General features: G+C 40.6%; 1 protein-coding gene, 1 long non-coding RNA gene and 1 pseudogene across 2 annotated transcripts; 1 reads left to right on the top strand and 2 right to left on the bottom strand.

The window, feature by feature from the left end:
• Positions 1 to 24445: 24445 nt before the first annotated feature.
• CD38 (CD38 molecule) lies at positions 24446 to 97065 on the bottom strand. The gene is made up of 8 exons (XM_033213808.1): positions 95708 to 97065; positions 58094 to 58223; positions 50070 to 50205; positions 32936 to 33021; positions 30325 to 30398; positions 28379 to 28471; positions 27969 to 28055; positions 24446 to 24990 (listed from the first exon to the last, which is right to left on the bottom strand). Exons 1-8 carry the CDS (start codon positions 95941 to 95943, stop codon positions 24927 to 24929), a joined length of 906 nt encoding a protein of 301 aa, XP_033069699.1. The 5' UTR covers positions 95944 to 97065; the 3' UTR covers positions 24446 to 24926.
• Positions 70253 to 70997, top strand: LOC117085175 (annotated as a pseudogene).
• A 1678-nt stretch (positions 97066 to 98743) lies between the features above and the next one.
• Positions 98744 to 116519, bottom strand: LOC117085176. Its single transcript, XR_004437843.1, has 3 exons — positions 116343 to 116519; positions 100233 to 100373; positions 98744 to 99876 (listed from the first exon to the last, which is right to left on the bottom strand). It is a non-coding gene; the product is annotated as an uncharacterized LOC117085176 (long non-coding RNA).
• Between the last annotated feature and the right edge of the window lie 17316 nt (positions 116520 to 133835).

Below are 133835 nucleotides of genomic sequence, written 5' to 3'. Positions count from 1 at the left end.
CAAACTTTCTTGGGACTTCACAGGGGACGCTTTTTCCTCGGGTCATACAAGGCAGTGACCTGGTGAACCAGAAATTGTCTTCCTGTTGCTGGGCCTTTTTCAAGCCCTGGCTAGACTTTATCCAATAAATATTTACTGGGTACTTTCTTCATGCCCAGCATGGTGCTTGGGACTGTGGACTTGGAAGTGTGTGGGACACAGCCTTGGTATCAAGCAGCTGTGGGTCTAGTCAGGGAGGAAGTCAAAGGAGCAGCAAATGCAGTGATGTGGATGGAGGCCTGTGGGGCTGGAGAAGAGAGCTGGTCTCTGGTCCCTCAGACTCTGGGTTCCTGGCCTCTCAGATTTGTATCCTTGGAGCCTGGCACACTTCCTGGCACGTACATAGTAGGTGTTCAATAAGTGCCCACTGCATGTCTCCATGAATGAAGAAATGGAAATTATTGATCAACATGTCTGTACCCTTTACTGGACTGTGACTTCCTTACAGGTAGGGACAGTAGCTAAAGATGTAGGCTCATGTCTTGACCATCTAGCTTCAAATTCCAGCCACCTCTCTTACCAGCTGTGGGATATAATCTCTTTAAAGCTCAGTGTCTTCAGTGGTAAAATGGTGCTAATAGTAGAAATCACCCATGGAGTCACTCAGAGGATCAAATGCAGTAATGAAATGAAAGTGATTAATAGCATATCAAGCACAGAACACACTCTCAGCAGACACTAGCTATTTCGTTGCAGTAATCATTAATTTCTGTTTTCCTGGCACACAGCAAGTCCTCGATACATAATTATGGGTAGATAAATGGGTGAATGAATGAATTCATCTTGGGCTACTAGAAAAGAGAAGCGCAGAAGGGGATTATGACTGCCCCCATCTTATGTCATCAGTTATTCTCTCCCCAAATGCTTGTTATATGAAAGTAAGCACAAATTAAAGCAATACAGGCTTGCCACCTAGTGCATTTACTGATAAATCCTGGGGTTTTAGCAGCAAGCAACACAGATACTTCCTCCCTCATGGACCTTATGCATGTTCACTATGTAGTTTACTTAGGATAAGCTTATTAATTCATCCAACAAATGTTTACTGAACACCTAGTGTGTGCTAGCACTTTTCTAGGTACCAGGAATATGGCAATGGATTAAAAAAAAAAGTCCTTGCCCTCTTAGAGCTTACACTCTAATGAAAGGAGATAGAAAATAAACACGGAGGTGCCTAAATAATATGTCACGTGATCCTACACGCAATGAGAGGCAGCCCGTGTAGAGTTCGGAGCAGGAAGTTCACAGCCAGACCTCCTGTGTTGAAGCCAGGCTCCACCCAACACTAGCTCTGGAACTTGGATCAATATACACAACTTTTCTGTGCTTTATTTTAGTTGTCTGTAAAATGCAAATAACAGTAAGGTCTACCTCATGGGGATTTTTGTGAGAATTGAGTGACATATATTAGAACTGTACCTAGCACATAGAAGCACCATGAAAGCTTTAAGTTAAATATGGAGAAAAATAATGCAGATAAAGAGCAGAGGCTTTAAGGAGCATGGAGGGGTACCATGTATGTAGGGTGGTCAAGGAAGACTTCATGGAGAGGAAGACATTTAAGTCAAGACATGGGAAGGGAGACTGTCATGCGGCTATCTGGGAAGCATTCCAGATGGAGGGAAAAGGCTGTGGAAGACCCCAAATGGGGACAAGGGATTAGCGAGGAGGCCAGTGAGGCTGGAGAGGCTGGGCCAAGGAGAGAAGGAAGGATAAAGTCAGAGGGGTGTAGAATGGATGGGAGAGGAGCTCCTCAGAGGGCTGTGTAATCCATGAAATTGGCTTTTGCTGCAAGTGCACTGAGAGCTCTTGGAGAGTGTTGGCGGGGAGTGGTGGGGTCTGCTTTGTGTTCCAAAAGGCCACTCCAGCTGCTCAAGGGAGAAGCACCATGAGGAAGTGGAAACAGGAAACTGATCAAGCACACTTTTGCAAGAGTCTGGGTGCGGATATTGGGGTCTCTACCAGCGTGGTGATTCACAGGCAGGTTCTAGGTATAGTTTGAAGGTTGAGCCAGCTGACCTTTCTGTTGCGTTGGGCATGGGGTTGAGAGGGGTTGAGCAGCATAACAGAGAAGTACTGGATGCTATGAAGGCATGAAGACCTTCTGGGAGGGGACTGGAGAAGGCAGACAGTGGGAGGGACCCCAGGGCAGGAATGAGTAAGGAAGAGCAGTTGAAATGTGGGGTCTGAGATGGCCATCCCATTATTAGTGCTCATGTTTGATCCATTGAATTCTAAAAGTGTGCCAAGCAAGGGCAAAGCTAAGCCCACGGATGCTCTGCTGCTCTGCCGTCCGTGGGCAATGGGCTGCTCAGGTCCTTTCTGAGTTGGGGGAAGGGTCATACCAAGGGGACTGCCTCCTCTACTGGCTCTGGTATGCTTTGCTGCTATTTTCTAAGTATTCTGGTATTGTACTTACCTCAAATATTTGTCCTAGCTTTCCTGTAAATATTCAGTTTTTATAAGGGCATTTTATACAGATTTATAAAAATTTTGTTTTTCAGATACCACATGTTCTCACTTATAAGTGGAGCTAAATGATGAGAACTTGTGGACACAAAGAGGGGAACAGAAGACACTGGGGTCTACCTGAGGGTGGAGGGTAGGAGGAGGAAAAGAAGCAGAAAAAATAACTATTGGGTACTAGGCTTAGTACCTGGATCATTAAATAATCTGTACAACAAACTCCCACGACATTAGTTTACCTATATAGCAAACCTGCACATGTACCCCTGAACCTAAAATAAAAGGTTTTTAAAAAAATTCCATTTTTGGCCTATGTTCAAAAAAGATAATTGAAAAGTCATATCATTATCTTCATCATTACACTCATAATCCACCTTTGTCCTACATTTTCCCCCAAATTTTCCCATGCTTTATCTGATTAGATGTCACCTCCTCTGTGAGGTCAGTAAGGCATTATTCCCATTTCATACAAGAGAAAACTAAGGCTCAGAAACGTGATGCAACTTGCCTGCTCTAGGACTCAGCCAGAATGTTTTCCCATGAATCCAAGCCTCTTGTCACTTGAAAAATATGCCCTGTATGACCAGGAACCTTGGATAATATAGAAACAAAACTAGAGATCACCATAACATTTCTTTATGTCTTACATACTGTTTTTCTAATTTCTCCTAATAATAATGGCTATTTATTGCGTCCTTCCCCCATGTCAAGTATTGCATTAATTGCAATGAGTATACTAGGCCATTTAATATCCACAACATCTCTATGAAGTAAGTGTCATTATTAATTATATTTTACATGTAAGTTCTCGGAGATGTAGACAGGATATAAAACTTGCCTGTGGTTCCTGACCTATTACATAAACACCAAAGCTAGGATTTGAAGCTAGGTCTACAGTCCTCACAATGTTTTCTCAGCACCCCAGACTGTGGCTTTCTCTTCCTATCTGGACATCTGAGCCTATCACCACCCTGACTCCTAGATGGTGTGGCTGGGGGCACGTCTCTCTCAGAAAGCTGCTGCACTTTCTCCTTCCAAATAGACAACTTCTAATACCAATTGAAGGTGATCTTTTGCAAGCTTGTATTGACTCCTAGGACTTTTTGGTTTTGTGTCTACCCTGTGCTCTGAGATGTGTTATTGTGTCGGGTTGCTGAGTATATAGGTACTGTCTTCACTTTACAGGTGAGAAAAATAAAGCTCACCTAATTGCTGGCCGGAAAATCTCCCTTAACTAAGCATCAGAAGACTCACATTTAAAATCCAGATTTGTTTACTATCTGTGTGACATTGGACAGGTCGCTCTAAATCTCTGGGACTCTAGTTTCTCATCCATAAAATGGGAACACTCCACTGGCACAGTGGCTCATACTTGTAATCCCAGCAATTTGGGAGGCCGAGGCAGGAGGATCAGTTGAAGCAAGGAGTTCTAGACCAGTCTGGCCAACATATTTAGCCACAGGCAGGAGGATTGCTTGAGGCAAAGAGTTCTAGACCAGGTTTTGTTTCTACAAAAATAAAAATTAAAATAGCCAGGCATGATGGCGTGGGCCTGTAGTCCCAGCTACTCAGGAGTCTGAGATGGGAGGATCGCTCCAGCCAGAAGTTCAAGGTTACAGTGAGCTATTATCATGTCATCACTCCAGCCTGGGTGATGGAGGAAGACCTTGTCTCTAAATAATAAATAAATAAACAAACAAAACAAAATAGGAACATTAATTCTAGTCACAGAATTCTTCTGGGAACCTAATGACATCATGCACGTAAAAGCCTACCGGCAACTGTGCGGTACTGTATACACACTTATTGACTCTTATGTGTTGACTCTACCGTGATTAAGAATTAGGCTCTGGAATCAGACTCTCCAGATGCAAATCCAAGCTCCACAAGTTCACATCCATGTCCCTGGGCACTTTACTGAATCTCTGTAAACCTTGTTCCTCTTCTGTTCCCCTTTTAAAGGGAATTGTAATAGCAGCCACCTCTTAGGAGTGCGATGAAGATTAAGGGAGAAATGATTGTGTCAAAAGTTGTCAGCACACGCCACCTAGTGATGAACAAATATCTGTCCTTGTTGCAATTATTATCATTGTTTTGTTATTCTTCAAGGCCCTGAGTGGGACTCTATGAAAAGACATACTCCCTCTGGTGGTTTCATAATATGGAGTAGACAGAAGCTGCTGAATTGGGAGGGAGAAGGGAATGGAGCTAATGTGTTTTGAGCACCCACTCTGGGAGATGTCTGTGCCAGGTGGTTTTAACTCAGAATAACTGAATAGGAAAATCTCACACTAATTCTATGTTTTCTTTTTTAAATTTACTTTTTAAAATCTATCTTAATTGCTAAGTTTTCAAAGTTAACATTTTCATTTGTCACTGAGGACATTTCTAAGTCATCCAAAGAAGTCTTTTTTTGGTGGGGATGGAGGCTGTAAAGAAACATCTTGTTTAGAGAGTTTACAGGTCTGGGTGAGTTGTCTTCAGGCAGGTGAGTTAAAGAGACACTTGTGATCATGAGATCACAGTGTTCTTGTGACCTCTAAGCCTGGTGCAGATTCTTGGCCTTGACATTCATCTCCCATAAAGCTAATGACTATCTGCTATATATTTTTTTCTTTCACCAAGCTTTGTAAGTTGTATCTTTCTTGCATGTGGATATTATGGATTTAAAGAACCACTGAGCTTATCTTGGCTTGGATAAACATGGTAAGGAGTAGGATATCAGAATTTAGAATAACGTATTTCCTCTACTGTAAGTGACCTTTCGTTGCTATCTAGCAATGTCATCAATAAAAGTTTTCCAGAAGAAAAAAAAAAAAAACAGAAAATAATCACATCAATTTTAAGACACTCCCAATTTTTGAAATGGGATCATGTAAAATGAATGGGCTTCTTGGATTTGAAGAAATCAGGTAAGAGCTTGCCTTTGTGTGGCATTTCTAACTTTCCAGAATGCTCCTATACCCAAACCCCATTCACTTGGCTCACTTGCTCAGCAATACTTGCTGCCTCCTCCTATCTGGCTTTTGCTGAAAAATAATCATTAGTCTTCAGCAAAGAAATGAAACTCTGAAACACCATGCAGAAAAACTGACCAATTGCCCTTCTATATCAATCTGTAATATTTGCAGGACATCTAGTAACGAGTTTCCAGGTTATATGTCTTTAATGAGCCCAGGTCAGTGCTCTTAATGACACAGAAAATGGAAAAGCCTAGATCCCTTTTTCAAGTTGAAACTTGGCCTTGCTTCCCCTGATTTTCAAGGAAAAATCAGGTGACACCCATGTTACAACTCAAAAACATGGTTTTCTGCAAATGAAATTAAACATTAATGGTTTGTCTTATAAATCTCCCTGATATGACATTGAATACTTCAAAAACTCAAAGATATACTACAGCCTTGAAACCAAACACAAGATACATTTACCAGCATAATCAGGTATCAGGCCTCAGCTTGGGTCATAGCTTAACCTACTAAGGCTCAGAATTTTCTTTTGTTAATTAAGGGAAAGGCATCCTTGAGTTACAAATATCTGAGGGGTCCCATTTCACTGAGTGGCAGACCATTATAGTCACTGGGAGGGATAAATGCCTTGATACTAGAAGTCAATAATAAACCATGAGTTCCTGAGCTCCTCCTGAGTCCCAGGCACCATTTGCACATGAGATCTCCACAATAGGCCTGGGACAGAGGTGCCACTTTTTCTATTTTATGCATGAGGAAACAAACTCTGAGAAATGAAGTGATGTGCTCAGAGTCCCACAACTAGGTTATGGTTCTGACTCCAAGTAAGGATGACAAGTCATCCCACTTGCCTGAAACTGTGAGGGTTTCCCAGATGTTAGACTTTCAGCGCTAAAACCGGGACAGTTCTAGGGGTGCAAACTGGGACAAGTAGGCCATTGTCTATTCAAGGCCTCTGCTCCTTCTACCAGACAACTCTAGTTAAGGGGTTACATGGGCTGCTGTGAGGTGGTCTGGTCATCCAACCAGTGTTTAAAACCTAGGAATTTCAAACACCTAGTTAAAAGCACTTTCATGCTCCTCCTTTTAGCCGATTGTATCATGGCGGCCCACAGCTCCACATCATGGTTATGACCGAGATTGGTTTTCTTTTTTTTTTTTTTATAAGACAGGTCTCACTCTATCGCCCAGGCCGGAGTGCAGTGGCACGATCTCAGCTCATTGCAACCTCCGCCTCCTGGGTTCAAGCAATTCTCCTGCCTCAACCTCCTGAGTAGCTGGGATTACAGGTGCCCACCAACACGCCCAGCTAATTTTTGTATTTTTAGTAGAGACAAGGTTTCACCATGTTGGCCAGGCTGGTCTTGAACTCCTGACCTTGGGTGATCCTCCCATCTCAGCCTCCCAAAGTGCTAGGATTACAGGTGTGAGCCACCACGCCTGGCTGGTTTTCTATATCTAATCATTATGTTGAGGATTTAGAAAAGATATTTATTCCTCATGGATTAATCACAGATGGGACAAAATGGCTTGTTCTTGAAATTCTGTGAAGGAGGTAGGAGACAATCAGATTGCAGCCCTCTGCATATGCCAAGAGACCATAAATTATCTGCCGATTTGATGAACAGCAAAGCACTTAGCAGAAATAAGGACATATCCATCCTATGACTGCAGATTTTATCAGACCAAACAGTTACTGCAATGGCCAGTCAATTCAGGACAGAAAAGTAATTTAGGAAGATGATTTTACAACTTTAACTGGAAAGAATGTCTTTTTTAAAAAATTACTTTATTTTCACTATCCTCAATCTCGATGGGAATGAGAAGAATGTTTTGACTGAAAAAGATACAATTGCCCCTGACAAAACAATGCAAACCTGGCTTCCCTTGACCAAGCAGAATAATCCAAAGATGATCGACATTGACAGATGGATCTGCACCAGAACTGTTGGGTACAGACCAGATGGAGATGGATGTGAAGTTCCAGACCCATTTGTTGTAGGATATGTCCTTGACTATAATTAATACTTTAAGGATTTGAATCACGTTTGTGTCATTAGCAAAATCGGAAAAGCAAAATACAAAGACAAAAATGAGGGTCAAGTTGAGTAGCAGAGTTTGGGAACATCTGGAGTCTCATTGACATCGCCAGTAAAAGTGTCAAATGCTACATTTCTGTGGTCATCTGCATAGTAGAGCTTTTTGCATGGATCTTCTGAGAATTTTATCTGTTGCGTGTTTTAGATATAACAGTTGCTGCCATCCTAAATTCATTGTTAGCACTAAGAACTAATAGATCATCAGTTCCCTTTGGATAGGTTGTTGTTCCACTTGTAAATAAAAAACCTCTCAAAAAAAAACCCAAAACAAATAAAAATCTCTTTAAGAAACATTGAAAGAGAAGATAAATTCATTTATTATTTGGTATATTAATATTTATTTAGTCATGAATTTATGAACAGAAGTAATTAAATACAGTTAATTATTACACCACTTTAAAAACCAAAAAGCAGTCAGTTTTCTTATCCTACAACATATAAGATGTTTTATTGTATTGTATAAACCACATTTCCTGGAATCATCTTAGCAGTGTTTCAACAGTATTAACTGAATTTTCTCATTTGTTGAGATTATTTCTGATGGGTTGGTCTCTTTCTATCGTTTCTTTAAATATACGTTAGTGTGTTTAAAAAACTTTTACACATTTAGAATTCTTCAATAAAAAATCCTTAAAGACTGCCTGTGTTTTGTTTTTTGTTTTTTGGGATTTTGTTTTTGAGACAGAGTTTTGCTTTTGTTGCCCTGGCTGGAGTGCAGTGCTGTGATCTCGGCTCACCACAACCTCTGCCTCCTGGGTTCAAATGATTCTCCTCCCCCAGCCTCCGAGTAGCTGGGATTACAGGCATGCACCATCACGCCTGTCTAATTTTGTATTTTTAGTAGAGACGGGTTTCTCCATATTGGTTAGGCGGGTCTCGAACTCCTGACCTCAGGTGATCCGGCCGCCTTGGCCTCCCAAAGTGCTATGGTTAAGGCATGAGCCACCGCGCTCGGCCAAGACTGCCTTTTTAAAAATGAAGCAAGAGACCGGGCGCGGTGGCTCAAGCCTGTAATCCCAGCACTTTGGGAGGCCGAGACGGGCAGATCACGAGGTCAGGAGATCGAGACCATCCTGGCTAACACGGTGAAACCCCGTCTCTATTAAAAAATACAAAAAACGAGCTGGGCGAGGTGGCGGGCGCCTGTAGTCCCAGCTACTCAGGAGGCTGAGGCAGGAGAATGGCGTAAACCCGGGGGGCGGAGCTTGCAGTGAGCTGAGATCCGGCCACAGCACTCCAGCCTGGGCGACAGAGCGAGACTCCGTCTCAAAAAAAAAAAAAAAAAAAGCAGCAAGAAATAACCTTTAAAACACCGTCTGTTGATAAGGTACATGCTGAATGGCAGGGACAAGATTAGGGTGAGATGAATGAGATGCTTAGGGTACTTGTGCAACCCTGAGAAAGACGTTTCCTTCGATTTTGTGCTCCCGAAGCCCCTCTTGCTTACCACAGTCGTGAACCTGCTGAATAGAATGGACTTGGAAAATACCCTTTACCTGGCTCTGAAGTTTCATATTCCCTTTGAAGTTTCTGATTCAAAACATACATGCGTACTCCCAATTTGGTGATAGTTCATGAAGAGAATGTCTTACTTGAGTTAAATTAAGAGGAAAACCCCATTTTCAAACACTCTATTATTTATGCAGCTTTCCATTTCACTCTACCAATATTTTTTCTTTCATACATAATTTATTCAGATAAAATATCTTCCCATCAGGTATTTTTTAAAATTATATACTGATCTTTTGATTCAATTAGGAGACTAGACTATATTTTAAACCAAAAAGACCACAAACATTTCCATCCCAAAACATTTTAAAGAGTGTATGTCTTAATTTATAGAAATAACACAATTTTATCTATCTCCTTCAGATCATTTTTAAACACCTGGGAGAAGCCTTAGGAGGGATGTCGTCAAGAACACACCTAGCCTTTCAAACACAATAATTGTGAACCCAAACAGTGAAATCCCAGGAACCTCAGAGCTCAGAGACTTTCTTCTGAGGAAGCCACATGGTCTTCATATGAGCAAGTGTGTGTAGATGGATAATGATGATAATGATGATGATAATGGACATTGGTTGTACACTTGCTATATGCCAAGGATAAAATGGTAAACATGTGTTTCAGCACACGAACTGTCTCTCCATTCTTACTTTCATCTAAAGGAATAGCATTTTTAGGTGGCTCATGGCTGGACAGAATAAAACTTTCATTTTCTTACCTCTTCTCTGACTGGTAAAGTCACATGACTAATTTCTAGTCAATGAGGTATTACTACAGGTGTCCTATGGCAGCTTTCTGGAAAATTCCTTAAATGACAGTGCAAAGTTAGTTACTCTTTGGTTCTTTGTCATGCTTTTTCCTCCCTTCCATTACTTGGAGCATTGGTTTGATGACTGGAAAGCCATCTTCGACCATGAAAATTAAAGGATGATTTTTAGTGATAAGGAAGACAGCCAGTATTCTGAGGATCTTACAGAACAGAGCTGTCCTACAGGTCCCAGACAATTGGCCTCTGGGCTTTTCCACGAAAGAGATGTAAACATCTCTCAGAATTAACTCACTGTGATTACAGATTTCCTGCCCCTTGGCGATAAGCCTAGTTTTTACCAATTCTTATTCAGCCCTCACAGCAACCCAATAAAGGAAGTTAGTTACTGCTGTTATTCCCATTTTACAGATGAGAAAACTGAAGCACAAAAAAGCTTACAGCCAAAGGCAGAAAGAGCTGGAATCCTCACAGTCTAGTCCAGAACAGGAGCTCCACGAAGGCCCTGTTCTCATTCTTATTCATTGTCTCTCAAATTGGAACTCTACAAGGCAGTACAAGCTTTAGAAAGTAGTAATACTAACAGCAGCTATTTACTGAATCCTTATGGCAAGCTAGGCCTTAAGTATTTTATGCTTAAGAAAGCTGAGGACTGGAGATGTTAAGCGCGTTGGCCTAGGTCACACAACTTACAAGAGTCGCAATGTAAGTCAAGCTCAGTAATTCAGCCCGGAGCCTCATTCAACCACTAAATGTTACTGCCAGACAACAGTGTGCCAGCCAGAAAGCAGTGTGTGCTGAGGGTGGTGGAAGAGCAGGCATGGAGGAAGCTGGGGTTGAGGGCAAGAGGGAGAGAGAGTGCGAGAGTGGAAGGATGAGCAGGGCTACACCTTTCCCAGAGTAGTCACCACTGATCCTACTCATTACCTTGCTTCTCACTGCTCAAGGATAAAAAGAGGGAATTTCTTATTCGAAAATGGCTCCCCAGGTGAGACATATTCTTTTATCAGTTTCCCTCATCTGCAGTGGAGTCTGTTTGTCCACCCTGTTCTGGTCACCTGCACACAGCCACTGTGAGGATTTGCAATACTAACCTTCCTCAGTCGAGGGGAACCACAAGCAGTCTTGCACCTCTTGAGTCTTTCTATGTAGATTTAGAGCATTCTGAAATCCTTTAATGCATTAAACTTCTAAATTCCTCAACTACCTCCAACTCTCAAGAGTATTCCAGAAAGGATGTCACTAACCTCCCTGTTGCCAATTTCAAGGGCTACCTTTCTGCCCAAGGTTTTCTTTATAATTTCTGACATTTCGGTCATCTATGAACCTTTCCCTTCCCCTCACTTTTCCTAAGTGGCTTTCCTTCTACCCGTCTGGCTGTTACCTTTCAGATTCTTACTCACACATTTTGCTTGGACTCCCACTGCCTGGGAGGGTTGTGGGAAGAACTTCTTCACAGTCTCTCTGTGTCCAGTGAAGCTACTTTCCCATTAATTCTCTGTAGAATCACCAGAGTACTGTTTCTGTGATGCAGTTCTGATCATGTCTCTTCCATGTTTAAAATCTTCCCAAGTGGTGTTGATTGTAAAAACAATTTCCACAAATTCCATGTTGTATTTGTTTGTTTTCACGCTGCTGAGAAAGATTTACCCGAGACTGGGAGATTTATAAAGGAAAGAGGTTTAATTGACTCACAGTTCCACATAGCTGTGGAGGCTTCAGGAAACTTAAAATCATGGCGGAAGGAGAACCAAACACTTCCTTCTTCACAGGGCAGCAAAAAGGAGAAGTGCCGAGCAAAGGGGGAAAAGTCCCTTATAAAACCATCAGATCTTGTGAGCACTCACTCACTATCATGAGAACAGCATGAGGGTAACCACCCGCATGATTCAATTACCTTCCATCAGGTTCCTCCTACCACATGTGGGGATTATGGGAATACAATTCAAGACGAGATTTGGGTGGGGACGCAGCAAACCGTATCACATCGGTTAGTATGTATACACATTTGTTTGCAATGTGAATTGGTAGTTTCCCAATCACAAGGTAAAGTTTATTTCTCTACCTCTTGAATCTGAGGTTGGCCATGTGACTTGTGACTTGTTGGACTTGCAGTGTTTACGATGGCTTGTTTGTTTTTCTTTTTAATAAATATTATCTTTTTGAGTAATTTGAGGTTCACAAAAAACTGAGTAGAAAGTACAGCCTCCATATAACCCCTGCCCCCACCTGTGCCCAGTCATCCCAGCCATGGTTTTTATAAAAAATGGAAATAAAATAAATGTATGAAAATAGGGGATGAATAAATTATGGTACAACAATATTCTTCGCCAATGAAAAATAACAACACAGAGCTCCATTGACTTAGAAAGATATTCACAATATATTAGTTTGAAAAAAGCTAGTCACTATAGGGTGAGATAGCATTTCTCTGAGCATATGATTGCATTTCTCTAAACATATACCTATTTCATTAAATCTAACATGTCATCAAGTATAAGATAGACTATTAATTTATCCATTACTAAGAAAAAGGATGCTTCCACTTAAACTGTCATATGTTGCTCTCTAAATACATTGATTCTAAGATACAGCCTGATGTCAGAAATCCTTTTTTTTGGGGGGGGGTGAGGGACAGAGACTCGCTTTTACGCCAAGGCTGGAGTGCAGTGGCCAGATCTCAGCTCACTGCAAGCTCCGCCTGCCGGGTTTATGCCATTCTCCTGCCTCAGCCTCCCGAGTAGCTGGGACTACCGGCGCCCGCCACCTCGCCCGGCTAATTTTTTGTATTTTTTAGTAGAGACGGGGTTTCACCGTGTTAGCCACGATGGTCTCAATCTCCTGACCTCGTGATCCGCCCATCTCGGCCTCCCAGAGTGCTGGGATTACAGGCTTGAGCCACCGCGCCCAGCTGGTGATGTCAGAAATTCTAAAATCTTTTTTTAAAACGTTTCTTAGCTTGTGTGTATGCAGTTGATATAAAAATATGATTTTTAAATTTGTTAATACATAATATTTGTGCGTATTTATGAGATACATGTGATATTTTGTTATGTGCATTGAATGTATATTTATCAAATCAGAGTATCCATTGCCTCGATTATTTATCATTTCTATGTGTTGGGAACATTTCAAGTTATCTCTTCTAGTTATTTTGAAAGATACAATACATTGTTGTTTACTTATAGCTACCCTACTCTGTTATGAAACATTAGAACTTATTCCTTCTATGTAACTGTATGTTTGTACCCATTCAGAAACCTCTCTTCATCCCCTCCACCACACACACACACACACACCCTTAGCCTTTGGTATCATTCTACTCTCTACCTCCATGACATCAACATTTTAAGCTCCCACATAGGAGGGAGAATATACAATATTTGTCTTTCTGTGTCTGGTTTACCTCACTTAGCATAATGACCTCCAGTTTCATTCATGCTCTGAAAGTGACATGATTCCTTTCTTTTCCATGACCAAATAGTACTCCATTGTGTATTTATACCACATTTTCTTCATCCATTTATTAATAGATAACTCATTAATTAATCTCTTTGCTATTGTGAACAGCACTACAATAAACATAGGGGTGCAAATGTCTTTTGATATACTGATTTATTTTCCTTTGGATAAATATGCAGTTGTGGGATTGCTGGGTCATATGATAGTTCCATTTTTAGCTTTTTGAAAACTCTCCATACTGTTTTCTATAGTGACTGTACTAATTTACATTTCCACCAACAGTGTATAAGAGCTTCCTTTTCTCCACATCCTCATCAGCATCTGTTAATGTTTGTCTTTTTAATAATACCCATTCTGAGGTAAGATAATACCTCATTGTGGTTTGATTTGCATTTTGATAATTAGTGATGAACGTTTTTTCAAATACCTGTTGGCCATTTGTATGTATTCTTTTGAGAAATGTCTCTTCCTGTCTTTTACCCACTTTTAAATGGGATTAATTGTGGGTTGGATTGTTTGTTTGCTGTCGAGTTGTGAGTGCCTCCTATATTCTGAATATTAGTCCCTTATCAGATGAATAGTTTGCAAATATTTTCTCCCATTTGACAGGTTGTCTCTTTACTCTGTTGATTATTTTCTGTGCTGAAGCTTTGTATTCTAATATAGTCCCATTTGTCCATTTTTGCTTTTGTTGCCTATGCTTTTGAGGTCTTAGCCATAAAATCTTTGCCTAGACCAATGTCTTGAAGTGTTTTCCCTATGTTTTCTTCTAGTAATTTTATAGCTTAGGGTTTTGTGTTTAAGTATTAATGCATCTTGAGTGGATTTTTTGTATATGATGAGAGATGGAAGTACAGTTTTATTTTTCTGCATATGAATGTCTAATTTTCCCAGCACCATTTATTGAAGAGGGTGTCCTTTCTCCAATGTATGTTCTTGGAACTTTCGGTGAAAGTCAGTTGGCTATAAATATGTGTATTCATTTCTGGGTTATCTATTCTGTTCTATTGGTCTATGTGTCGGCTTTTTGTTTCTGTTTTTGTTTTTGAGAGAGAGTCTCACTCTGTCACCAGGCTGGAGTGCAGTGGTGCCATCTTGGCTCACTGCAACCTCTGCCTCCAGGGTTCAAGTGATTCTCCTGCCTCAGCCTCCCAAGTAGCTGGGACTACAGGCCTGCACCACCATACCCAGCTAATTTTTGTATGTCTAGTAGAGATGGGGTTTCACCATGTTGACAAGGATGGTCTTGATCTCTTGACCTCGTGATCCACCTACCTCGGCCTCACAAAGTGATGGGTTTATAGGCATGAGCCATACCACCATGTTGTTTTGGTTACTATAGCCTTGTAATACATTTTGAAGTGAGGTAGTGTGATGCCTCCAGCTTTGTTCTTTTTGCTCAGGATTGCTTTGACTATTTCTTTCTTTTTTTTTTTTTCTTTTTTTTTGTTCCATGTGAATTTTAGGATTGTTTTTCTATGAAAAATATGATTCATACGAAAAATGTAAAATATATATATAAGATGTTATCAGTGGTTACCCCTGGGTGGTAAGATTATCCATGAGTAGAAGGATAGCACTGATACATTTCAATGATTTTATCTTTATTTTTTATTATCGGCATTGCTTACATCAAAGAAATGGTAACTTGGTTAAAAATAAAAACATTTTAAAGGAAAACTCTCAATCTCCCCTGTTTGGGGAAGCTTTCATCATCCCTCTCACATCACCCCAAATTGTACTTTGTGCTCATGGGGCACGTTTGTGTCGTTGACAGTCCTAACCATCTCATCCTCAGTCCTCCTAAAAGACCAGAGTTTTCCAGACAACATAGTAGGCAGCAACTGGGAAGGGGTATGGGGGAAGTGACTTTAATCAAGTTCAGGCTGAAGTAGAGATTCCCCCTTGAATACACAGGGAGTGGGCCATCTGCTCCACGGCATAGCCCATGTCTGTTTCTGTCAATACTCTATCATCAGCACCTTGCACCTAGAAAAGGATCAACTAATACTGGTGATCAAAAAATCAGTAGGTCAATTATTTAATAGTGAGGCTAAAGTGGCCAGCAAAGCCAAGTCTGGACGAAGAAACTGAGCTAAGAGATGAGGATCAAAGAGGGCATTATGGAGACAAGAGCTCTGAGAGCAAATACTGACTGAGTTTCTGCTTTGTGTCTGGGATTGCGGATAAAGCAAGGAACAAAAAGACCAGGTCTAGCCATCATGGAAATGGGATTCTGGGTGAAACTAGATCAGATGAAGAGAGGAAGAGGGAAGTGTCTTTCTCTAGAGCTTGGTACCCTCTGCTTATGGTTTCCATTTTCTAAGTCCAAGGCTGCTGATGAAATTTCATTGTTTTTCAGCAAAGGAAAGGAGATAAAAATGAAAATTTAGTCCATCAATGATAGACTGGATTAAGAAAATGTGGCACATATACACTATGTAATACTTTGCAGCCATAAAAAAAAGGATGAGTTCATGTCCTTTGTAGGGACATGGATGAAGCTGGAAACCATCATTCGCAGCAAACTATCACAAGGAAAGAAAACTGAACACTGCATGTTCTCACTCATAGATGGGAATTGAACAATGAGAACACTTGGACACAGGATGGGGAACATCACACACTGGGGCCTGTCGTGGGGTGGGGGGACGGGGGAGGGATAACATTAGGAGATATACCTAATATAAATGACGTGATAATGGGTGCAGCACACCAACATGGCACATGTGTACACAGGTAACAAACCTGCACGTTATACACATGCACCCTAGAACTTAAAGTATGATAAAAATAAAATGAAAATTTAGAGCGAGTGAATGTTTTCAAGGTGACTAGGCAATTGAATTAATCATATCCTTTCACACCCTATTGGTCAGAGCCAGCTGCAGAGCTGGGATCTGTTCTCTAGCTGTGAAGTCACGCCCTGATTAAAAATGGCAGATGGGGAAATACTGTTTATTTTTTTAAAAAAAGAAGGACAGATACTATGCAACAGTTAGCAATCTCCACCACACCTGTTTGCGAATTCTTAGGCTTTTTGATAGGAAAGTAAGACATGGAAGGAGAAAACCTTGACTCCTAAACTACTGCTCACAACTCAACACATACCCTCCACAACCCCAGAAGAAGGACTTAGTATCTTCACTTGTCAAGTAAAGTAGATGAGCCACTGATCTGCCACCATCATGATCCACGATTCTTTCATGATTCTGTAATAAATTATTACAGAAATGTCTATTTTGTTACTTTTACTGTGAAAGTATTTGACATGTTAATGGTCATGAGTGACACTTGAAAAACAAGAGGCCAGGCATGGTGGCACACGCCTGTAATCCCAGCACTTTGGAAGGCCAAGGTGGGCGGATCATAAGGTCAGGAGATAGAGACCATCCTGGCCAACGTGGTGAAACTTTCTCTCTACTAAAAATACAAAAATTAGCTGGATGTGGTGGTGCATGCCTGTAGTCCCAGCTACTCAGCAGGCTGAGGCAGGAGAATTGCCGGAACTTGGGAGGCAGAGGTTGCAGTGAGCCGAGATCATGTCATTGCACTCTAGCCTGGCTACAGCGCGAGACTCCATCTCAAAACAAAACAAAATAAAACAAAACAAAAAAACAACAACAAAACACACATTTTAAAAACAATCCCATCTGATAGCACAGAGTCACCCGTGTTCTAAAAGGCTGACAGCAGGAAGGACACCTGATGAGATCCACCTTGCTTCCTTCCTCTCACATCACCAGGCCAAACAAGCTGTGCCTGGAGAAGCTCATGACTTCCGTGGCCCAGCGCCAAAGTCATCAAATTCTGAGTGTCTAAGAAGAATCTGGGACTTAGCAGCAGCTCCCACACGGTGTCTTTCCCTCCAGCTTGTATCTGATTATTCTACCAGTGCAGGAAAATTCCCTGGAAGGCAAGACTGGGAAAACTGAACCAATTATTAAATATTATTCACAACAGATTTGTTCTTGTGCAGAAGGTCAGAGTTAGCTGTCCCATTTCTTCTTAGCTCTCCTGCTTTCTCAATGTCCTTTCAGTTCACTGATTCCACAGGGAGAAAATTTCTACTCTCAGCACATCTTGTCTTCTGGCTTCTTTGCACCAAGGAAGGCTGCATGCCTTAACCATCATCAGAGTAGTAAGTACCTGGTCAGGAGAGCAGGGGCTTGAACTGGCAATGCTAAAGGAGGCTGTTGAACTCTTGATCAGCTTGAAGGATGAAATTTATACATGTGAACTTCTTAGACTGGGGAGCAGTGGAGTCTATTGCTGCATTTTGTCAGCCTCCAGCTTGGGATGGGCCGGCTCTTAGTGAAAGGTATCTGGCCCATTTCTCTCTTAGGTGGGAAAGTTCTAACCATCTAGGATGATTCAAAGCTTGTGACAGACTATAGTTGATCCTGTTGGTTGGCAAGAGAGCCATTCTCTACCCTCCTCTCCATTGTCCCCAAGGTCTCACAGTCTCAGCATCTAAACTAGGTAGGCTTGTCAAGGAATTTCCTCCAGAATAAAAACAGGCTCAAAAAATAAAAAATAAAAAATAAAAATAAAAAACCTAACATTGATACAGTTTTTCATGCGTATTAAGCATTATCCTAAGAATTTTGCACATATCACCTTACTCAATGCTCAAAACAACCCAAAATGATAGACAGTCTTATCACTCCCCTTTTACAGACAGAGAAACTGAGCTCTGTCCTAAGCATTTTACCTGTATCAGGCCCTACACATTGAACATATCTGTGCAACCATGAATCTGGGGCTGGTGAGGAAGTGTCCGGAGCTGTGAGGTTTGGAAATTGCTGCAGCCTCTGTTGCTTAAACTCCACATTATAAAGACAAGATGGCGCACTTCCTGGTTCTTCATCATCAACCCTTCCCGCGCGCGCGAACTTTTCCTGCCCGCGGGTAGATTACCTCCCGCGTCCGGATATGTCTAAGTCTACCGAGCATGCGTCCGGTGACGTCTCTCATTATTCCCCTCCCCTCCTGCTCTGAGCCCTCCCTCTTACCTGGCAGCATATATAAGGCATTACACCGCCGCCATTAAACGAGACTTGATCAGAATACTGTCTTGTCTCCATTTCTTGTGTCTCTTGTCTCTCATAATTCCCACCCCCTCCTTCAAGGTCTGTGTTAATGATCCCACTGGACGGGACAAGGAAGGAGGCACCATGCACCATCACCATTCTCTTTGGTTACTTCTGTTCCCAGAAATAGTCCCGTCTGTGTTCTGGCCGTGATAGAGTGACACCCAAGTGTCTGCGGGGCAAGTGGCAACTTTTCTACCTGACAAGCCAGTGGAGTAATTTGGAGTGTTGTTCTTGACTAAGTGGCTTCTAAACTATTTTCTCGCCCTCCTAGACAATCTATAAGCTCTTGATATATTTTAGAAAATTCACGTTCCATCTGTGATGGTTAATATTGAGTGTCAACTTGATTGGACTGAAGGATGCAAAGTATTGCTCCTGGGTGCATCTGTGAGGGTGTTGCCCAAGGAGATTAACATTTGAGTGAGTGGACTGGGAGAGGCAGACCCACCCTCAATCTAGGTGAGCACCATCTAATCAGCTATCAGTGCAGCTAGGATAAAAGCAGGCAGAAGAACGTGGGAGGACTAGACTGGCTGAGTCTCCTGGCTTCCATCTTTCTCCCATGCTGGATACTTCCTGCCCCCGAACATCGGACTCCAAATTCTTCAGCTTTTGGACTCATGGACTTACACCAGTAGATTGCCAGGGTCTCTCAGGCCTTTGGCCACAGACTGAAGGCTGCACTGTTGGTGTCCCTACTTCTGAGATTTGGGGACTTGGACTGGTTTCCTTGCTCCTCAGCTTGCAGACAGCCTGTTGTGGGACTTCACCTTGTGATCATGTGAGTCAATACACCTTAATAAACTCCCTTTCATATATACATCTATCTTTAGCTCTGTCCCTCTAGAGAACCCTAATACACAGCCAGAGTGATGTTCTGTTGTTGCAGCTGAGATCACTGGCTGATAATGTGTGAAGTGCCTTTTACAATAAACATTGGTTTTCTCTTTTCTGCAGGTCGGCATTTTGCATCAAGTATTTTTGTTTTGTTTTTGTTTTGTTCGTTTGTTTTGAGACGGCATCTAAATATCTATTGTCCAGGCTGGAGTGCAGTCGTACAATGTCAGCTCACTGCAGCCTTGACCTCCTGGGTTCAGGCAATCCTCTCACCTCAGCCTTGACCTCCTGGGCTCAAGCAATCCTCTTACCTCAGCCTCGCAGGTAGTTGGGAATACAGGAACATGCCACCATGCCTGGTTAATTTTTGTTTAGTTTTTTTCAGAGATGAGATCTCACCAGGTTGCCCGGGCTGGTCTCAAACTCCTGGGCTCAAGCAATCCTCGCTTCTCGATCTCCCAAAATGTTGGGATGACAGGCACAAGTCACCCTGCCAGGTCTTTTGCATCAAGTCTTTTAAGTGTTGTTTCATGTTTATGTCACTTATTAAGAATCACACACAAGATCGTGTCCTTTGCAGGGACATGGATGGGGCTGAAGGCCATTATCCTTAGCAAACTAACACAGGAAGAGAAAACCAAATTCCTCATGTTCTCACTTAGACGTGGGCGTTAAATGATGAGAACACTTGGACACACTGCGAGGAACAACAAGCACTGGGGCTTATTTGAGGACGGAGGGTGTGAGGAGGGGGAGGATCAGGAAAAATAACTAATGGGTACTAGGCTTAACACCTGGGTGATGAAATAATCTGTACGACAAACCCCCATGACACAAGTTTACCTATGTAACTAGCCTGCACCTATATGCCTGAACTTAAAATAAAAGTTTTAAAAAAAAGAATCACACATTTTGTTGTCATTATGTGAAACCCTGTGAGGTCTCAAGGTGAGTCTCTTTCATAGAGAATAAAAGATGTGTCATGTGATTCTCGAATGTGAGACTCCTACTGAAAAGCAAACAACATTCTTCTTCAATGTGCTGAAGAATAAAGAGGTGTAAGGACTTTCAAGTCTTTGTAGACAGCAGCACTCGCCTCTTGTTGGCATCTATTTCCACTTATTCCACCAATGAGACACACCAGGACAATGACCCATCCTTTCCCCAGCTACCTAACTCACTCAGTCATGGGGTGCGGTATGTGGGAAGTCCTGTTGTCTTCCACAGTGTGCCACCCACTGAATATGTCCCTTAATTCTTTCAAGCCCGGAGACAACTCCTTTTAAAAGAATTATTCAACATGGTTCTTTATTATACTTTTAGTGTTTGTATAATTCACTTTTGTCTGTTACAAATATATTTCAAACTAAAGAGTCACAGATGTTAATAAACTTGCCCAATGCATCACCTGCCTCTTAATTCCATAGTTTCCACTGCCTTGTGCTACTTGCATTCTGATTAGAGAATGGTAGTGTGTGCCTCTCTGAATCAAGTTCAAGAATAAATGCCCAGTTAGGGGATAATTCAAAGCCTGTTGTGCTTTGTGTGTGTGACCAAGGCCAAGCTCATCACCACCTCTCTGGGCAGCACCTCTCAGCTGCCTACTGAGTTCTTGGTGGATTGCTTAAAATATATATTAAAATGATGACTCTTCATAGTATAAGTAAATTAATTGCTTTGTTATTCTAAGAAAAACTGGGGGAAAATATCTGGATTAGCAATGTGTTGATAAAATGACCCAAAGTTACACAGTATTCTAGGTGTACTTTAATATTTTACTTTATACAATTTTTATCTGTTATACATAAAAATTATCCAGCACATATAATGACTTGCCTTTTAAAAACCCACAAAAGCAGTTTTTCTGTGCAGTATGGAATCTTCCTGAGAAACTTAAGTTACAGATTTAGGAATTGTTCTAAGGAGGACTAAGGCACCGAGAAGTGAGTCGATGCTGTCCCCTTTGTGTCACAGTGTGCAGACAAGGGTTGAGCTTCTTCCAAACAAGAGCTACAAAAGGCACAGAAAGTTGCCAAGACAAAGCCAAAGAAACAATGTGTTTTGCCAAAATATTTGATAGCTCTTCCAGTTACATAAGAGACCTGGACATGGCACTAAACACGTTGACACAAATGATGACTCAGGGCTAAAGCAGACCTACTGAATACTGCCATTACAATCCTGATTGAGAGACACTGTTTTTGTAACAGGAAAGTATATATACAGTCATGTGCCGCATAACCACTTTTCAGCCAATGATGGACCAAATGATGGACCACAAATATGTTGACGGTCTCTTAAGATTATAATACTGCATGTTTACTGTACCTTTTCTATGTTTAGATACACAAACATTTACCATTGGGTTAAAATTGCCCACAGTATTTAGTACAGTCATATGCTGTACAGGTTTGTAACCTAGGAGCAATAGGTGACACCGTGTAGCCTGGGTGCGTAGTAGGCTATACCATGTAAGTTTGTGTAAGTGCACTCTTACGATGTTCACACAATGACAAAATCATCTAATGATGCATTTCTCAGAACATATTCCCGTTGTTAAGTGACATCTGATGTATACAGGCATGTGTGTGCGTGTGTTTGTGTATATATCATATGGCTGTATACAGGCACGTGTGTGTGTGTATACAGTCATATGCACTTACATATGTGTGTGTGTGTGTGTCTTTTCAAGTATTCCATTTGAAATCAAAGGACTATATTTGAAAATATGCCTCAAACACGATAAGGTCAAGAACCATTACAACAGGAAAATGGTGAGCCTTAAGAAGTTAGAAAAGGGGCATTAGGGCCCAGGTCACTCCCACAGCCTTTGGGTAAGCATGATGGTGGGTGAAAGTTAGGATGGTAACAGAATTTTCTACAGCAAATGAGAATGGAGTAGGGAGACAGGGAGTAGTAGATTTACGAGTAAAATATGAGGCGTATGAGCAACCAGTAACCCAGTAGAGAAGTCACTTATAAGAAGAGTAATATATGTTGTGAGGGGTATTTATACATGTAGGGTCAGGAAGTCCTTCATGTCAGAGATGGCAAAGATATCCACGTTGGAACTACAGGGGGAAAGGAGGTAGAGATGAGGCATCGTGATAATGAAGATAGACATACAAGGTCCTGCACGGAGAAAAGAGCACCCAGCCCCTCACCACCTCTGTGGCTCCTCGGGGCCCTCTACAGCACGGTGCAAAAACCTTGTGACCAGCCTCCCCTAAGGTCTCCACTGGCTCTGAACTTGAACACTCAAATGAGTCTTCTTAGGGGAAATTTCAAAAATTGGTTTCTAATATTTCCATTTCTTGTTTGGAAGGGGATGTGACCCAGGCAGCCACTTCAAGGGGTATCCTGTTGAGCAAGGACACGATGAGTCCAGAAAGCAGCAACCAAAGTGGAAAGGGTCTTAAGAGGAAAACTGCCAGGTCACCCGGCAGACTGCCCAGGCCCCATTTCTGAAGACATTCTGCAGGGGGAGCTAATGGCAACTTTGGGCAAGTCTGAATCTCACTCAGAACTGGTCCCAAACTCCCATCCTCATGTCGAGCCAAGACTAAATTCCCACGAGGATGTCTGCAAGGGGAGAAGGGGCTATTGAAGAATCCCTGGACCGACCATGGTGGTTACAGCTACAAAGGCTCCTGTGGGAAACTGGATTGTCAAGCAGGGGAGGTAGAAAGGAAGCAGCACTGTTGAGTGCCTGCTTATTTAGGAAGCTCTGTGCTGGACTCCATTTTTGCTGTCATCTTCCGTACTTACCACATTTTAACAGGGGAAAGTTTTGTCATCCTTATTTGAGTGGCAAGGAAGCTGAAGTTCAGAAAGTTTAGGTGTTTTGGTCAAGATGACAGCATGATGTCAAAATATGAATCCAGAAATGCCTGACTCCAACATTTAGGCTATGTTCAATAAATTGTGGTCATTCCCCGAAGGAGTCTCAAATTAACTTATTTATTCTTTATTCCACATATATGGTTTATTTTATTTATTTTTGGTTTTTTTGAGACAGGGTCTCACTCTGTCACCCAGGCTGGAGTGCAGTGGTGTGATCACAGCTCACTGCAGCCTCAACCTCCCAAGCTCAAGCAATCCTCCCACCTCAGGCTCTGGAGTAGCTGGGACTACAGGTGTACAATACCATAGCCAGGTAATTTTTTTTAAGAAATAATGTCTTACTGTTTTGCTCAGGCTGGTGTAAAAACTCCTGAGCTCAGGTGATCCTCCTGCCTCGGCTTCCCAAAGTGCTGGGGATACAGGTGTGAGCCACCATGCCTGGCTTGTTTTTTTTCAAAAATAGAAAATCTCCAGATGTTTAAGCACATATTTCTACATAACAATGCACTGAAAGGTATTTTTAACTGAAGGATAATAAAGAGAGGCATATCAAAACATAAGAGCTGCAGCTAAAGCAGAGCTCAAAGGAAAGTGTATCGTCCTAAAATCTATGTATACAAAAAGAAAACAAGCTGAAGGATCAATGATCTAAACTTCCATCTCAAGAAGCTGAATAAATAAATCTACCCAAAGAAATTAGAAAGCATTTCTATGTTTCCAATGATAAAGGGAAGAGCAAAACCCAATTAAATAGAAAAAAATCAATGAAGCTAAAGCTTGGTTCTTTGAAAAAGTAATACAATTGTTAAAGCCATCAAGCAAGGTTAATCCATGAAAAAAGAGAGAAAACATAAGCTAGCAATATCAGGAACAAGTATATTTTAAGTGCATATATAAAATGCTGAGCATGAAGAGGAGGAGGAAGACAGGGGAAGAAAAACGTGTTTTGGAGCCATCCAGAAGAACTACATTCCAGATTCCATTCTAGTCAATTTAATCAAACATGCATTTGTTGGAAGAGATAGAAACTACTATTAGTTTGGTACGAAAGATCTAGAAGGAAAAAGCACATGAATTTTGGAGTTGGACAGAGTTGAGTTCAGATTCAGTCTCTAGCTTGATACTAAATGTAGGACTTATGGCAAATTATTAGGTTGGTGCAAAAGTAATCGTGGTTTTGCCATTCCTTCCAATGGCAAAACTTGCAATTACTTTTGCACCAACTTAAATATATAACCTCTCTGAGTTCCTATTTTCTCATCTAAAAAATGAAATACCAACCTCACAGCACTGTCGGAAGGTTTAGAGGTAAAGTACCAAGTATGTGGGTAGCTTATATCCTACAGAGGAATTTTCACCAACATCACCCATGGCCATGAAGTTTATGGTTTGAGTATCTGTAGGAAGGGTACAAAAATATACCATGCAACAAGGTCATTCATTTGGAAATGTAATGCTTTCTGAAAATCTTGAGCATTCGTTTTTCTTCACTTGACTGTTCTAGTAAGAGAGGTTTGGTGTGGTCATTTTTCAGTAGAAAGGATGTTACCAACATATACACAACATAAAAGGATCACATGAGAATTAAATGAAGTAACTTAATATACAATTTTCATTCTAATCTTATGCAATAATTTGTCTTGACGATTGAGAGATCACAATAAAAGCTATGCTGATGATACAAGGTGTTTTAAGACTTTGGGGAAAAAGGCTTCCATCTCTGGTGTTGACCTTATCGTGGAACACCCTCCAAAATCTTCAGCTCTGCACCAGCAAGTAGGCCGAGTCATGTATGTTGACATAAACCACAAGGAGTCAAGGAGCTAAAACGACCATAGCAACTGGCTCAGATCTCAGATAGGCAAGAAGAATCCTCAGGATTTTTCGCACACTGAAGAAACTTGTCAGGTCTGTGACGAGAAAGCAAAAAAGGAAATCAAGAGGCCATAGGATACATCTGTGGTCCAATTCGCTAATGGAGGAAGCCCCTTTTTTAGCGACGACAAGATGCACAGACCACTTAGCATCCATACAAATTCCTCTCCTGCAGTGACATGTCAGGAGGGGAGCTAGCCATGTCAGCTCGTGGTCAAAAAACAGCAGGAGCAGCAACCAAGGCCAGGGACCCCCACAGCTTCTGCGGCTAATTTGCTTTCCTCTCTTCAGAAGCTTCCTAAGGGAGTGTTGAACCCAGGGTCAGAGGCAGAGGTTATAGACCATCTGGGAAAAAGCTGGAGACCCTCAGCAAGGGGACCAAACTTGCTTTGAAACAAACCTTAGATAAGTACCTAACGGGCAAATGACTCTTTTTCTCATAAAAATTAGCTAAAGCAACAGGAGCCAATGGGAGTGGCTGGCACATGAATAGGGGGATGGTGGATAGCGAGGAATGGGGTTCTTTAAATTTGATTTTGCTAAATATGAGCCAAGGAAGAGAGAGATCCTCAGAAGCGGCTGCCAGCACCCCTAGGCTTCTGGAAGGAAGCGGTGTCAGAACCTGCCCTTGTGATGGATCGCCCATCCCTAGTTAACTGTCATGACCAGCTGGGCACAGCAGCTGTAAGTATAGACTCACTCCATCCTCACCAATATGGTAACCTGGGATCCCCACATGAAGACATCCTAGGAAAACAAAGTATCCTCTTTATTAAGGAAATGCTGCTATAGAAAAGAAATCTTTCTAAGACTATTTAGGATTTTTGAAGCTACCTTTGCTTTATATTAAATGAGGAGAATGTGAGTATGTTTATTAATTCTAGTTTCTAATTGGGAATTCAATTTTGGAAAAGAAGTAGCAATTATGCTGTTAAGATGATCTCTCTCCATGAACATGTAAGTATTCATATCCAATATCCCCATAAAATGGACGCGCCTTGTGTTTCGAAGTAACAAAAGAATTAATGCACCCTCTAGGGTTTTTTTTTTAAGCGCCACTAGAGGGCACTAGCTGGATAAAGCACGCTGACCGTTTGCTAATTTTATGATAGCCAAAAAAAGTACTGCTACCTTCTGTTCATTCCACTGGTTAAAACATATAAACATGTGTTAAGAAATCCCATATACATTGTATCAGAACCATGAGTGTGTATACTTAAAAAAAAAAGAGTCTTGGAAATAAACTTGTTAATAGTGTTTGTCTCTGAGTGATGAAATTTATTAAGGGGTCAATATTAGAGTCATTAGGAAGTCTAACCTGTATAGGTCTTTATATATATATAATGTATATACATATATATATTTAATTATACTTCTGTTTAATTATTAAATAATCACACCAAAACAGCTAGACAGAAGTTTGCTAAAATTAGAAGGTGTGTTTGGGATGGAGAGATTTAAACTACAGTCTATGTTTGTATCCATGACATTCACCCTGGGCTCCCCTAGAGATAAACAACTGTTCTTCAAAGCCACATGGCAGTTAGACACCACACGGGGTCCTGCCAGTCCAGTCATTCAAAGAGTCATACTGAATATATTGCAACTTCACGGTCAGAGAAAAGGAGCAGTGATTTCAAAGATGATCCCCAAGTTTAAAGTCACATGATCTGATGCTCTGAATAACAAGTGTTGGCTTATAAATGACCTGGTTCCCATATGGGCCACTGTCTGTACAAGTCCAAATGGAAGCCATGCCCATATTTTCCTTCCAGATGGAGAATGAGTGAGCTCACTTGGAGCCTACAGCAGACACAAAAGAGGGGAGTTGATGAATTCTAATATAAAAGTCTTCTGGTCATTTATGAGAAAAAGGTTAATGTTTAATAAGACAAAAAAGATAAAAGAGTATTGGGGATAAGACCATCTTTATTTTCCAGCCGTTGTCTAGGTTTCTACTTCTATTTGCTCCATGCAACATATCTTTGAACAGCTTAGACTGGTCAGATATCTGCAAGATTTCTTTTACAGTTGCTCCTTCATTCATTCTTTCTGTTTTCCTGTCAACTGCTATAGACTGCTCATGGCCTTTTCTGGCAGTTTCCAGAGAGAAGCAAGCTGACTGATGGGGAATTCCGGTCATTTGGGAAACAAAAGCCATCAGTAGAGTTCCCAGAATCTATCCTGCTTTCTGATACGGTTAGTGGGAGAAGGTAGTGACATGGAGACAGGAACAATATTCTAGCATCTCAGCTTCTACCTCTTTTGAACAGCTTTTCCTCTCTGCATCCATCTTGTCCCAAGCTATTACATGTGGGAAAATCTCCAAAGATGCCTCTACCAATGAGTCCCTACCTACACCATTGGTCACAACTGCTTAAAAGTGAGTGAGGGGTCTCAGTTTTGAAACTAGAATGACAGGTGACTTTTAAAAATACATATCTATCTGTAATTTTTAAACTGTTTTCTAATAAACACAAATTATTAGAAACAATTTTTAAATTTTTTTTTAATTTAAAAAAGATAGATCTTGGTAGACTGCCATGTGACACCTTATCAGGTGTTAGGCATCTGTGCTCAGATCCAACTAAGGAAGCGTCACAAGCAAAATGATGTCAAATCACAAGCATTTTACAACTTGGAAGAAAGGGCTTAGCAAAACATTCCCTTTCTCCCCTGAAACCTAGTAGGCCAGTGAACCCTGGGCTGGGCCACTCACACTGGGAATCAGAAAATATGCCGTCAAAGGTGGTGCCAGCCTTAGAGGCAAGTCCTACTTGGGACCAGTAGAGATGGATGAGGAAAGGCGACCAAGGGAAGACCACTAGCTGGGATACCTTCTGGACTAGGCTTGGAAGGAGGGACAGAGATCACCAGAGGCTGCCATCTGTGATCACCATCAAGGCCCAGGGAAGATTCACACAGCCCTCCAAGCTCAGAGGAGGCTGAGGAATAAAGGAAATTCTACAGGTGACAAGACAGTCATTTTTTTATTCAAGAAGAAATGAATTACCTGTAGATATTCTTGCAGAAAAATCTAATATTCCTTTTGCTTATAATCGATTCCAGCTCTTTTATGGTGGGATCCTGGCATAAGTCTCTGGGGAAGAAAGAAGAAAGAATTAAAATTACAAGATCTCACAAACATTTTTGGAGTCTCTCTGTTTCTGTAGCGGGCCCTGGACAAGGCCCTTGGATAAAGAGGCAAAGTAGAGGCCCAGCCTCTAACAGCTCCTGGGTCTGCAGGGGAGCTGAAATGTCAAGCAGCTAAATATCCTTTGTGGAGATAAAGTCAAGAGGCTGTTGAGATTCATGTACCTTCATTTCCTGAGTCAGTTTGTTCCCAATGCATTCTTGTGACTGTGGATTCTTTTGTGGACTGATTCATAAAATAACCCTTGCGTACAAAGTAGTAAGATATACCTGGAATCTTCTCTTCCAACATGTATCACCCAGGCCTCTAGTGTCTCAACCTTCTCTGGTTGCAAATTATGGACTTCCACACTCCCAAAAGTGCTAAAACAGAAGAAACACAGAACCGCAAACGTCAAGCCCAAACAAAAGCATCCACGCCCCCACTTCAAAACCAGCAGGCAGAAAGGCACTGGCTAGGACCTATCCTTTGGAGTTGACGCATCAAATTGCAGATCAATAACATTTTCTTATTCAGCATGACCCTTGGTTAACAAGATTCTCAAAATAAAATTCTTAAGTTGTGCATTAATGTTGATTCTTTAAATATCTGCTATTTGAAGAATGGTCCTTAGACCGACCTAATGAACGTCACCTGAGATCTCATTAGAAATGCAGAATTTCGGCCGGGCACGGTGGCTCAAGCCTGTAATCCCCGCAATTTGGGAGGCCAAGGCAGGCAGATCATGAGGTCAGGAGATCGAGACCATCCTGGCTAACACAGGGTGAAACGCCGTCTCTACTAAAAATACAAAAAATTAGCCGGGTGTGGTGGCGGGTGCCTGTAGTCCCAGCTGAGGGAGGCTGAGGCAGGAGAATGGTGTGAACCCGGGAGGCGGAGCTTGCAGTGAGCCAAGGTCACATCACTGCACTCCAGCCTGGACGACAGAGCAAGATTCTGTCTCAAAAGAAAAAAAAAGGAAAGAAAGAAATGTAGAATTTCAGCCACCACCACCTGCTGAAATGATCTGCAGTTAAACAATCCCCACATGATTCATATGCTCAGTGACGTTTGCGAGGCAATGCTTTGAAAGACTATTGTGGCCTGCCCTAATCCGATTCCTAAACTCTTCCCTGTTAGTCTCTGACAACTGACACTCCTGTTGCAAGTACTTGAACCATAACATCAGATTATAAAATTCTGCAATGTTAATGCTTTTACCCAAAAAATTTGGGATCAGAAGACAAAAGGACAAATGCTTCCTTGTAGAATTAAATATTAAAACAGGAGAGAAGAAAAATTAATTTGGGGCACCTAGAATTTACAAGGCAAATTAATATATGCTTCCTCCTTTCAGTCAGCCTTAGGCGGGATTAGAGAACAAAAATTAGAGAACAAATGCCAAAAAGGCAATCAGTGTAGTAAAAACTGTTAAGTATAGAAGGAGATCACACAAGAAAGGCACAGGTGTGGCCAGATTCAGTGGCGAGGATCATTTTCAAATGAGAATAATAGCTGATTCTCATTGAGCACTTTCTCTGTTGTCAGGCACAGAGCTCAGCATTTTTCATCTGTTGTCTCAGTTAATCTTCCCATCACCATCAACTCTTCAGGTACATATACAGGGGCTCGCAGAGGTTGACTGCCCTGCCTAAGGTCACACAGATAATATGTAATGACCTCCAGTACTTGCTTTTAACCACTACAGTACATTGCTGACAATGTCTGCAAAAAGATAGTGAAGGCCAAGAGCCCAGCACAGTTCCCGATTTCCCAGTAGTAGTTTTACTACTGAACTGGGGAACACAATTGTCCTGGAGGAGAGGAGAGTCAAGGCAGGTCTTCATGGATGGTGAGGATTTAGACAGAAGGGAGCAGGGGAGGTAGGTGATATGGGGGAACTGTGTGAACAATGTTGAGCAACAGGTAGGGTGGAGTGTAACGGGAGAGAAAGCTGAGAAAATTACACTAGGACTGGAAAAGTTAAGAGCAGGGGCTAGATATAGTGCAGTGGTCATTAGAACCTGGTAGATGATTTTTGGCAAAGGAGAAATCAGACAAACACATTGACTTAGAAGACAACTCTCTCCACAGAATTCAAAATTTTTACCTTTTTTGGCCCAAATCTTCAGAACTGACCTGAAACATGAAAAGCATATTCTTTCTAGAGATGAGATACCCACTGTGATATTTGCAACAGGATACTTGCAAACAAGATGCAAAATAAATGTGTTACCTGTTTTTGTCAAAGATTTTACTGCGGGATCCATTGAGCATCACATGGACCACACCACAGGCAGTTTCTGCAAACTTAAAAAAAAAAAAAAGCTCACCATTCATCATGCAAACTTAATCACAAACCTCCAGCAGTTTCATTCAAAACAATACTTAGCAATAGCTGGTTAAGGAAGGATATTCTATATGGTTTTAGCACAGGAATGTCAGGTCTATACAATTTTCATTCCAAGCCACTGGACAGATTATGCTTCATATCAGAGTTCTTGAAGCAGTTGCTCCAATCTGTAAGTGAACAATGTTCAGTGTGATAGTTCATAGAGCTGGTGGTTCAGTGGTTCAGAAGTCAGAAGTCCAAATGAATAAGAAGACTGTCTAGAGGGGGAAGATGAAAGTGTTTTCTCAGTGTCATGCACTGCAGACACTATGCTTTATTTAGTGGGAGCAGGTGGATGATTCAGGGATAAGGGAAATGGCAACATCACAAAAGGGGAAACTGAGGAGAGAACAGGGGACCCTCAGGCCTGGAAAAGCACAGAGAGAAAGGAGGGCTGAATAAATGAATGAATAAATATGCTTGAGCGAAGAGTCTTATTTCTTGATGCAAGAAATATTCAGCAGGAATCTTTGTTAGACTTTGGAAAAAATGAAATGAACAAAATAAAGTGTTCTATATGCTCCCTCCAGGAGGCCTCCCCAACCCCTGGGACTAGCTCAGGTCCCCTTCTCTGACTCTGACAGCATCCTACATTCCTTCCACATTATCCAACTGTATTGTATTATAATGATGAGTTTAACCTATCCACAAAAATTAAAAATTAAAAAAAAAAAACCTGCTTCTGTTATCAGAAAAAGAAAGGGACAAGTCTGAAAAAAGAAGGCCATCCACATATGTCCATGAGTGATTGGCAAAATAAAGGTGCTGGTAGCTCACAAGGGCAGGACGCCTTCAATCACATGCAACTCTGTATTCCTAGTGCCAGGGACTGAGTGGGGAACACAAGGAGGTTCTTGATACACATAAAATGTGACTTGGCTTTAAAAGATTTTAGCACCAGCACTGTCCTAAAACATACCATAGAGTAGTGAAATGGAAACTATTCTCAGAAAAACCAAACAAACAAAAACTATAAAGTACCCATGACTGTCCACTGTCCATAGTAAGTACTCAATAAATTATTTTCGAAGTAGGTGGATTTTGAGTGACATTGTAGGATAGTGGCATCTCATTTAAACATTGCAGTAACCCTATGGAACAGGCAAATTTTGATTTCCATTTGATAAATGAGAAATCAGAAGATCAGAATGAGTAAAGGAATCTGCCCAAGTCTAAACCTTACAACTTCCAGGCTGTTTTTCTGTTTCCATCATACCAGGGTTTACATGAATCCCCCTAAGACAGAGGTGTAGCTAGGTACTAACCTAGAGTGAAGATCAAACCTGTCCTTTAAAAGACAGAACCAATAAGCAGATTCAAAGAACAAAATTGAAGAGCATGGCTTTGGAATCAAGAAGACCTAGGTTAGGCTCTTGGGTCTGCAACTTATTAGCCCAGGGAACTTGGATGAGTCACTTAACTTCTGAGTCTTAGTTTCTTCACCTTTAATGTGGGGATATGTCACACTACCTATGAGGATGACTCAATGAGAATGACAGAGGAATGCACTTCAAGGCTTGTCACAGATATGCTGCTAGGATTTGAATGTATGTGTTTCTTATGTTGAAACCTAAGACCAATGTGATGCTAATAAGTGGTGAGTCCTTTAGGAGATAATTAGGCCCTAAGGGCTCTGTCCTCATGAATGGGATTAACACCCTTATGAAAGGGCTCCAGGGAACTAGCTAGGTTCCTTTAGCCCCTCTGCCTCTGCCATGTGAGGACACAGCAAGAAGGCACCATAGATGATAGCTATGTTAATTACCCTGATCTCATCACTATACCTTATATGTATCACCACATCACTACATACCCCATAAATATGTAAAATTATTATGTATCAGTTTTTTTAAAAAATAGGTAGAGGGTGGAGTGGTGAGTATTTCCCAGCCTAGATTCTGAATCTGGAGTCAGACAGCTTGGGATAAACTCCCACATATGCTTCTTACTAATTCTGTACATTTAGTAAATTCCTTATTTACTTGTACCTTCACGTTGTTATGTGTTAAATGGGCACAATACTCATGGCACCTGCTTCACAGGGTTCTGGTGAAGATGCAAGTTCTTAGTTCATGTAAATACCTGAGGACTGTACCTGCCACATAGTAAGGGGTCTATACATGTAGATTGTTACTACTGTCCCAGGAATCTAAGATTGACTAATACCCGAATCAGAGGATTAAACCAAGCCCCAGGTTGCTGGTGCCAAAGTCAGACACCATGTGTACGCGCAAAGATTCTGCAACTGGAACCCATGGACCCTCTAAGAATGTTCTAAACTTGGATGTGTACATTTTCTGGCATGTGCTTCTGTACCTTTTTCTCAGGAATGAATCCTATATTTTCATTTCTAAAAGTGTCTGTAATCCAAAAGTGTTAAAACCAAGCACTGACTGGATGACATCTTAAGTTCTGTGGTCTCCAAAGCTCTAGAATTTCACTGCTTGGTACTTACCCTGCGGGAAACCGTTTTCCAGAATACCGAAACAGGGTTGTTGCTGCAGTCCTTTCTCCAGTCTGGGCAAGATTGATAGTTTATTTCTAAAAGACACAGTTTGTAGAAAATAAAGTGGAAAAGAGAGAGTATAAATAAGCTCTACTCTTCCCTGGCTGTTCAATCATAGTGAAACCATTTTCCAATGTGTCACTGCCAAGACGGAGGCTGGAGAATGGACACATTTTGACCCAATTTAACTAAGTGTCCCCTGAATTCCTTCCAAGTTCTTACCTAATCTTCCAAATCCCAGATGGGAACACAATGGCAAGTTGTGAGTCATGATTCTGGGAAATGCTAGCAAAAGTTCATCTGACAGAGACAAGCCCTCTACATTATCCCCAGTACAAGAAGAATTAAGAGGTAAAACCAGTCCTTCAGTGGTTGCTTTTGCCAGCTGCTTTTCTGCTTCCTGACAACTCTCTCTTGCTGAGTTTCCTGCCCCACCTTCTTAAGTCTTCACCACTTACTCTCAGATGGCCTCAGAGTCTTTCTACACTTGCCCTCATCAAAGCAGTCTTATCCCTGAGCAAAGTACAATAGACATAGAACATGAATACATAGTTTCTGTGTCACTTCTCCCAAGGATATCTGCCTTAATGCACGTTTATTGAGTTTTAGTTCTTAGAGGTAGAAAGATAAAATAGAAAGATAAATTAGATGGGAATTTTGCCTTCAGAGAGCACATGATATAGTAATTCTAGGAGTCTTATTATGATTAAATGTTTAAAACCAAAACCACACAAATAAAAAAGAAACATTCCCATGTATAGATATAAATAATTATTGTGGAGTCAAAAGGAATTATCTTCCCAACAGAGGTAAAGATGTTGATGGTGAAATGGACATACATTTTGTAATGTGGTTTAAGTATATATGTTTTCATGAATATAAACCTCTTTTATCTTCACAACCACATCTGGCAAGAATTCTCTCAGTTTGTCATCTTTCCTCTCCCAATAGGATTCTTCCCCATTGCTGTCTGCCATTATAAAAATATACCATTAAATAAAAATTTAAAGTTAGGAATAAAAACAAAAAGAAGAAAATTTGACAAGGAACAGAAACAAAATCAAGAATATAAAAAAGGCAAGAGAAAAAAAGGAGATTAGAAGGTTATGGAATAAATTAAGAACTTCATAGTAAAACAAATAGGCTGGATGCAGTGGCTTACACCTGTATTCCCACTTTGGGAGGCCAAGGCAGTTGAATCGCTTAAGCCCAGGAGTTCGAGACTAACCTGGGCAACATGGTAAACTCTGTCTGTACAAAAAATACTAAAATTAGCTGGGTACGGTGGTGCACACCTGTAGTCCCAGTTATTCAAGAGGCTGAGGCAGAAGGATTGCTTGAGCACAGGAGGTTGAGGCTGCAGTGAGCTGAGATTGTGCCACTGCACTGCAGCCTGGGTGAGAGAAAGACAAGGAAGAAAGAAAAGATAGGAAGAAAAAAAAGAAAAGAAAAGAGAAAAGAGAAAAGAAAAGAAAAGGAAGGAGAGAAAGAAAGAGATAAAAGAAACAATGAAAAAATGGTAACAAATACATAAATAAATAATAAGGCAAAACTAAATCTGGTTAAAATGTTGAGAAAAAAGTAAGCCAAAATATTAAAAAATTAAAATACAAAAATCAGGTCTTTTTACTCTTCTGCCTTCTGCCATGTGAGGACGTAGCTACAAGCAGAAAGCAAGTCTTCACTAGACGTTGACTTTGCCAGTGCCTTGATCGTGGCCTTCTTAGCCTCCAGAACTGAATACTTAAAGCTTAGAGCAGATGGCAGGGTAGAAAGTCTCAGACTCTACTCCCACTAAAGTTCAACTAGCAATTATCCACAGACTAGGATGTCTTTTTAAAGGCTTCAATACTTGTAAACAAACTTGAGACACCTACATGGTCCACAGAACTGAATGAAAACCAAATTGGATGAGGGGGGGGATAAGAAGAATGATCTCACTTTGACTACGCCACCCCTTCCCCTCCCTCAAAAGAGGACACAAAGCCAGATGGAGAAAATTTTCCTGGGCCATGGTTTCTATAAGGGGAAAGAGAACCAGATGCAGTCATCCATCTTCCCTAGCATTTCAAGATGTTTCCCAGGAAAGCTCACTCCAATCTCCTCTCACGGGGAACACTGAGGATACCAGGACAACTAGACTGCACCAGCTTAGGTAGAAACAAAGAAAGGACACAGAAGTCACAGTGATCAGTATGTGGATCTTGATGATATCTTTGTGCTTCTGCCAGCTGTGGCATCCTATGGGAAACAGCAGCCAACTTCATGGCCCCAAACAAGCTGAGTTGGTCTCCTTCAGAACCACTTGGGGAAGTTCAGTCTAGCTTAAGTTCCTAGATAGCTAGATTCCATGCCTAGCCTCAGAGACCAATCCAGTGACCCAACCCAGGCAGGTAGATGACTGCCTTTGCCCATCCTAAAGAAACATAAAGGCTAGATTTAATTGATCCAGGAAGTCAAGCAGTGGCTCCACTCAGCCAAAATGCCTGCCAATGACCTACCCAGGCAGGGAAACTTTTACCTCAGTGCATTTTGGAGAAGCATCAGAGTTAGTCCCAGTTGACCTGGAAGGTCAAACAGCTGTTCACTTCAGCCAAAGCCAACCGCATGGCTCCATTCTCAGGAAGGTGATCCTCAACTGCACATTTCTAAGGAGCATAGCCTCTGATCTTGCCTGTCTACCTAACCTTGGAGCCCAGCCTGAAGTGCTGCTGAACTTAAGATACCAAATATCAGAATTGTCTGGCCAGGAAATACAACTTATGAATGATGTGACTAGAAGCCATCACAGTACCCAGCCAGCAGCTATAAAACAATGAAACCACAAGGAAGACAATAAGAGAAGAAGAAAGAAACAAAGTATCTAAAAAAGTAGAAAACAATTAATAAAGTGGCAGTAACAATTCTTTACCTATCAATAATTATGTTGAATGTAAAAGGATTAATTCTTCAACAAAAAGAGGGAATGAATCGATTTTCTTTTTAAAGATCCAACTATATGCTGCCAACAAGAAACTCACCTCACATTTAAGAACACATATAAACTGAAAGTGAAGGAATGGAAAAACATATTCTATGTGAATGGAAACTAAAAGAGATCAGGTGTAGCTACACGTACATCAGACAAAATAGACTTTAAGTCAAAAACTGTAAAAAGAGACAAAGAACACTGTATAATGATAAAGGGGTCAAGTCATCAAGAAAATATAACAATTGTAAATATACATGCACCCAACATTGGAGCACCTAAATAAAAACAACAAACATTTAAGGTTCTGAAAAGAAAAATATAATGTAAGGCAAAAATAGTAGCAAACTTCAATACAACACATATTTAAGGATCTGAAAGGAGAGATACATGTAAGGCAAAAATAGTAGGGAACCTCAATATCCACTTTCAACAACAGACAGATCATTTAAACAGAAAATTAATAAGGAGACAACAAACATGAACAATACTTTAGACAAAATGAACCTAACAGACCTTATACATCAGCATCGACACTATCCAACAGCAATGTAATACACGTTCCTCTCAAGCACACATAGAATATTTTCTAGATTAGGGCACATATTAGGACACAAAAACAAGCCTCAGCAAATTTAAGAAGGTTAAAGTCATATCAAGTATCTTTTCTGACCACAATGGTAGAAAACTAGAAATCAAAAAAATAAGAAATGTTGGAAAATTCACAAATATATGGAAATTAAACAGCATGTTCTTGAAAAACCAATGGGTCTATAAAAAATTAAAAGGAAAATTAAAAAATACATTGAGACATGAAAATGTAAATACCATATACCAAAACATATGGGATGGAGCAAAAGCAGTTCTAAGAGAAAAGCTACAGTAATAAATATCTACATTAAGAAAGAAGAAAGATTTCAAAAAATACACAACATTATGGAAGGAAATAATAAAGATTAGAACAGAAATAAATAAAATAGAGACTAGGAAAACAACACAAAAGATTAACAAAATTTAGAATTTTTTTTTGAAGAGATGCACAAAACTGAAAATATTTAGCCAGCTTAACTAAGAAGAATGAGAAGATTCAAATAAATAAATCAGGAATGTAAAACGAAGACATTACAATGGACATCACAGAAATACAAAGGGTTGTAAGAGACACTATGAACAATTATTAATATATGCCAACAAGTTAAATAGCACAGAGGAAATGGATAAGCTTCTAGATACATAAAACCTACCAAGACTGAATCATGAGGCAGTGAAAAATCTGAATAGGAATAATGAATAAGAAGATTGAACCAGTAATTTAAAAGCCATCAAAGGAAAGCCCAGGACCTGATGGATTCACTGCTGAGTGCTATTATATCAAACATTTAAAGAACTAATTCCAATCCTCCTCAAACTCTCAAACTCTTCCAAAAAGTTGAAAAGGAGAAAATATTTTCAAACTCTTTTCATTAGGCTAGCATTACCCTGATACCAAAGCCAGACAAAGACCCTACAAAAAAAAGAAAATTACAGGTCAAGATCTTTGGTGAACACAGATGCAAAGATACTCAACAAAATACTAGCAAACTGAATTCAACAATATGCTCAAAGGATCATCAACCATGATCAAATGGGATTTATCCCTGGGATACAAGGATGGTTCCACATACACAAACTTTAATAAATGTAATATATCACATTCATGGACTAGAGAACAAAAACCATGTGATCATCTCATTAGATTCAGAAGAAGCATTTGAAAAATTCAACATCGTTTTATAATAAAAACTCTTGCCAAATTAGGTATACAAGGAATGTACCTCAATAAAATAAAGGTCATATATGAGAAGACCACAGCTACCTTATACTCAATGGTGAAAATTTAAAAGCCTTTCCTCTAATATCTAGAACAAGGATGTCCATTCTTGTCACTACTCTTCAACATAATAATGGAAGTTCTTGTAGAGCAATTAGGTGAGAGAAAGATAAGGCATCCAACTAAAAAAAAAAAAAAAAAAAAGTGAAATTGCCCTGTTTATTGATGCCATAATTTTATATACTTAAAAACCCTACTAAAGACTCCAGCAAAAAACTGTTAGAACTGACAAACACAGTAAAGTTGAAGCATGCTAAGTCAACACACAAAAATCAACAGCATTTCTGTACATTAGCAACAAACTAGCTGAAAAGCAAATAAAGAGAATAATCCCATTTCAATAGCTACAAAAAACCCCACAAGTACTTAGGAATAAACTTAACCAAGAAAGTAAAAGACCTGTACACCAAAAACTACAAAATATTTATGAAAGAGATTGAAAAAGACACAAATACATGAAAAAATATTCCATGCTCATAGATTGGAAGAATTAGTATTGTTAAAATGTCCATACTACCCAAAGAGATCTCCAGATTCAATGCAATCTCTGCTGAAATTCCAATATCATTTTTCACAGAAATAGAAAAAACAATTATAAAATACATGTGAATCCACAAAAACATCCAAATAGCCAAGCTAATCATGAGCAAAGGGAACAAAGCTGAAGGCATTACTCTACCTGATTTCAAACTAAAGGTATAGTAATTAAAACAGCATGGTGTTGGCCAAAAAAAAAAAAAAACAGACATATTGACCAATATGTCTGTTTAGAATATCTCTGTTCTAATAGAATAGAGAGCCCAAAAATAAACTCATGCATGAATAGTCAATTGATTTGTTTTACAAAAGTGGCAAGAATACACAATGAGAAAAATATAGTTTCTTCAATAAATGGTGTTGTGAAAACTGAATACCAATACACAGAACAATAAAATTGGACCTTTATCTCATATCATACGCAAAAGCCAACCAAAAAATTGACATAAATTTTAAGTTTAAGATTGATTTAAGTAAATTAAACAATTAAATAAGACCAGAAACTGTAAAACTACTAGGAAGAAAACATCTTAGTCTGTTGGTATGTTACTATACAGGAATACCCAAGGCTGGGTAATTTGTTTTTTTTTTTTTATTATACTTTAAGTTCTAGGGTACATGTGCATGACGTTTATATCATGTATAACTCCCCAATGCAATCCCTCCCTCCTCCCCCCTCCCCATGATAGGCCCCAGTGTGTGATGTTCCCCCTCCCGAGTCCAAGTGATCTCATTGTTCAGTTCCCACCTATGAGTGAGAACATGCGGTGTTTGGTTTTCTCTTCTTGTGATAGTTTGCTAAGAATGATGGTTTCCAGCTGCATCCATGTCCCTACAAAGGACGCAAACTCATCCTTTTTGATGGCTGCATAGTATTCCATGGTGTATATGTGCCACATTTTCTTAATCCAGTCTGTCACAGATGGACATTTGGGTTGATTCCAAGTCTTTGCTATTGTGAATAGTGCCGCAATAAACATACGTGTGCATGTGTCTTTGTAGTAGAGTAATTTATAATCCTTTGGGTATATACCCAGTAAGGCTGGGTAATTTAAAAAAAAAAAGGTTTACTTGGCTCATCATTCTGCCAGCTGGAAGGTCCAAGGCGGGGCATCTGCCTAGGGGTTCAAGTTGCTTCTACTCATGGCAGAAGGTGAAGGGGAACCAGTGTGTGCAGAGATCACACGGTGAAAGAGGAAGCAAAAGAGAGGGGAGGTGCCAGGCTCTTTTCAACAACCAGCTCTCATGGGAACTAAGAGAGTGAGAACTCAAGGATTAACCAAGCCTTTCAAGCCATTTGTGAGGGATTTGCCCTGTGACCCAAATACTTCCCATTAGGTCTCACCTCCAATATTGGGGATCAAATTTCAACATGAAGTTTAAAGGATCAAATATCTAAACTACAGCAAAAACACAGGGGAAAAACTACAGAAAATTGGTCTGGGCTATGATATTTTTGGATTTAACCCCTAAAGGGCAGGCAACACAAGCAAAAATTGATAAATGGGATTACATCAAACTAAATTGCTTCTGTATAGCAAAGGAAATAATTAACAGCATAAAGAGACAAACTTGGGATTATGGATTGAGAGAAAATATTTGCAAACCATACATCTGATAAGGGGTTACTATCCAAAATATATAAGGAACTCAGACTTGAGAGTGGAACAAGATGGAGTAATAGAAGGCTCCACCAAACATCCCCTTCACAAGACACCAATTTAACAACTATCTACACAAGAAAAGCACCTTCCTAAGAACCAAGAATCGGGGGGCACATATAGTACCTGGTTTTAACTTCACATCACTGAAAGAGGCACTGAAGAGGTAGGAAGAACAGTCTTAAATCACGATTGCCACCCCTCCCCCACCCCCCAGCAGTGGCTGCTTGGTGTGGCGAGTGATTCTGTGTGCCAGGGAGAGGGAAAGCATAGCAATTCTGAGGCATTGAACTCAGGGCTGCCCTATTATAGCAGAAAGCAATACCAGACCAAACTCAACCGATGCCTGTCCCCGGAGGGAACATTTAAATAAGCCCTAGCCAGAAAGGAATTATCAATCCCAGCATTAGAAACTTGAGTTTTCACAAGCCTTACTACTGCAGACTAAAGTGCCCTGGGGCTCTAAGTAAACTTAAAAGGCAGCCTAGGCCACAATGGCTGCAACTCCTAGGCTAGTCATAATGCTGAACTGGGCCCAAAGCCAGTGGACTAGGGGCACATGTGACCTACTGAGACACCAGCCAGGGTAGCCAAGGGAGTGCTGGCATCACCCCTCCCCTATCCCCAGGCTGGACAGCTCATGCATCCAAAAGATGCCTCTTCCTTCTGCTTGAGAAGAGGAGACGGACAAGCGGAGGGGACTTTGTCTTGCATTCTTGGATACCAGCTCCAGCCACAGCAGGATACGGCAGAATTATGAGGCCCCATTTCCAGGCCCTGGTTCCCAGATGACATTTCTAGGCACACCCCAGGCCAGAAGAGAACCTGCTGCCTTGAAGGGAAGCAGCCAGACCTGGCGGGATTCATCGCCAGCTAACTGAAGAGCCCTCGGGCCCTGAAAAACCAAAAGTGACAACCAATTAGTATGTCATGGGCCTTGGGTAAGACTCTGTGACTTGCTGGCTTCAGGTACAGCCACAGAGAGGTAGAGCACCAGCTGGACTTGGGGTCCATGACTCCAGGATGTGGCTCTTGGATAGCATTTCTCGGCCTGCCCTGGGTCAGAGGGGCACCCACTGCCTTGAAGGGTGAGTCCCAGGCCAGGCAGCATTAACCACAAGCTGACTAAAGAGCCCTTGGGCCTTGGAATATTAGCAGTACACTGGCAGTACTCCCTGTGGGCCTGTGGTGGTGGTGGCCATGAGGTGAGGCTCCTCTGCCTTAGAAAAGGGGAAGACAGTATGGGAAGGATTGTGTCTTGTGGTTTGAACGCCAGCTTAGTCACAGTACAATGCAATACTAGGTAGACTGCTAAGGTTTCTTACTCTAGTCCCTCGCTCCTGGATGGCACCTCTGGACCAACCCTGAAGAGAAGAACACGGGTCTGGCTGGCTTTCTCACCTACTGATTGTAGAGCCCCAGAGCCTTGAGGAAATATAGATGGCAGTCAGGAAGTGGTTACAGCAGGCCTTGGGCAAGACCCAGTGCTGTACTGGCTTCAAGTGTTACCCAGCAAAGTCCTAGTTGTGGTGGAGTGTGTCACCAGCTTTATGTGGGTCAGAACAGAAAGAGAGAGACTCTGGGAGAAAGTAAAGGGACTAGAAAAAGAATTTCTGCCTGGTAATCCAGAGAATTCTTCCAGATTTTGTCCAAGACCATCAAGGTGGTAACTCTATGAGTGTGTGAAAGACCCACAGTATTACTAGGCTTGCAGGGCCCCCTACAGCAGATACAGCATACATCACAGCATCCGAGTCCTTTAGAATATCTGGAAAGTCTTTCCAAGGACAAGTACAAACAGGCCCAGGCTGTAAACACTACAATAAATACAATGCCTAGACACAGAAAAACATCTACAAGTGTCAAGACTATCCAGGAATACATGACCTCACCAAATGAATTAAATAAGACATCAGAGATCAATCCTGAAGAAACAGAGATATGTGAGACAGAGAATTCAAAATAGCCATGTGGGCAGCAAGCACCCAGGTGCCGAGGCAAGGGATCGAGTGCACAAGCTGTTCCAGTATGATAAAATATATAAAATAAGAATAGTTATACTAGATATAGATCATAGATATGATTATATATGAATATCATTAATCATTAGTGTGCAGCAACTATTCTTTGTTCCAATATTATAATAATCCTTGCTCTACAATCATAACCTAGGAAAAACCAGGCCATACAGAGATAGGAGCTGAGGGGACATAGTGAGAAGTGACCAGAAGACGAGTGTGAGCCCTCTGTCACGCCCAGACAGGGCCACTAGAGAGTTCCTTGGTCTAGCGGTAATGCCTGCGTCTGGGAAGACACCCGTTGCCAAGCAGACCGTGGTCTAGCGGTAGCGTCAGTGCCAAGGAAAAACACCCGCTACTGAGCAGACCAGGAAAGGGAGTCTCCCTTTCCCCGGGTGGGGAGGTGGGGTTAGAGAAGATTCTACTCCACCACCTCTTGTGGAGGGTCTGACATCAGGCCTTTTAGATAGCAGTAGCAAAATGAGTGAAAGTACTAAAAGTCTCTCTGACATGCAGAAATAACGACGTAAGCGTCTCCCCCCTCTCTCTCTCTCCCCGCCTCGGCTGCCAAACAGGGAAGGGCCCTCTGTCCAGTGGACATGTGACCCACGTGACCTTACCTATCATTGGAGATGGCTCACACTCCTTACCCTGCCCCCTTGTCTTGTATCCAATAAATACCAGCGCAGCCTGGCATGTGGGGCCACTACTGGTCTCCACGCCTTGGTGGTAGCGGTCCCCTGGGCCCAGCTGTCTTGTCTTTTATCTCTTTGTCTTGTGTCTTTATTTCTATAATCTCGTGTCTCCACACACGGGGAGAAAAACCCACCGACCCTGTGGGGCTGGTCCCTACATAGCCGTGTTGAGGAAATTGAAAGAAATTCAAGATAACATAGATAAATAATTCAGAATTCTGTCAGATACATTTAACAAAGAGATGGAAATAATGAAAAAGAATCAAGTAGAAATTCTGGAGCTGAAAAGTGCAATGACAAACTGAAGACTGCACCAGAGTCTTTTTATAGCAGAACTGATCAAGCAGAAGAAAGAATTTGTGAGCTTGAAGACAGGCTATTTGAAAATACACAGTCAGAGGAGACAAAAGAAAGAAGAATAAAAAACAACGAAGCACACTGGCAGGATCTAGAAAATTGCCTTAAAAGGGCAAATCCAAGAGTTATTGGCCTCAAAGAGGAGGTAGAAAAAGAGATACAGGTAGAAAGTTTATTCAAAGCGATAATAACAGAGAACTTTGCAAACCTAGAGAAAGATATCAATATCCAAGTACAAGGAGGTTATAGAACACCAAGCAGATTTAACTCAAGAAGACTGCCACAAAGCATTTGATAATCAAACTCCCAAAGGTCCAGGATAAAGAAAGGATCCTAAAAGCAGTAAGAGAAAAGAAACAAATAGCATACAATGGAGTTCCAATATATCTGGCAGCAGACTTTCCAGTGGAAACCTTACAGGCCAGATCAGAGTGGCATGACATATTTAAAGTGCTGAAAGAAAAGAAAAAAAAAAGCTTTTACCCTAGAATAGTATATCTGGTGAAAATATCCTTTAAACATGAAGGAGAAATACAGACTTTTCCAGACAAACAAAAGCTGAGGGATTTAATCAATACAAGACCTGTCCTAGAAGAAACGCTAAAGGGAGTACTTCAATTAGAAAAGGATACTAATGAGCAATAAGAAATCATCTGAAGGTACAAAACTTACTGGCAATAGTGAGTACATAGAAAATCACAGAATGTTGTAACACAGTAACTATGGTGTGTAAACTACTCTTGTCTTAAGTAGAAAAACTAAATGATGAGCCAATCAGAAATAATAACTCGAATAACTTTTCAAGACATATACAGTACAGTAAGACATAACTAGAAACAACAAGTTTTATAGTGGGAGAATGAAGTTAAGGTATAGAGTTTTTATTAGCTTTCTGTTTGCTGCTTGTTTGTTTCTTTATGCAAACTGTGTTAAGTTGTTATCAGCTTAAAATAATGGATTATAAGATACTATTTGTAAGCCTCATGGTAACTTCAAACTCAAAAATATATAACAGTACACAAAAAATAAAAAGCGGAAAACTGAAAAAATCACCTTCACTAAAAGAAAGACAGAAAGGAAAGGAAGAAGGAAGAGAAGACCACAAAACAAACAGAAAACAAGTGACAAAATGGCAGGAGTAAGTCCTTACTTATAAGTAATAACATTCACATCAAATGTAAATGGATTAAACTCTACAATCAGAAGGCACAGAGTGGCTGAACGGATAAAAATGAAACTAGACCCTTATCTCAAATCACATACAAAAACAAAATCAAAATAGATCAAAGATTTAAATCAAAGACCTCAAACTATGAAACTACTACAAACTACTACAAGAAACCATTGTGGAAACTCTCCACGACATTTATCTGGGCAAAAAATTATTGAGCAATACCCCACGAGCACAGGCAATCAAAGCCAAATGAACAAACAGGATCACATCAAGTTAAAAAGCTTCTGCACAACAAAGGACATAATCAACAAAGTGAAGAGACAGCCCACAGAATGGGAGAAAATATTTGCAAACTACCCATTTGAGAAGGCATTAAAAATCAGAATAGATAAGTAACTCAAACAACTCTATAGGAAAGAAATCTAATAATTCAACTAAAAAATAGGCAAAAGATTTGAACAGACATTTCTCAAAAAAAGACATACAAATGGCAAACAGGCATATGAAAATCGTTCAAATCATTGACCATCAGAGAAATGCAAATCAAAACTATCATGAGATATCATCTCACCCCAGCAAAAATGGCTTTCATCCAAAAGTCAGGTAATAACAAATAGTGATGAGGATGTGGAGAAAGGGGAACACTTGTACACTGTTGGTGGGAATGTGAATTAGTACAACCACTACGGAGAATAGTTTTGAGGTTTCTCAAAAAAATAAAAATAGAGCTATTATATGATCCAGCAATGCCACTGCTGGATATATACCCAACAGAAAGAAAATCAGTCTATGGAAGAGATATCTGCACTCCCATGTTTATTGCAACACTGTTCACAACAGGCAAGATATGGAAGCAACCTAAGTGTCCATCAGTAAATAAATGGATGAAGAAAATGTGGTATTTATACATAGTGGAGTACTATTCAGCCCTAAAAAACAATGCATTCCTGTCATTTGTAACAACATAAATAGAAGTGGAGGTCATTCTGTGAAGTGAAATAAGCAAGATACAGGAAGATAAACATAGCATGTTCTCACTTATTTATAGCATCTAACAAATCAAAACAACTGATCTCATGGACATGGAGAATAGAAAAATGGTTTCCAGAGTCTGGGAAGTGCCGCGAGACATTGGGGGCAGGTGGGGATGGTTACCAAAAACTAGTTAGAATGAATAAGACCTATTATTTGATAGTACAATATGGTGACTGTAGTCAATAATAATTTTGTTGTACATTTTAAAACAAGTTTGTCCAACCCATGGCCCATGGGTCTCATGCAGCCCAGGACAGCTTTGAATGCAACCCAACACAAATTAATAAACTTCCTGAGAAATTAGGAGTTTTTTTGTGATTTTTTTTTCATCCCATCAGCTATCATCAGTATTAGTGTATTTCATGTGTGGCCCAAGACAATTCTTCTTCCAATGTGGCCCAGGGAAGCCAAAAAATTGGACGCCCCTGTTTTAAAATAACTAAAAGAGTAAAATTGGATTGTTTGTAACATAAAAGATAAATGCTTATGGGGAAAGAGACCACATTTTTCATGATGCAATTATTATGCACTGCATATCTATATCAAAACATCTCATGTACCCCATAAATATACACACCTATTATGTATGCACAAAAATTAAAAATTAAAAACAAACAAAAACAAAATACATAAGGAACTCAAACAACTGAAAAACAAGAAAAAAAAAGAACTTAAAGGTGGACCTGAATAGACACTTTTCAAAAGACATACAAATGGCCTACAAATATATTTTAAAAGGCTCACGCTTCCTCATCACTAGGGAAATAAAAATTAAAACCACAATGAGACATCATCTCACACCTGTCAGAAGGGTATAATCAAAAAGATGAAAGATAACAAGTGTTGGCAAGAATGTGAAGAAAGGGGTTTATTTGTACACTATTGGGAAAGTAAATTAGTATACCCATTATGGAAAATGTGATGAAAGTTCCTCAACAAACTAAAAATAGAATACTACCATATGATCCAGCAATTCCACTTCTAGGTATTTACCCAAAAGATTTCAAATCAGTTTGTCAAAGAGATACCTGCTCCCCCACGTTCGTTGCAGCACTCTTTACAATAGCCAAGATATGGACAACCTGAGTCCATCAACAGATGAATGGATAAATAAAGTGTGGTACATATACACAATGGAATATTATTCAGACTTTAAAAAGAAAGAAATTCTGTCATTTGCGACAATGTAGACGGAACTGGAAAACAATATGCTAAGTAAAATAAGCCACGCACAGAAAGACTAATGCTGCATGTCCTAACATATATGGAACCTAAAACAGTCAAGTTCATAGAAGCAGATAATAGAATGGTGGATACAGAGACCAGAAGTTGGAAGGAATGGGAAGATGATGGTCAAAGAGTACAAAATCTCAATTAGACAGAAAGGGTTTTTAAAAATATTTATTGTACAGCATGGTGATTGTAGTTAACAATAGTGTGCTGTACATTTCAACATTGCTAAGACAGTAAACTTCACATTTTCTCACTACAAAAAATAGGTACTTGAGGTACTTGAGGCCAAAAAATAGGTAATTGGTGGCTCAAACCTGTAATCCTAACATTTTGGGAGGTTGAAGAGGGTGGATGGCTTGAGCCCAGGAGTTCAAGATCAGCCTGGGCAACATGGTGAAATCCTGTCTCTAAAAAAAAATACAAAAAATTAGCCAACTGTGGTGGCATGCACCTGTAGTCCCAGCTACCTGGGAGGCTAAGGTGGGAGAACCACCTGAGCCTGGGAAGTCAAGGCTGCAGTGAACTGTGACTGCACCACTGCACCCCAGCCTGGGTGATAGAGTGAGACCCTGTCTCAAAAACTAAAAAAAGTATTTGACGTGGTGGATATGTTAATTAGTGTGATTTAATTATCCCACATTGTATTCATAAATTCATTTTGTACCCCACAAATACATACAATTATAAATTGTCAACTTAGAATAAAAATGAAATAAATATATATACATCAGGAACTTGAAAGATAATCTATAAAATAAGAAGAAATTAAAAATTGAGGCCAAAGTATTAGAACATAGAGAAATAAAATTACATATACATAATTCAATTTAAAAGAAGGCAAAAATAAAGAAGTCTGAACTGTATATAAATCAGTTCTTAAAAATAAAGTATTTCATTTTCTCTACTTTATTTCAATAAAAATTGAAGTAACAAATTGAAAAATGAAAGGAAAGAAGTCTACTGCAAATACATTTCAAAGCTAAAAATGTTAAATAAATGACCAATAAAACAGTCATTTTTAAAAAGGAAAACATGGGACATGAGAAAAATGATAAAATCTAAAAAGATTAATGGAAAAACATATTTATATTACCATATTCTGGGTGGGAAGACTCAGATTTAAATATGGAAAGTATTTTAAACATTGTGAAAGTAAAAACAGTAGGTGAAAATACAGAAGAATGCTTCTCTAAGAAAATCTTTTTAAGGAAGGTATGAAACACAGAAGTATAAGGAAGTGAACGGACAGGTTTTCTGCATTTCTGGGTGGCAAAAGACAGACCATAAACACTATGTAAAATCCAAAGTAAGAAAAACAGATTTCCACCTTGAGCCAGAAAGTGGGCAGAAAAACATGGAAGTTAAGAGCAAAGTTTCTCAAGTTAGTCTGAGTTTGCTTCGTGCTTTGCCACTTACTGGCTGGCAAGTTACTTAACTCCATGACTCAGATTTCCTATCTCTAAAATGGGATCACCATATGAGCTCATGGGGCCTTGGAGGATTAAATGAGTGACTACATACATAGCACATGGAACGCTGGCTCTTTGTAAGTACTTAATACATAGTAGCTCTTATTAATGTATAAAGAACTTCTACTAATTAGAAAATAATAGATATCTCAGATGGTCAAAATATATGAACTACCAGCTCACAGAAGAAACAGAAAATCTACCATTTATATATATATATATAGTAGCCTCACCATCAAAGAAGTTCAAACTAAATTGAGGTATTATTTTCTTCTCAAATGAACCAAAAAAATTCAAAGTAACAACATCTGGTGTTAGTGGGCATATAGGTAAATAAACTATCTCATATACATTCTTTATTTTTCTTTTTTTAGTATAAAATAGAGATGGGGTCTTACTATGTTGCCCAGGCCAGTCTTAAACTCCTGGGCTCAAGTGATCCTCCCTCCTCCACCTCCCAAAGTACTGAGATTGCAGGTATGAGCCACTGTACCTGGCCTCATATATACTCTTGATGAGGGTATAGTTACCATCTTTTAAATGACACGTTATCAGTTTCTATTACAATTTACCCTTTAACATTGAAGTTTCATTTATAAAAATGTATCATTCAAGTATGTGTGTGTGTATACACAAAAGTGTTTCTTACAACAGTGATACAATAGCAACAAAAGCTAAAGCAACTTAATATCCATTAATAGGATTCTTAATGAGAAAGCCTTTTAAAAAAGTACAGCCATCTTTATACCTACTAACTTTAAGTGAATAAAGCAAGTTGCACAACAGTATGTGTACATTTTAAACATACATGCTTACATTAGCATAGGGAAAAGTCTGGAAGGATCTATATCAAATTGTTGACAATAGTTACCCTTTGAGAAGTGATGTGGAGGTAGGAGGGGAAGGGAAAATTCAGAGCAACATCTGCTTTTTTCTTTTATGCATTTCTGTAATGTGCAAGTATTCTTTTTTTCAAATAATCATGGTTTATTTTTGTAATTGAAAATAATGCAAACCTGGGACGAAGAAGCTATAATAAGATAAGCTTTTAAAAACAAACAATGAAAAGTACTAAAAATAAGAATAAAACTATATAAAGTAAAAATATCCACCATATAAACAAAAAGAAGTGAAAACTGCAATAGGGTTTTGGTTGTAGGAAATCCCTTCCCATGGTGAGGTATTGAATCTTTCTGGGCAGGATAAGGCTACATCTGAAAAATGATGGCAAAGCCAGTGCCTGAGATGGAAGAGTCCAGTCCATGGCTACTGTGATGATTCTGAAGAACAAGAACCTTGGTCTAGGTCCCACTGAGACCTCATCCTGTTCTAGAATTCTTTGGACCTGAATGATGACCTTATAGAGAGCAAAATACCAAGAATTCAGAAGCAGGCTATGTGAGCACTCAAAAGAAGGGAATTAGGGAGCATGGGCAATCCCAAACTCTGAAGTCAATTTTTCAAGAAAATAGGGAATGCTACTTTATATCAGCCTGAGATGCCATTAACGGCAGTGCTATAGTTTGGATATTTAACTCTCCAAACCTTATGTTGAAATTTGATCCTCAGTGTTGGAGTTGGGGACTAGTAGGAGGTGTTTGGGTCACAGGGATGATCCCGCATGAATGGCATGGTGCTGTCTTTGTAGTAATGAGTGAGTTCTTACTTGATTAGTTCCCAGGAGAGCTGGTCATTATAAAGAGCCTGGCATCTCCCCTGACCTCTCTTTGCTGTCCTCCCTCACCATGTGATCTCTGTACAGGCCAGCTCCCCTTCCCCTTCTCCATGATGGCAACAGCCTCAGGCCCTCACCAGAAGCAGATGCTGGTGCCCTGTTTCTTGTACAGCCTGCGTAACTGCGAGCCAAATAAACCTCTTTTCTTTATAAATCACCCAGCCTCAGGTATTCCTTTATAGCAACACAAATGGACTAAGATAAGTATAGATGGCATCAGGGTGGGTACCTGTGGCTCTGTCCTCCACACTGACTGTTCAGGGCCCCCAGCAGAACTCACCCTGTTCACCCTAGACATCCCTGGGCAATCCCACAGGGCCCAGAACCTCACCGGAAGTGTTGAATTCTCCACACCATGTGAGGTCATCAGCAAGGTAGCCTAGCAGCGTGTCCTCCAGGGTGAACATGTCCCGCTGGACCTGTGTGTACTGATGGGCCAGATCTTTTATTCTGCTCCAAAGAAGAGTCTAAGGAAGAATAAATACAATCTATTACTGAGATCAACTTAGCATGCCAAAACAAAATAAATCCACGGTTTTATAAATGAAAAAAAACAGAGCATATCAAAGTAAATCACCCATAGTATGAATAAGAAATGATGATTTCTGAGTGCAGGAGAGTGTAGGAGAGACAGAGTGTGTATGTGTGTGTGTGTGTGTGTGTGTGTGTGTGCGCGCGTGTGTTCTAGGTCATAATGTAATTGTTTATTTTTATTCTAGGTTACAGTCAAAAAAGTCTGAAAGTCACTGATCAAAATCTTATAATCAACGTGGGATCACATCTGGAGGTGGCATTAGAGTTACAATATTCCTAAGCTTATCTCCAAAAAAACTTTGTCTACATGCTGTTTTCAGGAAGATGTGCTCTTTGATTCTTAAAGAACTGTATAACCCCTTCCAAATTCCCTAAATATTCCCTACCCCCACCAAAAAAAAAAAATACAATAGATTTTTTGTATTTAAGGGTTCCTCTTAAAGGTACAGAGAGTCAAAGTTCATAATTATATTCTGTTTTATGAATCTATTTTTTTAATTTTTATTTGTATAAGTTCCAGGGTACATATGCAGGAGGCGCAGGTTTGTTACATAGGTAAATATGTGCCATGGGTTCGCTGCACCTATTAACCCATCACCTAGGTATTAAGCCCAGTATGCATTAGTTATTTTTCCTAATGTTCTCACTCCCCTCACCCCAACCCCAACAAGCTGCAGTGTGTGTTTTTCCCCTCCCAGTGTCCATGTGTTCTCATTGTTCAGCTCCCACTTATAAGTGAGAACATGCGGTGCTTGCATGTTCCTGTGTTAGTTTGCTGAAGATATGGTTCTGGCTCCATCCATGTCCCTACAAAGGACATGATTTTATTCCTTTTTATGGCTGCATAATATTCCATGGTGTATACATACCACATTTTCTTTATCCAGCCTATTATTGATGGGTATTTGGGTTGATTCCATGTCTTTGCTATTGTGAATGGCATTGCAATGAACATATGCGTGCATGTATCTTTATAATAGAATGATTTCTATTCCTTTGGGTATATACCCAGTAATGGGATTACTGGGTCAAATGGTATTTCTGGTTCTAGATTTTTGAGGAATTGCCACACTGTCTTCCACAATGGTTGAACTAATTTACATTCCCACCAACAATGTAAAAGCTTTTCTATCTCTCCACAATCTCACCAGCATCTGTTGTTTCTTGACTTTTCAATAATGCCATTCTGACTGGCATGATATTGTGGTTTTGATTTGCATTTCTCTAATGACCAGTGATACTGAGCTTTTTTTCATATGTTGTGGGCCACATGAATGTCTTCTTTTGAGCCTGTTCATGTCCTTTGCCTACTTTTTGATGATGCTGTTTGTTTTTTTCTTGTAAATTTGTTTAAGTTCTTTGTAAATTCTGGATGTTAGACCTTTGTCAGATGGATAGATTGCAAAACTCATTCTCCCATTCTGTAGGTTTTCTTTTCACTCTGATGATAGTTTATTTTGCTGTGCAGAAGCACTTTAGTTTAACTAGATCCCATTTGTCAATTTTTGCTTTTGTTACAATTGCGTTTGGTAATTTCATAATGAAATCTTTGCCTGTGCCTATGTCCTGAATAGTATTGCATAGATTTTCTTCTAAGGTTTTTATAGTTTTGGGTTATACATTTAAGTCTCTAATTCATCTTAATTTTTTTTATGAGTTGCAAGGAAGGGGTCCACTCTCAATTGTCTGCATATAGCTAAATAGTTCTCAAGCACCAGTTATTAAATAGGGAATCCTTTCCCCATTGCTCGCTTTCATCAGGTTTGTCAAAGATCAGACAGCTGTAGATGTGCAGTTTTATTTCTGAGATTTCTACTCTGTTCTATTGGTCTACATGTTTATTTTTGTACCAGTACCATGCTGTTTTGGTGTCTGTAGCCTTGTAGTACAGTTTGATGTTGGGTAGTATAATGCCTCCAGCTTTATTCTTTTTGCTTAGGATCGTCTTGGCTATATGAGCTTTTTTTGGTTCCATATAAATTTTAAAATAGTGTCTTCTAATTCTGTGAAGAATGTCAATTGTAGTTTAAAGGGAATAGCATTGAATCTATAAATTACTTTGGGTAGTATGGCCATTTTCACAATATTGATGCTTCCTATCCATGAGGATGGAATGCTTTTTTCATTTGTTTGTGTCCTATCTGATTTCCTTGAGCAGTGGATTGTAGTTGTCCATGAAGAGGTCCTTCACTTCCCTTGTTAGCTGTATTCCTAGGTATTTTATTCCCTTTGTGAATGGGAGTTCATTCACGATTTGGCTCTCTGCCTGCGTGTTGTTGGTGTATAGGAATGCTTGTGATTTTTGCACACTGATTTTGTATCCTGAGACTTTGCTGAAGTTGCTTATCAGCTTAAGAAGCTTTGGGGCTGAAAACTGGCACAAGACAAGGATGCCCTCTCTCACCACTCCTATTCAATGTAGTATTGGATGTTCTGACTGGGGCAATCAGGCAAGAGAAAGAAATAAAGTCTATTCAAATAGGAAGAAAGGAAACAAAATTGTCTTTGTTTGCAGATGACATGTTTTATAGTTACAGGATCATGAGTTTGCCAGTATTTTATTGAGAATTTTTACATCGATGTTCTTCGGGATATTGGCCTGAAATTTTCTTTTCTTGTTTTATCTCTGCCAGGTTTTGGTATCAGGATGATGCTAGTCTCATAAAACGAGTTAGGGAGGGGTCCTTCCTTTTCAATTTTTTGGAATAGTTTCAGAAGAAAGGGTATTAACTCCTCTTTGTAACTCTGGTAGAATTCAGGTGTAAATCTGTCTGGTTCTCAGCCTTTTTTTTTTCTGGTTGGTATTTATTACTGCCTCAACTGTAGAACTTGTTATTGGTCTATTCAGGGACTCAACTTCTTCCTGGTTCAGTCTTGGGAGGGTGTATGTATCCAGAAATCTATTCATTTCTTCTAGATTTTCTAGTTTATTTGCATAGAGGTATTTATAGTATTATCTGATGGTTGTTTGTATTTCTGTGGGATCAGTGGTGATATCCCCTTTACCATTTTATTGTATCCATCTGATTCTTCTCTATTTTCTTTTTTATTAGTCTAGCTAGTCATCTATCCATTTTATTAATTTTTTTTCAAAAAACCACCTCCTGCATTCATTAATTTTTTGAAGGGTTTTTGTGTCTCTATCTCCTTCAATTCTGCTCTGAACTTGGTTATTTCTTGTCTTCTGCCAGCTTTGGGATTTGTTTTCTCTTGGTTCTCTAGTTCTTTTAGTTGTGACGTTAGGATGTCAATTTGATATCTTCCTAGCTTTTTGATGTGGGCATTTAGTGCTATAAATTTCTCTCTTAACACTGCTTTTATTGCATCCCAGAGATTCTGATACATTGTCTTTTTCCAAAGAACTTGTTAATTTCTGGCTTAATTTTATTATTTACCCAGGAGTCATTCAGGAGCAAACGTTCAATTTTCATGTAATTGGTTTTCAGTGAGTTTCTTAATCTTGAGTTCTAATTTGATTGTGCTGTGGTCTGTGAGACTGTTATGATTTTAGTTCTTCTGCATTTGCTGAGAAGTAATTTACTTCCAATTGTGTGATCAATTTTAGAGTAGATGCCATGTGGCACCAAGAGTAATGTATATTCTGTTGCTTTGTTATGGAGAGTTTGGTAGATTATCTGTCAGGTCCACCTGATCCTGAGCTGAGTTCCGGTCATGAATATCTTTGTTAATTTTCTGTCTTGATGATCTGTCTAATATTGACAGTGGGGTGTTAAATTATCCCACTATGATTGTGTGGGTATCTAAGTCTCTTTGTAGGTCTCTAAGAACTTGTTTTATGAATCTCAGTGGTCCTATATTGGGTGCATATATGTTTAAGATAGTTCTCTCTCCTTGTTGAATTCACCCCTTTATCATTATGTAAAACCCTTCTTTTTCTTTTTTGATTTTTGTTGGTTTAAAATCTGTTTTGTCATAAATTAGGATTGCAACCCCTGCTTTTTTCCGTTTTCCGTTTGCTTGGTAAATATTCCTCCATCCCTTTATTTTGAGTCTATGTGTGTCTTTGCATGTGAGATGGGTCTCTTGTATACAGCACACCAATTGATCTTGACTATCCAGCTTGCCATTCCATGTCTTTTAATTGGGACATTTAGCCCATTTACACTTAAGGCTAATTTTGTTATGTGTGAATTTGATCCAGTTATCATGATGCTAGCTGGTTATTCTGAAGACTTGTTTATGTAGTTGCTTCATAGTGTCATTGGCCTGTGTACTTCGGTGTGTTTCTGTAGTGGCTGATAACGGTTTTTCCTTTCCATATTTAGTGCTTCCTTCAGGAGCTCTTCCAAGGCAGCTCTGGTGGTGATGAATTCCCTTACCTTTTGCTTGTCTGAAAAAGATTTTATTTCTCCTTCATTTGTGAAGCTTAGTTTGGCTAGATATGAAATTCAAGGTTGGAAATTATTTTCTTTAAGAATGTTGAATATTGGCCCCCAGTCTCTTCTGGTTTGTAGGGTTTCTGCTGAGAGGTCTGCTGTTTGTCTAATGGGCTTCCCTATATAGGTGACCTGGAGAATCTGATGATTATGTGTCTTGGGGTGATCTTCTCATGGAGTATCTTACTTGGATCCTCTGGATTTCCTGAATTTGAATGTTGGCCTGTCTTGCTAGGTTGAAGTTCTCCTGAATGATATCCTGAAGTGTATTTTCCAATTTGGTTTCATTCTTCCTGTCTTTCAGACACCCCCAATCAGTCATAGGTTCTTTTTACATAATCCCATAGTTCTCAGAGGTTTTGTTCATTCCTTTTCATTCTTTTTTGTCTAATCTTGTCTGCCTGTCTTATTTCAGCAAAATAGTCTTCAAGCTCTGATATCCTTTCTTCCGTTTGGTCTATTCAGTTATTGATACTTGTGTTTGCATCGTGAAGTTCTCATGTTGTGTTTTTCAGCTCCATCGGGTCATTTATGTTCCTCTCTAAACTAGTTATTCTCTTTAACAGCTCCTATGTTTTATCATGGTTCTTAGCTTCTTTGCAATGGGTATGAACATACGCCTTTAGCTCAGTGAATTTCATTATTACGCGTCTTCTGAAGTCTACTTCTGTCAATTCATCCATCTCAGCCTCAGCCCAGGTCTTTTTTTTTTTTTTTAACATTGGGTAAATGTAGCTAGTATCTTTAGTTTTTTTATACTTTAAGTTCTGGGTTACATGTGCAGAATGTGCAGCTTTGTTACATAGGTATACATATGTCATGGTGGTTTGCTGCACCCATCAACCCATCATCTACATTAGGTATTTCTCCCTAATGTTATCCCTCCCCTAGCTGCCCTCTCCAACATGCCCTGTTGTGTGATGTTCCCCTCCCTATATCCATGTGTCCTCATTGTTCAACTCCCACTTATGAGTGAGAACATGTGGTCTTTGGTTTTCTGATCTTGTGATAGTTTGCTGAGAATGATGGTTTCCAGCTTCATCCATGTCCCTGCAAAGGACATGAACTCATTCTTTTTTATGGGTCTCAGCCGAGTTCTATGCCCTTGTTGGAGATGTGTTAAGATCATTTGGAGGAGAAGAGGCACACTGATTTTTTGAGTTTTCAGCATTTTTGTGCTGATTCTTTCTCATCTTCATGTATTTATCTACCTTTGATCTTTGAGGCTACTGACCTTTGGGTGGGTTTTTGTGGGGTCTTTTTCATTGATGTTGTTGTTTTCTGTTTTTTCTTTTAGCAGTCAGACCCTTTCTTCCATAGGGCTGCTGCAGTGTGCAGGGGTTCCACTCCAGACCCTATTCACCTGGGTTCCTCCCACACCTGAAGGTATCACCAGTGGAGGCTACAGAACAGCAAAGATGGCAGCCTGCTCCTTCTTCTAAAAGCTTCATTCCAGAGGGGTACCAGCCTGATGCCAGCCAGAGCTCTCCTGTATGATGTGTCTGTCAACCCCTGTTGGGCAGTCTCCCCAAGTCAGGAGACACAGGGGTCAGGGATCGACTTGAGGAGGCAATGTGTCCTTTAGCAGAGTTGGTGTGCTGTGCTAGGAGAATCCCTTTTGTCAGGATCAGCTGCTGTCTTCAGAGCCAGAAGGCAGGAATGATTAAATCCCCTGAAGCTGCACCCACAGCCGCCCCTTCTGCCAGGTGCTCTGTCCCAGGGAGATGGAGGTTTTGTCTGTAAGCCCCTGACTGGGGTTGTTACCTTTCCTTCACAGATGCCCCTGCCCAGTGAGGAGGAATCTAGAGAAGCAGTCTGGCCACAGCCACGTTGCCACACCCAGTCCAGACTTCCCAGCCTCCTTAGCACTATCAGGGGAAAACCGCCTACTAAACCCTCAGTAATGGCGGATGCCACTTCCCCACCCAGCTCTATCATCTCAGGTCAACTTCAGACTGCTGTGCTGGCAGCAAGAATTTCAAGCCAGTGGTTCTTAGCTTGCTGGGCTCTGTGGGAGTGAGACTCACTGAGCGAGACCACTTGGATCCCTGGCTTCAGCCCCCTTTCCAGGGGAGTAAACAGTTCTGTCTCACTGAGGTTCCAGGCACCACTGGGGTATGAAAAACACTCCTGCACCTAGCTTGGTGTCTGCCCAAACAGCAGCTCAGTTTTGTGCTTGAAATCCAGGGCCCTGGTGGTGTAGACACATGAGGAAACCTCCTGATCTCAGATGGAAATGCAGAAATCACCCACCTTCTCACTGGGAGCTGCAGACTGGAGCTGGTCCTATTCAGCCATCTTGGCTCCTCCCCCATTCATTCTTAATGGGAGTCAGTGAAGCATACTGGTTTAAGGCATGGGACCTAAAACCCCAGTCCTCATTGAAGCCCAGCATCATCATCACTTATCACGTGTTTCACCTTGAGCAACCAAAACATCACTAAGCCCCACTTTCTACACCTGTAAAATGGTATGACTGAAATAAACTAATGGGGTGCTAGGGAAATTAACTGAGATAAATGCAAGTAAATTGCTTAGCATACTATCCATCGCATAGTCACTTATTTGACAAATGTCAGCCTGGGTTATTGTTTGCCAAACACCTTCTCTGCATAGGGCATCGTGCCTGGTGAATGGAGAAGTTTCACAGTGACTCCAGCTCACTAACAATGGAATGAGAGGCTGAAATTTCTGGGTGGTTTTAAGGGCTTCACAAAGAAAATTTTAGGCATGTGGAATTTTGCCTTAAACATCGACTATAGAAAAGGTACACTCTGATAGACCTTTTCCAATATAACCAATGTATTAGAATCCAGGCTGCTGTGGCTCCAAGTCTCATACCACTTACATTTAAACTGGTCACTTTCAAGCCTGCCAAACTTGGGCAACACTGGTCACCTAAACACACCAAGCCTCAGTTTCCTCACTGGTGAAATGGGGATGCTGACACCTGACCTGCCCATTCTACAGAATGGCTATGAAGGCCTAAGAAGGTAAGGATTAGGAGAGTCTTTTGTAAGCAAGAAAAAGGAAAAAAGCACTCTGCAAGTGTAATTTGGCATTGTTATTATTACTACTACTAATATCATAGGTCAGGGGAAAGTTTTGTTATTATATAGGTTGTGTTAATTTGTTTGTTTGAGTTGGGTTTGGTGTTAGGTTTTTTCTGCCTAGTTTTTGGCCAAAGCCCCGTTCCTATTTCTGTATCCCCATTCCTCTCTCTTATCTCCCTTCTCCAGATGTCCTAAATCTTGATTATATCATGGCCCCTCAATGGCCTGCAAATTCCATTCCTACCAACCACACTCACACTATAATGTATGGATTTTTCCTCTTCCTTCATTCTAATCAAAATGTGGACCTATGAATTTGTACCACTGGCTTTTATCCCCATTTTTAAAATCAATGGCATACCCTCAATTACCTTGTTGCAAGGTACGGTCTGAGTTCCCAACTTCAGTAGTGGCTGATAGTCTTCTTCTGTAATGTTGCAAGGATATTTTGAAATAAATGCACCCTTGAATGCATCCCATACACTTTGACAGTCTACATGTCTGTGAGATAAAACACAGAAAATAAAACATAAATTATTCTATTTAAAAAATATTTTTGGAGCATAATTATTTTTTAGAATCTCATTTAGGAAGCATCTATCATATGCCAGATAGTCCATACATATCATCTCATCTCACATGTGGTCTACCAGGGGTACAAAGAGAAGCTGATACCATTCCTTCTGACACTATTCCAAACAATAGAAAAACAGGGACTCCTCCATAAGTCATTTTATGAGGCCAGTATCATCCTGATACTGAAACCTGGCAGAGACACAACAAAAAAAGAAAATTTCAGTCCAACATCCCTGATGAACATTGATGCAAAAATCCTCACTAAAATACTGACAAACTGAATCCAATAGCATATCAAAAAGCTTATCTACCATGATCAAGTAGGCTTCATCTCTGGGATGCAAGGGTGGTTCAACATACACAAATCAATAAACATAATCCATCACATAAACAGAACCAATGACAAAAACCACATGATTATCTCAACAGATGCAGAAAAGTCCTTCAATAAAATTCAACATCCCTTCAGGCTAAAAACTCTCCATAAACTAGGTATCGATGGAATATATCTCAAAATAATAAGAGCTATTTCTGACAAACCCATAGCCCATATCATACTAAATGGGCAAAAGCTGGAAGCATTCCCATCGAAAACTGGCATAAGACAAGGATGCCCTCTCTCACCACTCCTATTCAACATAATATTGAAGTTCTGGCCAGAGCAATCAGACAAAAGAAATAAATAAAGGGTACTCATATAGGAAGAGAGAAAGTCAAATTGTCTCTGTGTGCAGACAACATGATTGTATATTTAGGAAACCCCATCATCTCAGCACAAAACCTCCTTAAGCTGAGAAGCAACTTCAGCAAAGTCTCAAGATATAAAATCAGTGTGCAAAAATCACAAGCATTCCTATACACCAATAATAGACAAGCAGAGAGCCAAATTATGAGTGAACACCCATTCAGAATTGCTACAAAGAGAATAAAATACCTAGGAATACAACTTATAAGAGACATAAAGGACCTCTTCAAGGAAAACTACAAACCTCTTAAGGAAATAAGAAAGGAAACAAACAAATAGAAAAAAAAATCCATGCTCATGGATAGAAAGAATAAATATCGTGAAAATGGCCATACTGCCCAAAGCAATTTATAGATTCAATGCCATTCCCATCAAGCTACCATTGACTTTCTTCATAGAATTAGAAAAAAACTACTTTAAATTTCCTATGGAACCAAAAAAGAGTCTATATAGCCAAGACAATCCTAAGCAAAAAGAACAAAGCTGGAGGCATCACATTACCTGACTACAAAGTACACTACAAGACTACGGTAACCAAAACAGCATGGTACCAGTACCAAAACAGATATATAGACCAATGGAACAGAATGGAGACCTTGGCCAGGCACAGTGGCTCATGCTTGTAATCCCAGCACTTCGGGAGGCTGAGGCAGGCAGATCACAGGTAAGGAGTTCAAGACCAGCCTGACCAACACGGTGAAACCCCATCTCTACTAAAAATACAAAAATTAGCCAGGCGTGGTGGTGCATGCCTGTAATCCCAGCTACTCAGGAAGCTGAGGCAGGAGAATTGCTTGAACCAGGGAGGTGGAGGTTGCAGTGAGCCAAGATCGTGCCACCACACTCCAGCCTGGGTGACACAGCAAGATCTCGTCTCAAAGAAAAAAAAAAAAAAAAACAGAACAGAGACCTCAGAAATAATACCACACATCTATAACCATCTGATCTTCAGTGAACCTGACAAAAACAAGCAATGGAGAAAGGATTCCCTATTTAATTAATGGTACCAGGAAAACTGGCTAGCCACAAACAAAAAGCAAAAACTGGACCCCTTCCTTACACCTCATACAAAAAATTACCTCAAGATGGACTTAAATGTAAAATCTAAAACCATAAAAACCCTAGAAGAAAACCTAGGCAATACCATTCAGGACATAGGCATGGGCAAAGACTTCATGACTAAAACACCAAAAGCAATTGCAACAAAAGCCAAAATTGACAAATGGGATCTAATTAAACTAAAGAGCTTCTGCACAACAAAAGAAACTATCATCAGAGTGAACAAGCAACCTACAGAATGGGAGAAAAATTTTACAATCTATCCATCTGACAAAGGTCTAATATCCAGAATCTACAAGGAACTTAAACAAATTTACAAGAAAAAAACAACCCCATCAAAAAGTGGGCGAAGGCTGTTAACAGATGCTTCCCAAAAGAAGACATTTATGCAGCCAACAAACATATGAAAAAAACCTTATCATCACTGGTCATTAGAGAAATGCAAATCAAAACCACAATGGATACCATCTCATGCCAGTTAGAATGATGATCATTAAAAAGTCAGGAAACAACAGATGCTGATGAGGCTGTGGAGAAATAGGAATGCTTTTATACTCTTGGTGGGAGTGTGAATTAGTTCAACCACTGTGGAAGACAATGTGGTGATTCCTCGAGGATCTAGAACCAGAAATACCATTTGACCCAGCAATCCCATTACTGGGTATATACCCAAAGGAGTATAAATCATTCTACTATAAAGACACATCCACACATATGTTTATTGGAGCACTATTTACAAGACTTAGAGCCAACCTAAACGCCCATAAATGATAGACTGAATAAAGAAAATGTGGCACATATACACCACGAAATACATAAAAAAGAATGAGTTTATGTCCTTTGCAGGGACACGGATGAAACTAGAAGCCATCATTCTCAGCTAAAAAACACAGGAACAGAAAACCAAACACCGCATGTTCTCACTCATAAGTTGGAGTTGAACAGTGAGACACATGGACACAGGGAGGGGAACAACACACACTGGGGCCTATTCGGGGGTTGGGGGCAATGGGAGGGAGAGTATTAGGACAAATACCTAATGCATGTGGGGCTTAAAACCTAGATGATGGGTTGATAGGTGCAGCAAATCACCATGGCACATGTATACCTATGTAACAAACCTGCACGTTCTGCACATGTATCCCACAACTTAAAGTAAACTTTAAAAAAAGATAACATGTAAAAATCAATCAATTTAATATGCTGTATTTTGTAGAATAAATGACAAAAACCATATGAGCATCTCAAAAGACACATACAAAAATATTAGACAAAATCCAAGATTCTTCTGATGAAAAAGAAACAGTGAGAAAATTACAAATAAATTATAAATAAATTACAAAAATTACAAATAAAATGAAATTTCCTCAACCTGATAAAATTCATCTATTAAACTCCACAGCTAACATTATACATAATGGTAAAAGATTGGATGCTCCCCTTAAGATCAAGTACAGTCCAAAGATGTCTGATTTCATTCCTTATATTCAACATTGTATTGGAGTTCTAGCCAAGGAATTTAGGTGAGAAAAAGAAACTAAACTCATCCAGATTAGAAAGGAAGAAGTAAACCTATCGCCTTAATGGATGACATGATATTGTATATAGAAAATTCTAAAAAATCCACAAAAAGGAAACTGTTAGAACGAATGAACATGTTCAGCAAAGTTTCAGGTTACAAAATCAGTATACAAAAATCAATTGCATTTCTATATACTATCAATGAAAAACATAAAATTGAAATTTTAAAAATTCCATTCATAATAGCAGCAAAACAACTAATATTCTTAGGAGTAAATACCACAAAGAATTACAGGACGGGAATGCTAAAAAATCCAGAACACTCTTAAAAAGTAAAGAAGACCTGAAAGAATGGAAAAACATTCTACATTCATGGATCAGAAGACTTAAGACTTAGTATTTTTTTGTTTGTTTTTTGTTTTTTGTTTTTGAGACAGAATCTCACCCTGTTGCCCAGGCTGGAGTGCAATGGCGCAATCTTGGCTCACTGCAACCTCCACCTCCCGGGTTCAAACGATTCTCCTGCCTCAGCCTCCTGAGTAGCTGGGATTACAGGCACACACCACCATGCCCAGTTTTTTATTTTATTTTTTTTTAGTAGAAACGGGGTTTTACCATGTTAGCCAGGCTGGTCTCGAACTCCTGACCTCGTGATCCACCCGCCTCAGCCCCCCAAAGTGCTGGGATTACAGGCGTGAGCCACCGCGCCTGGCCAGAAGACTTAATATTGTTAAGATGACAGTATTCTCCAAGCTGATTTACAGCTTCGATGCAATTGCTATAAAAATCCCAGTTCCCTCTTTTTCAGATAGTGACAGTTTATCCCAAAATTCATATGGAAATGTAAGGAACACAGAAGAGCCAAAAATCCTGAAAAAGAAGACCAAAGTTGAAGAGACACATACTTCCTGATTTCAAAACTTACTACAATGCTACAGTAATCAAGACAATTGGTACTGGCATAATGATGTAATCACAGGACCAGTTCTAACCGGCCCTACTCTGTTGATAATAGTATGTCAAGTTATTTTACAGGCACAAAGCCAAAAAGTTGTAAAGTCACGCAGCCGAAGAATGCAGAAAAGAAGACGTCAACCTTGAATAACACCCAGAAGAAAAATTCCTCTCCTGCCCCACCACAGAAGCAAATGGTCAAGACATGACTGGAACCTGAGGGCCCAAACATTTTTTTTTTTTTTTTTTTTTTTGAAGCGGAGTCTCGCTCTGTCGCCCGGACTGGAGTGCAGTGGCCGGATCTCAGCTCACTGCAAGCTCCGCCTCCCGGGTTTACGCCATTCTCCTGCCTCAGCCTCCCGAGTAGCTGGGACTACAGGCGCCCGCCACCTCGCCCGGCTAGTTTTTGTATTTTTAGTAGAGACGGGGTTTCACTGTGTTAGCCAGGATGGTCTCGATCTCCTGACCTCGTGATCCGCCCGTCTCGGCCTCCCAAAGTGCTGGGATTACAGGCTTGAGCCACCGCGCCCGGCCCCAAACATTTTTAAAAGCAAGAAACCTGAGCCCAGGCATGTCCAGTGTTAAGACCCCTTACCAAACCTTACCATAAATGGTCTTGTTTAAAGTCCTTCCAATCGAAACCTGCCCACCAGTGCTTCTGCATACTAGCTTACCCTCCCTAACCCATAAAACTTGTCCCAGATCCCAGATGGGGAGACAGATTTGAACTTTGCCTCCTAATTCCTTGCAAGTCAACCTCATGATAAAGGTTTTGCTTTTCTCAAAAACCAGTTCCATAATATTAGCTTCTCTATCTGTCAGGCAGAAAGCACATTGTTCAGTAACAATGACAGAAATATAGATCAATGGAATCAAGAGTCCAGAAATAAAGTCTTAGAGTTATCATCAATTAATTTTAGACAAGAGTGCCAAGGCCATTCAGTGGGGGAAAAAAAATCACTTTTCAACAAATGGTGCAGGGACAACGAGATATCCACATGCAAAAGAATAAATTTTACACCACATACAAAAATTGTCTCAAAATGAATGAAAGACCTAAATGTAAGAGGTAAAATTAAAAAATTCTTAGAGGCAAACATAGAATAAAAAAACTGTCATAACCTTAGATTAGGTAATTATTTCTTAAATATGATACCAAAAGCACAGCAACAAAAGAAAAGATGTATAAATTACACTTTATCAAAATTAAAATCCTATGTTCTTCAAAGGACACCATCAAGACAGTGAAAATAAAATTCACAGAATGGATTAAAATATTTGCAAATATTATTTGTTTCAGGACTTGCATACAGAATAAAGGGCTCTTATAATTCAATAATAAATGGATAACCCAATTAACAAATAGGCCAATAATTTTATACACTTTTTTTATAAGAGATATAAAAATGGCTAATAAACATATATAAAAATACTCAACATCATTAGTCACTAGGGAAGTAGAAATCAAAACCGAGAGATACCACTTACCCACTCACTAGGATTGGGTTAGGGGTTGAATTATGTCCCATTTGAAATTCACATGATGAAGTCCTCAGTCCAGTACCTTAAAATGTGACCGTTTAAAAATAGAACAGTTGCAGGTGTAATTAATTAATGCAAGGGTGGCATCCAACAATCATGTTTTAATAAGCCCTCCAGGCAATTCTGATGCAAGTTTAGGTTTGAGAGTCATTGGGTTATACACGAAAATGTGAAGAGTTCAACCGTGGTTTCTTTCCAATATCTGAGCACCATATTTCTACTGCATCCACACTTGCCTTTGAAAGCCCTGCCAGGAAACCATTATTAACCTGGTTTTCTCCATACATTATATATTTAAGGAAAAAAAAAGCTTATTGCATTTTGTATTTCAATGTCAATCAAAATTTATGGGGCATCATTGTGGATAGTTTAGAGAAAAGAGATTTGGCATCGATTTTGCTTTAGGGGATCTTGTTTTGATTCCATTAATTAATGCAGTGGCCTTCTCGGGAACTTCCCGTTCCCATACTCCAACTCCCTCATAAAACTCTTCTACATCTTTCCTTAGCAGCATCTTTGCAGACAAAGATGGAAGAATAAGATAATTTTCCGCTATAAAAGATCTGGCCGGAAAGAGAAATTCATGTGCACTGAGCACCTACATGTACCAGATGCTTTCAAAAGTGTGTTCATATATAATCACCAAAACTTGTATTGAGTCCCACAGAGAATTAAAAAACCTCCAAAATTATTTTTATTCTTCTTGGGTATATATACCCTACTTCAAGAAACATTACCTCAGCATTCAAGAAAAGTCCAGTTACAAATTTAACAGAATTCCTTGTTTAGATGGAGCAGAGCTATAGAACACTAGAGTTGAAACAGACCTCAGAAGAGTTTGTAACTTAACTCTTTGCCCTTTCTACATCTCATGAATCCGAGCTTTCAGTGTGCCCTACAAATAAGAGAAAATGAGGAGAAGCAATGAGAAATCTGGGGGCAGGTTTTATGAAGATATCTCTTTTATCCTTAAAGCCAAACACCTCACCTTGGTTGTGCAAGTCAATTTTTTTGTTGTTGGTTTAGATATACATGTTGAAATAAAAAGGGATTGGGACTGCAGTAGACAGGGATGGGGGCAGATCTTTTCGACTAAAGAAGCAGCAGAGAAGGACTGAGTCATTTCTGGAAGTTCAATAATATTTTTTCTTCAAAGATTCTTCTGTTCCAAAATTGGAAGCCTTCATCAGGAGAGGTCTAGGAGTGCCTGCAGTTGGGATGGGGAGACAGTGTCGTGGCAATTGTTAGCTCAGCAGCCGTTCCTGAGAGCTCATTCTGTGCCTGTGATTTACTCCTTCCTAAACCAGAAGTGCTGTTGAAAGTCAGAGGTTCTCAGCCCTGGCCACACTTCAAGTTCATCTGAAGAGCTTTAGAAAAGATGCAGTGCCTGCTTTCAGACCCACCAAGTCAGAATGGGGAAAGTGGAAGACCCCAGAACTAAGAATTTCTAAAAAGGTCTCCCAGATGATTCTAATGGTCAACTAGGGGTGATGGCAAGTAACCTAACGAAACCCTTTCATTTCGCAAATGAGGAAAAGGAAGTTTACAAAGGAAATGTGACTAGCCTGAGGTCACACAGCTGTTAAACGTTAGACAACCAGTTATTCAACTGAGTTTTCCCCAGCACTTAGGCAGAACCAGAACCCGCAAGTGTCTCCTGATTCCCTCCAACACCTCCCTCCGCTGCTACTGCCTTACTTTACTTCCATTTCTTACAACCAGTTAGCCAACAATCAGCAATGACTAATCATTGTAACAATTATAACAACCACAACAATTAACATTTACCAAGTGCTTTCTTCACGTAGCCATCTGGCTAAGCGTCTTACAGGCATCTCATTGGGTCCTCATTCACACAAACCTATTATCTCCAGTTTACCTATAAACTCAGAAAACCAAATAACTTGCCCAACACTCCACAACTAGAATATCCCAGCCAGAATTTGCATCTTGTACTGTCCAAGTCCAGACCACATACCCTTAGACACTTCATCAGACAGCCTCCCAAGAAGCCATCCCAAACATTGCTTCCAAGAACAGAGAGGAGCCCTCTACAATATTTTTAGAGAAAGAAAAGCTTTTTTAAATAGCTATTTTTCCAGAGCCACCTGACTCAGCCACCATGATGGAACCAAATAGTTACCAGAGAGCCCAGACAAGGCTAATGCAATCAAGCAAACAAATGTGAAAGTAATTCATAACATCATTTTGAACTGTTCAACTATAATTCCTTCATCCTAGTATCTTAAAACCAGGGCATCTTCAATGATTTTCTGTCCAAAAAAAAAAAAAACTTGGAGAAATCACCCCACACTGATCAATCCATGTTTTAAGAATAGCTATCCCCGGACAGTAGTATAGAGTTGTTTTGTGACCTTCTATTCTCCTTCTTACATTCTCAATTTTTCTGTGATAAGCATATATTACAATGGGGATCATGACAAAACTTTGATTTTCTTGTTAAATTGCCTGGACAACTATACTAAATGTTGGAGAATCTTGGAGGGTCTTAGGAAATGGGAACATCTCAGGTCCAAGCACCCTTGGTGGTCACCTGTTATTTCTGTGCCTCTCCCAGCTCTCTTGGCCACAATGTATCCTTTCTCATCCCTCATCCAGATAAAGACCACACTGTGTAACCAGGTAAGACAATGTTGGTGCCCCAGATGCATGTGCTGAAGTCTAATGATGTGAAACGTGGAGTGGAGTGGAGTGGGAGGCTAGGACTACAGACCTCTTCCAATAGAGCTTTCTCCCCAAACACTTCCTTGCATTCTTAAGCAAAATTGGATACCAAATCACACAAGAATCACAGAACATACCCAGAATCACAGTACAAACAACGTCAGGGAGACAGGTAATAAAGAGGCTTAAACAAAGCAAGGAGAGAATGAGAGAATGGCACGACCTGCAAAGCCCCGCTGGTCCTGCCTTCCTTCCTGCATGGGACACATGCTTTCAGGCCCAGAAGAATGAATACGGCCACTAAGTGAGGTTTCATGGGGTTCCTCACACAGTCAAAGGGATCTAAGGGATGAAGTCTCCAATTTATTTCAGAGAGAATTGTACAGTTTACGTGATCTTCCAGGGAATCATGCCTCATGGATTCTGAATTTAGTTTTCAGAAATAATCCTTTAATCAAGGACACCCTGCTAAGGGTATTCTAGAGATGGATCTCTTTGTTTTAGCAAATATTTTCAGTCTATCTGCCTAGAGCTCCAATAGAAAAGGAGATTAGACCAGCTCACCTGCCTTCCTCTGGTTCCCTCAAGTTCTCTCTCTCTCCTCAAATTGAGTAAAGTGATCCCAGTCTAGCTGCTTTAGCTCCTTCCTTCTGGGACCTCATATGCATGGATTGTATTGTATGTGGAGATGTTGGTAATGACAAAGCAATATAGCCCCCCAACACTCTGGAGCTGGCCTGGTCCCCACAGCTGGGTGTTAGTGTTCTCCACCTGAGCATAATCAACTCCATGGGACACTAGCATCAGACAAGGCCACTGTGTACGTGGTCTGTCACCATGATAGACCATGATGTGAACACAAGCAAAAATGGCATCTAAACCACAAAGTAACAGCCAAACATCCTTTTATCACAGCTGATAGGAGTGACTGCCGCTTCTTTACTTATTACAGCTTCAGCCTTCTCATTCTTGCAGCCCAGTAGAGGAAATTTATTTAAACATCCTACCGCAGACTTACCACCATCCCCCTACTTCCTGGCAGCATCCAGGAAAAGCCAGCCTCCTTGAACCTTTTCCCCAAATCTCCTAAAACAAGCCCAAATCCTCAGTAAGTCCTTTCTAACGTTATCAGATAAAACCTGTCCCACCCTCATGGGTCCCTATGCTGAGTGTCCTCCCTTCTTGCAGACAGCAACAAACCCATCTTTTTCAATTACAGTGTGTTCCTGGTGGTCTTAGGTTGCAACAAACCCATCTTTTTCAATTACAGTGTGTTCCTGGTGGTCTTAGGTTGCAGAGGCATTGACAATAACAATCTTGAATGGGATATTTAAGAATCAAAAGGATTATGACAATCAGACTGCCATAATCAGTGTTTATGCTTGGCCAAAGCTCCGTGATCACCTTCTGAACAAGACAACTAACCCACTGATGAAAGTTATCCTGGAAGACTGGAGAAGTCTTCATCTGTTAGCAGTTTTCTGCTCACCTCCTCAAACGGTGACTTGAGGCTCAACACAGCATAGGCTGGGCACAAATGTCAAGATTCAAGGTCAATGCCATGTTCTCCCCTTTCCTACCATTCTGCTCCTGCCAACGGATCCTGGACCTCTCACTCACCCTATCCCCCCGTGCATCATTCCCTCGAGTTCACCTCCTACCACTTCCTTCTACCTTCTCTGACCTACCCAAGATGGATTGACTCCAGGTGCTCAGAGGGAGGAGGCAGCACTACCAGGAGAAAGGGAAAGTCATGATCACCAAGGAGCATTCACCACCTGCCACTGTGCCAAGTGCTTCACATTTAAATCTCACACTAGTCCATGGGCGGGGTATCAGCACCACCCCTGTTTTCGAAATAAAGAGACTAAAGCTAGAGAAGTTTATTACCTTGTCCAAGTGGCAGAGCTGCCTTACATGCCAAACTTTGTTTTTTTTTGCAAAGCAATGCTGCCTCCCACAGGAAATTTACAATCATGGCCCTACCCACAGAATAGGATTGGTTCTAACAGAAATGAGGATCTGAGACTCCAAGAGTTCTCGTTCCCCTAGATGGTACAAAAGGTTCAAGACCAGAATAGGGCAGAGTTATTCCCCAGTGCTGGGGTAAAGTGAGTCAGGCAAGAGGGCACAGGGCAGGAAATGGTGAAAACACAGATCTATTCGGTGGTTACATCCAGTTTGTCTGTTGTCAGCCTACTTCAGGTGTCATAGTGCTGTGCTGGCACCTCTCTCTAAACCTGTACCATTCTCACAAAGAGCAACTATGTTTCAAAATCCCTGTCAATTAAAAAACATCACCTTCATAATGTGTCCCTCTCCAGGAAAACTCTCACACTCTAAATCCTCTTGCCTAAAAGCACTCAGATCTTGCAGGATAATTACATTCATCCTTTGAATTTTACAGCTGTCAATTCCCATAGAGCAGGCTGCCTGGGCTCAAAGAAAACAAGCAGGTTAAAAGCTATTAATTCTCAAATTTAAGGCTATCAGAACCTGTATTTAAGGTAAAGACTGCCACCTTGTGGGAGAAGTGAGTGATTGGTGAGAGTCACTGCAACAATTAGGATTATCTAAGTAGAATCTTAAAATCAGAAAACTCTTCAGGCTGAAGGAAAGCTTAGAAATCATTAATTAGCTTAGAAGTCATCAACCCAGCAAATATTTATTGAGCACATACTAGGTGCTAGAAACACTTATGAGAACTTACTGTATATCAGTGAACAAAACACAGGTCTCTGTCATTATAGGAGTTTACATTTTACTGGAACAAAGACTGACAATGAACAACAAACATAATTAATATGTAAGTTATAAAGCATGTTAGAAATTTATAAGTTCTATTGGAAAAAGGTAAAATAGACTAGAATGAATGTCAAGAGTGATGGAGGAGGAGGTGTCAGTGGTATTAAATAGGGTGGCATTAAATATGGTGGACAGTTGACATTAAATGGGGGGACATATTTGAGTAAAGAATTGAAGGAAGTGAGGGACTTAGCCCCACAAACATCCCAGGAACATTCTAGGCAGAATAAGCATCACAAGCCATATAAGAAAAAAATTAACAAATTGGACCTTAACTAGATTTTTTTAAAACTTTGCTTTTTAAGAGTTTTTAAAAGTTTCCATTAAAGAAAATGGAAAGGTAAGTCACAAAATGAAAGAAAATATTTTTAGTACACATCTGAAAAAGGACCTGTTTTCAGAATATATAAGCTTCCTACAAGTCAATAATAACATCAAAGAAACTAATTTTTCTTATCACTTTTAAAGACACGTAATTGCACATATTTATGGGGTGAAGAGTGACATTTCAATACGTGCATGCAATGCATAATGATTGAATTTGGGTAACTGGCATATCCATTATCTCAAAGGTTTATCATTTCTTTGTGCTGGTAATGTACAAAATTTTCTCCTCTCAGTACTTGAAAACATACAATACGCCCCGGTGGAGAAGCTGAGGTCAACATCAGATTTGAAATATTTAAAGTGGATACAAAACTATTTCAGCAATGCAGACAATTAAGTGTGTTGTTGTGGGTGATGGTGCTGTTGGTAAAACATGTCTCTTGATATCCTATACAACAAATAAATTTCCATCGGAATACGTACCAACTGTTTTTGACAACTATGCAGTCACAGTTATGACTGGTGGAGAACCATATACTCTTGGGCTTTTTGGTACTACAGGGCCAGAGGATTATGACAGATTACAACTGCTGAGTTATCCACAAACAGATGTTATTTCTAGTCTGCTTTTCAGTGGTCTCTCCATCCTCATTTGAAAATGTGAAAGAAAAGTGGGTGCCTGAGATAACTCACCACTGTCCAAAGACTCCTTTCTTGCTTGTTGGGACTCAAATTGATCTCAGAGATGACCCCTCTACTATTGAGAAACTTGCCAAGAACAAACAGAAGCCTATCACTCCAGAGACTGCTGAAAAGCTGGCCCGTGACCTGAAGGCTGTCAAGTATGTGGAGTGTTCTGCACTTACACAGAAAGGCCTAAAGAATGTATTTGACGAAGCAATATTGGCTGCCCTGGAGCCTCCAGAACCGAAGAAGAGCCGCAGGTGTGTGCTGCTATGAACATCTCTCCAGAGCCTTTTCTGCACAGCTGGTGTCGGCATTATACTAAAAGCAATGTTTAAATCAAACTAAAGATTAAAAATTAAAATTTGTTTTTGCAATAATGACAAATGCCCTGCACCTACCCACATGCAAGGCCCATAGGTATGGTCCCCCTTTGCCCTCCCAGTACTAGTTAATTTTGAGTAATTGTGTGTTGTCAGAAAAGTGATTAGTACTAGTTTCTGTTTTGTTGTTTCAAAAAAAAAAAAAAGGTGGTTTTTTTTTTGTTTGTTTGTTTAAAAGCAAGGCATGCTTGTGGATGACTGTAACAGAGTAATTGGAATTGTTGAAGCTGCTCCCTGGTTCCCCTCTGGAGACATTTGGGACATCTTAGTGTTTTGTTTTGTTTTTTTCCTCCTCTTTTTTTGGGGGGAGTGTGTGTGGGGTTTGTTTTTCAGTCTTGCTTTTTAATTCATTAACCAGTGGATAGCCCTTAAGGGGAGGAGGATGGATTGATTCCACATTCCACTTCCTAGATCTAGTTTAGAAAACATGTTCCCCATCTGGTGCTCTTAGGAAGGAGTATAGTAAATGCCTCATTTAATAACATACTCCTTTTTGAAAGTTGCCTTTTCTCTCCACCCGTGAGTAGATCCAGTATTTGATGAAACTCATGGAAGTGGGTGGAGCCTGTCTTGCCTCTCCTCTTTTCTAGGACGCACTATATGGGACTGTGACTTTCAAGGACATTTGTTTGCCATTCACTGTTTTTTGGGGAAGTTGATTTCTAACTTCTTTCACTGATAAATGAAGAAAAGTATTGCACCTTTGAAATGCACCAAATGAATTGAGTTTGTAATTTAAAAAAACTTTTGCCCTCTCAGTCATTGTCTTATATGCTTTGCAGCTCAGTAGTATATGGTGTTCCTAGAATGCCAGCTGAAGACCTGGTATGTAGAGGAAATACGAGGGGTGGTGCTAGAAGACAGACATCTGTGGAATGATTCACATCCTCTCAAGTTAGGAGGATGGAGGCCTGCTTCATTAAGAAGCTGGGGGTAGGGTGGGGGTGGGGAGAACACTTAACAACATGGGGACCAGTCAGGAGAATCCCCTTATTTCTGTTTTGCATATGAGGAACACTAGAGCAGCCAGGTGAGAATATATGAAACTTGTCTTTCTGTGCCTGGCTTATATCATTTAACATAATGTCCTCCAGGCTCATCCATGTTGCCACCAATGATAGGACTTTATTCTCTTCTATGGCTGCATATTATTGTCTATATATACCACATTTTCTTTATCTCTTCATCTGTTGATAGACACTTAGGTGGATTCCATATCTTCATTATTATAAATGAAACTGCAGTAAAGATGGGAGTGCAGGTATCTCTTCGACATATGATTTTATTTTCTTTGGATATAGGTCCATTAGTGAGATTACTGGATCATATGGTAGTTCTATTTTTAGCCTGTTAAGGAACTTCCACACTGCTTTCCATAATAGCTGTACTAATTTACATTCCTTCCTGTGTGAGAATTTTCTTTGTCGCTTATACACTGTTCGTGTGAATGTAAATTAGTTCAGCCACTGTGCAAATCACTTTGGAGATTTCTTAAAGAACTGTTAATAAAATCTGAACTACCATTCAACCCAGCAATCCCACTACTGGGTATATGCCCAAAGGAAAATAAATTGTTCTACCAAAAAAAAAGACATGCACTTATACGTTCATTACAGCACTATTCACAATAGCAAAGACATGGAATCGACCTAGATGCCCATCAATGGCTGATTGGATAAAGAAAATGTGGTGGTGTGTATGTACCATGGAATACCATGCAGTCATAAAAAGAAGAATGAAATCATGTCTTTTGCAGCAACAGGAATGCAGCTGGAAGCCATTATCCTAAGCAAGTTAACACAGAAACAGAAAACCAAATACTACAGTTTCTCACTTATAAGTGGGAGCTAAACATTGGGTACACATGGGCATAAAAATGGGAATGCTAGGCACTGGGGAGTATAAGAGGAGGGAGAGAAGGATGAAGGAAGGGTTGCAAAACCACATATTGGGTACTATGCTCACTACCTGGGAGATGGGTTCAGTCATACTCTGAAACCTCATCATAATGCAACGTACTCTTGTAACAGACCTGCACATGTACCCCTTGAATCTAAAGTAAAAGCTGAATTTTTTTAAAGTTTCCTTTTATCTGCATTCTTGCTAGCTTTGTTATTTTTTCCTCTTTTTGATAATAGCCATTCTAGCTGGTGTGAGATAATCTCTCACTGATTTTGATTTGCATTTCCCTAATCATTAGTCACACAGAGCACTGTTTCAAATACTTAGTGGCCATTTTATGTCTTCTTTTGAGAAGCATCTGTTCAGATCAATGGCCAATTTTAAAAATCAGATTATTTGACTTTTTGCTGTTTAAGTTCCTTGTATATTCTAGATATTAATTCCTTGTCAGAGAAATCACTTGCAAATATTTTATCCCATTCTGTAGTTTGTCACATTAATCTGTTGATTGTTTCCTTTGCTGCACAGAAATGTTTAGTTTGATGTAATCCCATTAGTCTATTTTTGCCTTTGTTGACTGTGTTTTGGAGGTCTTATCCATAAAATCTTTGCTCAGAACATTTCCCTTACATTTTCTCTTAGTAGTTTCATTTGGGGTCTTACATTTAAGTCTTTGATTTCATTCGTTTTCAGTTACTTTTTGTATATTATGATAGATGGGGCTCTAGTTTCATTCTTCTGCATATGAATATCCAGTTTCCCCAGCAACATTTATTGAAAAGGGTGTCCTTTCTTCAGTTTATGCTCTTAGTGCTCTTGTAGAAAATCAGTAGGCCATAAATATGTGAATTTATTTCTGGGTTCTCTATTCTGTTCCATTGGTTTACGTGTCTGCTTTAATGCCAACACAATGCTGTTTTACTATAGCATTATAGTAAAATTTAAAGTATATTTTAAAGTAAAATAGTGTGATCCCTCCAGTTCTTTTTGCTCAGAATTGCTTTGGCTTGGTCAGGAGCAGTGACTCATGCCTGTAATACCAGCACTTTGGGAGGCTGAGGCAGGTGGATCACTTGAGGTCAGGAGTTTGAGACCAGCCTGGCCAACATGGTGAAACCCTATCTCTACTAAAAATAGGGCATGGTAGTGCATGCCTGTAATTCTAGCTACTGAGGTGGCTGAAGCAGAAGAATTGCTTGAACCCAGGAGGCAGAGATTGCAGTGAGATGAGATCATGCAACTGCACTCCAACCTGGGTGACAGAGGGAGACTCTGTCTCAAAAATAAAATGAAATAAAATAAAACAAACAATTGCTCTGGCTATTTGGGGTCTTTTATGGTTCCTACAAATTTAAGAGTTTTTTTTTTTTCCATTTCTGTGAAAAATACCATTGAAAATTCGATAGGGATTGCATTGAATCTGCAGATTGCTTCAGGTAGTATGGAATCTTAACAGTATTGATTTTTCCAAGCCATGAACATGGGATATCTATCCAATTTTTATGTCCTCTTTAATTTCTTTTATTAGTGTTCTGTAGTCTATCCAATTTTTATGTCCTCTTCAATTTCTTTTGTTAGTGTTCTGTAGTCTAGAGATCTTTCACCTCTTTGGTTAAATTTACTCCTAGGTGGGTTTTTTTTGGGGGGGGGGTAGCTATTATAAGTGGGGTTCCTTTTACAGATAGTTTATTATTGGTGTATAGAAATGCTACTGATTTTTGTAGGCTGATTTTTTATCTCACAACTTTACTGAATTTGTATATCAATTCTAAGAGTTTTTGGGTGGAGTCTTTAGATTTTTCTATATATAAGAGAATGTCATCCGCAAACATGGTCAATTTGACTTATTCCTTCCAAATTTGGATGTCTTTATTTCTTTCTGTTGCCTAATTGCTCTGGTTAGAACTTCCAGTACTACATGGAATAAGAGTAGTGAGGGTAAGCATTCTTGTCTTCTTCCAGTTTTAGAGAAAAAACTTCCAACATTTCCCTGTTCGGTACAATGTTAGTTGTGGATTTGTCATATATGGCCTTTATTAAGATGAAGTGTGTTCCTTCTTCTAAACCTAATTGTTTGAGAGTTTTTATCATAGAGGGATGTTGAATTTTATCAACTGTTTTTCTGCATCTATTGTGGTGATCATGATTTTTGTCCTTTATTTTGTTGATGGGATGTTTTATGTTAATTGATTTGCATATGTTGAACCAGTCTTGCATCCCTGGAATAAATCCCACCTGGTTTTAGTAAATAATCTTATGAATGTGTTGTTGGATTCAGTTTACTAGTATTTTGTGGAGGAACTTTCCATTTATGTTCATCAGGGATACTGGCCTGCAATATTTTTTGTTGTTGTTGTATCCTTGTCTGGTTTGGTATCAGGTTAATTCTGGCCTTATAGAATGAGTTTGGAAAAATTCTCTTCCCTTCAATTTTCTGGAATAGTTTGAGAAGAATTGGTAGTTATTTTTTAAATTTTGGTACAATCCAGCAGTAAAGCCATCCAGTCCTGAGTTTTTTTTTTTTTTATTGGGAAACTTTTTATTGTTGTTTAATAAATATTATTATTGAGGTTCCTCCTTGTTATTGCTCTGTTTGGATTTCATATTTCTTCCTGGTTCAGTCTTGGTAGATTGTAGGTGCCCAGAAATTTATCCATCTCCTCCGGGTTTTCCAATTTATTGGTGTTCATAATAGTCTCTTACGCTCTTTTATATTTTTGTGGTATCAATTGTAACATCCCCTTTTTCATTTATTTGGTTCTTCCCTCTTTTCTCTTAGTCTACGTAATGCTTAGTCAATTTTTTTTTGAAAAACAACTTTTCATTTTGTTGATATTTGTATTACTTTTCCAACCTATTTCATTTATTTCTGTTCTGATCTTTATTATTTACTTCCTTCTACTAATCTGGAGTTTGGGGGTGTTGTTGTTGTTGTTGTTTGGCTTTTGCAGTTTCCTGAGGTTCACTGTCGTTTGTTTTAAATATTTCTACTTTTTTGATGTAGGCAATCATTACTATGAACTTTCCTCCTAGTACTACTTTTACTGTATTCCATAGATTTTGGTATGTTGTGTATCCATTTTTATTTATTAGGCATGTTTTCATCACTTTCAGTAAGTTTTTTTATTTTTCTTAATTTCTTCATTGACCCATTGGTCATTCTGGAGTATGTTGCTTAATTTCCAAGTATTTGTACCAAAAAAACCCCTAATTTTAAAAGATGGGCAAAAGATTTGAACACATACTTCAGAAAGCCTATGAGATGATCCTCAGCATCATTAGTCATGGGGGAAATGCAAACTACAGCCACCATAAAATAACATTATAAATTTTTAGATGGCTAAGATGTAAAAGTCTGACAATACCAAATGTTAACAAAGATATAGAACAACCACAATATCCACACACTGATCCTACACATGTAAAACTATACAATTGCCTTATAAAATGGTTTGATGGTTTCTCAAAAAGTTAATCAACTTATCTACCATATGGCTCAGCTATTCTATTTCTGGGTGTTCACTCAAGAGAAATAAAACCGTATGTGTAAGAATCAAAGAAAGAGAAAAGAAACACGAAAGGTGGCTTGCCAGTTAAGACAAGTTTATTTTAGAGAAAACAAACCCGTGAGAAGCTTTTGTCCGAGCCAGGTCAGAGGCACACTCTCTTACAGACTAAGAGTTTTTAAGGATTTAGGATGGGAGAGTTTATTAGAAGCTTGGACTGCTTTTGTGTTTTTTATTGTGCTTATCTGGGAGGGAGAGTTGTGTGTCTGTTTTTATACATTTTCTGTAGCTGCAGGCATACCCCCCCAGTCTGCTTTTCGCTTCCCTATTTTAGTGCACCTGAAGGGAAAAGAATGTGTTTATTACGCCCACTGTCTTACTGGGGCCCACTGTATGAGGGTGAAGTTTGGCAGTTACCCAAGAGATTTTTCTCCCACCTTCCTCTGTGCCTGAGCTGTTTTATCTGTGTTTTACTGTTTGCTCTTTCTGGCTACTTGTAGTTAGAAGAGAAGTGATTTCCTTGAGATGCATGAGGCTAAAAATGGAGCTGGAACTTAAAGTGGCAGTGTTTGTCCAAGATGATAGTGCTCCTGCTCTGTCAGTATGTCCATACAATAACTTGTACACTAATGTTCATTGAACCTATATTCATTGTATCCAAAAAGTGAATACAAGCCAAATGTCTATCAACAGGTAAATAAACAAATTGTGATATATACACACAATAGACTCAATAGTAAAAAGGAACAAGCTATTAATACATACAACAACATGGATGAATCACAAAAACATCATGACAAAGACATACAACTCAGACACAAAAGAGTACATGATACGTATTCCATTTATATAAACTTCTTAAAAATGTAAATTTATCTCCAGTAACAGAAAGCAGACATCTCCTACTGGATATCAAAGCATTAGTAATTTAAACAACGTGGCAGTGGTATAGCAACAAACAGACCATAAAACAGATTGGAGAGTCCAGAAATAAACTGACATACATAAAGAAACACAAGATGCAGTGGAAGTGGCATCAGAAAGCCCTCAATAAAGGATGGATTATTTGATTAACAGCACTCACACAACTGACTATCCATCTGGGGGAAAATGAAATGGGGTTCCTAATTTCACCACACACAAAGAAAAATTCCAAGTGGATCAAAGATCTAACTATGAAAAGCAAACGTTTAACATTTTTAGAATATATATAACCCTTTTGTGATCTCACATTAAAGAAATCAGTTCTTAAATAAGATACAAAAGGCACAACCATAAAAGAAAACATAAATTTGATCATATTTAAATCTTTAGTAAATAAGGGACATGATAAATATAGAGTCAAGAGTTAAGCCATAGACTGGGAGACTATATTTGCAATTCACGTAACTGACAGATTAGAATCCTGAACGTGTAAAGAGACAATTCAACATAAGAACAAGCAAGACAGAAACAGGCTTTTCACAGAATGACCTGAATGACAAACACATAAAAAGATAATTACTTGTGTTAATGATCAGGGAATTAAAAAGATAAAACAACAAGGAAATGGGCTTTTTTTTTTTTTTTGAGAATTCCAAATGATAATGAGGATGAATAGCAATGAGGACTTTACACCGCTTTTGTGAAAATAAAGTGCTATAACAAATTTGGTGACCATTTGGCCATATGCAATGTGGCAGATGCAGTCGGTTCCCTACACTCCAGAAGATTTTTTACCCTTCTTTCCTATTGGCAAAGCATGTCTCCTATTATGATTCAAAATATCAAATTCTCACTTCTTAAGCCTCTTTTATAGCTTTGGGTAACCGTGTGGCTCGATTCTGGCCAGTGAAATTTAAGGAGAAGCCTAGAGAGGGTTGAAAGAGGGCTGCTGGGAAATATGTTATTTTGGGATGAAAAGAGACTTGAAATGGGGGTGTGCTCTTGCCCCCCTCCCTGCCCTCTGTTCCAGGTATATGAGGGCATAATGCAGCAATCTTGTGACAAGAAGCTGAAAGCCACTCAAGGGAGATGGAAGAGTGTAAGGGAACAGCCTCGGCCATCACTGTGCTGCTGAACCGACCCTATGACCACCCCACTTCTGGATGTCTTGTTATGTGTGTCAACAACATTTTCAAGTGGCCAGGCTCTATGGCTCATGCCTGTAATCCCAGTACTTTGGGAGGCCAAGGTGGGAGGATTACTTGAGGCCAGGGGTTTGAGACCAGCCTGGGCAACATAGTCAGACCTCATCTCTATAAAACATTTGTTTAAAATTTAAAATATGTTTTAAACCTTTTCAGTTGAGTGTTCTGTTAGTTGCAGCCAAAAGCATCTTAATTGGTATACTTGTTCTTATTCATTGAATTTTACCCCCCTCCAAAGGATGTTGAAATCCTAACCCCCAGTACCTCAGAATATGATCTTATTTGGAGGTAAGATTTTACAGATGATCAAGTTAAGAGGAGATCATTAGGGTGAACCCTAATCCTATATGACTGGGTCCTTATAAAAAGGGGAAATTTGGGCATTGAGACAAACACAAACAGAGAGACAATATGAAGACACTGGGACAACACCATAAACAAGACAAGGTATGCCTGAGGTTACTAGAAGCTTGGAAGAGGGCATGACGCAGATTCTCTCTCACAGCCTTCAGAAGGCACCGACCCTCCTGACACCTTGATTTTAGACTTCCAGCCTCCAGAACTGTGAGACAGTACACTGCTATTGTTGAAGCCACCCAGCTTGCAGTACTTTATCACGGTAGCTGCAGCACACTAGCATACCCAGTAAAGGTGAAGATGGCACACCTCACAACCTTAGTCATTCTACCTTAGTCATTCTATTAAACACACTGGGAAAAAATCACATGCACAAGTAGACGTGTATGCTTTAGCATTGTTCATGCCTGCAAAAACTGACAAAAAAGATAAAAGACTAATTAATAAATAGATAATAATAAATAAGTGAGTAGTATGGTCATTCAATAGGATACCATATAGCACTTAAAACTGATGAACTAGAGTTTATATGTTAGCAGGGGTAAATCTCAAAAGTGATGTCATTAAAATCCCAAAAATATGTTGTTAGCTGGAAAAGCAAAGTTCACTCTACAGGGCAAGAACACATAGTAAATGCAAATAAAGATTAAACTGAGGTAACATTCTCTTAGCAGACCGGCAAAGATCAGAACATTTGAAGATACTCTGTGTAGCATGGGTACGGAGAAATAGAAATAGGAGTTCTCATTACCTGAAGAAGATAATTGCCTTGTAAAGAGAAGTTTGACAATTTTTTCAAAATTGCAAGCAGCATATGCTTTAACTTAGCAATTCTACTTCCAGAATTCTATCTTATACACAGATCCACGTATGTATACATACAGAAGGATTTCATTGCAGCATTGTCAGTAATGTTGCCAAAGGCTTAAAACAATCTAAATGTTCATAGATACAAGTCCAAAGTATAGTAATTTGTAAAGTGGAATCTATATAATTATTAGAATGAAACAAAGCTACTCTGATCATCAAGATACATTGTAGAATGAAAAAAGTAAGATACGGAAGAGATACTATGTGTGGAAAAATACATGGATATATGCTTATATATGCAGAGAATATTTCTAAAAAGATACAAGAGAAGCAAGTAGCATTATTTGCCTCTTTGAGAGGAGACAAGGAAATTGGGGGAAAGAGTATTTTGATTTTATTTGTAACACGTTATTTCTTTAAAAACTAGAAAAAAGATGTAAAACAAATACGGCAAATTTTTATTGTCTATTAACTCTGTGTGGTGGGTAAATGGGTATTTGTACTACTATTCCATGAACACTTCAGTGTATTCAAAATGTTAATAATTTAACATTTTTAATTTTAAAAAGGAAAAATTGAGAGGAGATATTGACTGAGAAACATTGAAGGAGGATATGAAGATATTGAAGGAGGAAAAGGAGTTCCCTCAAGTAGGAAAAATGAAGAAAGCCAGACCTGGGAAATACAAAGTGTACAGTTTTCAGAGATAAATTAATATGTTCAGATCCTAGGGTTCAAAAGTACCTCTGAAAAAATTTTATCTGGAAGTATTAACACATAAAAGCAAGTCCCCAAAACGTGAACAATGAACTAAATCTTAGATTATTTTTGTGTGGTTTTAAATCTCTCTCAGTTTCAACAAGGTGTTTTCAGTCCTTCTTTGCCTTTGAAGAATTCCCATGGAGATTTAATCACTCCCAACTTAGACACTGCTAGAGATAATTTAACTCATAAATTATCTCTCTTAGGAACCAAGATAATCAATGAAGCAGTTTTATTCATAATTTCACAATATTTCATCTATCAAGTGCCAAATTCACAAATAACTTTAAAATATTTGCTTGACAGTCATAAAAGAAAATGAACATTTGGACAATATCAAGGCAAATATGGATCATGACCAGGGAAAATATGCCCTGGGAAATTTATGTCTCTTCAAATCAAATATTGCTAATTGCTTCAAAACATCCAAAGACCAAAAATGTAGAAAAACTGTCTACAATGTGGATGCACCATGTTTGATATATTCCAACAGGGAGTAGACAACTGAGCTTAGCAGTTTTTAAAAATATCACATAATAGAAAAAAATTAATTGTATCTATAAGACTACTTATGCTGAGGCCATCCATTTAAGCAGGTATATATCTTCCTTTTGCGGATCTCCTTATTTATTTTTTTAAATTGTGGGTTTCTCTGCTATTTAGAATTCTACTTTGAGGCTTAAGAGATTTTACATTCTTTCTTTTTTTTTTTTTTTTTGAGACGGAGTCTCGCTCTGTCGCCCAGGCTGGAGTTCAGTGGCCGGATCTCAGCTCACTGCAAGCTCCGCCTCCCGGGTTTACGCCATTCTCCTGCCTCAGCCTCCCGAGTAGCTGGGACTACAGGCGCCCGCCACCTCGCCCGGCTAGTTTTTTGTATTTTTTTAGTAGAGACGGGGTTTCACCTTGTTAGCCAGGATGGTCTCGATCTCCTGACCTCGTGATCCGCCCGTCTGGGCCTCCTAAAGTGCTGGGTTTACAGGCTTGAGCCACTGCGCCCAGCCGAGATTTTACATTCTTTTCTATACTTTTGTATTCATCCAAATGTTCTTCAATGGGCATGTTTTGCTTTTATAATTTTTTAAAAAGAAGAATTATTAGATGAAACAAGAATGTTAGCATCTTGCTACATTTACTCTTTAAATTTCTGACCTCAGTTTTCACCTTTTTGGTCTTTAAATACAAGATTCTTATCCTCTTTTTCCAGAATAGACATTTGCTGGTAATATTTTGCTGAAAAAAGATAATCTCCTATTCCCTACTAAGATCAGCTACAAAAATCTGTGAATATAATCATTCCTCCCCTTTCAGCCCCTTTCTGTAAAATACACACACACACACACACACACACACACACGAAACTAACTCTTGATTTCACCTATTGTTGAGTTTCCTGTTTTTTTCTCAGCATCTTACATCCATTTTTTTCCACCACCCCCTTATTTAAGAAAACTGTCTTTGTGGTTTTCTGACCTGGTCTATTTTTAAGAGTTTCCTTTAATGGCAAGAATAACACTTAGCCAATTCTAAATGTACTTATTGCCTCAAAAAATTCAACTGATACCTATTTAACTGACTCACTACACTAATCAACACTATTCATTCCCTCTATAAAAGCAAGTTTTCTATCTTCTACACAGCTAATAAACTACTCTTTTGCACACCTGAGAATTTTTGTTTCTATCTACTTTGTTATTTATTTACCTGTTTATAAACATGTTCATGCTTGTGGTTTTTACTTATATAATTTAATTAAATTGTGCACAAAACTGAATAAGTAGGAACAGAAAAACCATTTCTTTTCTATGAAAACTAAGTTGCATGTTTTGGAAAACATCCAGCCACTACTTCACTTGTATTGCTGTTCTCCTGGTCACCAAAACCTCTTGCAAGAGTTGTCTATGCACAACAGTCTCTAATTCCTCTCTCTTCTCATTTGTTTTTTTCTTGAATTTGTTCCACATAGGCTTTCATCACTACCACTCCTTCCAAACTGACCTTGTCAAGTCACCAATCCATTGGTCAATTTCCAATCTTCATCTTACTCGGCCAATCAGAATCACTTGAATGAGCTGATTATACCCCCTCTTTCTGAAATGTTTTCTTTCCTTGTGTCTGCATACACTGTTGACTTCCAGATTTATATCTCCAGCCCAGACCTCTCTCCAGGACCCCCATACTCATATGAACCAGTCTTCTGATCAACATCTCCACTAAAACAGTAGTCTCCCTTATCTGCCAGGGTTATGTTCCGAGCCCCTCAGTGATGCCTGAAACTGCAGATAGTACATATAAACCCTGTGTATATGTACTGCTTTTTCAATCTGATAACTGAGATGGATACTAAGCAAGTAACAGGCAGGTAAAATATGCAGCATGGATATGCTGGACAAAGGGATGATTCACACTCAGGGCAGAAGAGAGTGGAACATCATGAGATTTCATCACGCTAACTCAGAAGAGGGCTCAGTTTAAAACTTATGACTTGTTTATTTCTGGAATATTCCATTTAATATTTTCACACCGTGGCTGGCCATGGATAACTGAAACTGCAGAAGGTGAAACCCTAGATAAGGGAGGGTTACTGAATGTGGAAAACCGAGCTGCTGCTTCCTTCCCAACTTGCTTTACCACAGTCTTTCTCTTTCTGATAAATGGACATTTATTTTTTTCAGCACCTCTGTCCCAAAATCTTGGAAGCATTGTTGTTTCTTCTGTTTCTCTCACATTCCATATATTCACCCACGGCAAATCACATGGGATCTACTTTCAAAACGTATCCAGAATCCACCCACTTCTCAACATCATCCATCACCATCCAAGCCAAAATCATCTCTTATCTGAATTACTAAAGAGCTTCCAAATGGCTTCCAGGCTGATGTCCTTGTCCTGCTACCATCTGTTCTCAATGCAGCAGACAGAGAGATCCTTTAATTAAGGTACCAGACACTGTTACATAGTATTTTGACTACACATCACTACTGGGATAAGTCCTGTACCCCAAGGACCAAAAGAACCACAGAGAAAACTTAACACCATTCAGTAGACATTTCATTAGCAATAGTATATATACACCTATGTATATATAAAACAATTATATACAACATATATATGGGAAGTAAATACATAATTACATTAACGTCATTGGGAACTAAGATTTTCAGTGTAAAAGAGAAACAAGCATAAAATTAAAATGTTAAATAAAAACTCTGTGCCCTTTACTTTGAAATGAAATTATCAATATGAGCTCATAATTTATTTGTCTCTTTCTCAAAATGGACATATTTTCTAGCATTGGATACTAAAAAAAATCAGAAAGTTATGAAAAACACAGTAGCAAGCAGAAGTACTGGAGAGAGGTCTGGGCTAGAGATATAAATTTGGAAGTCAACAGTGTGTATAGACTCAAGGGAACAAAACATTTCAGAAAGAGGGGGTGTAATCAGCTCGTTCAAGTGATTCTGATTGGCCAAGCTCTCAGTCAACAGATAATAAAGGGAATAGAGGAGGATTTTAAATAACACCACAAGGATGTAATTGGCCAAACCCAGAAGGTGGGAAATTCTGCAAGATGAATTGCCCACTCTGTTTAACAAATTAATAAGCATTCTTAAATGGAGGAGGGAAATGGTTGTAAATTAAAGGAAATGTAAGATACATATATTTTTAACGCAATGTGCAAATCTTGATTAGAACAAATCAGTTATAAAACTACATTTTAAAGAAAATCATGGAAAATTAAACATGATCAATATTGTCTGATATGAAAAATTACTCAGTTGTGTCAGGTAGGAGGATGGTATGATAGTTGTGTTTTTGAATGTTCTTTTTAGAGATACAGACTGAAAGATTTACAGACTGAAAGAATTACAGATACAGACTGAAAGATTTACAGACAAAATTATATAAACCCTGGAATTTGCTTTAAAGTATACTTTTTAAAAAATGGGTAAATAGGTGAAATAACAACAGCAGAATGTTGATAGTTGTTGAAGTTGGGTAATGGGTAAGTAGGGGTTAATTGTATTATTAGCCCCAGTTTTACATATCTTTGAACTTTTCCATAAGAAAACGCTCCAAACACACTGGCTGGCTTGCTGCTTTTCAGGGCCTTTGCACATGCTGTTCCTTTTACCTAGGATGTTCTCCCCAGATATTTCTATGTTTTGCTCTCCTTCTTTCTTTAGGTCTTTGCTAAAATGCCACCTTCCAATAAAGCCTTCTGTCTTAGTCTCTGTCTGTTGCTTATAGCAGAATACCTGAAGCTGGGTAATTTATTTTAAAAATGAATTTATTCCTTAAAGTTATGGAGCCCAAAAAGTCCAGGGTTTAGGGGGCACATCTGGTGACAGCCTTCTTGCTTACCAGAACTGTGCAGAGTCCTGAGGCAGGGCAGGGCATCACACGGTGAGGAGGGTAAGCATCCTAGCTCAAGTCCCTTTTCGTCTCCTTGTAAAGCCTGCCATTTCATTCCAATGATAACCCAATCCATTAACCCATTAGCATATTAATCAGCATTCCATGAATGATTAATCCAATCATGAGGGCAGATCTCTCATGACCCAATCACCTCCTAAAGGGCCAATCTCTCATCCTGCCACTTTTGGGATTACATTTCAACATGAGTTTTGGAGGGGACAAATGTGCAAATCATAGCATCTTCTTTATTTTACTACCATACCTAAAAAAGAAATCCCCAAAGTTTATGGCTTTTTGTCACCCTGAGAAACTAACCACTTTTAAATCTACTCAGTGCCTCAAAATGTTTTTTGAACTGAGTTTATCATCTTGCGGATTCCTTCATAAATGGGTAAATTGTAAACACCACACAGTACTCTTTTTAACACTTTCCACCATCTGCCATACGATGTATTCTTCTGTTTCACTCAATGTCTGTCTCCCCTACTAGAATGTAAGTTCCATGTGAGCAAGAATTTCATCTGCTTTGTTAACTGCTATATCTCCAGGATCTAAAAGAGTTCCTGGGGCATCATAGGAGCTCAATATATATTTATTGAATAGATATGTTACAAAAATACCTAAAACATGGAAATAAGGCAAAAAGATGGGCAGGCATGTCTTTTCAGAGTCACACTGGGGCACTGTTTGCCAGGTTTACCAAGAATTATTTAATTATCTGGTAAACCATATATTTGTTTGTCTTTTCTATTTACCATGGATTAATAACTCAAACCTTATGAAGTTAGATGGTAACTTGGAGATCTTTTCTGTTAAGGATGCAAATAATTTCTGTCTGATAAAAAAGAAATCCCCAAAGTTTATGACGTTTTATTGCCCCGAGAAACATTAACCAGTTTTATATCTACTCAGTGCCTCAAAATATTCTCTGAACTAAGTTTGTCATATTGCTGATTCTTTCACAAATCAGTAAATAAATCTTTGATGTGTGTTGATTTTGCATGCTATGAAAGCCATGCTCTTAACTTTTTGAAAACTGATTTTAAATTGTGATGAGCTGGGCAAATTCAGTTGTTATTCTTGCCTCAAATTTACTATTTGAGGTCCTGATTCTGATGTGTGTTTACACAGCACACACCTACCTCCTTGCAACAAGTCTGTTCTTCATCAGCAGAGGACACTTGGATGCACCCCACCTCCCATCAGATTCATCCAAGCCAAGCAGCCCCAGGCCCCTGACTCTCTTCATCTGGCTCCTCATCCTGCCGCCCCTGTGTTTGGGGACCTGCGTTCATGTGTCAGTAACTTTTTTTAAAGTAAGCTCCCGGGACTGACGGTGCATGGAATGACGATGGGATCTTCCTGGGGGCGGATAATGTGTTAGGTTTCCCTGTCTCGGATGACAAACATGATTCTAACACAGAATCACAAAGAAATGTCACCTCTCAGAGCAACGCCAACCAACTGGTAGCATCTCCATGGTGCGCTGGGTGAAGATTCTGAGGCTGACTCAGGCTCATCCAACATGCTCTGAACAATCAGCAATGCCCATCATGGGCACAGCATTAGGAGTGCCAGGTGCATGCTGCATACTTCCTGACCCAGCTCCAAGAAGTGATTGTTAAACACGTGGGATCAAATATAGGAGATCGGTTCAGAGTGGTGGGAGAAGCTATGGGAAAGAAGCAGACCTTTTGAAAGGTCAGAAGGCTCTGCAAAGCTTCTGGGGAGAATAAGCTGAAGGCAGCTGTTCTCTTACCCTGAGGCAGAGGGCGAGGAGTAGGTACAAGGGAATGTAGGGGAGTTTGTCTACATAAGCTTGTTTACTTCCAGAAACCGACCTTTGGTCACCCTCGGGCGAGACTGCTCCCTGCAAGGGGGAACAACCATGTTAATTACCCACAGACTGGGTTGGCTCCAGGCTTTCGGCATTATGTCTGTACTGAATAAAAGCGAGCAGCTCCAGTTTATCAAGACTGCTGATTCTTCGGCAGTCCCCTAGCCGCTCTTTCACTGCATATCTGTGTCTGAGTATTCCTTTCATCTGTTACTCAGTCAGGGTCTGCAGGAAGACCAGGCAATCATACCACAAGGAACACGTCCTGGCAACTAGGAGAGGACATGGCATTCTGCTGCTTTACCTGCAGAGATTCGTAAACATTCCTGAAGTACAAAGACAAGGCGTTGTGGCTCCCTAAAAGGAGGCCAGTGACCCTGAAGCCTCAGGACTCACCTTTGAGGTCTACAGAACAAGGAGCAGACACCCTGTCCCTGCAAGTATCCCTGTTGAGAGGAGACAAAGTGCTAGCAGCCCTCCCTCTCAGCGCCTCCTCGGCCTCCGCGTCCACTCTGGCGGCGCTTGAGCCCTTCAGCCTGCCACGCGTGGGCGCCCCTCTCTGGGCTGGCTGAGGCCGAAGCTGCTTCCTTCTGCTTGTGGGGAAGTGTGGAGGGAGAGGCGCAGGTGGGAACCAGGGCTGCGCACGACACTCGCGGGCCAGTGCGAGTTCCGGCGGGCGCTGGTGCGGGGGCAGGCTCCGCCGGCCCCGCACACGGAGCGGCTGGGCCAGCCCAGGACAGTAAGGGGCTTAGCACCCGGGCCAGCAGCTGCGGAGGTTGCGCCGGGTCCCCCAGCAGTGCCGGTCTGCCGGCGCCGCACTCAAATTGTCGCAGGGCCTTAGCTGCCTCCCGGCGGGGCAGGGCTCTGGAACTGCAGCCAGCCATGGCTGACCTCCTCCCGCTGTGGTGGGCTCCCCGCCGAGGACTGAGCTTCCGGCGGTCGCTGCCCGCTGCTCAGTGGCGCGGGGTCCCATTGACAGCCCAAGGGCTAAAGAGAGCAGGCGCAACTCGAGACTGGCGGCAGCTCCGCCTGCAGCCCTAGTGGAGGATCCACTAGGTGAAGCCAACTGGGCTCCTGAACCAGATGGGGACTTGGAGAACTTTTATATCTAGCCAGAGGATTGTATGTGCACCAATCAGCACTCTGTGTCTAGCTCAGGGTTTGTAAATACACCAATCAGCACTCTGTGTCTAGCTCAGGGTTTGTAAATACACCAATCAGCACTCTGTGTCTAGCTCAAGGTTTGTAAATACACCAATCGGTACTCTGTATCTAGCTAATTCTGTATCTCCCTAACTAGCACTCTGTGACTCTGTCTAGCTCAAGGATTGTAAATGCACCAATCAGCACTCTGTCAAAATGGAGCAATCAGCTCTCTGTAAATTAGACCAATCAGCTCTCTGTAAAATGGACCAATCAGCAGGATGTGGGTGGGGCCAGATAAGGGAATAAAAGCAGGCTGCCCCTGCCAACCTATGGCAACTTGAGTCCTTTTCCCTGTGGTGGAAGGGTTATTCTTTTGCTCTTTGCAATAAATCTTGTTGCTGCTCACTTTGTGGGTCCACGTGGCTTTTATGAGCTGTAGCATTCACCCCAAGGGTCTGCAACTTCACTCCGGAAGCCAGCGAGACCACAAACCCACTGGGAATAACGAACAACTCGTCTGAAGGAACAAACTCTGGACACACCATATTTAAAAACTGTAACACTCACTGCGAGCATCTTTGGCTTCATTCTTGAAGTCACTGAGGCCAAGAACCCACCAATTTGGGACACACTGTGCTCAAAGGGGCTCAACATTAAATAGCAACCAAACACCACCAGGGCAATTGGAGGAAAAGACCCTGGAAGAAAGGAAAAGCTGTTTCCTGCTTTTTGAAAAATGAGTCCCACATTTTCATTCTGCACTAGGCTCCATAAATTGCATAGCCAGCCGGACTATAGCGTATCACCAAGTCAGGGTCCATTTCCCCAACCCTAAAATGTGGTTCCTGGGACTTTCCTGACAGGATTAGGAGAAAGTTTGAAAAGAACCAACTATGTAATTTCAGTACATTGCAGGCAACCTGTAAACATTGATTCTCAACTTTTTTCCCTCCAAAATATCTAAACTGACATTTGGCAGCTGTTTTTCAAGAGTCCTAAGACAAAGAGGAAAGGAGGAAGCAGAGAAGCCGTGAGTGTTCATTGTGATGAAAAAAAAAAAAATTGTTCTCCGGGCTAAACACCACCACTTCTTGCAGCTATTATGACACCAGAACAAGGAGCAAGTGTGTGTCTTGAGCAGTGGGTTCCACTGACCTTCCTGGGAACAATGTCTGAAGCAAAACACGAGGCCAAAAGGCACAGAAGTAGGTATCTTCTTCTCCCTCTCCTGAAATCTCTGTTGTTTCCCACTCAGCTTTTTCATCCACTTTGGGGGCTTCCAAATAGCTTTTGCTTCCAGAAGATTCTATTCCCTGAGTGTATTCTCCCTGATATTGTGGTGGTAGCACCCTAAGCCCGTAGAATCAGCTAATTTGCATAAGTACTCCACCTTTCCTTCCACAAGTCAGGCTTATGGTCTCACTTCCCGTTTGTAACCACAGCAGCACCCAGGCCCCACACCTCGAAGGCCTTCCCCTTCCACATTCAATCTGTCCCAGGTGCACTTATTCTTTTTTTTTTTTTTTAAGATGGAGTCTTGCTCTGTCACCCAGGCTGGAGTGCAGTGGCATGATCTTGGCTCACTGCAACGTCCACCTCCCAGGTTCAAGCGATTCTCCTGCCTCAGCCTCCTGAGTAGGTGGGACTACAGGTGCACACAACCCATGCCTGGCTAATTTTTGTATTTTTAGTAGAGACTGGGTTTCACCATGTTTGCCAGGATGGTCTCAATCTCCTGACCTCGTGATCCACCCACCTCGGCCTCCCAAAGTGCTGGGATTACAGATGTGAGTCCCCGTGCCTGGCCTGCTCCTGAGATTCTTAGAACCGCAGAACAAAGGTAGGACTGAAGGAAGCCTTCAATCATAACACTAAGCATTGAGAAGCACAGGTGAGCATGATGCTTTCCAGTGCTCTAATGAATCTCATGGTCTCAGTGGGGACACTGATGGTGAGCACGTGGCCATTCCATCACTCCAGGGGGCAAACATGCTGGAATTCTGTCCTGTGCAAAATGGTCACCCTCGTACTCTTGTGTGTGCTGAGAAGGTCCAGGTGTGGACAGGCCAAGATGAAGTTCACACACTCTCACCAGCAGGAATCCTCTGCAAGATCCCAAAACCTTTAAGGGTTTGGTCGTTTGGTCAATCAATTGGTCCATCTTCCCTGGCAGTAGCATCTTATCTGACCCCCAGGATTCTCTCCAACAGGGTAGCACACACTCTTCAGAGCACCCTCTTGTTGAAATTCTACCTTTAAAGGAAGACCTGAAATTCTATTTCTTTCATAAAGTGCTTCCTGACTCTGCCCCACCACATGGGGGCACATCTGCATCTCCATGGCGTCGTGCTGACACTCCGCTCACGTATTCAGCAATTCACATAGTCTTTCTTGTTTGATAGGGGTACAGCTCTTATATCCCTGCAGAATCTAGCACAGCACTAACTGCACAGAAGCTATGGCTCCTTCCTCATTGACATCTTGGCTGTGTACAGGCCTCTTTGTCATTACAGATCACTTGGTGCTGCATTGCTCTGTTCCCAGGTTGGTCGTCCCCATACTTCCCACTGCACGATCCTGGAGATCAATGCTTGTGTTTCTTCATTTGTGAATCTCCCATGCCTCACCCTAGCACTAGGCAGACAGCTAAGTATTTGCTAAGTGTTTGCGTAAATTTGCTATTTTGCACATTTTGTACTAATAAGTTTTGCTGAGTAGACGCTAAGAAAATCCTACAGTCATTAAAGTGGGAGGCATGGGAAAGCAAAAATGGAGAACTGGCTGCTAAGAAATCCTGCCAGAAATTTTGAAGAGGAAGTTAAATAAAAAAGAAATCGACATGAACATGAATCAGAAAAGATAATCTTTGTGGGCATGGAAGTGATTATTAGAAGATAAGGTAAGACAGATGAAAGATTTTCTCTGATTAAGTCTCCCACAATTTCTATTTATGTTCAACCAGCATGATGTGGACTCAAGGCAGCTCAATTTAGCAAGCTTCTATTAAGAGACTATAAGGTGATAAGCAATGTGTTAGACAACTGGAGATGCAGAAGTGAATAAAATAGTCCCTCCCCATGGGGCCCCCACCTCGTCTTGGAGCAGATATAAGGGGAGCTCTCAGAAATGCCTGCTCCCATCCCTGAATGCTTGCCTAGACCATGAGCAGTCTGCAGCTATCATCAACCCTCACCATCATCCATGGAGAGGGCTGGTTTTTACCCAGGTGAGGAGATTAGTGGAACTAAAGTAACACTCTCTGAATATCTTCCTAAAGGCCCAGCTTCCCCTAGGTGGTGGCTCTCCATTCCCTCCTGCATGCCCCACCCCACCCCTGACATCACTTGGGTCCTGACTATCACCCAGACACTGGGCTCCCTCCCACAATACCGAGATGCTGTCAGCGCTGACACTCAGCAAACGCTTTGCTGAATCTTGGCCATGTTTTCCAGGTCTCATGTACCCAGAGCCATCTTGGTCAGAAGGTAGCTCTTGTTCTTGAGACAGCAGAACCGGGGTGATCTGTTCAGGAATATTCTGCATGTAATGTCCCCGGGTCAACTCAAAGAACCGACCTGGTAACACCAAGAACAAGCTTCAATACTTATCTACCCACACTAAAAAACTGGCAGAAAGTGAGTTTTGTGAGGGTGAGAGATTTTTGGAAAAGGACAACCAAGGAAAAGGAACAGTGAGGAACATAAAGTGCTACAACCTCTAAAGAAATACTAAGGAGCTATTATACAAAGGAAAAATTAATAGTTTCTGTGCTCAAGACAGAAATTGAGGGTTTGGGGAGTAATGGTATTAAATAGTTCACTGGGGAGGTATATTTATTATGACTTAGTTACTTTTAATACCCTGGCACATATACCATTCATTTAATTCAGCTAAATATTTAATGCCTATTATATTTCAGGCACTATTCTATCCCTCAAGATATATCACTAAACAAAAGTCCCTAGGTTCAAGAAGGCATTCCTAGAGGCATGTATTAGATTTTTATCATCTTAAAAGCTAACTGATAAAAGGTAATAAAATAGAGCAGTAACGGACAAAAGAAAGACCAGAAGAAAATGCAAACAGAAAAGCTGACGAATCCAGATGTGAAGGGTAAAAGCTGTCTACATTATTTTTGTTACTTCCTCCATGGAGGGGTAGAGTTTGTCTCTCCTTCTTTTGAATCTGGGCTGGGCTGGAGGTTGTTTTAACCTATAGAATCTGTGTAAGGGAAGCTGTGCCAGTTGTGGATCTGAAGCTTTGAGAGGGTCTGCCAGGCTCCACTTTTGAGAGTTTAGAAACTTTGAAGAAATTCAGCTACACCAGGGAGAGACCATATGGAGAGTCCGCATGAATAGAGAGAGTCCCTGTGGCAACACAGAAAGGAAGGGAGGCCTGGCCAGCCCAGGAGCCATTGTGTAAGTGGGACATCTTGGATGTTCCTGCCAAGACAATTTTGCAGATGCCTACACCCCCAGCTGACACCAAGTGAAACAGGCCACTCACCTGATGCCAGTCAAACTACAGAACCATGACAGACAACAAATGATTGTTTTAAGTCACTAAATTTTAGGGTGGTGGTTTATTATGCAGCAACTGATGACCAAAACAGAAAGTGATACTTGGAAGTGAGGTCCTGTGTAACAAAACCTTAAAACATGTATGTGATGATTAATTTTAAGTGGCAATTCACCTCAGCCATGGTATCCAGATATTTGGTCAACACATCTGGTTGTGATGTGAAGGTATTTTTTAGATTTTAAGTCGGGAGACTCAGGTGTGAAGCACATTACCCTTCATGATGTGGTGGGCCTCACCTAATCAGTTGAAGGCCTTAAGAGAAAGACTGAGGTCCCAGGAGTAAAAGGGAATCTGCCAGAGACTGCCTTTGGTCACCAGCTGCAACATCAACTCTTCCCTGTCTCCAGGCTCCTGGCCTGTCCAGCAGATTTGGGGCTTGCCAGACTTCACAATGATATAAGCCAATTTCTTAAAATCTCTTTCTATTAATATATTTATATTATGTTATATAAATTTTGTTTCTCTGGAGACCTTTACTACTATACTGTGGCATTAGTACTAGGACTGTGTGACAGGCAGGAGAGGAGAGGTCTAAAGGAGACTGTTAACGCAGGCAAGATGGACTTGGGGAAAATTGTTGTTAGCAAGTAGAAGAAAGGCAGCCTGTATTATGTCTTGGTAGAAAGTTTGGTAACACTGTCACCTGTCACAACACAGAGAGCAGAAAATATACCTAATGATCTTACAGGTTTGGTAAAGAGATTTCCAGGCAGAATGTTGAAAGTACCAACTCACTTCTTTTTTTGAATTTGTTTTGTTTTGTTTTTTGAGATGGAGTCTTGCTTTCTCGCCCAGGCTGGAGAGCAGCGGTGCAATTGCGGCTCGCTGCTGCTGCTACCTCTTCCTCCTGCATTCAAGCGATCCTCCCACCTCAGCCTCCAGAGTAGCTGGGATTACAGGCATGCACAACACCTGGCTAATTTTGTATTTTTAGTAGAGATGGGGATTCAGCATATTGGCCCAGCTGGTCTTGTACTCCTGGTGTACTCTTAAGGTGTACTCTTGTACACCTTAAGTAGTACACCTTAAGTGATCCACCCGCCTCAGCCTCCCAAAGTGCTGGGATTACAGGCATAAGCCACAGTGCCTGGCCTAACTCACTTCTTTTAGCTGTGTCTGATAAGGTACAGAAAGAGAGAAAATAATTCTATATATTTTTAAAGCAGAATCAAAAGCAAGCATTTCCATGCGAGGATTTGTTGAGTTTGAAAATAAAACTGTCGTTCCTAGTCTTTCCAAAGAATATCACAATAAGGAATAGTCTCAAGGCAATGATCGAGTCTAGAGTGCTGCCAGTAAAACATGCTCACAAGGTCAAGATTTCAGGGATGTGGCTCTAAGACTGTGTGTGTGTGTGTGTGTGTGTGTGTGTGTGTGTGTGAATATTATCTAAAATATATAAAAAGCTCTGACAAGAAGAAATAAATAAGCAGCTCAATAGAAAGTATCAAGTATCTGGACAGGAAAATCATAGGAAAAAATATAAATGGCAAATAAACATATACAAGATGCTTAGACTCACTGATACTGAGGGACCAATTAGATGCTTTTTTTTCTCTTAAGTAAAAAAGTAGAAAATATTCAGCATTGAGATTGTGGGAAAGCATCCCCTCTGATAGACTGATGATGGGAGAGTAAAATGGCACAACTATTTTGGAGGATATTTGGAATACCTGGAATTTGGAAAAATCAAAACTTAAAATAAGCCTAATTCTCCCTTTTACTCAGCAATTTCATCACTAGAAATCTATCCTACAGAAATACTCCCATATGTACACACAATATATGTATGAAGATTTTCATTACATCGTGTTTCTCCCAACTAAGGTGAAAATTTCGTGAGCGAGAACTTTGTCATTCACTCGTGTCATCAGTAGCTAGATCACTGCCTGGAACAGAGTGTGTGCTCAACAGGTACTTGTTGGATAAGTGGGATTGAAAAATTGGAGACAAGCTAATTTCCTGTCAATAGGAAATGGTTGCATCTAGTTTATGAAATACTATGGGCTGTTAAAAGAAATGAGATAAATCTATATGTATTCACATTGAAAGATCTTCAAGACCAGTGTCCAGTGTTAGTTTCCTTTTTTTTTTTTTTTTTTTTTTTGGCATGAGGTTGCTTTCTGACATTACCATTTCGTTTTGGATTTCACTTCATACTTTACAATGCAGCCTGGAGGAACGCCTCAACTTCTAGTGTCTCTCTCCATTAAGTATCTAATGATGTGTAAATAGAACAACTAACGGGACGCTGGGAATCCCAGAAGGCGAACATTTTGCAACCGGAACCGTTGCGTGTGCTCAGGGAGGCGAAGGAGGTCTTTTCGCTCATTTCCTGGGATTGCTTAAATGCGGGATTTTGCTATCACAAGCACACAGCGTAAAGTAGCAGCTCCCCCTGCCTGCCTTCCCGGCTTGTTCTGTTTTACAAGAAACGAAAATGAGTCCTGCCTGTGAAAGCAAGCCCTGGGAATCAAATCTAAAAAGCAGTTCCCTTTAGGAGAGGTTAGTAGCTGGGAAGAAGCATGAGAAAACTGGAAGGTCCCACGTGGTGGTTTTTTTCCAAGGTTTGTACAGATTCACCGAGTTGCTGCGCCTTATCGTATAAGTAATGTCTCAGTTTTTAGAAGCTGACATTGTTTTGTTAATTACTTCTCTGGCCACATGTATTTCAGCCCGCGCAAAAAGAATCGGTATGCTGTTTTATGTAAATGAATAAAACTAACTTCCGTGGTTTAGCCCTTCTACACCCTCCTCTCCGACCACAGGCTTTACAAGCCACAATCAAGTGTCCTTTGCAACCGTCCGGGCACTTTCGGGTCAGAGACAGCGGGCGGACACCGCAGAAAAAGTTGAAGATGTCAGCGACCTCCTGCGTCTGCGTGTTATTTTCTGTCCCTAAAGCGGTGAAGCGGGGCTGAGCGTGCCGAGGGTGGGCTGCAGACCGGCGAGGGGCTGGGCTCAGGGCACCTTGCCCAGAAGGCAGGCATCGGTGCCCGGTGTTCACCGGCTACGCAGCAGAGCCACCGAGCAGCGCCCCCCCTCCCCCCGTGGGCACGCTCGATGCCAAGGCCAGCTGGTCCTGCAAGCGGCCCGCGGAGCCCCGAGCCCGGGACTCCCTACTCAGCACCACCCGGCGGACTCTCGGCTGACCCGCCACGGAACATGCCCCGTTCCGGGCGATCTGGGCTGCTCCCCCGCGCGCCAGGCCCTGCTGTCCCCGCAGTGCCCACCGGTGCGCATTAGTCACCAACCCACCTCATCTCAGGATGGATTTCAGTGTACTTGACGCATCGTGCCAGGACGGTCTCAGGAAAGCGGCTGGTTGTGCCCGACCCGCTCCACTGCTGGCGCCACCTCAGGACGACCACCGCGACCACCACGCCGAGGATCAGGAGGACCAGGAGACAGACGCCAAGACAGAGTTGGGCTCTCCTAGAGAGCCGGCAGCAGGGTTTGTCCCCGGACACCGGACTGAACTCGCAGTTGGCCATAGGGCTCCAGGTGGGGTCGGTTGGGCGAAGATGAGGCCGGCGTGAGGCTAGGCAGCAAGAGAAAGGCTGGCTGGGTTCTGAAACTGCACCTCCCCTTCTCTTTCACTTGCCTTTTCTATGTTTCCCTTCCCACCCCCAACCCGTTGCCTCAGAGTTCAGTGGCTGGTTACACCAATAAGAGTTTAAAAGACCAAGGCTCCTGTGCAGTGACCCACCCACTCCACCTCTAGGGAGAAATAGCCACCTTAATCCTCTGCAGTTGTCCTAACGGGGCAGACAGTACATCCTTATACTCCCTCCCCTAACTCCCTTCATCAGCCGGGCACTTTACACCTGAGCCACATTTGCTTCCTGGAACGCATGAGGGCGGGCTGCCGGCTTCTATACCTGTGTGCACACAATGCCCTCTGCCTGGAAAAGGGTGTCCTACGTCTTCTTCTTAACTCTGACAAATGCCTGGTCAACCACCTTTGAAGACTGAAGACTCAACTTAAGTCTGACTCCTTCTCTCAACTGGCATCAGTGGCTAAGCTCCGGGTTCAAATTTAGTTCATCTGGGATGACATGGGGCAAGTTACCCAACTCCTTACTTCAGATGTAAAGCCAGGATAGTAGCAGTACCTACTTCATGGGATTGTTACGAGAATTAAGTGAGTTAATGTCTACAACGTGTTTAGCATAATACCTGGCACATGGTAATCACCCATTAAGTGTAAGTTTTTCCTACCAGCTCCATGGAGTTGCTCAGAGATGCAGTTTTATAGTCCATGAAATGTGTTTGAAGCAGGGTCTGGCACACAGTAATACTGCGCTCTGTGGGAGTTTAATAAATAATAAAGTGGCTTTTCTTGCCCCTTCTTTGTTAAGACAACATCTGTGACATTCAAGCACAGACCTAAGTAATGTGAGCTATCAAGTTACCCAACTCCCTTGGGACAAACATTTCCCAAGCAGAGGAAATGGCAGGTGCAAAGACTCTAAGGCAGAAAAGCCCTTGGCCTGTTCGGGAGCAGCAAGGAGGCCAGTTGTAGTTAGGCTAGAGCATTGAGGAAAACAGAACAGAAGTTCAGAAAGTAGCAGGAGGCCAGATCACCCATGGCCCTGTAGGAGAGGATGACTTTTTTGGACTGTGCGTTTTATTTATATTTTATCTTTTTTATTTTATTGTGTTTTAAGTTCTGGGATACATGTGCAGGACGTGCAGGTTTGTTACTTAGGTAAATATGTGCCATGGTGGTTTGCTGCACCTATCAATCCATCACCTAGGTATTAAGCCCCACGTTTTAGCTATTCTTTCTGATGCTCTCCCTCCCTCCACTCTCCCCAACAGGCCCCAGTGTGTGTTGTTCCCCACCCTGTGTTCATGTGTTCTCATTGTTCAGCTCCCACTTATGAGTGAGAATATGCAGTGCTTGGTTTTCTGTTCCTGTGTTAGTTTGCTGAGGATCATGGCTTCCAGCTTCATCCATGTCCCTGCAAAGGACATGATCTCGTTCCTTTTTGTGGCTGCACAGTATTCCCTGGTGTATATGTACCACATTTTCTTTATCCAGTCTGTCATTGATGGGCATTTGGGTTGATTCCATATCATTGCTATTGTGAATAGTGCTACAATGAACATATGCATGCATGTATCTTTACAATAGAATGATTTATATTCCTTTGGGTATATACCCAGTAATGGGATTGCTGGGTCGAATGGTATTTCTGGTTCTAGATCTTTAAGGAATCCCCCATACTGTCTTCCACAATGGTTGAACTAATTTACACTCCCACCAATAGTGTAAGTGTCCCTATTTCTCCACAGCCTCACCAGCATCTGTTGTTTATTGACTTTTTAATAATCACCATTCTGACTGGCGTGAGATGGTATCTCATTGTGGTTTTGGTTTGCATTTCTCTAATGATCAATGATGTTGAGCTTTTTTTCATATGTTTGTTGGCCATGTAAATGTCTTCTTTTGGGAAATATCTGTTCATGTCCTTTGCCCACTTTTTAATGGGGTTGTTTATTTCTTGTAAATTAGTTTAAGTTCCTTGTACATTCTAGATATTAGACCTTTGTCAGATGGATTGTGAAAATGTTCTCCTATGCTGTAGATTGTCTGTTCACTCTGATGATTGTTTTGGTGTGCAGAAGTTCCTGAGTTTAATTAGATCCATTTGTCATTTTTGCTTTTGTTGCAATTGCTTTTGACATTTTCATTATGAAATCTTTGCCACTGCCTATGTCCTGAATGGTATTGCCTAGATTTTCTTCTAGGGCTTTTATAGTTTTGGGTTTTATATTTTAAATCTTTAATCCATCTTGAGTTAATTTTTGAAAAACATGTAAGGAAGGGGTACAGTCTTAATTTTCTGCGTATAGTTAGCCAGTTTTCCCAGCACCATTTATTAAATAGGGAATCCTTTCCCCATTGCTTGTTTTTGTCAGGTTTGTCAAAGATCAGATGGTTGTAGATGTGAAGTCTTATTTCTGAGATCTCTATTCTGTTTCATTGGTCTGTGTGTCTGTTTTTGTATTTTATTTTTAACCCATTCGTGTGCATTTTATTTTTAACCCATACAAGGTCACCAAATGACTTGATCTGGCATACTATTTTAAAGGCTCAATCTGGCTTGGTATTGAGAATAAAGTGTAGGAGGATAAGGATGGACAACAGTTACAATGGCTGTAATACCAGTAATGAAGGTGGCAAAGAAAAAAAAAGATGGATTCTGAATAGAGTTTGAAGGTAGCAGTGGCAGGATTTGCTGATGAATTGGATGTAGCATTTGCAAGAAAGAGATGAGTCAAAGATGATGCCAAGATATTTTATTTGTGTAACTGACCAAAGGAAGGAAAGCACTGCAATCTCCAGTGATGAGAAAATGGGAGGTGAAGTAGATTTGGTCTTGGGAAGAGGCATGAATCAAGAATTTGGTTTTTGATGTGCTAAATTTGAGATGTCTATTAGACACCTAACAAGAGGCATCAAGGAGCCACTTGGGTATAAGCTTCTGGAGTTTGAGCAAGGGATTAATGATGGAGACACTAATAAGGGAGGTCTTAGCTATGGACAGTTTTTAAAGCCAAGAGTATATATAAGATCATGTGAAGAGTGTGTGCAGAAACAGAAGAGTTCCAGAGGCTCAGCCATGGGCTACTCCTGTGGCAGAGGTCAGAAAGATGAGAGAGCTTCAGCAAGGAGAACTGGGAAGGATGATCCCTGAGACAAGAGGAAGGGTACCCTGATAGTTATTGATGATATTGACAAGAGAAATCATTTTAGAGGAATGATGAGGACAAATCCCACCCACAGTAGGTTTAGGAGAGTATGTGAGAAGGTAAGTGGTATCAGTAAGTTAGCTGGAGTTTGTGTGTGTGTGGAGAGCTTTTCTGTAAAATGGAATCAAGAAATAAAGCCATGGCTAGAGGATGCTGGGCAGTCAAGTCAGGAGAGAATATTTTGTTCTAAGATGAGATTATCACAGTGTGTTTGTAGGATGTTGGGATGACTCAGTAGGCAGGCAACAACTGACAATTGCTCCAGTAATTTCCCTCGACCTGCTGAGCTCAAGCGATCCTCCTGCCTCAGTCTCCCAAGTAGCTGGGAGTACAGGAATGCACCACCATGGGCCTGGCTAATTTTTTGTATTTATTTATTTATTTATTTATTTATTTATTTATTTATGTAGAGACAGGGTTTCACCATGTTGCCCAGGCTGGTCTTGAACTCCTGGGCTCATATATTGGTGATAGGTATCCAAAGCACAGGTGAGAGTGTGGGTAGGAGCTCCACCACCTCACAGAAGAAATTTGGAAAACACAGCTTTCAGGGTTGGGAGGTTCCTGGATTTGATGATGATGACGTGGATGTACTTTGCTGCTGCTTCTCAGTGAAATGAGAAAAAAAACATTATCTTCTGAGAGTTGCTGGGGTGCTGGTAGACCTGGAAGGAGACCAGGAGAGCAAATGGACTGTGGGTTCTCAGGGTATCATCAAGTGGTCAGGAATTTTTTAAAAGGTCAGTTAGTAGGTTGTGTTCTTTTTTTTTTTTTTTTTTTTTTATTATACTTTAAGTTCTAGGGTACATGTGCATGACGTTTATATCATGTATATCTCCCCAATGCAATCCCTGGTTGTGTTCTTTTGCCCAGCCACTCAGCACTGTTTAAACGAAAGGGTGAAAGTGAACAGAGTTGGATTTGACATGGTTGGGATTTGCTGCATGTATTTGTGTTCCAGGGTTGCCATAACAAAGTGCCACAACTGGGTGGCTGAAGCAACAGAAATGTATTGACTCACAGGTCTGGAGGCTAGAAGTATGAGATCAAGCCGTCACCAGGCTGATTTCTTCTGAGGCCTCTTCCGTTGGCTTGTAAGTGGCTGTCTTCTCACTCTGTCTTCACATGGTCTTCCCTGTGAACTCCTCTGTGTCCAGTTTTCCTGTTTTTATAAGAACACCAGTCATACTGAATTTGGGCTCGCTTTAATGACCCATTTTAACTTAATTACCTCTTTAAAGCTACTACCCTATCTTCAAATACAGTCACATTCAAAGTCACTGAGGGTTAGGATTTCAACATATGAATTTGGGGGGTACACCATTCAGCCCCTAACACTGGTAAGTATAATGGAGAATAAAAGGTCAAGGAAGCAGAAACTTTAAGCAAGAATGGGTTTTGTTTTTGGTTTTTGTGAGTTGTTTTGTTTTTGTTTTTTGTTCTTTGTTTTTTGTTTTTTGGTTTGTTTGTTTTTGTTTTGTTTTATTTTTTTGAGACAGGGTCTTGCTCTGTAACCCAGGCTCTGGAATGCAGTGCTGAGACCATGGCTCACTGCAGTCTTAACCTCCTGGGCTCAAGCAATCCTCCTGCCTCAGTCTCCCAAGTAGCTGGGGCTACAGGTGTGCACCACCACACCTGGCTAACTTATAGTATTTTTTTGCAGAGATGGGGTTGTGCCATGTTGCCCAGGCTGTTTTCAAACTCCTGGATTCAAGCCATCCACTCGCCTCAAGGATGGGATTTTAATAATGATCCGTGGCATCTAAGTCCCACAGAAACTGAAGCAGGGGCAAAAGAAGGGTGAGAGATCACAAAAAGATGAGGGAGCTCATGGCTGGGAGGTCCTGAAGGGACCAAAGAGTTGTTAGAAAAGACAATATTTGCATTTGAGTGCTTTCATAGGCAATGCAGACTCACTCTGTCCAAAACTGAACTGTTAATCTTTCTCTGTCAAACCAGCTCCTCTTCAGGTCCTTTGCATTTCAGTGAAAAGAACCAACATCTCCTGCAGTTACTCAAGCTAGAAGTTTCCCAGTCTTTGACCCTTCACTCTCCCTCATTCCGCGTATCCACATGGACGACAGTTCCTACTGCCTGCAAATTATTCATTAAATATCCATTTCTTCATCTCCACTACGACTAACTTAGTCCAAGGAAAAGTTCACCTCCTTTCTTACCCAGGAAGAGCTTCCCCACCATTCTCCTGATTCCACTCTTTCCACCTTCCTCCATGTATTATCTACACCACTGGTATAGGCTGGTGAGGTTTTTTTTCCAAGTCACTCCTTTTAAAGATATAACTTTTACAACATAATTCTGATTCCCTCCCCTCTTGCTCTGGACATGGCAAGCAGCTTGTCAGTCAGCCCACATCTGCTTCTCTAGCCTCCATGGGCACCTGTGTCCCCAACAGCTCCTATGCTTCTCCACTCCTGCTGGCCTTCTCTCTGCCCGCAATGAGCCCAAGCTCTCCTCTGCCTCTGGGCCTTCACAGATGCTATGCCTTCACCTGCTGACTCCTACTGACCCTTCATGTCTCAACTTCAATGAGACATCCTCAGGAAGCCTTTTCTAACCCCACTTAGCTCCCAAGATAAGTTCGATCTGCAAATTGTTGTACACTCTTCTCGCTGAATAACATAGATGCCAGCAGATCTCATGAGACAATACCCATCTCAGAGGCTCTGGTCTGTACCACCTAGCCCAGGAATGCACACTCTGAGAATTTCTTCAAGGTGTCCCCTCCTCAGGAAATCAGGAGTTTACACAAGGCTAGGTTGTCAGCAATCGAAATTTATTCTCTAAGTATCCTGGGATCAAGTTGATGTCTATAAATGCTGGTTGAACAAACCAGTTAGTGAATGACAGAAATGTGGGTTTTGCCTCTGGATTCATTTCTGTAATTTCTGATCTTACTGTGTTCCCTGCCTTCTTCTACTTTCTTGTTCTTGGGCATGTGCTTTCTTTCATGATCCCTGTAGTGCAAGGTTCAAAATCAGTTACCATGCAAGAAGGTTTGCCACCTGCTCTTTATGAAACTGAACCGTTGGAAATTATAGCTTTCCAGCTTGTGAAACAAAACATCTAATACCTGCCACAAAACACACCCCTTTGAAAGGGCTATTTATTTCTGACAATAAATATGATAAACACGCATGGAGTAAATGTCAAATAGATCGAAGTGCTAGATTCAGAAAATGATTCTTTCTTCTTCCCTGAACTCCCCTCTTCCCATTTTAATGAACAAGCAGCATACACACACAGAGAAACAAAGAGAGAGAGAGAGAGAGAGAGAGAGAGAGAGAGAGAGAGAGAGAGAGAGAGAGACAGATCTTCATTGTTTCATTAAAATTATAGCATAAGACATATCCTGTTGTGTACCTGGCTTTCCTCACATAGTAATGTGTGTTGAAGACATTAAATACCAGCACGTGTTGCTTACCCAGTTCTTTTAGTTGACCCCTAGAATTCTATCATATAGTATGCTAGAGTTTACTTAACTATATAAATGAGCACAGAATACTACAACAAATATTCTTGTGGTGGCATAATTTTTAGGTATCCAAGTACATACATTCCTGAAAGTGGACTCCCTGGGTCAAAAGACACAAGCACTTAGAATTTTGAAAGATATTGCCAGCCAAAGGGGTGGTACTAGTTGGCCTTCTCACTGACGGTGCTTGAGAATGTCGGTTTTTCAACCCTCACACAGTTACAGTTTCAAGTTTGTTTTGTCTTCATTTCTGATTATTAATCATCAGGGATTTGGGGCAACTTCAGATGTTAGTTTCTCTTTCTGTGAAATGTAATAAACACTTGAGGAAATAAAACCTAAAGGAACCATATAGCCCTTTACTTCCGCTACATTACTTGGTTTGTGAATATTCTTTGGAGGGGCAGGTGTAGCAGACAACTTGCAGATCTACTATGTGGTTCATCCTTCACCTTGGTCTTATCTCCTATAACATCTCCTTCCGCCATTCTCTCAGGCATGCTGGCAGTGGCAGTGGGACATGGGCACTGGGCGCGGGATGTGGCAGCGTGTGGGCTTTGGTTGGTCCAGGGATTTTTCTCGCCTTTTCTTCACACTTCTCCTGGTCAGAAGACTTTTGAGTGTCACCAGGAAGCTCAGGGTTAACCTGTTTTTTTTAGGGAGGTCTTTGTCTCCTCAATATGTTTTGTGCCTCCTCAAGGCAGGATACAATCACGAAAAGATGAATAGATAAATGCTGAATATCAAAAACAGCAGAAAAGCATGCTCGTTGATGCCACACAGAGCACCTGTGACCTGCTTCTTTCTAGCAGATTCATGTAAGACAGCTGTATGATTTCTCCTCCCACATCCTGAAACTGAGCAAGGCTGAATCTTATATTTACTACTCTTTCTGTATTTTTAATGAAATAAGAGTAAATAGAACTTGGCAAGATGCCTCAAAATGCTTTTAATTCACTTGGGCTGCCTGCCGTTCATTCTAGGCTTCCTTGTTTATTTCATCAGAGTAAAGATAGGAGTTCATCAGAAGTCAGCTTCTCAGCCACATCCTCCCTTAGGTCTGACCACAGCTTAACAGATCTGGTGACTTTTCAGCTCTCCCACTGCCCCACCTCCTTCACCCAGTTGCTATTCCTTAACTTTCAGGTGACAGTTTAGACACTCCAAATCTGAGACATCTTTTACAGCCCTTCATGTCTGGATTATAAGCTCGTATCATGGATAAACATATGCATCCTACACTTCCTGATTTTTTGGGACAGTTTTGCCACCCCACCTCCATCCCCAACTAGATTGTAGAAGGATGCCAAACAATCTTTGTCTCAGGTACGTCCTCAGTGGCTAGCAAGTCCCTGGTGCTTAGAGGGCACTGCACAACCCTATGTTGATGAGTATCACACTGGAATGTAATTCTTTTTACTTCCATCCCCTTATTCAGTCATTTGTGCATTAAATATTTACTGAGCACCATGAACTATTTTAGTACTGGGTTAATAGCAGTTAAACAAATTCAGTCACCAGAAGCTTATGTTTTAAAGGGAAATAGACATATAATAGACAAGATAAGTAAACCATAGCACATGTGAGGTGATGGTGAGGGCTAATAAACCAACTCAGCAGGGAACAGGATAAAGACTGGGGGGAAGGTTGCAATTTTGGGTAAAGGACCAAGGAAGGTCTCACTCAGAAGGTGGCACTTGGGTAAGAATCTGAAGAAGGTGAGGTGAAATCTGGGGGAACAGGGCTCCAGACAGAGAAGAGCAATTGCAAAGGCCCTAAAGCAGAAGCAAGCCTGGTGTGTTCAGAGAACAGCAGAGGTCAAGTAACAGGTGCATGGCACAGGAAGAACAAGGAGGAAATATGTGGGAGATAAGGATAGAGATGTAATTGTGTGTTTGGGACCTGGAGATAGACAGGCACTGGTGCAAAAGAGTGACATGTCCTGACGTGTTTTGTCAGGCTCACTCTGGCTGTTTGTTGAGCAGAAACGGAAGTGGGGCGGAGACAGAAGCAACAAGGCCATTTTGGAAGCCATGGTGCCATAATCCAGACAAGAGATGATGGTACCTTGAACTGGGTTGGCATCAGCAGGTGCAATTAAATTCTGAATATATTTTAAAGGTACAACAGACAGGATTTGCTGATGGAGTAAAGAGACAATGAGAGTGGTCAGACACAACTCCAAGATTTTTGGCCTGAGCAGCTGAAAGGATGGAGTTGTCATTTACTGAGTGGAGAAAGACTATGAAAGGAGAATTCATTTGAGGTATGTCGAGTTTAAGATGCCTGTTACATATCTAAGTGAAAATGTTGAGACAAACACCGTGCCGTGCTCCACAAAAGTTAACTTGTTCAATCCTCAGAAGAACCCCATGAGATAAGTAGTATTTTTGACCCCATCTTACAGGAAAGAGACTGAGGCCTGAAGCCCAGAGAGGAAGAGTGACTTTTCCAAGTTTACCTAGCTGGTTGGTGGTGGAAGTGGGGAACTGGGATTCAAACCTAAGCAATAGGGCTCTGGAATTCATGCTCTTCTACACTTTGCAAAACACACAGACACACAAACACAGACACACCACCTCATTCTAGTCACTTAATAAATTTCTTGCCATGAGCATTCATTGAGTCCATTTATGAGCCAGTCACCATGGCAAGGGACTGGAGTGCTCTAATTAGATTGAGTCTGAGTCGCTTTCTGTGGGCCTGATCTTGGGGGTGGAGCCTCACATTGGCTGAGAGTAAAGTAATGAGCAGCTCTCCAGAGGAAGATCAGGGTGTTGTCACCAGAAGTAGGGTGAATAGATGCTAAATATATATATTTCTTAAAATCCATTCTGATATCAAATTTAGCCCATCATAGCACGTGGACAAAGTTTATATATGATCCATTCTTTATATGCATTTCAAACGCACCCAGAACACCAACTTGTGCCAAAATTTTCTCAAAAGATTTTCTAATAAGATGTTTACTTGATTCCCTGGGACAATTACACTTTCCATTCTTATATTCTAACACAAAGAGGCTGAAGGTCAAATATCTCAGCTGAGGGGAGGAACACATTCTTGAATATTTAAGAAGCAACTGTGCAATGCTTTCTCAATGCAGCATTTTTCAGAGAAAGTTAAAAACAAAAGCAAACAAAAATTCCAAAAGAAAGCCCCAAATATAATTCATTGAAAATAGTGATACTGAATATCATTCACTGTGTTTTTATTTTATTGTATTTTATTTTTTTAGAGCAGCTTTAGGTTTACAGCAAAATCCAACAAAAAATACAGAATGTTCTCCTATTCTTCCTTCTCCCTACACATGCAGTCTCCCCCACTATCAACATCCCACCCAGGGGGGTACATTTGTTAATATCCATGAGCCAACATTGACATGTCATTATCACCCAAAGCCCATAGTTTACATTGGCACTCCCTCTTGATGTTGTACATTCTAGAGGTTTTAAGAAAGGTAGAGTGACTTCCGCACACCATTATAGTATCATACAGAATTGTTAAACTGCTCATTCATCACTTCCTCTCTTCAACCTCAGACAACCATTGTTGTTTATTTGTTTGTTTACTGTCACTGCAGTTTTGCCTTTTCCAGAATGTTATACAGCTGGAATCACACAACATGTAACCTTTTCGGATTGGCTTCATTCACTTAGCACTATGCATTTAAGGTTCCTCCGTGTCTTTTCATGGCTTAATGAATAATATTCATTTGTCTGAAGGTATCACAGTTTATCCACTTACCAACTGAAGAATGTCTTGGTTATTTTGTTTTGTTCCCTGACAGTAAATTTTTCTTACTCTAATAAATTGTAAAATTCTTCTTATTAATATTTTACTAAATAATTAGTAATCAAAGCAAAGTTCAAATGTATATTTCAGAAAGACATTCCTTCTTAAAAAGTAATAAGCTCTACAAATAATTTTTCAGGTTGTAATAGCAATTGTGTGCTTATATATAATTTTGAAAAATAAGAGTACAAAGAAAAATTACAACTACTTGTAACTTCAAGAATCAGAAATCAATAGCATTAATATTAATATTTTGCTGTATTATGTATATATTTTTCCTGGAATTTATAGCCTAAGATTTTAACTCCACATTATATGATACATATTTTAGCTTATCTTTAAATATTCTTCCTTTTTGATTGTTTTTCCTCCTCTATACATACATGGACAAATATTCTTCTGAAATAGCATTTTTATTTATTTTGTTTAAAAACATATTCTAAAACTATAATCTTTAAAAGTCATGTAGAAAAAAGTAACTCAGCTCTTTAAATTAGATTGTCAAAAACATCATCAAGTACCTAGAAATCATTTTTTTCTTTTCAAAAGTGCATTTATTATACATTTCCAGATCAATAGTATAATGCATGGTTTTTTGAAAAGTAATAGGAAAATAACCTCATGTTCATTATAGATTTATTCACAATAGCCAAGATTTGAAATCAACCTAAGTATCCATCGTATTCATTGATGGATGAATACATAAAAAAATTGTGGTACATATATACAATAGAATATTACTTAGCCATAAAAAAAGAAGTAAATCCTGCCATTTGTGACAATTTGGATGAATCTGGAGTACATTATGCTAAGTGAAATAAGCCTGACACAGAAAGATAAATACTGTATGATTGCACTCATATGTGGACTCTAAGAAAACCAAACTCATAGCAGAGAGTAGAATGCTGATTGTCAGGAGGTTGGGGTTGGCAGAAATGGAGAAATGGTTAAAAAGTAGCAACTTTCAGTTCTAAGTTCAGAGAATCTAATATACAACATGGGTGGTGATGGATGTGTTCATTTGATTGTTGTAAGCTTGTATGCTTTGAATATATTCAATATTTTTAATTAAATATTTTTAAATGAAATAAACTTTAAATATAATAAAATATGAGCAGTTACAAATAAGATTATAAAAACCACCCATAATCATAGTACCTAGAGAAAATTATGTTTTTACTTATCCTTCTACTTATGTGTGTATGTGTATATATGTATACATGGGTGTGTGTGTATAAAAGGAAAGTTGTATATACATACATACACACACATATGTATGCACAGTTTTGAATTAAGTTCTTTTTTTTTGAGATGGAGTCTTACTCTGTTGCCTAGGCTAGAGAGCAGTGGCGCGATCTCGGCTCACTGCAACCTTTGCCTCCTGGGTTCAAGCGATTCTTCTGCCTCAGCCTCCCCAGTAGGTGGGACTACAGGCACATGCCACCATGCCTGGATAATTTTTGTATTTTTAGTAGAGACAGAGGTTCACCATATTGGCCAGGCTCCTGATCCGCCTGCCTCAGCCTGTCTTGGCCTCCTAAAGTGCCGGGATTACAGGCGTGAGCCACCTCACCCAGCCAAATTAAGTTCTTAAAACCATGTACAAAAAAAGAAAATAGCACATAAACATGAAAATCATGTAACAAAAGCTCACTCATTCATTCATTTATACACTCAAAACCTGTGTTGAGCCTCTGCTATTTACCTGGCTGTGGGCTGGGTTCCAGGAATATAAAGACCTTCAAGACAAGGTGTCTGTTCTGTGCATGTCTATAGTCCATCCAGGAGAAGGAATTTCTATCACATAAAAATAATTTATCACTGTGCACACCATCATGCAAGCCCAAGCACAGAAATGTGGTGGCAAACGTGAGAGAATGGTGAATTAACTAAAATTACAACTTCATCCAGATTCTCATTCATAAATTATTTTCTCATATTTTATGTCCTAAAGCTTGGTTTTCTAGCTACCAAGCTAGCAACAGACTGGAAGATAACAATAAAGAAACTACTTTCTTGTTTTTTAGCACTTCAATACGTTCCCTGTTTTATTGTATACATGTATTGCCACATACAATTTTATCTCACTTAAGTTTCATGCTCAGTTAATTTCTTTACCATTCCAAGTGAGAAGGTGGCACACAGGACAACATGCCAAAAAAGCCTCTTTCCTAGAACTCCACAGCTACAGTAGAATTTTAAAACTTCATTTTTAACAAACAGCAATTGCCACTTTAAAAAACTATATGCCCGTGGAGAAACCCCATCTCTACTAAAAATACAGAAAATTAGCCAGGCATGGTGGCACATGCCTGTAATCCCAGCTACTTGGGAGGCTGAGGCACAAGAATCGCTTGAACCCGGGAGGCGGAGGTTGACGTGCACCAAGGTCACGCCACAGCACCCCAGCCTGGACAACAAGAGTGAAACTCCGTCTCAAAAACAAAACAAACCATTATGGAAAACAGTATGGCGATTCCTCAAGGATCTAGAACTAGATGTACCATATGACCCAGCCATCCCACTACTGGGTATAGACCCAAAGGATTATAAATTACTCTACTACAAAGACACATGCACACGTATGTTTATTGCGGCACTATTCACAATAGCAAAGACTTGGGATCAACCCAAATGTCCATCTGTGACAGACTGGATTAAGAAAATGTGGCACATATACACCATGGAATACTATGCAGCCATCAAAAAGGATGAGTTTGCGTCCTTTGTAGGGACATGGATGCAGCTGGAAACCATCATTCTTAGCAAACTATCACAAGAAGAGAAAACCAAACACCGCATGTTCTCACTCATAGGTGGGAACTGAACAATGAGATCACTTGGACTCGGGAAGGGGAACATCACACACTGGGGCCTATCATGGGGAGGGGGGAGGAGGGAGGGATTGCTTTGGGGAGTTATACATGATATAAACGTCATGCACATGTACCCTAGAACTTAAAACAAAACAAAACAAAACAAAACAAAAAAACGATATGCCATATGTAATGTTTAAACAAAAATATGTTGGCTGGGTGCGGGAGTTCGCATCTGTAATCCCAGCACTTTGAAAGGCCATGGCAGGCAGTTTACTTAGGAATTTGAAACCAGCCTGGGCAACATGGTGAGACCCCATCTCTACTAAAAATACCAAAAAAAAAAAGATAGGCGTGGTGATGCACACCTGTGGTCCCAGCTACTCAGGAGCCTGAAGGAGGAGGATCACCTGAGCCCAGGAGGCAGAGACTGCAGTGAGCCAAGATCACACCACTGCACTTCAGCCAGGGTAAAAGAGGGAGATCTTATCTGGAAAAATAAATAAATATATACATATATATTTATATGTATTTATATTTATATATGTATATATTTGTTTATGCATGCTTATATATATAAGGAAAAATAATATCTTTAGCAGACAACTATTAATTCATTTATTCAGTTTATTTCATAAATAGTTTTAAGTTTACCATATGTCAGCACTTGATCAGCAGTGAACAAATCAGACAAAAATCCATGTCCTCAGCTGCTTTGGAAAATAATCTGGCAATTCCTCAAAATGTTAAGCAGAGTGAACATGACCTGGAAATTCCACCCCTGGATATCTACGCAAGAGATATGAAAACATATGTTCACACAGAAATGTACATGAAGGTTCATAAAGGCATTATAATAATTGAGAAACAGAAACAACCCAAATGTCCTTAACTGATGAACGGATAAGCAAAATGTAATTTGCCCACACAGTGAAAAATTATTGAGCCAAAAAAAAAAATGAAGTGCTTACGCATACCACAACATGGACGTACCTCGAAAACATGCTAAGTGTAAGAAGCTAGTCGCAAGAAGTAACATATTGTATAATCCCATTTACATGAGATATCCAGAATAGGCAAATCCATAGAGACAGAAAGTAGATTAGAAGTTCCCTAGGACTGGATGGCGGTAGATGAGGAGTGACAGCCCAATAGGAATGGGATTTTCTTGGGGTTGAGAGGAATGTTGTAAACGTGTGTGATAGTCACAAAACTGAATATACTAAAAACTACTAAATCATATACTTTCAGAGTAAATTTTATGTTTGTAAATTCAATCTCAAAAAAAGATGTTAAACAAAATCCCTCACATAGGGTTTACAGTTTCTGGTGCAACTCCCTACCATTTTTCCTGGTTCTGATATGAAGATAGCCCATTCCAGATTTGATGCCACTGGGTAAATACTGGGAGTGGAGGGGGGAAAGAAAAGGAGAAAGCGGGGTATTGAGCATTTATTAATTTATGGTACTATCCAACTAAATAGTAGCTCTTTGGCGCTGTACCCCATGACACCCCCTGTCACAGAAACAGGGAAAATTGTTTCCATTGGCAGAATAGTCATACACTGCCTCTTACCAACTCTTAGGAAGAGAAAGAAGGAATGAAGAAGAAGAAAGGGCATGGAAGAGAAGTGAAGAAATGAGAAAAACAGAAGGAGGAAGAAGGTAGAGAAAGAAAAAGAAAAGAAGAAAAAAGAAAATAGAGGAGAAGTTTAGGTAGAAGAAAATGAAGGAGGAAATGAAGAGGAAACATTAACTGAACATTGACTAAGTGCCAAACACCATACTGGGGTCTCTCTGTACACAGTGTTATTAAATCTTCAAAATAACCCCATGAGGTAAATATTATTACTATACCTGTTTTACAGATTTGAAAACTTGAGTGTGGTGAACACAGCATTTTCAGAGGTACCACTGCTGGGAGTTCTACCAGTCAGACCTTGAGTGGCACATATGTTCTTTCACCCAGAAATCTGGGCAGTGGGCTCTGTAGCGGACCAGTAGTATAATCTGGATGTTATTCTTGGCTATTTCCTTAGTCCTTCCCCATCCGTGAGATGCTTGAGCTTCCTAATATTCTGTAATATGCACCAGGAGATGGTTTTGATATACGTAACTAGGAATTGTGCCTACAGCAGACAGAGGTCAGGTAACTTAACTGAGGACACACACATATGTGTGGTGGAAATGGGACTTGATCCCTGTCCACCTGATTCCAAGCATTGACTCTTAGCCATCATTCCCTACAAAAGGCACTGAGGTGTGTAGGCCGTAGCTCCATGGCCCACCCGCAGTGAAGACAACACCAGCATTCAGGTTGTGGCTCAGGTGGGAAACGTTTTGTCCTGTTTCATTCTATAGAAATCTATAGGCATTGACACCAAATACTTTATACACACTGAAACTTAACTAATTGATCTTAAATAAGACTGCATATTCTCACTTAAATGAAGAATCTAAAACAATCAAACTCATAGAAACAGAGAACAGACGGGTGGTTACAGAGGCTGGAGGGTAAAGGTATTAGGGAGATGATGAATAAGGTATGAAAATCTCAGAAGGAATATGGAAGTTTTTTTGAGATCTATTGCATAGTGTGGTGAATATATTTAATAAACAGTATTGTACATTTCAAAATTGCTAAGAGAGTAAATTTCAAATGTTCTCATGACAAAAAAGGCTAAGGATATGATTTCATTCTTTTTTATGGCTGCATAGTATTCCACATCTTTTGCAGCAACATGGATACAGCTGCAAAAGATGCAGCTTAGGATAGTAGAGGCCATTGTCCTAAGTATAATGATGCAGGAACAGAAAATCAAATGCCCCATGTTCTCACGTTTAAGTGAAAGGTAAACATTGCGTACACATGGACATAAAGATGGAAAAAATAGACTCTGGGGACTACTAGAGGAGAGAGGGTGGAAGGGGAGGGAGGGTTGAAAAACCAGCTATCAGGTACTATGCTCACTACCTGGGTGATAGGATCAGTAGCATACCAAACCCCAGTGACACACAATTTGCCTGTGTAACAAACCTGCCCATGTACCCCCTGAAACTAAAATAAAAGTTGAAAAAATGTGCTAAATATTTGAGGTGATGGATATGTTAACCAGCTTAATTTAATTTTCCTACATTGTATTTATAAATTATAACATCACTTTGTACCCCAGAAATATACACAATTATAAATTATCAATTTACAATAAAAATTGTTATTAAAAATGCTGATGTTATTGGGTTTTTCAAACATTAAACATTTAATGTTTAAGAAATTCCCACCGGGCATGGTGGCTCATGCCTGTAATCCCAGCACTTTGGGAGGCCAAGGAGGGTGGATCACCTGAGGCCGGGAGTTCGAGACCAGCCTGACCAACATGGAGAAACCCTGTCTCTACTAAAAATACAAAAATTAGCCGGGGGTGGTGGCCCATGCCTGTAGTCCAAGCTACTTGGGAGGTTGAGGCAGGAAAATCGCTTGAACCCGGGAGATGGAGGTTGCAGAGAGCCGAGATCGCGCCATTACACTCCAGCCTGGGCAACAAGAGTGAAACTCTGTCTCAAAATAAATAAATAATTTTTTTAAAAAGGAAATTCCCTGTAAAGGATTCTCTGTAATATTAATGGAAAGAAGTGGTGAAGAGGGAGTGAGGTTGAGAAGAAGTTTTCTTTAACAGGGGGCCACTATTCAGAACAGTCTAGGAGGCGTGTGCTTTTGTCCTCTTTATAGACAGAAGGATTATTATTCTGTTCAGCCAAGCTCACAGGTCTAGGACAGTGGAGCTGGTATTTGACCTTGGGCCCACAGAAATACACTGCAGTTCGTGCAGGGAGAACCAAATGGTCTTTCTCCACTCTCCTTGGTTCTTCGACAGGGCTATGAATTAAATCGGCATATAACAGATTAGCAAGAAAAAACTATGTCTAACTACATACATTGGCACAGGGGTCCCATGAAAATATGAGAGTTGAAGAAAGACCAGATGATTGAAGCTTATATAGCAGCCTGAGCTACAGAAAGGAATAGGAGGAGCTTGGGGCTTCCAGGGGTGGTAGAGACAAGCTATGAGAAGGGGAGGGAGGAAATATAAGGTGAGTAAAAGTTTGTCTTGTTATGCAAATGAAGTATCTCAGGTAATAAAAATTGTCTAGAAACAGCCCTCTTCCTGATACAGCTAGTTTTACTAATGTAGATTTCTTTTACAAGAAACATAACTTTCAATTTACAATAGGCATAAATTTCTTTTACAAAGGGCAGCTTTTCAGAGATACTCCTGCATCTGCAGTTTATCTGAATAACCAGCTTGAAATATGCCAAGAAGTGTATTTTGGGGTGGCACATCTTATCTCCCACAGTATGTTTTGAGGTGGTGCATCCTGAACCCCAATAAATGAATGTCTTCGAAAGATATGGCTGGCCACTGCACAGCTGTGCTGTGCACGGAAAAATGTGAATAGCACTCCAAACCTCACCCTCCAAGGCCACTAGCGGGAAAAACAGCTCTCCACAGCCCAACATACCTGCTGGATGTTACAATAACCCAAGCCCATGATGAAGGCCTGAGTCATTCAGAGAAAATACACCCATTAAGGGCATCTTCTTCACAAAACTAGTTACATGTAACACGTCCTATGTCAAAATGTTTCTCGACATTTGTTAACCTATCAAACATATTCTCAAGTAATCTCCACTCAGGTCAAGAAAATGCAGTTGAGTGTCATTTCCTGAGTCTGGCTGGTATTGCAAAATGTAAATTCAACAATTTTTCAAACACATCTCACATCCCAGACCTGCCGTTAGCAAGCACCTCTTTAACCACAAACCACGTTAGTGAAAATGAGAAAGAAAAACTTTCCTCTTGCTGGGCGCTTCATAGAACTAGTCAGGTGAGACCATCTCTGAGGGTCTTTGACAGCTCAGTTTTACTGCATAATCTGTTTTCAAGACCCTTTAAAAGGCCAGATTGTCTAGTACTTTTCTTTTATGAGAAGAGCTTCGCCCAATCCACCCTGCTGTCTTTTAGCAAAAACACCAGAAAGTCGTTTTTTTCCCCTTGTTTTGTTGTGGTTTTTTTTTTGTTCGTGGTGGTGTGTTTTGCTTCAGTTTTATTTTTTCAAATTCCATGGTTATTTTCAAAATGAAGATCTAGCTTACCATGTAATTTTTAAGTTTATGTTTATGTTGCAGAGAATGGAAGAACTGTTTAGTCTCCACCTTGAGAACCTTAACATCATCTATCAGTTTACATGGTACTTGCCCTGTGGAAAACTTCAGAGCTCTCAGATTGTTTTACCTTTATTCCCTGGAAACTTTGGACTATTGGAATATAAGCTGGAATAAGAAACTCATTGATTGGAAAGTGGAGTGAAGTGATTATCTGTCTAATAACCCGATGGTTAAGTTTGTTTTTTTCTTTTTCAAATACAGTTTCAGAGTACACAAATGAGCACACACTCACACACTCACAGATGCATAAACACTCCAAGACATTCATCACTCGTGGTTACTATCACTCTACATTGACTGAAGGTTACATCTGGACACAGCATTTCTTTTTTCTTTGGGGATATTCACCCATAAATAATATGCAGTTTTTCAATTCATTGCTCAACTACAGAGATTCAGTGAAAAATGAATACATTAATATTGCAAATGCATTTACTCTTTGACTCACTGACCCCATTTCTAGAAATTCAACCTACAAATATCTCTGCCCACATGAAAGATAATAAATACACCAGATTAGTCATTGCAGCATTGTTTATAAGAGAAACTGGCACTGGGCATGGTGACTCACGCCTGTAATCCCAGAACTTTGGGAGGCCGAGGCGGGCGGATCAAGAGGTTGGGAGTTTGAGACCAGCCAGATGGGTGAAATCCCATCTCTATTAAAAATACAAAAATTAGCCAGGCGTGGTGGCACGCACCTGTAATCCCAGCTACTCAAGAGGTGAAGCAGGAGAATTGCTTGTAACCGAGAGGCGGAGGTTGCAGTGAGCCGAGATTGCACCACTGCACTCCAGCCTGGGCAACAGAGCAAGACTCCGTCTCAAACAATTTTTTTTTTAAAGGAGAGAAACTGATTGCAAACAACCTGAATGATGTTCCTAATGGGATGGGTTAAATAAATTACAAAACATCTCTCCCATGGAATATTATGCAGCTGTAAAAAATAAAGTGAGGAATCTCTGTATGTATTGATACAGAATAATCTCCAGGATGTACTATTAAGGGGTACAAAGTATTTTGTATCGAATGCTTCCTTCTGTGTAAGAAAAGGTAGGGAGTAATAACATGTGTTTATGTGCTTGCATTTTTGCAAAGAAACCCTAGACGGATCTACATGAATCTTTAAACAAATGGTCATCAGAATAAGACGTGTGGGAACAGAACAGGGGACAGGAGTGGGAATGAGATTTTTTCATAGTGTTTTATTTTTAAGCCATGTGTCTATATTACCTTTTTCAGAAACAACATAAAAATCACTAAATGTAATCTAAAACAAATCTATGTACTTAAATTACAAAAATGGACCATTGGGAAAGAGCCCATTTTATCCATCTTATCAGGCATGCTTATCAAATACTTCATCAATTGGAAAATCAACCAAATAAAGTATGTGTGCAGCTACATCCGTCGCTGGTTCTTTATCTCATTCAAAACCACACAGTGCTGACAGCAACATCCTTCCTCTCAGCATTCATGCTTCTGCCACCACCCAGGGGCACTGAGTTCACAGCCAGTTCACAGAAGGTAAGAAACTGCACACAACCCTTAGAGAGGAGACAATCATAGATATGTGCATGCTTCAGAGAAGAACATCTGGAAATTCAGCAATGTTCCTAAACTAAACATACCCCTGTTTCCTTGGGTCCCTTTAGACCAGGGTTCACAATGGGGTCACACTAATCCCAACAACCTCTATTTTAGTGGCTCATAAAGCCTCTATTGTTCTGCAGAACACCATCCCCTTTCAAAGAGCCTCCCTCTCAATATTTCTGGGGGTCATCGTGGGGATTATCTCACCTGTGCTCCAAAAAGCTGCCCACAGTCCCATGGCCTCCATCGTGGTTTTCCTCTCCTCTCAATCCCCACTGGTGATACACACGAAGAAGCTGTGACCTCACACCCCCCACTTGGCTTTCCAGATCCTCCAGCCTCTCCCTTTGGCTCTCTGCCCTGGATCCAGCCCCAGCAGGCTCTCCCAGGGGAAGGAAGGTGGCTGAAGTCCGGTTATCCACTCCCTCAGCTGGCTTCCTCCCTGCAGGGTTGCCTCAGGCCACTGGCTTCCTTGACGGAGGCCACTGCTCTTCTCGAGGTAACCTCTCAGTGGGACTCTCTCCTTCCAGATTCCCACGACCTGCCTGATGCCTCACTCCATGGGGCATTGGTGCATCTCTGCACACATCAGTGCTTTGCAGATAGTCCCTATTAAACCTCCTCCGATTTTCCTGATTTGAGTGTGCCTTTTGTGTGTCTGGATAGGGCCTGACCGAACTGGATTCTCCCTGCCTGCAAGGCAGTTTATGTATGTCCCATCATTGCCTTTGGTGGGCACCATCTCTGTGAACCTCCAGCTGTGCCATGGCTGGGCCACACTTTAAGAGCCGGGTCCTATCCCAATGCTGTTTGTGGCTCTGTGTCTCGTAATATTCTTAAAGACCCTACTCCATCTCCTCACCTAATGGAAAGGGATGCTACTAATAATTATGCAAGGACAGAGGACACCCACTGGCACGATCATGAGCCATTCAGGATGTTTGGTTTCTACATATATACACAGGAGCACACACATACATAACAAATATCTGCTACAGATATGATGGATACCTTCTAATTCTTCTCCCTTTTCCAGACCGCCTTTATCTGAAAATAATCCCTCCCACAAATGGACTTCTGAAAGCCCCATGCTATCAGCCCTGATGTATCTGAGACCCAGAGACAGAGACAGCTTAAACCAAGGCCGGAACATATCTAATCTGAAATTTTAGAAGAAGAATGCAGTGTGGTGTATTTTGGATATGACATTTATATCAGAGAGATGAAGATGGAGGGTGATATATTGCCAGATGAAATGCTAAGAGGACTGCCACTTTATCTTCTTAGTGATTTATATTTAAATATCTCTTAGGGATTCATATTTATATTTCTTAGTGATTTATATTTAAATATTTCTTAGTTATTTATATTTAAATCACTTTATCTTCTTAGTGATTTATATCTTCTTAGTGATTTATATTTACTGTTTACATTGTCAACCAGCATCAATGTGCAGTGGCCAGAAGGCTGTCTCCAATGGGCCTTTACTGGCTGTCCATCTCATTCCAACAAAAGCCAGTGAAATAGCCTGCAAGGCCTGATCTGATCTGGCCTATTTTCTTCCATCACCTTGATGCTGCCATCCTGGCCTCCTTGCTGTTCCTCAAATAGGTCAGACACGTGGCTACTGTGGGGCCTTTGCTTCTGCTCCTTCTGCTTGAAATGTTCATTCTACAAATATAAGAATGGCTTGGGAGGCCAAGTCGGGTGGATCACCTGAGGTCAGGAGTTCGAGACCAGCCTGACCAACATGGAGAAACCCTGTCTCTACTAAAAATACAAAATTAGCTGGGCATGGTGGTGCACGCCTGTAATCCCAGCTACTCAGGAGGCTGAGGCAGGAGAATCACTTGAACTCGGAAGGCGGGGGTTGCAGTGAGCCGAGATTGTGCCATTGCAGTCTATTATGGGCAACAAGAGCTCTGTCTCAAAAAAAAAAAAAAAAAGGGCTTGATTCCTTCACTCCTTCAAATCTTGTTTAAACATCATCTTCTTGATGAGGCCTATCCAGACTTCTTATTTAAAACCATAGCCCCCAGCCTAGCTTTCCATATTGTATTATTTCCTGGAGCATGCATCACCTTCGAAAATACAATTTATTCCTTATACAAGCTATTTATTATCTCCACCCACTAGTATGTGTGCTACAAGAACATATGCACAATTGCCCATTTACTGAGTAGATCTTAGCACTTAGAAGAACACCTGGAACTCATAAACAAACAATGATATCTGTTTAATGAATTAATGATCAAAGCACAAATCTGATCATTCACCTCTCTTGTCAAAGTGTTTAAATCTTTTATGGTTTTCCATTGCTTTCAGGACAAAACTAAATCTCCTTAACATGTTTATAAAATGGCAGTAATTCATTTTCTAGTCTTACGCAAGCCACATTCCCCACTGCCATGAGTCGTTGCAAGAAATAAATTGTCATAATACACAGAGGAGAAGAAGTGCTGGATTTTGTGTGCTGTGATGAGAAAAGAGACTAAGACATAAGCATATTAAGATGAAGAAAATAGTGACTACAGTGTATATTTATATGCAGTATACACAGTACATCTATACATAGATGTATACATACTATATGTGGATGTATACATTATATCTATGTATATCTATAAGATAAACATATAGTAATTAAATATAAATCTATAGATATATATAGTGTATGCACATAGATTTATATACATGGATATAGTGTATATCTATATATACTGTATACACAGTAGTGACTATAATGTAGATCTCTAGATCTCCACTATGTAGCAAGAGTATTGAATCTTCCCAGCAGCCTCCTTTTATGGACCAATGCTACCTTTCTTTTGAGGAATTTCTTCTCTTTCTCTTCTGAATAAAAATACCTGTCTTCTTTCATGGTACCACCTTCCTGGTCACAGCTAGTCAATTATAATAGTCAACCCAGCTAGCTGTAGTCATTGGCCCATGGTGGTCATGTGACTCCAGCCCTACCAATCAGAATGTTCCCTGAGATTTTTTTCAATTAAAGGGGATTATAAGGGGAAGTTATTTCACCTCACAGGCTTAACACCGCACACACTACACACTTTTCTACCTTGTAAAACCCCACTCTTGTGACAAATTAATTCATATATCCCCTCCTCTTTAAAATCTTCTCTAACCTGCTCACCCACCTGCCTATCCACTCCATGTACCACCCCCACCCTAGTCTAAGTCTCTTTAGAACATGAACTCTGTTACACCTGATTCACACCTCTGGTAGGCCTGTCTTCTCAATTAAATGTTCTCAGGAGTTCGAGACCAGTGTTCTCCAAACACTAGGCTGAGAGCTACTAGAGGATAGAAAATCATGTGGATTCACCTTTGTTTTTCCAGAACCTACTATAATGAGTTTTGACTGATATTATAATTCATAGTGGACCACCTGATAATTTTTTCTTGATCAGCACTGACCAATAGAAATATAATGTGAGCCATGTATAAAATTTTACATTTTTATAAGTAGCTATATTATTAAGGAACAAAAAAACCCAGTTCAATTAATGTTAAAATATATTTTAATTAACCCAACATATCCAAAAGAAGCATGATCATTTCTACACGTAATCAATGTAACAATTATTAATGTGATATTTTATATTCTTTTATCTTTGTACTAAGTCTTTGAAATACGGTGTTCATTGTATACAGCCCATCTTAGCTGGCACTAGCCATATCTCAAATGCTCAGTAGCTGCAAGTGTTTCGTGGCTACCATACTGGACAGCATAACTCTGGATAGTAGTTCTTTGAGAGCAACATCTGTCTTATTCACCCAGATCTCTTTCACAGATAATTAATAAACATCTCTCTAGTTCTAAGCAGAGACATATTAAGAGTCTTCCACCTGAAGGGATGGGAATGGATTGTCAAATACTCTTTGCTTATGTTCAGTGAAATAAGCCAGGCACAGAAAAACAAACATCATACGTTCACACTTATTTGTGAGATCTAAAATTCAAACCAGGCTGGGTGCAGTGGCTCACTCCTGTAATCCCAGCACGTTGGGAGACTGAGGCTGGTGGATCACCTGAGGCCAGGAGTTTGAGACCAGTCTGGACAACAGAGTGAAACTCCATCTCTACTAAAAATACAAAAATTAGCCGGGCATAGTGGTGGGCACCTGTAATCCCAGCCACTCAGGAGGCTGAGGCAGGAGAATTGCTTGAACCTGGGAGGCGGAGGTTGGGCAGCAAAAGCAAAACTCTGTCTCCAAAAATAAAATAAAATAAAAATCAAACCACTTGAACTCATGGACATAGAAAGTAGAAGGATAGTTACCAGAGATTGGGAAGGGTAGTGAGGGGATGAGAGGTAGGTGGGGATGGTTAATGGATACAAAAAAAGAATGAATAAGACCTACTATTTGATAACACAATAGGGTGACTATAGTCAATAATAACTTAATTGTATATTTTAAAATAACTTACAAAGTGTAATTGGATTGTTTGTAGCTTAAAGGATAAATGCTTGAGGGGGTGAATACCCCATTCTTCATGATGTGCTTATTTCACATTGCATGCCTGTTTCAAAACATCTCATGTACCTCATAAATATATGCTACTATGTACCCACAAAAAAGAAATTTCAAATAATGAAAAATACTCTTTACTGTCATTTGCTCATGAACGCCACATCTGCTACCTTTCAGGTTTGTTATGCTGCTAAACAGGGAAGCTCTTTAGTCCTAATTGAAGAAGTTATTTCCAGAGGTATTCTTTGCTTTGAAAAAATAAAAAAATGACCAGGAGAGTGAGAGAGTAGTAACTCTTTCATTAATGAAGGCAGATCTGTAGCAATAATGAATTTTGAGGTAGAGGCAAAATTGAAAGGATCCCAGAAAAGATCCCCTGAATAAAGTAAAATAACAACAACAACAACAACAATAAAATCCAGACTCTCAACTGGGAAGCATTTGGATCAAGTGACAGAAAACCCACTCGTAGCAGAAAGTGCTGGTGTCTCGTGCTTATCTATCTTGGCAATGACCATTTCTGGACACATCCTCCCAACTTCCAATGGGAAGCACCTGTGACTGCCTGAGAGCCTTCTCTGACTTCCAACACCTGTTCTGCCCCCACACAGGGCAGCCTGGAAGTGTCAGGAATTAATATCCTCCCTGGGAGCGCCCTCAACCAATGACTGGCAGGAATGGAGGATAGAGGCCTCAGCTTCCCCATGCCTTTGATTAATTAACTCTGAGAAATGTGCTACACTGCCAGCCAAAGGTCCCCACAGGATTAAGCTCCAGTTGCCCTCAGTGACAACTTGCTTGGTAATGCATCCTTTATGGGCTGCTTCCCTCCCTTGTCTCAATCCTCCCTTCCTCTGGTGTGCTGTGGCATTTCAATTACTGTGACTCTTGCATGAAGTGAACTATGACGGAAGAAAGAGGAAGAGATGCACTGACTCACATGCTGTTTATAGCAACTGAGAGATGTCATAAAATGGTAATGATAAGGAATGTGGAATTAGCTGTTGCTTTCCACTACCGTCATGTGCTGAGGGAAGAAAACAACAGGATCAGATCAACTACCAACTACCAACTTGGGTGTAGTGTGAAGTCAGAAGACCTCAATGGCCCTCAACACTGAAGGAGCCCCTCACCGCCTGCAGCCAGAGGGTAGACTGAAAATCCTACCAGCACAGCATGTTCATTGTGATCACGGCAGAATAATAAAGAAACCTTGGTCCCTGTTCCCAGCCCTGGCAGATATCCTTCATTAAAGTCAAGGCCTTGGCGGGGAAGGAGTAAGACTCTGAGATGGGATGGCGACATCTTTGCCTATGTAATGGCTAACCTTGAACCCCCAGATTCCCATGACCCCCCAGTAAGTTGGCAGGAGTCGCTTTCTCCCCATCTTACTGAAGGATAGCAGCTCCCTTTGCCTGGAAACTGTGCACAGCCTTGCATTGCAAGAGGACACTTGCCCTCTTCAGAACCTGGCTCCCTTCACTGCTTCTAGACCAAAAACTAAGCTCTAGTATCGGCATCATGCTCCTGGGAAATACTGTCCCTTATTTTGGAGAAAAGGGATTGTTAACCAAAAGAATTGTAGGATTTGCCTACATACATGTCAGGAATTGGAAAAACATGCCTGAGTGTAGTGTTGGACTGGTAATGGTGGTGTGGAGTATACAAGGCTGGATAAGAAAGAATGAATTGATAAAAGGGTACTCTCTCATGACTCAAAATTTAGTGACCTGGCAAGGCACTTAGAGCTGGCCCTAATAAAACTGTAGGAATGGCTCATTGAAATCTGGAGAAAAGAAAGCCTGAAATAAATGAGATAAGATTGGCCGGACATGGTGGCTCCTGCCTGTAATCCCAACACTTTGGGAGGCCAAGGAAGGAGGATTGCTTGAGGCCAGGAATTTGAGACCAGCCTTGGCAACATGGCAAGACCCCATCTCTACAAAAAATAAGAATTTAAAATATTAGCTGGGCATGGTGACTTGTGCCTGTAGTCCTAGCTACTCAGGAGACTGAGGAAGGAAGATTACATGAGCCTAGGAATTCGAGGCTGCAGTGAGCCATGATGGGACCACTGTGCTCCAGACTGGGAGATGGTGAGAACTTGTCTCTAATGAAAAAATAAGTAAACTTTTTAAAAAAACTAGATAAGATTTATTTACTACTGTGCTTTGGCTCAGGGAGATAAGCTTACTCCAAAGAATGACATAGAATAACATAGTCAGCTGACAATGTTTCCAGGAGAGTCCAAGAAGATGCTCTTCATTAAAACAATAAAGAATGTGATAGTGGCCGGGCGCAGTGGCTCACGCCTGCAATCCCAGTACTTTGGGAGGCCGAGGCGGGTGGATCACGAGGTCAGGAGATCAAGAATACGGTGAAACCCCGTCTCTACTAAAAATACAAAAAAATAGCCGGGCGCGATGGCGGGCACCTGTAGTCCCAGCTACTCGGGAAGTTGAGGCAGGAGAATGGCATGAACCCAGGAGGCGGAGCTTGCAGTGAGCCGAGATCGCGCCACTGCACTCCAGCCTGGGCGACACCGCGAGACTCCGTCTCAAAAAAAAAAAAAAAAAGAATGTGATAGTGATGCGGGTACTGGCTTCACGGAAAAGCTCCAAAGTGGTTTATATTCTGAAGGGCAGGATTGATGATAGCGATATCATTATGGGACTGGGATTCCTAGTATCAAAAGCAAAATAGGATTCCAGAATAGTGGAGGCTTGGTGGTAGCAAGGCAGCCACGACTACTATAATGGCACAAAAGCAACATGGCAAACAGGGGCCTGACAGACAGGAATCTGAAACTGTGGTTAATATACCCCATGGTTCCTAAGAGCTCTCAGATGTGCAGTTCATAAGGATATTGCTTGATCTTTACAATCAAAAGTGATCAAGAGCAAGAGAGCCAAATGTTGATGATGTCAGCTACCACAATGGACCATCACAGTCTGATACCCAGTTCCCAGACTTCCTCAGGCCCAGATATAATTACTTACAGAGGAAGAGTCCTGTAAGCCACAGCAAGCATATAACATAGTGATTCTCCCAACCCTTCCCCAAAGGGACCCATACCCATTTATTGGAGTTCTTGCATATTTAGAGGAACGGAAATACTCAGATCTTCTAATGACTTGATCACAGAGTCCGAGCTGTCACTGCTACAAGACCCAAAACACAGTCATGGGCCCGCTCAGTTAAATAAGGACTAACTGGGACTAGATGACAAATGGACTCCAGGACTAAGTTTGACAGGACCCATCCTGTGATAATTTCCCTGGCCCCCTCTCACATTTGTTCTTTGACCTGTGGAGTAAGAGCCATTATAGTAGGAAAGATGTAGTAAACACCCTGAAGGTGACCACCGTTCCAGAGCAATACCACATCCTAGGTTTCTATGGCTTGAATGTTCCCTCCAAACTTATGATGAGATTCAATTGTCACAGTAACCATATTAAGGGGTGAGGCCTTTAAGAGGCAGAGCCCTCATGAAGGGATTAATGGTGTTATCACAGGAGTGGGCTGGTTATTGCAGGAATCCTGGTAAAAATTATGAGTTTGGCACACTTCTCTCCCTGCGTCATGCACATGTTTCTTCACTTTGCTATGCCTTCTGCCATGGAATGGCCCCACCAGTTGCTAGTGCCACGTTCTTAAACTTCCCAGTCTCCAGAACTGTGAGAAATGTTTCTTGTCTTTACAAATTACCCAGTCTATGGTGTTCTGTTATAGCAGTAGGAAATAAACTAAGACACAAGTGTAATGCAAGGGCTTGGAACCACCCTTAGGGACCCAAAAAGAAAGAACAGTGTGGTGATTTCCTCATATCCTCCTTTAATTCATCAGTCTAACCCCTGGAAAAAAACCAAACACTAAATGGACTATGTCAGATAATTTAGCCAAGTGGTAGCCCCAGCTTGCAGTTGCAGTACCAGATGGTGGTATTTTATGACAGCAAATTATCACAGCCTTTGACTCTTGGTATACTGCAAATACCTGATTTTCAGTCTCCTTTGGGAAGAAGAATAAGATGCAGTTCATTCACCTTGACTATGCAGGTAACTCACCATCTTGCCCAAGGGCTATGTTACCTCTACTCTCCTCCATCCCTGTGTAGTCTAAAAGAACCTTAATCTTTGTCTAAACATTCTATGTAATGTCAGTCCCTTATATTGATAATACCATGGTAAGTAAAATTAGTAACCATAAGGTGGCAAGTCTTCAAGATGCTCTATTAAAACACATGCAGGACAAAGGGTGGGAGATAAACCCTACAAAGATTTGCGACTGAGATTATAGTGAGCCAGTGGTCTGGGGACATTCCAGAGTATCCCCTACAAAATAAAGGATATGTTATTTCATCTTCCTACCACTATGAAAGAAGTACAGCCCATGGAAGGTTTCTCTGGATTTTGAAGACAGCACAAGCCACATTTGGGAATATGGTTCTGATCCATTAATCGTGTAATTCAGACGGCTCTTGATTTTGAACGACCTCAAGAACAAGAGAGGGCTCTGTAGACAGTCCAGAACCTGGATCTTGACATTTCAGCCATATTACTTAGAAGAAACCATGATTTTAAAGGCAGGGCCAACAACATAATTTTGGGGGCAATGCAAAATGAAAATGTGAAACACTTTGTTCAAAAAGCAGAAAAAAAAGTACAGCTAAGCTAAATATGCTAAAACAATACATTTTCCTTTAAAAATATTGTATTACTGACAAAACGTAATCAGAGTAATAGTGATCATGAATAATAACATAAACCTACAAATTGCAAGAAAATATTGGTGTCATAATTTTATATTTGCATATAATTCAATGTATAATATATAATCTTATATGATATAGTAAACAATAATACTTTCTTAATGTGACACCTTGATTTATTATGAGATTTCTCTAATTCATTCTTCTGTAAATGTATTAGGTATCAACAATTATGCTTTTTGCAACTTCATTATTGATCAATATAATTGAAAGTTATATCAAACACTTTTATAACCTGCAAAGTTGCAGATAATTTTAATAATTTTAATTTTGGAAGAATTTTCTGCTAATACAACTGTTACTGAAATGCTAAACATGTTTTATAGCGTTGGAATAAATCTGAAAAAATATTCATTGTATAAATTTTAGTACATCTAGAAGCAATGACTTACAGAAAATTTTTTCCAAAAAATTTAACTCTTCATATAAATCAGTTCTGTATAAGTCTGAGTTTTGTTTTGAGCTTTGAATGTTCATTATCCTTGTTTTTAACATGATTTTCAAATTTACATAATTTTTGTAATGGCTGTGTTTAACAAGTGGCTTGCAACAAAATTCATGAAAATTGAACAACCAGCCCTCGTGAGTGGGTAAAAGCCAGCTCCAGCATTCCTCTGCCCCTAAGCCTCATGATTATGTGTCCATCTTATGATATCGGCCAGAGGGAGAGAGTCTTGGAAGTGCTGCTTATTGTTGAACTTTCTTTTGGAATGTGATATGATTTGTCTGTGTCCCCACCCAAAATCTCATCTTAAATTGTAATCCCTATAATCCCATGTGTCAAGGGAGAGACTCCAGGTGGAAGTGATTGGACCCTGGGGGCAGTTTCCCCCATGCTGTTCTCCTGATGGTGAGTGAGTTCTCACAAGATCTGATGGTTTTATAAGTGTTTGGTAGTTCCTCCTGTGTCATTCCCTTTCCTGCCACCTTGTGAAGAAGGTGTCTTGCTTCCCCTTGGCTTTCTACCATGATTTGTAAGTTTCCTGAGGCCTCCCCAACCTTGCAGGTCTCTGAGTCAATTAAACCTCTTTCCTTTAGAAATTACCCATTCTCGAGCAGCTCTTTATAGCAGTGTGAGAACTGACTAATACAAAAGGTATGGAAGAAAGCAGGGAAAGGAATCTGTAGGCAGATTGCCATAAAGGAACCACTATTCTTTTCACTTAAATTCAGCTATAGGTGTAAGTCTTCTTTCTTCCTCATCTGTATACTACACAGAGGCCCAGAAGGTGAAGGGGTCAGTCCAAGGTCCAGAAAAGGAAAAAGATAAGAGGACAAGATCCCATACCCCAAGGAAAGAAAGACTCTAATGCAGAGGGAGCAGGAGCTGTGATGGAGATAGCCACTGCCTCTCTCACCCTCCATTCCCATCCCTCAGCTCAAGAAAAGCAGATGTAGCAGAGTGGGACAGATGCCGTTTATTGGTCTGACCAGCATCCCTAATGGAAGCCTCAGACAGAGCCTCCTATCAGTCCTGGCTCCCATCTTCCCTTTCCTGGGAGCTCATGACTCACACCAACAGAAAAGAGTGTTCTGAGCAGGGGAGGCAAAGCCAGGGTAAAAATCTCAGGATTGGGATACAAGAGGGGCTCAGGATTATGTAGAGCATGTGATATTGCTAGGCCATCTAGGTAAAACATCCATCAGGGCAGAAGAGAGACTGTTTCCCTGCACAGACCTCTCTGCCCTTGCCAGGAATAGGAGGGGCAAGAGGAAGAGCTTCCCCCAGAGCCTCCCAACTGGGCCTTTTGTGCCATCAGCATCTCCCAGATGTTGCCCTCAGCTTCCTTAACATTCTGCTCTAGGTAGGATTTTTTCTGTTTTGGTTCTTTAATTTTCTGTTCTTCTTCTATTTTCTGACTTTCTAACAGCTTATTGTGAACTGCCTCCTTGGATTGAAGAATAAACATTCTTCATCTTCATACATATATCCTACGCCTTCATACAGGTTAGTCTCATCCACTGAAGTCATGATCTCTGCATCTGTAAGATGTGCATGCTCTTTTGTTCTGTTTAGCTGTTTAGTCAATATGTCTGTAAGCTTCACCTTCTGTTCAGTGTCAAAAACTTTGGCTTGAAGCTCTGTGAAGATCCATGGGGGTCACCATCTTGGTATCTGAATTTTATTTTAAATGTAAAATTATGCAAGGGAATTTTGATGTTTCCTCTGACATTGTAACTTGTGGAAGTTGGTGCAACAAACTGAAAGTGGGTTCATGATTTGCACATACTTCAAAAGGTCTGTTTATGCATCCTTTATGTACCTTAAATTATAAGGAAAAATTAATTTCAAAACTGTCCTCCTTGTAAATAAGTGGTTCATCTGAAACTTCATATTAATTTGTTTTCTGTCCATCCCATCTCTGCTGCAGCTGGTGCCAGTTGCCATCTAAGGGCAGGCCCACGTCCTCTTGGGAGCAGTCCTGAACCCGTGACTGACAAATGGATAAATATCTCAACCTCCTCCTGTCTCAGGTACAATCAGTCTGAGGTACATTCTGCACTGTACACCTTAGTTCCCCAGCAGGCTTCAACCCCAGTTTCCTTCAGTGATAACAACCTGATAACACTGTATTGGCTTCCTGCCGTCCCTAACTCAATTCCCACTTCTTCGTCAGTGTTTCCTGTATCTTCAGGTAGTTTATCACCTCCCAAATAAGCTCCCTGGACTTATTCTCTGTCACAGGGTCTGCTTTCTAAAGAAATTCAAAGTCAGTCAACAACGTTGTCTTAGCCTGTTTAGTGTTGCTATAACAGAATACCTGAGCCTGAGCAGTTTATAAAGAAAAGAGGTTTATTTGGCTCAAAATTCTGGTGGCTGGAAAGTTCAAGATTGGGCATCTGCATCTGGTGAAGGTCTCAGGCTGCTTCGACTCATGGTGGAAGTGGAAGGGGAGCCAGAGTGTGCAAAGAGATCACGTGGTGGGAGGGGAAGCCAAGGAGGGAGGGAGACAGGTGCCAGGCTCTTTTTAACAGTCAGCTCTCATAGGAACTAAGAGAGTGAGAACTCACTCACCCACCCCCAAGTGAGAGCAGCAATGAATTCATGAGGGATCGACCCCCATGACCCAAACACCTCCCACTAGACCCCACCTCTGAACATGGCCACATTGAAGATCAAATCTCAGCATGAGGTTTGGAGGGACAAACATTCAAACCATAGCAAACTTAATCTGGCTTAAATAATAAAGAGAATCCCTTGATGGTCAAGAGAAGAGACCACCTTCTTCTCCATCCCAAACCCTGAAAAACTGCTTTTGAGCTCGTCACAGCTTTGGCAGCAGAGCTGAGCATGTTAAAATAAAATGGAGTTTTATTTGTTTATACTTTGTGTCGGTGAAGGAGGCAGCAGCAACAGAGACCCAGGCATTATGCACCAACCATATTATGCATCTAGAGATTTCCAGGGCAGCAACCGGGACAGGGGCTCCTGAATCCTTCAGACTTTAGGCCATAAGCCAATGAACATTTGCTCTAAAAGGTGAGGTAATACTTTTCGCTTTGTAACCTTTGTTGCCACTACTCAACTGCAGTAGCTCGAAAGCAGAGTAGATAAGCCTAAACAAACGAGCATGGCTGAGTCCCAGTAAAACTTTATACACTAAAATTTGAGCTTCATGTAGTTTTCAGATGCCATTAAACAATGTTCTTCTTTTGATTTTTTCACCCATTTAAAAATGGAAAACCCATGTGTGTCTTTGGGGTTATAAAAAAGCCAGAATGCGCCCCTGCTACTGGCCATTGACACGTGCTCTCAATAAGGCTGTGAATTACAGCTTTCCCTGCGCACAATGTTGGAAGCCCCTTGGAGGTTTGGAGCACCTATGACTGATTTTTCATGAAGGTTATTGAGGACGTGAACGGAATGTTTCAGTACTTTCCCCATCTATCTGCCTCAGCTTTCCTCTTCCTACCTTTCCTCCCTCATCAGGAAGCACTGCTATAATAATAGATTGCTAGGAGCACAGAATTCTTGGGCCATGTTTTACTCCTGGACAAGGTACTCTACTCCAAGTATGGTGTCCTCCCTGGCCTGTCCGCCCCAGCTGTAGACAGGGATGGCCCCTAGAGGGAAGCCTGACAATCCAGCTGTTACACAACGAGAGCTGATCTCCAATCTGTGATTCGACTTCTCTGTAGCAACCCCGTTTGACAACTTTGTGGGAGGAGGAGTAAGTAACAGGGCCAAATCCAATCTTTTGTCCCTGGATATAATGCCAAACACTGTCACTGCTCTTCCCAAGACTCCTAATCAATATCATCAATAAATACTGGCAGAGTAAATATATGCAACCTCTGTTGCAGCTACTCAACTCTGCCATTCATAAGGGATCATGAACCCTGTGGACCCCTCATGAACCGCGGAGATGAGTAGTTGCGACAGAGGTTGCATGGCCAGCAAAGCTGAAAGTATTATTTCACCTTTTACAGAAAATGTTCATTGGCTTATGGCCTAAAGTCTGAGGGATTCAGGAGCCCCTGTCCCAGTTGCTGCCCTGGGAATCTCCAGACAAATAATCTGGTTTGTAAATAATGCTCCACCTCTGTTGCTGCTCCTTCTTCACCAACATATGATATAAGAAATAAAATTACATTTTATTTTAATATCCTCAGCCCTGCTGTCAAATGTTTGTTATAATTTAACAAATTAATAAATCTGTTAAATAAATAAAGTGCAAATGCTGAAGACAAACTCAGTAGTTGGGAACATAAACCTTTGTGTAGATGAGTCTGCCTACCTGAAAATACTTCCAGTCCACTCCCTCATACCCTCACCTCTCATCTGGCTAACAGCCCTCATCTTTCCAGGCTCAACTTAAGGAACACTTTTTCTGGAAAGCCTCCTCTCCTGATGCTAGACTATGTAAGGTTTCCCCTAGTGCACAATCCCAAAGGACTCTGTTTCATCTTCATCACACAAATGAAAGTAGATAATAACTACTAGTTTAGGCCCGACATGGTGGTTTATGCCTATAATCCTAGCACTTTGGGAAGCCAAGGTGGGCAGATCACTGTGGTTAGGAGTTTGAGACCAGCCTGGCCAACATGGCAAAACCCCGTCTCTAGTAAAAAGAATACAAAAAATTTGCCAGGCATAGTGGCGCCTCCCTTGTAGTCCCAGCTACTAGGGAGGCCGAGGCATGAGAATCACTTGAACCTGGGAGGCAGAGGTTGCAGCGAGATGAGATGGTGCTGCTGCACTCCGGCCTGTGTGACAGAACGAGACTTAGTACCACCCTCCCCCAACTAATTTAGTTATCAGCCAGTGAGGGTCAGGAGAGACACTCTCTCCCTCTCTCTCTCTATCTCTCTCTCCCTTCCTCCCTCTCTCTCTCTCTCTCTGTCTCTCTCTCTCTGTCTCTCCCTCTCCTTTTCTCTCTCTTACCCACTTCCCTCTGTCCCTTTCTCCTTCCCCCTCCTACCATCAAATTTTATTAATAGCAGCAATGGTAAACAATGATTTCACTCTGATTATAATTCTATACAGATCATTGTACCCTACAAAAGTCAATCAAGTTTAATGTGTTCCCCTGAGAGCTTGTCACTGTATGTTAACTATTTAAAAATTTTACAAGCACCATCTTAGAGTTACTATGTCACATGTCCTATAGCAAAGTCATGAAGGTACAGCTGGCACAAGCCAAATGAAAACCCTTCTACTTTTGTGCAGGGGAGAAACACACACACACACTTGGTTTGGCTTTTTAACATGCATTTTTCTCAAATAAGTCACTTCAGTGAAGAGTTTGGGTAATTCTGACAGCTACCCTTTAATAGCTACATGATGAAAGAATTTTCAAAGGCCCAAATCACATAACAATGAATACATGTGCTTTAGAGAACCTGCTGCATATACATCTTTTAGGGGAAAAACAAAACTATATTCCTAAAAGGCTAAGTGGAGTGATTTAATACACATACGTCTCATATTGAAATATGTTTTAAAGAGACTACCAAGAAAACACGAATACATAAGACTTCAAGTAATGAGTGAAATTACTTAGCTCATTGAAATAAGCATAGCTCAGATTTTCCAACCTGCTTCATTGGTTATGCATGTGGGTGCTTGAAACCCTCACCAGGTCTTTAAAAACAAGCTCCCAGCCTCAGCAACAGCTGTGCCCTGTTCTCTAGCATGGGCTTTCAATTTGCCCTTCTCTTTGGTGCCAAAAGTCTCCTGAGAAGAGTAAGGCTGAGTTCTGGGTTTCAAATGCCTGTGAATTAAGTTCCAGCAACTGCAGAGTCTCCAATGACGATTCATTGTCCTGAGTTCCACTTTCTCACCCTGGGAAACTTCAGAAAGACTGACTAAATGGAAATGAGCATTAGGAGCCAGGTCAGCTTGCCTGGGCTGTCTCTCAGGTTAGTGGAACCGGGATTACTTCTCAATCAGCCATGTTCATTTGGCACCTTTTGGCAAACCTTAATTTTCACAGCTGAAGAAATTTTAAAAAGCTAGTGTCCACTTGGCACATGCCTGCTTCTAGTCTTTACTTTGGAAATGTTCATTGTCATGTTAGCTTACTAGGGTGCCATAACGAACTATGAATTTGAGGGAACACAGTTCAGTCTGTAACAATTGTTTTGGAGGTGAACTTCAAACAGGTAAGCCACCAGCTGGCCAAGGTGTGGCCATTCCTACTTCCCATCAAGGTCATCAAGGATTTTTTAGTTAATTTTATTTTTTATCAAACTCTTGTGCCTTCCAACATATATTTTTAAATCAACCAATATTTAGGAATGTTTTTAGGATCTTTTTCTCCTTTTATATTGACCAACGTCATAGACTCCTCACCCTGTTTAACATCTTTGTATTCTCCTGTCTTTGTGAATATCCCTCTGCTACCTTACTAGACGCACCAGACAGATCAAATCTCTTATCAAGGAATGACTTACAGTCATCATTATTCTTTTTCCCTAGTGTCCGAAATTCCTTTTCAAATTGGGCCTTCATTTTTTTAAATAGGCTTTACTGTTTACAGCAGTTTTACATTTACAGCAAATTTGAGCAGAAAGTACAAAGATTTCCACATACACTCTGTCCCCACACATGCATAGCCTCCCCCACTGGAGGCATCCCCACCAGGGTGGTGCATTTATCACAATTGATGAACCGACATTGAAACATCATGGTCACCCAGCCTCCATAGTTTACATGAGGGTTCACCCTTGGTGTTGTACCTTCTGTAGGTTTGGACACATGTGTAATGACCTGTATCCACCATTCTAGTATCATGCAGAGTATTTTCACTGCCCTAAACATTCGGGCATCCATTTTATCCTGTTGCCTCTGAAGCTTGTGGAGAGCATTGATATGGACTGAGTTGGACTAGGCAGGCATGCAATTGACTGAACTCTTGCCAGAGCCTCTGGAGATTTTGGCTTCTTCACTGTGGGAGTGGAAGACATTTACATCTTTGGACTCTCTGGCAGTCAGTATCTTTCCCATCATGGTTCCCACAGTTTCCTCTTCAGGTTCAGAAAGTCCCTTGTTACCAAGTCTACCGTGCTAGAGGAAATACAGCCAAGTGTAAAGTACCTGGTACCTAGGGCAGGAGAGGAAAGAGTAGACCTCAGTTCTTCATGTGCCCACATAGTCCTTGTGCTCAGGGGTCTTCCATGTGCATTTCACTTTTGGTCAAATGCTTAGCATTGTTCATTCACTTGGTAGAAAAACATTAAGTACCCATTAAGTGTGCCAGGCATGGAGCTGGTGCTGGGACCTGTTTGTTGAAGACACACGAGGCTGGTTTTCTTAGCTGTTTTTGCCAAGGCTCCCAGCCACCCACCCTTGCTGCCCAGACCAGGGAGGAACCGAGGCCAAGAGAGGTGACCTTGGCCACGTAAGAAAAGCTTTCTATGTCTATGTTTTCTCATCTGTAAAACAGGATAATAAGATAACTGATTCCATGGGCTCGAGTGAGGATTTAAAGGGGCCGTGTATGAAAATACTTCACAGAATGCTCAGTGCACAGTAACTTCTGATCTGCAGAGAGTGCTGTATTGCAGATGGTGTTTAGACAGCTATCAAACAACTCTAGTAGCAATAACAATAACAGTAGCAAATAACACTTACACAGGGTTGATCTACTATACACCTGGCACTGTTCTGGGTTCTTTATGCACATTCACTCATTGAATTATGAGTACTTATAATCCCTACTTACACACAAGGTGATGCAGCTCAGGTCAGGTAAGTGACTTGCCCAAGGCCACACAGCGAGCAAGTGCTGAAGGCAGGATGTGGGCCAACCTGTTAGGTGCCCGAGTCCATGCTCTTGGCCACAATGTTAGGCTGCCTCCACATTTCCCTTGTCTTGATTCCCCAAACCCAAGGATCTCACTCAATCTGATCAAATGCCGATGAGGTCATGGCTGGTCAGGGTAAAGCATTATGACGGACACAAAGACAAAGAGGTAAAGTTGCTGTC

This window comes from Trachypithecus francoisi, unplaced genomic scaffold, assembly GCF_009764315.1.
Source record: "Trachypithecus francoisi isolate TF-2019V2 unplaced genomic scaffold, Tfra_2.0 Lachesis_group1, whole genome shotgun sequence".
Taxonomy (NCBI): domain Eukaryota; kingdom Metazoa; phylum Chordata; class Mammalia; order Primates; family Cercopithecidae; genus Trachypithecus; species Trachypithecus francoisi.
Note: the sequence above shows the minus strand (reverse complement) of the source record. Positions and strands in the feature narration are given on the sequence as shown.

Excerpts from the sequence above, each read along its gene's own strand:
- CD38 (XM_033213808.1), bottom strand. The coding sequence starts at position 95,943 with ATGGCCAACTGCGAGTTCAGTCCGGTGTCCGGGGACAAACCCTGCTGC. Across the intron at positions 58,224-95,707 it reads GAAATCCATCCTGAGATGAG|ACATGTAGACTGTCAAAGTG; the intron begins GTGGGTTGGTGA and ends TTTATCTCACAG. Across the intron at positions 28,472-30,324 it reads AAAATCTTTGACAAAAACAG|CACTTTTGGGAGTGTGGAAG; the intron begins GTAACACATTTA and ends CTTCTGTTTTAG.